This window comes from Ptychodera flava, chromosome 5, assembly GCF_041260155.1.
Source record: "Ptychodera flava strain L36383 chromosome 5, AS_Pfla_20210202, whole genome shotgun sequence".
Lineage (NCBI taxonomy): Eukaryota > Metazoa > Hemichordata > Enteropneusta > Ptychoderidae > Ptychodera > Ptychodera flava.
Window position 1 is genome coordinate 3,330,117 of NC_091932.1, and position 144,179 is coordinate 3,474,295.

Consider the following 144,179-nt stretch of genomic DNA (forward strand, 5'->3'; position numbering starts at 1 on the left):
CATTCAGGCACTGTTGTTTCCTGAGTGACATGCAAGTATTTCATGTTTCCTTGGTTTGATGATAGAAAAAGTAAAAGGAGAGCGACAACAAACATCAGCACATTCCTGGACTACTAGCCATTGTTTACAATTCGATTACACCCCATATGACATATTTTACGATGACATTTTAAAATGTAATTGGAAGTAACATTGGAGAGACAATTTTCTTGAATTAAATAAATAATATACAACTTTCCTAATACTTAAAGTGAGGTCCAAATTGTTACCACACATTGACAATATTCTGTTGAGGGCGGCAATTTGTGCAACATGTTCAAGGTTAAAAGTAAGACGATTGGAACTAATTTGGGATAATTGGATGGTGAAGTAATGTCGATTTAATCTACAAATGTAATCTCATCTGCTTTTCTTTTTACAATACATACTTGTTTTTATGAGTAATTTGCAATTTTGCAACATTCAGCCATATGGCACCTAACACTTTTGAGAAATTTGAAAAATATGAAAATCCAATTATCCCAAATTAATTCCAATCGTGGTAAAGTAACTGAACACATCATGTTCAGAGAAAGTTTTTAAAGAACACATTTTATGTCAGTCGAAACTCGGCCAAACTACAGTGATAACGTGAATTCTGAATCTTCTTCGTCCTGTGTTTGCAGTGTAGGATTAGAGGTTTAGTTAGGGAGCTTCCATTTATGATGAAACGAGTGGGTCAAAGGAAACCGGAGCATGTATGTAATTTGAAATGTTGTCCTTCATGGGCCAAATTCAAGTTCCCTTTTCTCAAATATGAGAAACTTGTTGCACAGGAACTCCTATCCTTTATGTTACTGTGGCCTTGAAATATATTTCGATTTTGATACAGATATTTCATGCATATAATTACCAGAGACTACGTTATTTTGATGGATTTGTATGTACAGGAAACAAACAATCAAACTTTCGTTGTATAATAATGATGCAGTGATTTCCAAGTTATACACACTCTACCTGACAATGTTACTTGGAAAATATCTGTTATTTAAATTCTGGTATCACTAATAATGTAATTGTTGTAAGAGTCAATAGCGTCTGTATCACTGTCACTGTCTAGAACACTTAAAACCGCATCATCATCATCATCATCATCATCACCAGTCATCAACAGCAGTTTTATCATTATCCTCAAGGCAAACATGGTCACCCTCTCCATCTCCCAGAGTGATGTTTTTCCTTCGATGTTTGCACTCTGCAGTGTTAGCCGTCCAACAATTTGCTCTACATTTGCCATACAGACCTGTACGCAGGGCTAGTAGCTAGAGTAAGATGCTGTGTATTCCCGGCATTTATACGGCCTCCCACGGGGCCGTGTAAGCTATAACGCCGGGAACACACAGCATCGTACTGCAGGGGTAAAGTACGTAGCCTGATCACAGTCGTGATCTATTCAGTTCTGGGACTATTCGCCCCATGTGTGTACATAAGGGAGAAAAAACTGGTCAGTTTCTTCAGCCTGGGGGGGGCCGGTGGATTCATGGGGGGGTCACCCTGTTTTTGACTTTGGTGATAGGGGGGGTCACCATGTTTTTGAAATGCCCAATAGGGGGGTCAGTGTGTTTTTGAATTTTGACACCGGCTCATCATTGCCTAAAATGCTAGTGTCAGCCACAAATTTCATCATTCAGTTGTATTTTTCGTCGCGCCCTTCGGGCACGTAACTTTATTAATCAGTCATATTTTTCAGCACGCCTAACTTTAACATATCAAGCATACATACATCAGAGATATCTGTATGTTCAATATTTTTCAGCGTGCTCTTCAAGCTCAATACTTTAATATATCAGACATTTTTCAGCATGCCCTTCAGGTGCATGACTTTAATATACAAGGCATATATATCAGAGATATCAGGATGTTTCATATTTTTAGGCGCGCCCTTCAGGCGCCATACTTTAATAAATCAGAGATATCTTTATGTTTGCTAAGTGAAAGTGTACCATTATGAAATCTGCATTTCATATGAAAAGGATGACAAATTCCTGATACTTTTCTGTTCTCTCTATGAGAATTCAGTATGAGAAAGCAACATGCCAAATATTTCATAATATATATTTGATACAGTGACTTATTTTAGAGATAGAAAAATGACAAGATATCTTTCCTTCTCATTGATGCAATTATTTTCCTTTGTTTCACAGGTTTTCTGTAGAAAGATGCTTTTTATGAACAAAATAACAGTCAAAAAAAGCAGTTTTTGTCATTATTAGCTGTGCTTTTATGGTTTCAATGTTACAAGAAAAGGTCCTCTCAGACACTGTACACATCAAATTTGGCTAAAAAAGCTCTCTATGGCTCCTCAGGAGATTTAATTGGATGGTTGGCAAGTTTTAACACCCATCAAAGTTTTGATTCACTGCTTTTTCCTCTTTGATATTAATGATTGACATCCATTTCTGTACAACAGTTCAGGACATCTGGTTAAGCATAGAAAGTGTGATATATTCACAGCTCATTCAAAATACAGCTCATTCAAAATGTACTGTATTCAGACTTTAAGATTGACACTTTGAAATTCCTATCTTACAACTGACATGTCAACAATGTCATTAAAACATAGAATGACTATATAAAATATAAATATATGTAAAATGTAAAATATAATATATATATATATATATATATATATATATATATGTAGATGAAAGTCCGGAGCTGGACCTATAGCTCTAGTTCAACTATTGAGCACTCTGCCAGTCCGATGAAGACATCAATCTACGTCCTGCTCGTATATATATATATGTATATATATATATATATATATATATATATATATATTATATATATATATATATATATATGTCCACCTTTTGTTTTACCTATGTCGCGCGCCGGGGGGGGGGTCACCCTGTTTTCGAAATTTGGAATAGGGGGGTTCACCCTGTTTTCAAAATTTGGAATAGGGGGGGTCAGCCACTTTTTGACGTCAGCAAAAAATAATCCACCGGCCCCCCCCCCAGGCCGAAGAAACTGACCAGTCCCTAAGCGAGAAAAAACCCGTCTATGGGGCGAATAGTCCCAGAACTGAATACATCACGAGTGACTGTGGCCTGATAAATAAATCCGGTGATTACCCTTTGAACCCACAATGCCATATAAGGTCTAAGTTATAGCGTAGCCATGGAAACTTCCGCTAATTTATGTCGATTCTGTTGCTAATTTTAGCGATCAGCTGTTTTTCATGAATATCTAATTTAGTCACCTACACCACGAGTGCTCGCAGCGCGCCAGCGTTGTCTGGAGGATGTTTTGAAACCTTTTGTGACCTGTACACACACGGAAAAACGATCATTTTGTGCCAGATTATTTCCCATCGGGTTAAAGAAACGTAAGGTAGTGGTAATTTTTCATTTTTTGAACATAATTACTGAGAAATGAAGTGTTCTGGTGACCGGTCGATGCGGTGACCACTGAAGTCAGACAAGCCATCGTGCTCAGGTTTATAAAATTACGGATAACAGCTAAGCTGTGGCTAATTTTCATCCGGGCAATAATTAGTAGGGCAATAAATCACTCCTGAAATTTCTTTTCTCAATATTTCCTGGTTTGTTTCCATGGTATAAGCGAGTTTTGTTGTGTGCCCGTCAGATTTCGTGATCAACTTTTCATTGTAAATGTGTGGGCTGCAGATTGGTCGCTTGATTTTCATAAATATCCACCTTGTTAAAAAGCCTGTTTGAGTGTACAACGGTGAAGATCACATCCTGACCTTGATCTGAGTTATTAGATTAAGGTGGATACAAAGATGAACGAGATGCATGATTCAGGTTGGCTCAAAGATGACCCACAGACAAATCTCTTTTACCTGTGCCAGTGAAAAGTCGTGTTCAGCAAAGTCTCCTAGAATTATATGAACTCATTTATTGTGGTTTGGCAGATAATCCTTCATGTTGTACGGGAATATATATAAATAATTATAATGGGTATATTATAATTTGGTGCAAGTGGATGGTTGTACAATTTATATTAGTGCAAATGTTTGAAAAACTCCTTCATAGCGAATTTCAACATGCACCGGAGAGAAATTGCAGTCGATAAAAATAGATCTAGAGAAATTTTAAGTCACTGAAAATGACAGGTACTGGAGTTGTAAAATGCAACAGAGTGTATTGCACTATATGGAAGGGTTTATTTCTGTGGCTGCATATCACAAATGCATGGATAATTAAATCATTGGCAGACAATCAGAAAGAAAAAAGCAAAATGTTGTTTCTGTCCACAAAGTGATGAAATGCCTGGAAAGGATAAACTGTGAAGTATGCATATTTAAATTTTCCCAATGAAATTGTTGGTAGATGATGAAGACATTCTCATTATGACATTTCCAACAATTCAAGGTTCTTACATCCCCGTTTTCTGAATGTTGTTTGTTAGCATTTTATCTGTACCATGCATTGCATATCATGAAGAGTATGTTGGCAGTCATTAGAAATGTGTTCTATCGGAAAATCTTGTCAATATTTGTAGCAAAATTGTATCCAAGGTCTCCTTTGGTCTCTTAAAATTTGACTGCACATCCCAACTTGAGTTCCATCTGCCTGGTGGTATATCATAAATAAGAATTTACTGCAGACTGCATGATCTGTAATGATTTTTTATTCTTAAAATATCCTTTAAAAGATAAAAGATACAGCCAACATAGATTTAATCATACAAAATATAATCAAAATTGTATGGGGACTGACAAAGTATAAATGGGGAGAGATGGCTTCTCCCCCTCTACCAGATTGACAATAAGGAAAGTTTGATGACCTCTGAGAATACAAATGTGATGTCATGATCAAAAGGTCACCTATCATGAAGGAAGAGTGAGGAAACTGCTGTAAAATCCACCAACCTGAGTATTGATTTTTACTGCATCTTTGGGGATTTTTCCATGTTTGTATTTTTTTCTACATTAGCTGTTGTATAGATGTAAAAGCCTTCCAAGTCAACCTCCATGTTACAAGTACTACAGAAACATTTCTGCAAGCTAAACTCCATAAGTGTGAACTTGATCTAGTTAAAGTTGATTGACTTACAAAAGTAAGCTTCTAAGTGTAAGCCAGGCACATAGCAATGGTGTTACTTTCTGTCTCACCTGCTAGGAATTTGAATTATTTCAAATATAACATTTTAATCACATATATACAAATGTAAATTATTTTATATCCTGGTAAATATTTCAACATTACTACATTAATATAGTACACACAACATCTGTAAACAATACTGAATTAATGTCACAATACAGCAGTTACTATTGGAATTCATACAAATAAAGTTGTAATTCCAACACTTTGAACTTAAGGAAGTATGGGCCTCGAAAGTTAAACACGTAAACTTTTGCTGAAAATTTCCTAAATGAAACTTTCAACCATTCTCTTACCAAATCAATTATAAAAATCAGGGGTCATCGTGCAAAGTTTGGAACTAGATTAACACATAACCCAACATTTTGTGCTAATTGAAATTCAAAATGGCCGCTATCCCTATGGGGAAAAATACATTCTGGAATTTCAAAAAACTAAGACAATGACAAATTTTTCCTTCTCCAAGAGCTTTAAAATGGTCCCCTACAACTGGAAGATCAGAAAAGAACTGTATACATTTGAGCCTGAAAAGCTGTCATTAAGGTGTGTTCTACCTTAATATCCAATGATTCATCGTACATGGCGACATTAAAACACAGATAATGTATACACTAGTGATTTCTATACTGAATACATGGCAGTTTGGTATCTTCAATGATATGATATAAAGATGTAATGAGCACAGCAAAGAAAACAAGATCTGTTGAAAGAGTCTTCAAAAGCTACAATATACTGTACATTACTGCTACATCTATAGAACAAACCTGATTTCGGGCGATTTAATTGCATTCATTCTTTTCAATGTTGCTTGAAAAAGGAACTTTAAGTCAGTAAAAATCAAATAAATCCTTCAATTCCATAACAATTCATTTCTTTTGTAATTTACTGATTTGGTTTACAACAACAACAGAAGCAAGCGAGAATGACTTGAAGGGACATTCACATGTTGGGTAATGTTTCCTTATTCTCTACACCTTGTTGAAATACAAGGTATAAACTTACTTTTTAGCACAATGCTTCTGTCATTAGAGACAAATAGCTCTCTAAAGTTTTTAGCTGCCTTAAGATTTTCATCAATTTATTGTCTAGCTCAAAATGTGTCCTGTCCTTGAACACCATCTATGCTCTGTTTACAGATGCAACAAACTGCTCTGCTTTGTCATGTGACAAGAACATCCTGTTAACAATTGTTTGAGTTACACACTGATGTTTAAGTCAAGAATCTCCAAATTTGTCTCTGTAGTTGACACAGATAAATTTTAATGTTGCTTTAATACTACACTTATTTGTATTGTAAAATAAGGACCACTTCAATAACATTTTCCTTATGTATCACGCTTGCCTGGTGACTGTACCATACTTTTCTCAGGTATGAAAGAATTCCGTTTGGTTCCTAGAAAACAGGTAAAAAAGAATGAAACGAAATTATCATTATTATTATTATTATTACAATTATATAATTTTTTATTTAATTATTAATCTTTATTCATGTAAAGGGCCACCATCCATCAAACTGAAAAGATACAACAGTTATATGCAAAAGAAAATGTGGACACATGATACTTAAATTCATCAAATATACACACAAATATAACTCTGTTGATGGTAACTTACAATGACTTCAAAAAGTTTTTTTCTCATCAACATGGCCTTAAATATAAAAACTGACAAACCAAATATAATGTGAGACTTCTCCGTTGAAACTTGTGAGAATTCTCCGTTGAAAATGAAGATATGACTTTTTCTCTAGTCAGGTTGTCATGTAAATAAACAAGCAATAAATCCCTTTGAAGTGTTGTTTAAAGTGGACAAAATGCAAGAAAGAGAATCTCATCTTCTTGGACGAAAAATTTTGCTTTTCACAAAAGAGGCAAATTTTGTTTTGAATATCAATGCATGTATGTCTTCCAGTTTCAATTATGAGACTGGGATTCGAACATTTAAATTTTGATAGTGCAATTTTGTACTTAATAGGATGGACAAATTTAAGATACATTTCTGGTTCAAAATTGAACTTAAACATTGAATAAAATCTCAATCTGGGTGAATCATTAATTGAAGCATGCCATTCTTGTCTGTAACAGTCTTGTAACTTTTGATAAAATAAAGTTGAAAATACATCACAATCAGCCGCTTGCTGCTCAAACCAAACACAAGCAAAACCATATCTCATGAGCAGCTGTTTAATCTTTGTAACTCAATTTGTTTTGCCTGGTTCGTCCAATTTTCATAACATCTTGTAGCATGCCTTTGAGTACCGAGCATCGTCCATTCAGACTAATGTTAACCAATATGATACACATCTCTTCATATATATGCAGCTCAGAGGGTATCTACCACATTTACCCAAGATAGCCTCATTATTTACATTACTAACAAGGCCTAATAAAAATCTACAAAATTGGAAATGTACCGGGTACATTTCCGATTTGTAATTTTTACGGTGAGAATCAACCCGACTCATCATTCACTGGTGAGAATCAGCCAGACTTGTTGCTCACTGGTGAGAATCGATCTGGTTATGAATGATGAGTCTGGTATATTCTCACCGTAAAAATTACCGGTGAGAATGGAAATTCTCACAGTGTTTGGTGAGAATTTCCATTCTCACTGGTTAGAATCTATTATCTCACCAAGGAGTGCATTTCTCACTGCTCACCCGTGAGAATTTTTTAATTTTCACCTGTAGCAATGAGAATGACGAGAGGTTCTCACCAATTGCAAGAAAAGCGTCAGTTTCTCACTCCAGTCTGGCAATTTGTTCCTACAGTGAATGCTTCAAAATAATATTAAAGCTCCATAAGCTGTATCTTTTGGGGTTTTTTTCAGAACTTTTGCTTTGCGGTTTCCCTACACTTTCTGCACTGAATCCCTAAACCCCCAGTGCCAAGTATTTAGCATATCAACACAACCTATATGAGTATAATCTACATTGTTATTGTTGAAAACTGTATTCAAGTCCGGACTAGAATTCATTTGTAACCAATAAACAATGATCACTACACACATACAAGCTGTGTTGACAAAGAGAATACTCGAAATTTCAGCACGACAAATGGATTAGGGTCAGACACGGTAGTTGATATACAGAAGCAGAACACTGAAAAACATGCCACTTAAGTTACAGCTTATGTCCCTTTAACACTGCATTTGAATATTACATTATATAAAACCATCTTGGCCAGCAGGTGACTTATTTGTTTTTAATTTTCTAATGACAAGGTCAATTTCTTCTGAGGTAATAGTAGAGTTGACAGAGACAGGGTTGTTTTCGTTACAAAGATCACAAAGTACATCATGATTCGTCAGTTCAGCATTATAGCCAAGATGTTTTTAATCTGACTGTATTTAACTTAAAGAGGCACTATGTTCAATGGCACAACTTATCCGATGATGCTGCAAAGAACAAATATGATTTGTTTAAAAAGAAACAATCAAGAGAACTTAGTGCCTCTTTAGGGCAGAGCCCAGGGTCGGGCAGGTTATACAAAGTTTGCCCGTTTGACTTCTGTTTCTCAAAAGTCAAACGGCTAGACCACCACCTGACCAACGTACATGGGCTAGACAGGAACAGTTCTAGGTATCATAACTACCTCGGGAAGGCTACCCGCGATGCCAAGCAGGAGTCGTCCCTCTTAAGGCAAGGAAGGGCTTGTTCTAACACAGGGGAGAGAGAAACTGCAATGGCAGCAGAGGTGGTAGACAGTCCTAACACTAGGGAGGGGCAAACTGCAATAACAACTGAGACAAGAGATGTGAGGCGGGTGGAGGAAACAGTTCAAAATGTAGCGACGGTACCTAGTACTGCAGACAACCAACTGTTTGCCGGGTTTAACGTATGGCTGATGGGAATTGATGGGGGAAGCAAATAAGAGAAAACTGCCAAGCAGCACAGCCGTCAGGCTGCTACGGTAGCTAAGTATGTAGGAGGAGTGAGTCGCCTCGATGACAGAGTGGATGTCAAGGCGTTTTTTGAAAACAAGTCGGAGACACTCGAGGCGACATCCCTGAGATCATACTTATATTCTCTCTCAACCTTTTATCAGTACTTGCTTGCTGAACACAAGGGGCTGCTGAGAAACTGTAACATCATGATGCAGCAATGTAAACGATGGGCGGGGGCCCTCAAAAAAGCTGCAAGACGCCGCCTCTCCATTTTTCAGGAGGAGCAACAGCATAAACGGTTGACTCCTGCTGAATTTCTGGCTTACGAAACGTGTAAAAACCGGTGAACCGATTTCGATAAATTTTTTATTATAACTTGCTCTGATACATAAATATTTCTATCTATAAAAGAAACAGCCATCTTAGAGTTAAAATTTTCACTGAACTCCCTATTATTATTAATCTTTATTTCAGGCCATACATATTGCTCATCAAATAGAGAATCACCTGAGTCTACGACAACAAAACAATAATTTTTGAAAAAAATTGTATCAGTCTGTCAGACGCTTTTATTTTGTAACTATGAGAAGAACCTTTCCCACCTCTGAGACGCTTAATGGTGGACCAGAATTTGGAGGAGTCATTAAGGCTTGATAACAAGGCATTCTGATGTTCCTGTCTATAATGCCACCATCACTGATGCAACCAGTATGATGATCATCCTGGTTGCACCAGTGATGGTTTGCTTGCATTGAGTCAAATGACTGTGATGTCAGTACTGTTAGTCTTGATGTGACATTTGCTACCCCTGTTCAACCATTGATTGGTACCAGACTGAAACTTGCAAAAACAGACCAGACCCATATTGTTCAAAACAGTAACTTTAGGGTGGAAATGAAATCTATGGATGCACGATCATACGTACGTCAAACAAACCTTGCGTGATACAACAACAGTATAGCTGGATATCATTGATCAAGTAAGCGCTCAAATAGGACTGATGATATTCACAAATATGATGGTGTGTTGCTAAAACTAAAAGTCTTCGTCTCAAACACTGTAAGGGACATGAAATTGTTGGCATGTGCCATGAACACAAAGTCTGCTGCTTGTCTTGGTAAAACTGTGATGGAGATTCCAATCCTTGCACGCCAAATTGTGAAACATCTCTCAAAGAAAATAAATGACACTGCTTCAAATATTGGGAAGAGGAAGCATGGTAAGGTTTCCTATCTGATGAAGAACCACTATGATGACTTGACACCGCTGTCCTGGAGTGATGTGATAAATGAGGCCATTGAACACTTTCCACAGTTTTGTTCAGTTGTGATCTTCATTCACTATGCCACCTGATAAAAGAACACTGCTGGAGAAATGGCATGCAGATACCACGTCTTGGCATGATATATACAATGATCATGCAAGGCAGACTGCAAGAATTAAGTAGAGTTCAACATATGTTGTGAAGATTACCTTACAATACCATCTTGCAGACCAAAAGGTAGTTTTACCAAATTTATCAAATGAGTTATCAAATTATTTTTTCATGAATTGAAAATGTGTAATTCAACCTGTTTGTGCAGTATTATGTTATTTAGACTTTAGTTTTACCCTTCCAATGTCCTTATTGTTGTCTTTCATTTGAATATTTTCAGAGGTAAGATTTACATCCATTTGGTAATACTCATTTTTTTATCAAGTTGTGAAGGTTTTATGATTGCTATTCAAAGAGTTCCTTATGGAACCATCGGTAAAGCACTAGAGTTATGGTTTACATTCATTTGGTAAACATTGATAAAATGATTTGTGAACTCTGGTAATGATCATTTGGTTTACCCACTGACAAGATTAATACTGAGAAAATAACTAATAAGTTGTACTCTGGTAAAATAGCTTACATGAAGAGAGTACTGTAGTCATTGATACACATATCAACTTAAAAGTATCATACTTAGTTTCACTACCATTCAGTGTGCAAAGCACATTTGGATCTCTCCTGTCATTTGGCAGCTATACTGGTTTTTACAAAAACCTACATCAATATAAAAATATTCAAAATTCTTCCATTTGCAAGAAGAACATTTAAAGCTCAAATTTTGCAAATATTATCATCAACAATGGCAACCGCTTGGGCCCCGCCAATGCTGCTTCCACCTTTAATTTACCTTTTAAGTTTATTTCTTATTTTTTTCAGATCTTTGATAGAGTCCAAAAGATTGTTGTCTGTCTCAGTTATGCACAGAGTAAAAAGATCTCTATAGAAATGACTCGTTACTTCATAGCTGATCTTATGGATGTGGTCAGAAGCAGAAGTTCCGTTCACCTTAGCAGTAACAACTATAACTACAGAGTTAATGTTCCTGAAGAACATATTGACATACATGGGAACTGCGTCACAATTTCGTGTCAGCTGCTATTCATACAACTGCAGGGTTTTAAAGACTTAGACAATACTTCACCTCTTAGTGACTATCACTCAGTTGATCATACCATGTTTCTGCCAAGTGATGTGGATTGTCATCACCTGAAAACAGAGTACATGTACACTGTCCATATGGCATGTGTTGTTGTGAGAATGCTGCCTTGTTTACAGTTCCGCAAGGACTTCATACCCAAGTATATACAAGGACAATATAGCAGAGCATTAGCAAGGACTAGTAAAGTGATACCCCTTCCAGTACTAGCAATGAACAAAACTACATGTACATTATGATACAATTCACATATTGGACTTCTATGAGGATACAGTGAATGATATTTATGAACAAGTTGGGTTAATTGTCTGCAAATTACCACGCAAATGTACACATTGGTGGTGATCAGCTGACAAGGGAGCAATTCTCAGGGGCCAAGCACCTTAGGATTGGAGGAACTACCATGAAAGAGCATTTTGTCACTTAAATCTTATTGAATTGTTCCATATGCAAATAAACTATCTGACCTTAATGTTTAAGGTATTGTATCGTGATGGCAGTGTTCTGGAGCTAGGAACCATGCACACTGAACAGAAATGAATACTGAGCAGAAATGTCAATGAGGATGTAAAAAATACAGATGAAAACTTCACAGTGTCATTCATTGTTGCCTACATCTTAGAAGCACTATTTGAATTTTTTGGGATGGAGAATGTTAACAGTATCTCCATAAAGAATGTACCATCATCTACTCTTGGCTCAAGGGAGGAGTGTCGGGATTGGACGGAGGCGACATTGTTCAAGCTTATTGATAAGTTTGTGTGGCCAAGACAGATGCTAAATACAGATGAAATGAGGGAGTGTCACTGGCAGTATGTACTTTTCACATTTTATACATTTGTTTTCTGTGTATTTATGTTGCATGTAATGAAAATTTACACAACATCATTAAACTCAAAAATAATTCCCTAGGAAATACTTTGCAGTTTGAAAGGTAATTGATTTAGCCTAGTACGAAGTATGTCAATCTTTGCCTGATGTTTTCATGATGTGATAATAAATAACATGTCACATAGGGTAGCATTCTGGATATTTAAAGGTCTGGTGAAATGGTCCCGTTCGTGTGACTGAATATCTTGCAGGGGGTCAATACTATTACACTCGCAACATAATTGCAACCTAAAAGTACGCGCAAATGTTGATTTTTTTTATATTTCTATGCGCGGCTTTCATGGGGTCATTTTGCGACACTCAGGTCACGCCCTCAGCGGGAGTCAAGGTTGGCCGTCTGTGACGTCACAGGTGTGTTCATTTACATCGAATAGCGGTCCAACACCGCCTTATCTCTGCCCGGTATCCGCTAACAAAACAGGCTGAGCCGGTGTTCGCGCTGCCAGTTCGCCACGTTCGCCAATCCGAATCGAAATCCCAAGTGGCGAAAAAAAATCGATCCTAATTCGCCACAGTGGCGAAACTGATTTTTGTTTAAAAAATATGGTAAAATAAAGGAAAAACGTGGGTTTTTTAGTCTTTTGTTTAATCTGCGCTTCTCTCTTGGCAATTCGCAAAAACTGTGTCTACTTCCGTATTATTGCGTTCTTTCCGTCGTACGTATTTGCAATCGAGCCAAGTCTCGCGAGAGATTTGACGTCATTTAGTCTAGTGTACAGCATGCATAAATGGCTCTCGCGAGAATTGAAACTAAGACACACGCTATCGAGCCCTTGCGATAAATTTGACGTCATTTTGCCCAGTGTACAGCGGCATAGGAACGCTCGCTCGCGAGAATTTAAACTTTTGCTATACATAGCAGACATACGCATTTCAATCGAGGCAACAAGGTTCGGTGTTATAGTTGATTTACATTGCGGTCTAGATGTTCTGTGTTGTGCATTTTAATCACGGTCTTAAACATTCCATGTTGTGCTCGATTTGCATCGCGGTCCTCGTGGGTCCGGTATTCCCCGTTGTTCTTCAATTTAATTGCCGTCCCAACGACGCGTTCCGTGTTGCTGTCGATTTGTATCATGGAGGACTCTACCTCCATGATTTGTATCGCGACCTCTACGTTCCGTGTTGTTGTTCGTTTTAATGGTAGTCTCAACGTTCAGTGTTGCTGTTCATGCAGCTGATTTGCATCGTGGTCCCGGCCAACGTTCCGTGTTGTAGTTGTAGTGCATTTTAATCACGGTCCTATTTACGTTTTTTACTGTCGATTTGCATTGCGGTCCCGACGTTCCGTGTTGTAGACTAGTGCATTTTAATGGCAGTCACAACGTTCATTGTTGGTGTTCATGCAGTTGACTTGCATTGCGGTCCCAACCTCCTACTACCTCCATGCTTCTGTGTAGCGAGTAGCGAGGCAGGCTCAACCGAGGGACCGTGGCCGATCGTACGAACCAGCCGAGACAAGCACATTATGGTTCAAACACTCAACACTTGACGGGAACTTGAAAAAGTTTACAGTTGAGCCGTTCATGTTCTTGCCGCTGTCACAGCCACCAAAAGAACAACGTCTTTCCATAGTGAAGGAGGACACTGTCCTGACCATGTAAGCGGAAACCCTAGAAGTTACCCCCCGTGGGGAGCTTACGGAGGTGTGAAATACTTTACTTCCCGTTATTGAGATACGGCGTCGGGCAAACTTCGGAAAGCCGAAAAAAGTCGACTGGAGAGGCTCGGGGGACACGCCCACATTGCATTTTTCTTTTGCCATATTTCATAATCACGCACGCTAAACGAAAAAAGAAATGAATGCAACTGTTTTACAGACCATCAACTGTATTTCTGTGATTTTGCAACATGGGCATTTCACCAGACCTTTAAACTTATCTCAGGCCAACATTGGCAATGCCCTTAAGCTTTGTCAGTTGGAGACAGGTGTTGACTGCTGAAAGACCAACTACTCACTAAAACACTTTCATTTGATTTCAGTTAATGGTGATATCCTTCAAATTAAGTTTGCTGATGGAACTCCTTTTACAACTGATGGATTATGTGAAACACTATGCACATATGGTTCTGGAACTACATGTAGGACTATACTGTTTATGAGTATATTGAATAATCTGTGCAAAATCCCTGATAGGCATATACATGTAGCTATCTATATTTTGAAAATGGCTATGCATGGTCACCTTTAAGGCCAATAATAATCTATGAAAATATGCACTGGACATACTTTTTTTCCTTGTTCTTCCTTATTTATCAGCTATGCACAATGACAGAACAACAGGCCTAGAGAGAGTACCTTTTATGGATTGTTTGTGAATACAAAAGGTCACATAGATAGCTTCATTTCTGCTGATAGGCAAATGGAGTATATTGTTAAGCTTGTGAAAAAAATATGAAACACATGAGCTCAAACAAAACTGAAAATAACATAAAGAATATCACTAGTGCCCTTGCTTGGGTACAGACCATCTCAAAAAATTTTGATCATTTTAGGGAAGTTATTATCAGAACAAAAATTCACAATGAAATATCAGCACATACAGATGAAATAGCAATGAATAATGATCTTAGACATGTGAGACCTTTCTGTCATACCCTAGCAAGATTTCATCCTTTGTTTCCAAGAATTAACACAAAATCATCTAAGTGCACCTTACAGTATTTCCATGTCTTGATCCAAGAGTACATTATAAATTTCTGAAGAGAATATGGTAATTGAACAAACAATAGACACTGAATTGGTACATTTTGCATAGGAAACTGCCCATTTTTATTAGCATCAATAGTTTCTGTAATTTTTTCAGAAACATACACACAAACTAGGAATGCAACAAAGATAAGTCTATAATGCATTGGCATGCCAACAAATGAGGCTATTGAATCACAATACAAAGCAGTTAATTATCCCATAGAAAAGTGAATTGTAGATTTCAACAGTACAACTAGGTTTCATATCAGTAAATAATGGTAATTTGGATTCATGTGTAGTCACGAGGTGTGCGATGAATGCCAAGAGATGTACCGGTATAATGTGCACAAAATTCATTTAGGCATAAATTTGTCATGAACTACCTTACAAGTGGGGACTATGTCATTGTCTATGACTTGTTGAGTTAATGGTTGTATCACAGTATTCGATATTTCTAATTCTGTACTTTTTCCATTTTATATTCTGAATAAATACATTAAACATATTTCACAGAAGTTAGGTTTACTGTATCTTTTTATCTGTAAATGCGCAAAATTGGTCATATTTCAAGCATTGGATTAATACTGATAGTGGTCAAATGTCATACATTAATACTGATAGTGGTCAAATGTCATACATTAATACTGATAGTGGTCAAATGTCATACATTAATACTGATAGTGGTCAAATGTCATACATTTTCCATACTTGAGGCTCTTTGATTGTAAAATTCACCAATACCTTAATCACTATTTAATATGTTTTCAACACAGATTTTGAAAGTGGAATTGTCAAGCTTGTCAGCCAAGGTTCTTTGGATGTCATTCTGAAATGTTCAAGTTACTGTACATGTAAGACAGTACTTTCACTTGCACAGCTTTTACGGCTGGGCCCAGTAATTTTTACTTTTGGTGATATTTTCACTATTTTTGTTTCTGATGTAAACTACAGTCTTGTTAATTCTCAAAGTATGTTGAGATATATCGTATTCATCATTTCTACTAAAAACTGTTAATGTGTAAATTGCAATGTTATTGTTGACAAGTAAATTCTGTTCCACACTGAAGTACAAATGAAAACAATAGGTAACATTATATTCTATATGGCTGTGTTGGCATGCAGAAAGTAGGTGTTTCAACATGCTTTGGGGTAAGCAAGAACTTGCACTTGATATATGGAAAACAAAAACAGTGAGAAAAGCCTCAAAAGTTAGAACTACTGGCCCTGTGTTCATTATCACTATTTATGTGATTCTTTCCAAGAAATTGTATACATATTTGGCATTGACCAGTCAAAGGCAAAATATTCCCAGATGTATGCCATTGAAACATTTCAGTGGTCTCACAGATCATGTCAATTCTGTTGAAGTGCAGTGACATTTAAGACAATACTGGAAGAAACCTGGCATCAAAAACACTAGTTTATGTTGTTTAGCCAAATTAAATATGATATGTACAGCATTCTGTGCAGTTCTACACTTTTTGATGTCTGTTTGTAAAAATCAAAAATGATTATTCATTATTTTATGGGGTACTCTGTACTTGTAAAATTATGGAGATGATATTATCTACATACATTTTGTCTAACAATGGAAAATCGTTATAAGTTTATTGTTGGTGAGATATTGTATATACTGCTTAGAAATTCTACCTGCCAAAGTATCTGTCAAACCTGTAACAAGTGATGAGGCTGCTGCAAAGTAATGCATGAACAAATAATGTACTACTGAAACTTCTTTGTGATAACATACGGGTATACCGATACCTACAATTTCATTTTGACAAGACATTATATCTGTTCCTGTAACAACAGATGTTTGACTGTACAGCCACTTAGGACATGATCTGAAGTACACTTATGTGGTACAGAAATTTGAGGTAAACATGCAACCGACAACTTTTTTCACAGTTGTCACAACATTCATGACTGTATGTAAATTGAGAATATGCTGACCAAATTCTGGATTAAATTTTCCCAATGTTGGCAGTATTTGGTCAGACTTTAAGAATCCCTGATCTGGCATGTCATTCCTGCTACATTTGATGCAACGTCAGATGCATTGTAATACAGAATGGCTTCAACCAGCATAGTCTCTTCCAGCCCGACCAATTTCTTGAACATTATGCTGGTGATATTTGCAATGTTTTTAACTTACCATGTGCAGCACTGTTTTCTATTGATTTCCATCGACTGCACATTGATAATTTTGACAATTTTGAACCCCACAAGCGTCTGCATTTCAAGAGATTCGTACCATTTTTTAGGTAATGCTTTTCTTCAATATGAATAGTGTGATTGAGACGTGTTCCATGACATGAAAGTGAAAGTGAAAAGTCTGCACAGTGCAGAGCATACAGTATGCACACATTGCCTGTTAGCTGAAATTTTGAATATGCACACGACCGTACATGTACCGGTATATTGACATCATTTGATAGAAAAGTAAATACTCTAAAATTTCATTTAATGACAAAACAAAATGAGATATGAAAATTGCCTGTTTATCAGATCATATAATCTGTTCTGAAGGCTCTAAGGTGGAGCTGCATGTTGCCAACAGTTTTTTCAAAGCATATTTGTCATCAAAGATAACAAGGAAACCCCCTCATACTGTATATTTTCAAAAAGCAGAGACTCTAAAGTTAAGTAGGGTAGCAGTAGTTTACTGGAAGGATGAAGTTGGTGTATATTTGCAAATAGGGTAAAAAATTTCAATTTTGGTATCAATAATAAACATTGAGTCAAAAACTTGACACTATTTTTTGAAATTTATTTCACACTTCTTTATCACGCAACTTTCGACTGCTTGACAAGCTACAAGGTGAACCCAACCAATATTTGATCTTTGGTTAACAAATTAATTAAAATTGAATAAATGTTTGCAAAAAAGTGATTTTTGAGCAAAATATGCTGTGTTGGGTGCAGCGCCCCCTTAAACAGATATCTGTGCATCAAAGTCTGAAAGTTTTGGACATTCTAGACACATTTATAGGGCCAATAAGCTAACTTTGCTTGACAGTATGCAAGGTGAAGCATAGTATGGTGCACTATGGAGTGCAAATTTTGAGTAAGTCCATTATTGGATTGGAGAGGTACATAATTGCTATACTTAGGAATTTGCAGATTAAGAAAATATCTTCGGCCACAAAGCTCAATAATCTGATACATTATCCAAAATGATCTGAGGTATGACATATTTGCAAATCTCACATTATATCATTGGCAAATTCACAAAAAATGCACACCTGTCATTTGTGTATGATCCCAGGTTTTTCCCTTGCAAAGAAATCTGGCCGCATCTTCATTAATTATGAAAATTTCCCTTAACAATCTATACCTTTGTAATTGAATGATTAAATTACACTCTACGGTTTAAACTTTCAGACATTCAATCCACAATCTAAATGATCTAGTCACAAATTTGATTAAACAACTCGAACTACATGGGTTCCTTACCTTGTCAGTGCAAGATGTGTGGTACTGGGCAACTATATTAGTAATATTTGGAAATAAAAAGTCTCCACTCAAATATTTTGTAATGCCAGATCATGTGCATAGCCGCACCACAATAGAATGAGTATACATAATAGTCATTGAAAATTTGTGTCCCTTTGCTCTAAGGAGTGGACCATTTGATATCCTTGGGGGTCTGGAAGATTTTTGGAGGGCATTACTGTGTTAGCGTTGGGTTTGGAAAGCTGTTAGCCACTGTGGCGAATAGTTTCAAATTTTATTAGCCACAGACAAATTTTATTAGCCACACATTTTTACGGAAACAAAGCTTTCTATAATGCTATAATCTCCAGTGTCGGTTGCATGCACAAGAATAAACTACCAACACATCAACCTTGTATGCAATTGTCTTCATTTTAACACTGGAAATTGCATGATTCTGGACCGCGATGCAAATCGACAGCAACACGGAACGTTGAGACCGTGATTAAAATGAACTGCAACACGGAAGGTTGGGCCCGCAATGTAAATCAACAGCATGGAAGCCACACTGAACGTTCGGACTGCGATTAAAATAAAAGTTTGGTTACACTTACATGTAAATCAGTACGCGTAGCATCTTTGTCACGTTATAACAAGACATCGCATACATGTGGCCACGGTCCCTCTACAAAACCGTGGCACAGATGTTTGGAACGTCATCAAACGACACTTCTACACGTGTAGCCCTAGTATTCCAACAGGGAGCATATATATGTCCTTGATCAAGCACTTTGCTTTTCCTTACCGAAGGAGCGGTGGGTATACCCATGCAGGCCTGTAAATTTGCTATCAACCCTTTCGTGACCTTACATCCTGGCATTTTTGGTGATATGAGGGAATTCCAAATGCAACTTTTTACTCTGAAGAAATGCATCTCTGTGAGATTGCACAACGTCCCTTGGAAGTGAGGCCAGTCAACATGTGGTTGAATGTTACAGATTTTTCAATCAACCTAGTAGATGTATATCAAAGGAAATACCAGGATGTGTGGTCCAAGAAGGGGTCATGGAGATGTCCATGTAGGTTTTGTTCAATGCTTGTTGAGAAGTAAAAGATAAATTACACTTAAACTGCAAAACTATATTAAAATTACATACAAATGATTTGCACAGAATTAAATGGTAGAATAAAACATATTTTAAATATAAACTGTATGGACCGAATGTTTAAATAAAAGATTACAATGATTTGAGTGATTGGAGTGATTTACAAGTAAATCATTTGTTAATTATCATTATATCTGTGGATCCTCATTCTTATCAGTCATCACTGTCATAGTCAGTATTGTCATCATCATCATCAGCAGCAGCAGCATTGCTGACTTCTTCATTATCATCATCATCGCTGTACTCTAGATCTACCTCCTCAGTCTGGTAGCTGCATGCATGGCCGGTAGTACAGTTTTATTTCTTCAAAAATACTCTTAGCTTTACATTTTGCCTCACCATCAAAAACACCAGTTTTCAGCAAATGGCCAATATAAGGCATTTCTATATTTGAAATTGGACCAATATCCTCATTAAGTTCACTGATTTTCATTTCCGGATCATGGAGTTGGAGTTTCAAACCTTGAAGTTCACTTTAGGGAAGCTGAACTTGCAATGATTTATGACTCGAATTACAGAATACAATGCCACAGATCCAGAGGTGACAGTGGCCAGGAGGAAGCAGAGAGAACAAATTCAGCCATTAGAGATTCTGTTGTAGATGGCAGCACCATCCACTGGGAAAAGTTCAAGAAATCTGAAGACATGAGTAAAGAAGACGTACAAAATATGACAGTGGCAGAGTATGAAAGATATGAGAAAGAAAGAATGCAGAGAAATGCGCGGCAAGTTGCACATGAACTGCAAAGACGTATTGATGGAGCAGCTAGCGCGCTGTCCTGAATGATTACATAAATAAAGGCACAATATCTGAGAGAGCTGAAAATATGTATTTCTGCAATAACTCAGACTGCATCCACGAATACACCAGGCTATCCAGTGTACAAGCAAGGGCTGCTATCCAAGATTCAGCTCACATCCAAAAATATTAAATTTAAAAAAAAAAACATTTTGATGTTGGTGAACTGTATATGGAATACATGAAGGAGGGCTGTCTTGAAAAAGGAGCAAAATGTGAGTTCTGTAACCTCCACACCTTCACTGGACCCAAAATGGACAGAATATCGCAACCTGTGCCAGATCCAAATAGACCCACAGTAACCACTTCAGAGATGTATTTGATACTCAATATGTAAATGATGATGGTCAACCAAGACAACCTGATGACTGGCAGCCCAGAGTGAACATTACCAGACTCTTCCGACAAAACCAAGTATCATTTGATGACCATGACAGCATCAAGGAAGTGTCACAGAAATATGCAGTGAAAGAAGAGCATGTCATCAGTTGTCTTCAACATCTGACATTATTAAAACAAACACGAGTGATAAGAGAAAGTGGAAGGAGACAGGAAAAGAAGGAAGACCAAAAAAACAGTACAAGGATTATGACTGGATGTCCATGGTAATGAATGCTTCACTTAAGAAATTTAACGCAAAGAAACGACACGGAGACAGGGCTTGGCCGAAACCCAGGGCGATGGAACATCCGGGCGTCGTGGCGGCCTTTCCCGTGAAGCCAGTCGCAGATTTGAATGACCTCAAGGGAGGGCAAACGTGTTACCCAGGATGCACCTACTGCCACGGCGGGGATGCACGGCGTCGTGGCGGCCTGGAAGATGACACGGACCCCTTGCGGGATCATGCCATGCATCGGGCAACGTGGTACCATGGTCCCTCCGGATCCGCGACAGCAGCCCCATGGAACTTTATTGAGATTTGATCATCCAAATAACATCAAGATAGAAATGTGACAAACTGTAATATGTCTGTATGTGGGTTGCTAATGCCGCAGCTTGCTTTCATTTTTTTTTTTTTTTTTTTTTTTTTTTTGTGGTGGGTGGGAGGGGATTTGTGATGTGTACGTTATCGTTGCAGGAGCTGAAGTGGCGGCAAATGGCTTTGGCCAAGGGGGGTATGCATGGATAGCTGATGGTCAGTGATGCGAGCAGATAACGGGTTGGACGTCATGCAAGGCATGCATGGCATTCATATTTGATAGTGAGGGTGGACAAGAAGCAGCTGTGATTCGAGAGGCAAGGGTTCATTGTGTGTTCGGCAGAAGCGTGAGGCGTGGTTGTGAGGCAAAGGTAGAATGGCCTGCGTCTCCGTGCCCTTCCCCGCGTTAACCATGATTATAGCAAGCCATAATCATCCATTAACGCAAAGAAACGACACGGAGACAGGGCTTGGCCGAAACCCAGGGGCGATGGAACATCCGGGCGTCGTGGCGGCCTTTCCCGTGAAGCCAGTCGCAGATTTGAATGACCTCAAGGGAGGGCAACGTGTTACCCAGGATGCACCTACTGCCACGGCGGGGATGCACGGCGTCGTGGCGGCCTGGAAGATGACACGGACCCCTTGCGGGATCATGCCATGCATCGGGCAACGTGGTACCATGGTCCCTCCGGATCCGCGACAGCAGCCCCCAAATTAAAGCCAGCCCTCAGACCTGGAAGTCGTACAACTGATTATGGAACATCCTTAGGCGACTGCCACTATGTGTACCACAGGATAAACAACCGTTTATTGTGAATAGTTCATAGTTCATAGTCCACAGTTCGATGTTTAATCAAGTGACGTGTACAGTTCCACATATTGTATGCCCAACTTTGCTAACATAGTCATGTAGAGTTTGTACTGTAGATCGAGTGTCGTTAAAGTCCCACTAACTAGTAGGTGTTTCTAACACCTCATGTCCTAGAGACTACTTCCTTGTAGCAAGCATGCGAGGCACAGAGTCTAGAGTCTCTTTCGCTGTCTTTATGTAGACCTGGTACGCATCACTCCGCCATCGTCCTAGGGTCTTTATTAGCCAATCTGGTAGGCCAGCCTCGGCGGCGGTTGTGGCAGCACCACTTCTAAAGCTATGTGTGGTATATAGTTCCGCACTTTCAATCCCTGAATGCACGAGCAGCTTTCTCAGGTAGTGCGTCAGCCTTTGACGCGTGAGCCACGTGGCCATCAGCAAATTGGAAGACCGGCACCGCTGTATTCGTAAGGCAATGTGATCGTCGGTATTTTGCAAAGGCGTTGACCGCACAGACAGATGTCCCGGTTGGCGCAATGCGGAGTACGTACCCACGTCGATACGGGTCAGTCTTAGAGGATTTCAGTCTCACTTCTAGTACACTGCTCAACACTATGTCTTGAGCAAGCAGCGTTGTGGCTGGGTCGAACTGCAGTGGCCCAGCCGCAGTGAATTCACTCACTCTCAAGAATCCGAAGAAGGCGAGGGTGAAGCTTGCCCATAACATGACCTTGTCATGATCACACAGGCCTTCCCACGATCGTAGGCTCTCCTTTAGGTGGCGAAGTACGTTGATTGTGATTGGCAGACGCGGCCGGCGCACATCACCGATACCCCTCGGATCCCTTGTAGCGTGCGCTGCAGCAACGCATGGGTGGTGACATCGTCTTCATAGCCTAGCTCGACGTGCTTGTGCATTGCCCCCGCAAGGTACACCTTGATAGTCTTATACGCGAGGCCCCGGTCTGCAAGATTGGTGACAAATAGGATTGCCGCCCTAACCGTGATGGGCGTTGCGCGTAGTCCGTATGATGAGCAGAAGTTGGCGTAGCATGTCTGGCCTACCTGGTATGTGCGTCGCGTGTTTTCAGCAACACTGTTGTGAATGTAGGCCGTGGCCAGCGTCATCAGTTGCCGCATATCAGGTGCAATGGTCGCAGGTGCTGCGGTACTGGCGTGGGTTGTGCTTGTGCCTCGGGTGCCAGCGTTCTGAATCTCGGCATCTGTGAACGAGAAAGTGAGTCAGCAATTGAATTATCAGTTCCGTTAATGTGGGCTATCAAGACATGGAAGTTACCTTTGGCTGCCTGATAAAAGATGCCTCTGACCAGGTGCATGATCTTCGGGCATCGGGCTGAGCCTTTTTTCCAAATATGCACTACCGTTTGGTTGTCACAGTGAAAGAGGATACGGCGGCCGTGCCACAAATGCCCCCAAATTGAACAGGCCACTAGTATGGGGTACATCTCTTTCCAGGCGATTGAGGCAGTGAGTGAGGTGGGCCAGGTGACGGTAAACCAGTGGCCCTTATGGTAGCCACCACAGCCAATGGTACCGGAGGCGTCGGTGAATAGATCCAGGTCGCGGGATAAGGTCCAGTTTGGCTCCAGGAATGAGGCAGTACCATTCCACGTTGGCAAGAAGTCGCACCACCACTTCGCGTCGAGGCGGAATTCACTGGACAACATGATGGTGGAATTGAGTGCTGTAACTGTCACACTGAGGTCTAACATACGACGGAGGAATATGCGGCCAGCTGGAATGCATTTGCACGCGAAGCTGAGGGTGCCGATGAGGGAGAGTAGCTCTCGTTTTGTGCATGTTTGCCGCTGTAGCCAGGTCGGGAGAACATCGAGGAGGTCTTGTAATTTGTCATTGGGAAGCCGCAATGTCATGGAGATGGTGTCAATGATAATACCGAGGAACGTTATTACCGGGGATGGCCCTTCAATCTTCTCTGGTGCGATTGGGATGGCTAGGTCATCACGTACTGAGCATTGTGTCCAGTAGATGCTGGCATTGTCCGGAGTGAGGTGGGCCGGCCCCAAGGTAGTCATCCAGGTAGTGCAACAAGTCCTTCGTCCCTGCCCTAGATTGAATGATCCAAAGCAGGGCTTCGGCAAAGCGGTTGAAGAGGAATGGAGCAGAGCGTAAGCCGAAGGGTAACACGTGATCAAAGAAGTAGAGTCCCTGCCATTTGAAACCAAGGAGGTGCCAGTCTGCCTTTCGAACGGGGCATAGGCGGAATGCATTTTTAATGTCCACCTTGGTAAGCAAAGTGCCCTTGCCATGTCTGTGCACCATGGCAACTGCGTCGTCGACACGGGAGTAGGTGAGGGTGTAGTCATCCTTGTTTATGTTGTGGTTGACAGAGTCATTTCTCGGCCGTGATAGGTCCATGATGATTCGATGTCCCCCAGACTTTTTGGGGCGCAACCCGAGGGAGTTGATGATGAAGTTCGGTAGTGGTGGTGTGCGGAATGGGCCAACTGTGTGGCCTGATTGAATTTCCTTTTGTATGGCTTTGGTAACAACCTCAGGGTCTCTCATGGCCGAGTTTGCGTTGCGGGTGTAGCGTGGGCCATTGGTCCCGGTGAAGCCAACGTTGGCGCCGTAGGTGAGGTCATGGAGTAGGGTGGCAGAGTTCTGGTGGCCTTTAAGGGCTGTGGCTAGTTTAGCGAGGTTGATTGGTGTTGTTGGCTGTAACGTTCGAGTATCGCCGGACTGGCGATCATTCCCTCGAAAGGGCTGGGGTGGCTGCTGACCTGTGACCAGGTGGTGTTGTTGAGCATTGTGGTCAGGTGAGGCGCACACTGTGCATTTGTGTATTCTCCCATAGGGACAGGGGGTCTTGCAAGTCCCACGGTTGAAGGAACGACATACCTGTTGCTGTTGTTGTTGAGTTGAGTCAGGCTGTTTCTTGGCATTGGTATTTTCCCAGTAGTAAGGGTTCGTGGTGCTGTTTGGACGTCTGTTGCACTCGGTCTTGACGTGACCTCGTTGCCCACATCCGAAGCATGTGGGGATCAGTAGGTGTGGGTGTTGTTGGAAGTGGAAGAAGTGCAGCTCTGGATCCGGCTTGCCCCAGTTCACCTGGTCAGGGTAGCGTGCCGCATTCAGGCGGAAGGCTTTGTCGTAGTTTAGCCAGGCCTCAGGTTTATAGGCAGCTGCCTGTGCGGCTATGAAACGGTGGTAGTTAGCCAGGGGGATAGCTAGGTGCGGATGGTAGAATGATCTATACATCAAGAAGGTACTGTAACACTGAGACCAGATCTCAAAGTTGTCAATGTTCTTTCGTTTGACTTCGGTGGTGAACGTAGCTATACCCGGGTTGTCAGGATCAAAGGCTATTTGTGTTTTTGTGGCCCTTGATGCGCTTGGGGCAAGGGCATCGGGGTGTAGCTCACTGAGGTCGATGAACTTACCGATGTTCGCCAGATTGTTCAGAGTCGTTTGCTCAACGTATGGTAGAAGGAGGTCGGCTGGCGGCGTAGCTGCTGGTGCGTTAGCCGGTGTTCCCGAACGAGGGGGTGGACGCCGCGTTGTTTCTGTTGAACTGGGAAGCTGGGTCCGCTGCAACATGGGCGCAGCCATGTTGGCTGTTATGTTGTATGAGGCGCGCCTCCTACGGTGGGTTGATCCAGGAAGTGATGTACGCCATCAGCGGTGACCAGGTCAGTTGTGTGGGTCGCTGTAATGGCTGGTTGTTGTTGTGTTACAGCGTACGCCTGCTGTTGGTGAGTCTGCGAGTGGGCCGGTCGGGCTGCCCGCTCCACACTGGTCTCGATGATCGAAGCAGGCGATAGAGGTCCAGTATCTGTGTGAGCGGAAGTGATAGGGTGGCTTGATGGGTGATGTGCCGTCAGGCCAGCAGCACCGGTCGTTTGGACTTGCAGGTCACGTCGGATCGATTCGACGGCTGTGGCGATTCCGGCCTCAATGAGTTTGGAGATGTGGTCTGTCGCTCCCTGCATTGGTACTGCATCGGGGTTTGAAGTGGTAGGGCGCTGGTCATCGGGTTGAGCCTGTTGTCTCCGTACCAAGTAGGGATCAAGGTGCTTCGGAGTCCGCTTCGGTCGCGATGAAGATCGGCGGGCAGCTTGCCCGTCTTTTTCTTTGTTTTACCCATGGTCGGGATGCGAGAAGGATTTGTGATGTGTACGTTATCGTTGCAGGAGCTGAAGTGGCGGCAAATGGCTTGGCCAAGGGGGTATGCATGGATAGCTGATGGTCAGTGATGCGAGCAGATAACGGGTTGGACGTCATGCAAGGCATGCATGGCATTCATATTTGATAGTGAGGGTGGACAAGAAGCAGCTGTGATTCGAGAGGCAAGGGTTCATTGTGTGTTCAGCAAAAGTGAGAGGCATGGTTGTGAGGCAAAGGTAGAATGGCCTGCGTCTCCGTGCCCTTCCCCGCGTTAACCATGATTATAGCAAGCCATAATCATCCATATATGCACACGAACTTAACAAATACTTGATTTACCACAACCTGTCAACAAAAGGGAACAAGACTGGAAAGTCAAAGCAGTTTCCTGTGATGTAATCAGGAGAGAACAAAATAGCATGGAAACTCAGAGAAAAATCATAAATCATTTGGAAACTGTCCAGAATACAGATAAGGAAAGTGACAGTGACATATCAGACTCAGAGCTGTCAGCTGAGGAAGAGGATGATGATGTTGTAATAGATTAAATTGGCAGCAGCACAAGTAGTGATGAAGATGTCTTTTAACTTTCCAAGATAGAGTATGTGTACAGTGTATACAAGATCTGGAAAAAGAGTTAGGGTCTTGGAAAAAAATCTCTTTTCCAATGATGCTATATAGTATATGCATCTTTCAAATTGGATCAAAACTTTAATAGTCAAGCAATATGGGGGGCATGAAATTTTTGTCATCTTAAAGGGGGGGGGGAGGCCATCAATTTTTGAGGGCAATGGGTGGAGGATTTCACTCATTTTGACTGTTGCGCCAGAAGAATTTGCCGGCCCACCCCCGGCCATAACAACTGAACGCATCCTTCATACACATTTACAATCAAACTGAAATTTGGGCCAATGTAAAATAATTGTCCTTTTGGGAATAGATTTGGGATGTGTCGGCACTTATCCATACTTATCGGTACCAGAATTAGGGCCAATGTTGATGTTTCTATTGTTGTTTATGCTAACAGCTGACGTAAATTTACTGTCCTTTCTGACCTATGACCTGTCAAAATTCAAAACAAGCCCACAAACAACTGAGAAAAACCATACGTATTGCCAATGCTATCAAAAGCAAGTCTTTTTACAACAAAGTTATGGAAGCCCACAGTGAAGATAAGTTCACTTTCTACAAGCTGATTAAGTTGCAACGCAAAAATGGTCAAAGGTCAAATGAATTCCCAATTCAGCAATGTGTTCAATGTGTTTGGAATTTTGTCAGCATGCCTCTATAAAATCTTCATTAATGGCTTATTAAACGATACATGCAATCTAGGAATTGACAGCTATATTGGTTGTACCAGATGTGTATGCCCAACATTCACCGATGATAACGCTTTACTCACCGAAAAACATCCTCAGGAATTCCTCCACTGTATCTACACCTATTCACAATATAAATTATATACCTTCAACTTGGACAAAGGCTGTGTTACACCCATTCTCCAAAACAAACCACTAGATGACTAATTATATCTACACAACCATGAAATACCCACCAATACATCAACAATTCATCTCGGCATACAACGCATCACTAGTCTGAAAAGTGACATTGAAACCAACATTGTGAATGCCCAAAAAACTAGTACACACTCTTTTTTGGTGTGGGCTGCAAATGTACTCAGTCCGAAGATAATTATCAATATGTGGACCATTTACATTCTCCCCAAACAACTGTATGGTTTAGAAACAGTAAAACTAACAAGAATTGACATCATCAAACTGGATCTCACTAAAAGGCTAACCCTCAAATTCTATCACTTTGAACTAATGTTGCTTAGGGGCTGTCGATAATAAAAGTTTTACTTGAGACCCCCTCCCTCCCCCCTCAAAACGAAAGTTCTTATGCGAAATCAATTTCGTATTATGATGCCGTTTCTGACAAACCCACACGCAAATCTCTGATCCGTACACCCATGAAAAAATACCGGAAGTGCACATTAATTAATAAACCTCCACTTTAAGCGTCTCACTTTTTAAGACACTGAACATTTTAATGTATTTCCCACATAGGAAAATGTTTCACATACATATTTCACTTGAAAAAGCATATAAGTTTTTATTTCACATTTATGTCTTTTCATTGTCTTTTCTGTCTCCGTATTTTTTGGTCATTCTGTTCTCGCTGCAAAGTCGCTCTTCGAAAACGATATACGAAAATCCTTATGCGATTTTGACACACACAAAACGAAAGTTTGACGAGTTTGCGCTGACGGCTGCATCTCACTTCGGCTCTTCGAACGGTTTGAATTTTTATGTCTATTTTAACGTTGTGTCGCTCCAGTTTCCTCTGGTGGTTTTTTAAAGTACTGGACTGTCCTCGGCTCTGTTTTGTGGTGTTTTCGTCGTAATTTTGATCCGTTTTCCGTGCTTTTTTTACGTTCTACGAACCACCACACCAAGCAAGCTCCTATCGAAGACTCTGGTTCGGGTATACACCTGGTCGACTTTTTTGGATTGTTTACAAGGCAAGAATGCGTCCCCTACTTTACACAAGACTTTCACTCTTTAGCATAAGAAAAGCTGTGAATGCTGATTACCATCAAAGAAGAGTTGACTCTACCGTATGGCACAAACTAAAATCTCTAAACATATGTAAATCACGTTCAACAAGACGTGGTACAACTGCTGGTACAAGTTCCTGTTCATTTAACATCGAGATCATCTATCAGTCGATATCCACAGTAAACTTTATGTCATCAGAACAAGATTAACATTAAGTTGTGCAACAAACTTCCTTTTCAGAGCCACAAAAAAGTTAACATTACAGCCTGCTTATTAAATCCTTGTTCTATCAACAAGAAAACTGCCCTAGTTCATGATTTCACTCTCTCTCAATCTTGACATTTTGATAATAACTGAGACCTGGCTAAGTGGTGATTGCCGTGATGCTCCGGTCATAGCCGAGATCTCACTTCCCGCTTAAAAAATACTGGAGAAGTCGAGGCAAGGTCGTGGTGGAGGTACAGCCGTTATCTACGAGGATATAGTGGTGTTTTAAGGAGAAATCAAACAGCTACACTTGCTAAATCCTTTGAAACTTTGTCTGTTGAGTTACGTATCATATCAGATTCTGTTGTGTTATGGTGCATACGTTGTACTTTAGCGATGTTTATGGAGGAATTTGAATCCTTCTTTCATGAAATTCAGTTCAACCGATTCATTCTATGCGGTGATTTGAATATTTACCTGGATGACCCATCGTCCTCAGAGGGTAAGCGTTTCTTGGATCTACTTAATTCTTTCGACCTCGTCCATCAGGTCAATGGCGCAACACATCGCAAAGGCCATACACTGGACGTGATCATTGCTCGCTCTATTGATGCTGACCTGTTGGCAAATGTTTTACCAATAGACATGTGTTTTCCCGATCACTATCCAGTATTCTTCGTCATCAATTTATCAAGACCAACCAGAGCAAGTGGGAAAGAAATATCGTATCGTCAGATTCGGAAAATAAAACTTGATAACCTGTCAGCCGACATCGATCGATTTGTCTCGGAGACAGCATCAATTGATGACCTTAATCACCTTGTGTCTGAATACACAACGTCCATGAAGAGCATTGTGACAAACATGCCCCAGTGAAGACCCGTGTTATCAATCAAAAAATTGAGGCGCCATGGTATAATGATGACATCAGGGCTGCGAAGCAAGTACGGAGACGATATGAAAAATTGTGGAGAGATTCTGGACTTATGGTACACCGTCAGATGTTTGTGAATCAGCGTGATAATGTGAATTCGATGATTGATGATGCAAAAACGAACTTCTACACGGGCATGATTGAGGACAGTACCTCTGATTCGAGACGTCTGTTTCGCGCCGTATCGAATTTATTAGGGTCGGACACTCGTGTTGATCCCTTATCGGATACAACCCCGTCTGAGAAGTTGAGGCTTTTGCCAAATTCTTCTCGGATAAAATCAAGAAAATTCAGCTTGGATTCCCGGCTATTGACACTGACGTTATCACTGCCTCCGAGAGCTATGGCTTTGATCTGGACATTAAATGGGGCGACTTTGAACCTGCTACGGCTGATGAGGTGCGTCGCATTGTGATGAACTGCCCAAACAAGTCGAGTTTTATGGATCCATTGCAAACTAAATTGGTCAAAGCCTGTATTTCTTCACTGCTCCCTGTTTTTCTCAAAATAATCAATCTTTCGTTGTCGACAGGAAAATTTCCTGATCGTCTGAAACTGGCAATGGTCACTCCAATTCTGAAGAAAGCATCATTGGATCAGGATGTTTTAAACAATTATCGACCGGTGTCAAATTTATCATTTATATCAAAGATTACAGAGAAAGTCGTAGCGGCCCGATTACAGAGCCATCTCAATGTCAATAATTTACATGTACCTCGTCAATCTGCGTACAGAAAATATCATAGTACTGAGACCGCTCTACTCCGCTTACATAATGATATCGCTTGTGCTATTGGTCAACAGAAAGTTGTTTTGCTTGTCATGCTTGATTTATCGGCAGCCTTCGATACTGTTAGTCATGATCTTTTGTTACACAAACTTCGTTCAATTGGCATTACTGGAAATGTGCTATCATGGTTTTCTTCCTATCTCTCGAACCGTGATCAATGTGTAATTCTCAATGGTGCTGTGTCTGCCACCAAAAAATTGGAATGTGGGGTTCCCCAGGGAAGTGTACTCGGTCCCATTTTATTTACATTATACACATCATCATTAGCTGAATTGCTCACTGATCGCGGTGTTTCACATCAATTGTATGCGGATGATACGGGGATTTACATCTCGTTTGAGGTTGATGACTCTGCACCCGCCATTGCTCACATTGCTGATTGTATCAAGGGTGTGCAGTATTGGATGTTGAGTCACCGTTTGAAGATGAATGACAGTAAGACGGAGGTCATCTGCTTTGGAACGAGGCATTCCCTCTCTCGTCTCGGGCCTGTGGATGTTGCAATAGGCGGCTCCCTCGTGAATTCGGCGCCAGTTGTCAAAAATCTTGGTGTTCTTCTCGATAGCCAATTGACGATGGAGCGGCATGTGACATCCACATGCAGGAGTGCATACTTCCATTTACGGAATATAGCTCGCATCTGTAAATTTCTCCCACGTTTGTCACTTGAAAGGCTCATTCATGCTTTCATTTTTTTAAGTTGGACTATCGTAATGTTCCTTTATGTTTACTACGGAAACTACAGCTAGTTCAAAATAGCGCGGCTCGCCTATTGTCTGGCTGCCGCAAGTATGATCACATATCTCCTGTTTTAAGATCACTTCATTGGCTCCCAATCGAGCGTAGAATTGAATTCAAAGTCTTATTACTGGTTTTTTCGGCACTTCATGGTCTTGCGCCTATCTATATTATTGCTTTTAACAACCAAGAGTAATACGCGCCGTCTACGTTCTTCAGATTCGGGCTTGCTTGAGGTTCCGTTTACGAGGTCTTCATTCATATACAAACGGGCCTTCAGCCATGTCGCTCCGCGTTTATGGAACGATTTACCGGCTGATATTAGAATGTGCAATACCATCGATTGTTTTAAGAAACGTCTAAAAACGCATCTTTTCCGCAAAGCTTTTAATTAATTGTCTTTTTAAGATTTTATACATTTTCCTGTGTCTGCATGTTTTTTAGTGTCAAAGGTTTGTTTATTTTTTTACATTTGTGAACCGTTTAGAGCATTTTATGGATTTACGGTATAGAAAAATAAAAATTATTATTATTATTAAATGAGCTTTTACCCCCCACCCTAAACGAAAGACTTACGTTTGTCGTGCGTCAGCTTTAATTATCGACGGCCCCTTAATGAAGCCCTATTTCTACTGTCTGGTCTATGACCAATTGAAGCAGAACTGGACTACAGAAAACTACCGTACATCCTACAAAATAACACCTCTGCTGAATACCATATTGCCCAAAGACAACTAGCTGTGAAAGACCTCAGAAGTATAACAGTTGGTTCATTGAAATAAAACTTCTACAACAAAAATACAATTTATCCAGTATCTACCAATATTTTAGAAACCCTCCGAAGCTATCTCATTGTAATTATTAGTCAGAGCAACAGTGAACAATTATTGGCGGTCTCAACTACAAGATAATTCTTCAACAAAATCGTCACTAAAATATATGACGATGTCCACACATGCGATTTTGCATCGGCCCAAATTTTGTGTTGGCCCTGAAACCCCTCTTTCCAGGACCAAACTACGTCGGCCATAGCCGATGCAGTGTGTGCACAGTGTTTTTTTTACGTCGGCCAGGGCCCAGCACCCTGAGTGCTACACCAACGCGAAGTGGTCAATATGAAGGACACAATTGTCTTGGCAGATTGAATCTCTGATTGATAAAATAAACAGTAATAGCCTGTCAAAGCTTATAATCTGACGAGGAATGTAGTTTGAGTATCAAAAGTAAGACGATGCACTAACAGTGATGTAACACAAGATTACACTCTTCTTTAGTTCAGCGTTTACATAGCTCTAAAAAAGTCTAGCGTCAGCAGATAAAAAATCAGGTAGGTCGCATTATCGGAACAGCACATCATTTTTTTGGCCTAGAGGAGAAGCTTCCATAAAGGCAAGGTGTGTATACCTTCTCACTTTGCTAGCCTAAACCTACCAATTTCTATGAAGAATACAACCCATTTTTGATGATCTTTTCTCCCATATTAATATTAGATCCCGTAATGTTGATAGCCTTAAGACACTGTGCAGTTCAAATGTGCAATAATAGGTGTTTCTGGGACAGTTATAATTGAGACCTAATTGAACATTGCTAGGTTATGAGGTTGAGGTAAACTTCTGTGAAACTGCCAGAGGTGGTGCACAGTGAAGTTGCAACTTACATTTATTTCTCATTAGCATATGAATTACTGAAAACAAAGGTGGCTCACTCACAGTCACACTGGTTGGAGGTGTCAATGAATGGGAGCAAAATAGTGGTTTGTGTCACCTACAGAAAGCCAAGTCAGACATTTTGGAACATCCGTATAAGAGATTTTAACACAGATGTAAACACGATGCAGAAACAGTTCTGCAAATGTAGATCATTATTTTATAACTTTGGAATGTCTTGGTTTGTAGTAGTTGATTTCAACACCAATCAGAGTGATGAGTCCTATAGAAATAACAGGCAATGCGCTGACCATTAATGTTTATTCATGGGCAAGGGCAAGAGGAAGGCCAAAAATTAACAGGTGTGCCTTGCCAGACTTTAATTTTAGCTTCTTCGAGCCAATGCCCATAAAAAACATTAATGGTCAGGGCGAACTCTGTTATTTCCATTATAATATCAACGAACCCTAGCTAAAAACCGTCAAAATTTGCGAAAATTTCCAAAGCGAATGACAAATGGGCTCCAGAACTGAGCAATACGCGACGCACTGTCACGTGTGGTGTAAAAATAAGGCAATCCGTAGATGTTTTCACAAAAAGTATCTCAACTTGGCCTACAAGTGCTCCATTTTTATTTTGTGATTGATTATGATTTACGTTTCAGTTGTAAAGTTATGATACTTTGAGTTGTTAATCTTATTATTCATATTCAAGGACATGTAACAAACCATTACTATGTATTTGTGGTCAGTCATGTGGTTCAGCTCGACCAATCAAAATGCGACGGGCAGGGCATGGTAAAATAAATCAGAACCTTGGATTGATCATACAAGCAAATATTAAATGGTAGTAAGTGGCTGAATCTCAGACTTGTCACAATGACTAACTCTGACATATCATCAGATCATCCTATATTTGCACTTTTGGCAAACTTCCAAATTAAACTGAGATATCAAAGCAGGGAAAGACACTTAATTAGCACAAGAAAATAGGACTTTCAATAAAACCTACTCTTCAATATTCAGTACAGTTAGTGGCATAGTGGAAAGACTGCATGCAATGAAAATAATGACATGAGCAAACTTTGGTGTCAATGGGTCCAGTCTTTGAATTATCAATGAACACTAGGTATATTTTCCAGGTCAATGAGCCAAAGTTACTTGTTTGTGGCAACAAGCCTCTCTGTTCGTAAATTTTCTCATTTTAAAATGACTGTCAAGAAGCAATTGGATTGAATTTGACATCGAGAAATGCAGCTTTCTAAACACATGGCAATTAGTCAATTCCATAAGTTGCTTGTTGTTGGTTTAAACTACTGAGTCTGCACATGAGCACTAAAAAAAAAGACCACCTAGGTCATTATAAAAACAGGATACCAATTAATGCAATGGTAATCCAAACTTCACAGTCGTGAGGGATGATATCAGCACAGTACAAATATGACAACCCTAAGAATGGGACACTATTTTTCAGAAGCTTCAAAATATTCCTTGATAACTACTTTTTTTCTTTCTGTATAGTTCATTTAAAACTGAAATAGCTTGAAGGTACAGTGGAAATGGCTGTTATTATTAGTATGTTAAGCCCTAAGAAAGTAAATACACAAGCATATAAAATGTTAGAATGTTTTCATAAATATTAATGAGCTGTCTGGCACTCTTGGAAGTCTGAGGAGAACCCTGAGTGAGTTGGTTGTTGCAGTGTTTTGAATGGCGGAGGGAAGGAATTTGTGATGTGAACGTCAGTATGGAGGAATTTGAAACAGCTGCAACGTGGAAATGAGCAGGATGATGTTAGCACTGCACTGGTGGCTGATGGGCAATGTCCAACTAGGTACCAGATTGGGTGTCATGCAAGTATGCATGGCATGCTTATGAGATGGTGATAGTGAGTATGAGACTGATGTGTCTTTCATTGGTGTAGTGTTGATGTAGGGGTGATATGACACAACTGTGAAATAACTTGCACAGATTATTAGATCTGGCCAAGGTCTCAGTGCCATTATTCAGCAATAACCATGATTATAGCAGAGCCATAATCATCCTTATTGCTCAAGAATTAAATAATTATTTTGTCAAAATAGGGCCAGCCATATTACCCTGTCTGTAAATCAACAAGTCATCATTGATGACACAGTCCCCACTCGTTAATGGGTACTTTGATTTACAAGTCCTTGGAGAAGATAGAGTACTATATTCATTTATTGGGTCTGTGATTAAGAATGAGTTCCATGTTGGTGAAAACATAGAACAAGAGTATAAGGGGGAAAAATCGACTATTTTACTTTGAATTACCTCTCCCCATCCTGAAATGGTACGGGTTGAAAGCCTGCGAAGCAAAAAGTGATTAACAATATGATTAGCAAACTGCTTCTTATTCATATTATATTAAGAACTTTGTGACCCCCCAAAAAAAATCATTTTGTTATATAGCATTAAAGAATTTATAAAAATTTCAGAAAATTTGACCCATCTGGAGGAGAGTTAAATTCATTGGAAATCTTGAAATTGGGAAGAAACAGAAGACAGGAAATTGGGTGATTTGCATATGCTTACGGCTGCTTGACAAAATAAAAGGTGAACCAAAGCAATATTTTAATCTTGGCTTGATAATTAATTAAATCGAATTAATATTTGCAAGAAAGTGATTTTGAGCAACCTCTCTTTTCTAGGGGAAATTTTCCAAAATCTTTAAAAGTAGCTAAGGTGATAACGATCTTTAAGAAAAAATCCATATACCGGTAATAGCCAGGCAGTTACTTGCCATTACTCATATTACGTCCATTGAGTAAAGTTTTAGAAAAAGTTGTTAATGCTTGCCTGTTGCATTATACATAAAGAACTGATGTATTTTATGAACATCAATATGCATTATGTAAGAAATACACTAAAAAACGTCACCTATAAATATTATCAATTATATATTAAAACAGATAGATGTTGGCAGAGTAACAGTCACTAAATTTGGATTACTAGCCTCCATGTAAATGAAAGAAAGGAGTCAAATTACTTTTCTCCCTGTGAAGTTAAATTTTAAAGGAGGTCATACACTTCTTTTTCTGAACAGTAAAAACAACTGTACCAGTTGTACTGGTATTTGCACTCTTATTTATCGTCTATTTTGCTGTGCTTTCACTCATGTAGTCTTTTTACTCACTATGCTCATGACAGCACAGCCACTTATACCATGCAAACACTTGTGCTAGTACTGCTACAATGGTGCACTTGCACTCAGTTGCCATGAGCTTCTGATATACTCTTTTCATCTGTAAGTAATTTAATCCAAGCATTGTGTTCTATCTATTTGATTATCAGCAAAAAAATTAGTGAAAAAGTAGAAAAAAAATGAATCAAGTACTCCAGATTTCAAGTGTGCAACCTCCACTGAGCCCCATCCTGATTATAATTGTGCATACGTTTCACTTCAACAATAAGAACCAATTGATAGGATGATATCAGAGTACTAGTCTGCATGTTGACATCCTAAATGACGTGTCAACATATCCATCTTCTCAGATGAAATCTGTGAGAAACAATAGATTTATAGGAAATACATGGGAAATGCTGCTAGACAATTAGTGTATCTAGCAAGAATTAAATGATGAAAATTAGGTTGTGTATTTTCTGTGGTGACTTGTTATTTGGTACCAGTGGTTATACCTGTAGCTAGCTTATTCCATTGCAAGTTCAGAGAAAATTTTAAAAATTGTGCATTGTTCTTGCCAGAACAACAGATTTGACTGCAACATTTAACTCTTTCACGACCATGGTTAGGTCCAACTCCATTGTTTTCTATGGCAGAGTTGGATTTCTACAGAGGGAAATAGGGGTGACAGGATTAAAACAAAGGAAATGTACAAAAAGAGTTATATAGCATGTACTAAAATTACAATATGGGACCACAAACTGGGACTCCAAGTTTATCAAACCATGCAATTTGGGACCAGTCCAAGGTTGTGTTTTTGGCCATTTGGAACAGTCCCAGATTTGGTTTTTTTTCGCAATCTGGAACGGTCCATTGTGGGTTTTTTGCTATCTGGGACTGTGAGAGTTGTGCGTTTTGCATTTTTGGACAAGTCCCTGTGTCATAACGTTTGCTTTCTTGGACAAGTCCCTTAGTACAATTTTGGACTGCAAGTCTCAGATCATGTCAAAGTAGATGGCAGCTCTACTGTACAACAAACATTATGGAGAGTAAAGATTATTTAACCAACAAAGTGTTAGCTCTACGATCTGATACAAAATGCCTTACAGTGTGTCAAGTTTAGGTTGTTCCTGAAATCCACAAAATTTGTACTTCCCAGTATGTCTGATTTGTGCATACAAAGAACCTTAAATACAACTTCTTGACTTTATGTCCGTTTATCAATTTATAATTTTCAGTCTGAAAAAGTACATATTTTTCAACTTGAGGTTTGCAATACCTTTTCTAAAAGTCGTCCCTAATGAGCAGTCTTAGGGTTTAGACAATAGTTGATTGTTAACTTATTAATACAGTGTGAAGTGACTATGTATTGCCATGATCTGTACTTCTTCCTTGACAGTACCTTCCATGCTTTAAAAAACTGAAAAAAAAACTGAGATAATGCCCTCCGAAACCACAATGTCTAAGCACAAAAACAACTTCTGAAGGAGGTACTGGTTTAATCAGAACTAGATAAATGATAAAAACATTTTTAAAAAATCTTCCTTTGATGCCAAAACCCACTGACACACCAGCAGCAACAGCATTCAACACAACACTAAAAAGTACCTTTGAGCATCCTCCTGTGCTTAGAGCTACAATTTAGAATCATCAATCTTACTTTTTCAACAGAAAACAAGTCATTGACAATGACATAGTCCCCACTTGTAATAGGAGTATTAGTCTTGATGGGCAGGAAATGTGGTCATTAAGAAGTATCACTGGAGTGTATATGTTGAGATTTATGGGCACATAGGTCTATGTCGTTGTTCCCAATTTGAAACATACTGTATACCGTATTTTTTTTGCGAATATTTTTTTTTGCGATTTTGTAAAAGGGTAGCACTCTGCGGCGTTTTAAGTTTGCGAACATCAAGAAACAGACTTGTCATGGACACCTTGTGATCACCGATTAGCCTTGTCATCGTCATGAAAATAAAAGCTTTTGAAAAAAAACGAAGTGTTAACGTCTCCCTTTTATTTACACCTATTGAAAAAAAGGGTATCTTTATCATGGGCACTTGAGGGGAGGACCCACATAGTTTCTATAACACATGGCCGTTTCACACTTTGAGAACTCTTTAGTTCTGAATGTAAATCTTTTGTTCTCAATGTAAATTTCGGGAGATCAAACGAAAAAATGGCATATAAGCCGAGGTTTTGACAAGAATATTTAACTTTCCACTGGTTTTGAGAAGTCATCGATAGTTTCAGTCATTGACAGTATTGAAATTTAAAGATTTGAGAACTTTGAAAGTGAACTTTATTTTTCGATTTTTCGATAGTGAGCCGCCATTTGTACTGTTCGAGTATACACATCCGTAATTCTATCCGTCCACCGTTGTGCAATGAACGTTGCGTAGAGCATACTTTTATTATGATCATTTTCTTTTTAACTTGTTTTTTATTCCTTTGCATATTGTTTCAAACTTTACAAATCAAGAAATAAATGTACGTACGTTTAAGTATAAATGATTGTCTAGTCGTTGGTTTGGTATACGTGTGTGTGTGTGTACTGTATACAAAAGGCTTTGTGTGTATTGAGGGAGTGTGGTACATTGGAGCAGTGAGCATGTTATGTCTGCGACGTCAAAAGTTCGCGATTTTTTGCAATCGCGAATATCGCAAAAATAAATCGTTCGCAAAAATAAAACGGTATACAGTATTGGTGCATGTCTAAGTTATGGTTTTTTCGGGAAAAAGATCAGACCTCTAACTGTATTGGCCAGCCAAGAAATACATATGCGCATAATAATGAGGTACAAGATGTGACATCTTAAGGTCTAATATCCTATCAGAATTGGAGGGTATAGATATAAAGGACATAGCACTTGTGGTTACGTATTTATCGACATAAACGTATATTTCAGGTCAAAGGTCATCGAGGTCACATGACATTACACAACCAAGTGCACTGTGCAATAGAACATATGCGCATAATTAATGAGGTACAATATGTGGCGTCATAAGCTGTCCCATCATACCATATATGAAGGGTGTAGCACTTGTGGTTACTGAGTTATGGACAAACATGTATATTTGAGGTCAAAGGTCACCGAGGTCACGTGACATTTTGTCAAAAAAATTGTATTGCTAAGTTATCCCTATATACCAAAAATCAGACCTCTAGCTCTATTGACTCGCTCAAAATTAGATATGCACATAATTTATGAGGTACAATATGTGGCGTCATAAGCTGTCCCATCATACCATACATGAAGGGTGTAGCACTTGTGGTTACTGAGTTATGGACAAATATGTATATTTGAGGTCAAAGGTCACCGAGGTCATGTGACATTTTGTCAAAAAAATTGTATTGCTAAGTTATCCCTATATACCAAAAATCAGACATCCAGCTCTATTGACTCGCTCAAAATTAGATATGCACATAATTAATGAGGTACAATATGTGGCGTCATAAGCTGTCCCATTATACCATACATGAAGGGTGTAGCACTTGTGGTTACTGAGTTATGGACAAATATGTATATTTGAGGTCAAAGGTCACCGAGGTCACGTGACATTTTGAAAACAAAATAGTATTGCTAAGTTATCCCTATATACCAAAAATCAGACCACTAGTTCTATTGGCTCGCTCAAAATTAGATATGCCCATAATTAATGAGGTACAATATGTGGCGTCATAAGCTGTCCAATCATACCATATATGAAGGGTGTAGCACTTGTGGTTACTGAGTTATGGACAAATATATACATATTTGAGGTCAAAGGTCACCAAGGTCACATGACATTTTGTCAAAATATCTGCCTGAACGGATGGACTCACGGATGGACTCACGGACGGACATACCCAATCTATGAGCCCCCTGGACTTCATCCGTGGGGATTAAAAACTGTGTCACTGCATCCTTTTTGCGATATGAATACGATGAGAAACTAAATTTTTATTTTTCTTGGCCTTATACATGGGAGTCTATTGACTGCCTTATACATGGGAGTCTAAGGACTGCCTTATACATGGGAGTCTATGGACTGCCTTATACATGGGAGTCTATGGACTGCCTTATACATGGGAGTCTATGGACTGCCTTATACATGGGAGTCTATGGAGATGCCTTATACATGGGAGTCCATGGAGGTGAAAACTAAAAAGTCCTCTAACACGGCCAAATTTGATCGCATTGTGAAACAAATCGACGTGCATCTGTATGGGGTAGGGTACTATCCTTGTGCAAAGTTTGAAAGAAATTGACCTGGGCATGTCTGAGATATCTGCGTGAACGGACGGACGCACGGACGCACAGACATGACCAAACCTATAAGTCGTATATATCGACTAATAAATAGGTCTGAAAGAATAGCCATCACAACACTTCAAAACTATAATTGTTCCTCGGTCCAAAGGTTTACATAAGAGAGTATAAAATAGTGGAGTATTGACAAATATACAAACAGTAGCACTTGCATTGTTCCAATGTTTTCATCTTTTTACTCTGCCATAATTATAGGTATACGCCACATTTAATAGATCCCAACTAAGGCCAAAGTAATTTAATTCTTTGTTTTGATCTGTGTGCTCATACTAGGTTTTTTCTACTGCCAAGGTTTTCCTTCCTGCAATTCTTTGTTTTACAAAATTTCACATTTTATAGTATAACTTATGATGATCACGATGAAAGGAAGTTTCTGATGATTTTTGTATAGACACTTAGGGAGCGTTCAGTTTTTACGGCCTGGGGGGGGGGGGCGGCGGCAAAATCTTGTCGCCGGTGTTCAAAAAAATATAGACCCCCCCTGCATTTTTTGTGAAAAAAAGATGACCCCCCTTTGTCAGACGAAAAAAATTGATGACCCCCCCCCCTGAAAAATAACCAAAACCCATATGTCAAATTTACCCGCATGGTTTGGATTTGAACTCCGGTACGCGGTGCTCTTTATTCGATGCCAGTGCACAAACTTCTCAGCCACATCCATTGAAACGTCTGTTAATTAGGACGACTGTAAGGCAATTTTTAACTTCATTCCATAGACAACTCATGTCCATGGACATTGTATAAAGTAAACTTTATTGGAGTGGTTCGCCAAAGGCAGCCCTCCGGTTAAGAGGGTCATGGGCCATTACGTATTAAAAGTCAACTTTATTCTAGTGGGCCACCAAAGGTGGCATGCCGGTAAAGAGGGTCGATCATGGCTATTGCATAAAGTAGACTTTACTGGACAGGGCCGCTGAAGGTGTGCGGCCATTACCATTATTCAGTGCGTGATCCCAGGGGTCCCTCAAAAATGTTTCTAATACTAGCCGCAGCTTCAATTGGAATTTTACGGTAAGATTGCCGTGGGGTATTACATAAAGTCAATTTATTGTAGTGGGCCGCCACAGGCGGCCCGCCGGTAAAGAGGGTCAATCATGGCCATTGCATGAAGTAAATCTAATTGGAGTGGGCCGCCAAAGGCGTCTGCCCGTTAAGGGTCATGGGTAATACATAATGTACCGGTATATTTATTGTAGTGGGCCGCCGAACGCGGCCCGCCGGTAAAGAGGGTCGATCATGGCCATGGCATAAAGTGAACTTAATTGTTGGTATTATGTTTTTGAAAATGTGGTGACCCCCCCCTTTCCTACCAGTGAAAAAGCGATGACCCCCCCTTTTCGGATTCCAAAATTATGATGACCCCCCCTGGATTTTGCCGCCCCCCCCCCCCCCCCCCCCCGGCCGTAAAAACTGAACGGTACCTTATGTCGTTACATGGAAATAATCAAGAAAATATAAAGTGTGTTTTGATTTTCTTGTATGTGTTTTAGTACGCAGCCTTCCCACTCATGTTTCGAAACATTTGAGTGGGCGCAAAACAAAAAATTTGATTACTGCCTTACTGTGATGTACTCATTTTAGCACTAGTATGTCCTGTGCTATGGTGTGTGTTGAAATCTTACTGCATGGATCAAGTTGATAGAGAAACTGTGTACTGATAAAAAAAAGGAGATGAAAGTAAATGTGCAAGCTAGACTAGCAACTCATCAAGGCGTTCAAATTTACATTAAAAACAGCAAACAAAACATTTAACGAAAACTCACTGTGTTTAATAGAATTGCAGTTCATTTGAAGTATATATGAGTGATATCTTAATTTGGACCTAGTTATATTTCTGAACAGATAGACATAAATAGGAGAGGGGCAACCATTAGTGGTCTACAACAAAAGAAATGCATGTACTGGTACAGCAGAATCATTTCATTGTTATGCGAGGAAAAAATAGACATCAATGAGGTGATAATAGTCCCATAACATTTTAAGACAAAGGGTTTTGAATATACAAATTAACAAGTCAACAACACGCACTGCTTCAAAACTTCATTGACAGCTAGTAGCCATGTAGTATATGCTGTCTCAGTCTGTATGTCTGTCATAGCCCTATGGAACTACGAGTCCCAGAATTAAAATTAGACCTGACTGTCCTAGAATGAAACTGGGAGATGTTAGGTTTCCCACACAAAAAAATACACAATTTTCACAACAGCACAGGGAACATGAATAAAACAAGTGCATACAATTGCTACAAAAGGCATATAGTGGGATGGGAAACTTCTTTCCCATTAATATTATGATTTCCTTTGACTTACGTCACCTTTGTGGCCAGTGCAAGAGTTGACCGGTCCTGGAGGCCAACTGGGACCGGTCCCAGAGTGCATTTTGCAGCCAACTGGGAGTCCCCGTTAGCGGTCCCAGTTGGGGGTTTGAGCTACCCTTACATACCTCCATTATTGTGTTTATTTTATTTTTAACATTATCTATGTTGTTCTATTCACTGAAATGGGCTCAAAGACCAGTTGTTACAACTCAACTCACACCCTTTAATGGACATTGTGCATGATTAACTCATTGAATATTTTGCTTTATTGTAAAAAGTGTATGATGTCATTGTTCATGTCATAATCATGTATTGGGTGTGAGTTGAATTGTTACAACTGGTAATTGAGCCTATAAGAGATAACAGGAGAATATAGTTGTTTACTTTTGCAATCCAACTGAAATTTTGGCCGACGTAAAATAATTGTCCTTTTGGGAATAGATTTGGGCCGAATCCGCACTTCAGTATCAACACTTCCCGGTACCAGAATTAGGGCCAACATAAATTTTTACCATCCTTTGAGACCTCTGGCCTGTCAAAGTTCAAAATGGCGGATTTGAATGTTGACGCGCTGTTTCTACTGTTCATGATTTTCCGGTGTTTTTTTACGAACAAGAGGGGCAAATATGACTACCACTAGTCATTTTGATAATCGGAGAGATAATTCCTATCTATTGGATGAGCGTAGGGTATATGCACGGCGGCGGTGGAAAAATAACCAGTGTAGGGCATTTTTGACATCGTTGTTAACCAATGCGTCTCCCACGAGCGTTGTGAATCGATTGACATGGTCTCGCTTGTGGAGCCAAAGTTTGTGGGAAAATATAGTTCTGCGTACATGGGATGATAAAGTTGGATTGAAAACTTTTGATAAGTGTAAACTTTAGTTTTAGACGTCGTTTGTTTTGTGCGAATAGGATGACTAGTTCAACTTCGATCCATTGCTGAGAACTGGTCAACTGGGACCAAGGCCGACTCAAAGTGTCCATACACGCGAATTTGCGTCGGCCCAAATTTTGTGTCAGCCCGGAACCCCCTTCTTGACGGGACCAAACTATGTCGGCCCTATAAGGCTCACGCAACATGTCCACATTCAAATTTGGTTATTTAACGTTGGCCCAGGCCCAACACCGGTACTACACCAAAGTGGTCAATCTGAATGACACATGTTTCAAGTAAATTAAAAGGACCAAAATAATGTCCAAAGTTAGTGGCTTTGTCTCGTTAAGTTGGTTACTTGACATCATCCATACAATAGTTAAGTCATTCAGCAATATTTTGTAACTTTGGATGGGACACTCAGCTCTGAGTGAGCGCAGCTCTGAGTGAGCGCGCGTGTATTTTGTTTGTGTTATGAGTTCAATAATGTTGCTCTAATTTCAAAATATTTTTCATAACAACAAAGTCATGAAAGTGGCACATCAGAACACCAAAAGTTTTTTCATCTGAAGACGAACAAACAAATACATTGATCAATTCTAGTTATAAAATATGAAAGCTGTCACAACAATTCATCACAAATTATAAATAAGAAAGAGAATGAAAAGTGTTCATTTGACAAAAAACTACAGTATAAGGCAAAGAAATGGCCTTTATATTCACAAGAATCGATCTATCCCTGGGCATTACACTGTGAGTGGGAATGCCTTTTACTCAAAGATTGTCTGCAAATGCCTTTTGAAGGACATACAATGTAATTTTTGATGACGTTTTAAATATTTCTGTTCTGTAAATAGGGGGGTCACATGAAATTTTTAGAAGTTAGATGTGCATATTGTATGGTATTTCCTGTTAGATCTTACAAAAAGAAACAGAAAGCTTTTTGTTTGATCAAAATTGACGCAGAAATGGCCGAGATATCGCCAATTGAAAGTGAAAAAAATTGTGAATTATTTTGAGTAAAGTGTAGTAAAAATGCCAATTTGCATAAATTAACATATTTAGGCCGCTCTCGTTTTGAGGGGAATTTAAAAATTTCTGATGTAACATAAAAATTACATTCAATTTTCTCCATACTATCACTTTCCAAAATGAAATTTGTTCAATGAGACACAGTTTTCTCGTTAAAAAACTGTTAAATTCATAAAAATTGATAAAACCCACCATGGTCAAATGCTGAAAACTTAGGATATGGTGACTTGCCATTGGTCAATTTAAAATTCTTTATAGTTTCTTCATATTTAAACCAAAATAGAAGATTTTCCACACAAATAGGTTTCTTAGGGTGCTCTTTACACTGGTGGTATCAGAATTTGTCAAAAATGCCAAATTATATGATTTCTATGGAAACGTTATATTATGAATTGGTTTCCATGGCAACAAATACTGGTTTGACGTAAAACTTTCAAATATCCATATTAAAAGCAAAAACAATGTTCAATTAAGTTATTTTGCTTGAATATCATTGAGAGAATATTTTTATGTAATTATAGGTGTTTCTTATCACCATGACAACAGAAATGACATTATTAGAAAGCCATAGTATTTGCCATTTGTCAGTGATTTCTTAACTGTTGTTGTGAGTGTCAGTGGGCCTACGCTGGAATAAAAATGTTGTGTGCAGACTACTGTAGTGTTCCATGGAAAATGAACGTGGAAGAAGTCATGTGATAGAGTACAAACAAAAAACATTGTGAGTGAGCATGTACACAGGAATACACATATTTCTATGGTCACTTTAGGCTACATAGGTTTGTTTGTACAATGGTTACTGTAAGCATGCGCGCCTTAAAATTCCCCGTTTTACCTATTATAGATTCTTTAACTACTCCCTAAAGCATGGTAAGTTGCACAGGTTCACATTATCTATTTATCATGTGAGAGTGTTATCTGTGTTGTTTTTGTTTACAAGTGAATTCTAGTAGAGACTACAATAGAAATGTCAACAATAACAGTGTGTCTGACTGATAAGATAATGAGTGTTTGTGTCAACATGCTTTGGGAGTAGAACAAGATCGAACAACGACACACACTCAATCAAAATAGTGAAACAAAACCTTAAAAGATTAGTTAATGGTGCTCTGACAGTATTTCTTTTCAGTATTCTGTGTGACCTACACGTGTGTTGCGCTAATAAACAAGAAGCTGTGAAGATTTTCAAAGTTCCTTTACTGGGTCAGCCATCATGAAGTTCTTTTGAAAATACATGAAACTTGTCCAAGAAGTGTGACAGTGTAATAAAATAAACAAATTATTGTACAGTACATGTTTCCTGAACTGGATGACATATCTCTTTTAATTGGTAGACAGTATTTTTGTTGTTTCATCTGCTCTATACATGCAATATTATGGTTTCTTTTTGCTTTGTCTCTTTTTGCCGTCATACTTTGGAAAGAAGTTCGCAGTGACTGTTGAAGGATGTTTCTCTCTCCATACAAATTGTCAATCCAATTGCAGATTCTCTTCCACTCTATCCCTTCTTTGGCTCTATAAATTTCTAGCTCAACTACAACCATTTCAGTTATATTTTCTACAGCATAAACACCATTTCCTTCCAGTATCTCTCTTGTTATCCCCTTTCTGTCACACTCTTCTCCAATTACATATATTTTTCTTGATTTATCTTTGTCATGACCTTAAAGCAAAAATAAAAAATAGATCATATTTTTATCTTTCAAAACTCTTAATGATTACTATATTTCAAATGAAGTCATTTTGTAGATTGCATCATGCCATCAGAGATTGGTAATAATCAGAAATTACCAGACTTTTTTTATAGAAATGAATATTTTTGTTGTTGTCATCATCATCATCATCATCATCATCATCACAATTCATCATCATCATTGTTATTATTATTAGTAGTAGTGGTGGTAGTAGTAGTATTTACAAACAGGATAACTATTACAAGTAAAAAATCTGAATGCTAACTTCATATTCATCAGTACAGCAGTGAGTAATAGACGCAATACATAGTAAACACTAAAACTCAATGACCCACAGAGGGCATAAGCACAATGCAAGCATGACCAAATGGTCTGTCTTCATGTTATAAGCGATACAAGATCGTCATGAATTCGATTTTACGTCAGCAAAATATTAAATACGGCTCGATCATTTCGTTACTGCTTCATAGTGTTGAATTTTATCATTTAGAAATGAAAAACACCGAGCGTTCGCACTGCAACACACGGATGTATAAACCGGAAGTTCCGCACAGACGTCTACAGTAGCTATTTTTAGATCGCTCAGCTGATTCATGCTAACTTGATCTGTCTTCCAGCTCAGACATTTAGTAGCTTTACGTACACGTTTATCTGACATCGACGGAATTTAATAAACGGTAAGAAGTGTAAACTGAACTGCTCGGTACTGGAAATTTAGTTCCAGAAAGTAAATCTGCAGTTGCGATGTTACCGTCCACGATGTAAACCACGGTCCTTAAACTGTATTGCGACAAGGCCGTCTCATCAATCATTCATGTTTACATTCTCATTCATAATTCAGTCACGGTAAATTTCATTTTCGCGGTTTAGCAAACGAGAATTTCAAATTCTTCGATAGTATTTTTGCCGATTGGAACTCCTTTTAAAGTGGAATCATGACGAAAATCGCAGTTACATAGATTTTACATTCCCTATTCTGAACGCTCGCTCGGACCGCAACCTGTGTTACCGGTACTTCCGGGATCAAATTGACGGTACACGGGAAAACGCGAATCGCAAATTTTGCCGTCTAGTGGACGAACACACAACAGACAGCTACAACGGAAATTGGACACAACAATTTATTTGAACATTTTATAACTTTCAAACATGTATGACGATCATTTGTACGCTGATCGAAGTCCCGGGACTTCAGCACACCACCACAAGTAGGGAGAATTTAAAATCGTTCGATTCGATCGACAACGCGACGTCAACAAACTGAAAAAGATCGTAACATGGCAACAAGTACAGAAAAGAATGAACATTCTAATTTCGAACTAAAAATCAGATCGACACAAAAACAACTTCAAAGGGCTTATTTTGACTTACCTGAAAACTTTCCCGAAATTTTATCTTTGTGAGAACTTGAAATATTTGCATATGAATCCGTAGAAGCTCCATGAGGTCAGAAAACTCTTGAGCGCCGGGTCTGCGTCATTGTTCATAGTCTGCTGTACTTTTTATCAATTTGGTATGATTAGAATGATGGATCCTTATTACAAGTGTACTTTAATACACATAATACTTATTTGTAAAAAAATTTGTCTACATTGTTTCCCTTTGACAGAATTGAAGAAATACAGCAGGGTAATCTGGTTACATTACGGAACTGTAAACTGGACAACTGCTTGGAACAAGTGTAGCAGGCTATTGCCACCTGAAGCCACATTTGTCAGGGGAGACACATAACAACAAGCCTGAGATTACACACAAGTCAGCAGACCATCATCAGATCAAGCAATGCAGTCCTGATACAGTTTCCTCTATTAGTTTACTAGATTTTAAAGTGAATAAGCTTGGCAATGAACCTCCTGCAAATTTTGGTTTTCAAGTAAAGGTATAGGACTGTGGCAAAGAATGTCAACAGCTCCTCAAATTGATTTATACTTTTAAGAAATCTATGTTTGTTATAGAGGGCATGATTTCAATACACTGGAACATCTGTGCACATAGTGGCATGTGTATACTGATTGTCCATTAAAACTCTTGGTTAGGCCTGTTGTGTTTATGTCACAGTGCATGATGTTACCAAAATTCTAGCTGATTTGTACCAGTAGATATTGAAAGTCAAAACTCTGCAATTTTTTCTGTGCAAAGAGTAAAGTGGAAGATTTTGAAAACATTATTTCATATGTTTGTGTTAGCTCACTTTAAATGGTTGAGAAAACAGTTTTTCTGTGGAAAGAAATATAAATGTTGTCTTTGCAGAGTCTCACACAAAATTTCTGGAAAACCTTGATGCACCAATTTTTACGAGAGAAATTTAAAAGTGTACTCATGAAAAACATTATTACCCTTAGTCACAAAAATTAATGCACTCTGTGTTTATTGGTACAAATCAAGGACTCTATAGCTTATAGTACAGTGTCATGTGTACCATTAATTTTGTCAATGACATTTTAAGGTAGAACGCACCTCGGAGACAGACATTCGACTCTCAAACTTTTACAATTCTCTTCTGATATACCACATGTGGGGGATCATTTTAAAGCTCTTGGTGAAAAAAAACTTTTCATTGGCTTAGTATTTCGAAATTCCAAAATTTTTACTTTTCTCCATAGAGTTAACACAGGGATGGTGGCCATTTTGAATTTCTAATATCGGTAAATCTTGGGTAATTGTTTCTCTAGTACCAAAATTTGCATAGTGACCCCCCTATTTTTATTCTTGATTTTGAAAGAGAATGATTGAAAGATCCCTTCAGGAAAGTTAGAGCAAAAGTTAAAGTCTTTCACTTTCGAGGTGCATAACTACCTTAATTAACCCTTTCACCACCATGGTTTGTCCCAACTCCATTGTTTTCTATGGTAAAGTTGGATCTGTATATACTGGGAGTGAAAGGGTTAGATTGAAACATTCTCACATTAATGTAACAATACAAGCTAGATGAAGAGAAAATAATTGTTTCCTATTAGTATCTTTTCAGAAAGTCACCCACCCCCACCCATCCCTAATGCTTGTTTTCTGTCTTGCATCTATGAATATGGGATTTCTGAACCGGTTTGCCTTACTAACCCTTGCTATTTTTTCTCTTGGTAGTCTCATATGACAAGCCACAAGACAATATAATATTCATCAATGCCACAAAAGTACAGCGAAACCCTGAGAAATTGATGACAAAGAAGGCAGACAAAAACAGACAACTCCAAGCATGCAGTGATAACAGATATTAAGATACCTGGAAAATGGCTAACAGACGAGGTCATCAACCACAGCCAGTGGATGATGCATCAGCAATTGCCAGGCATTGATTGATTGCAGGATCTTGGAGTGGGTGACAGCTGCTATTTTCGTCGGAACACCTAAAGAGCCATTTGTCCAAATTATGAACATTTACCAAAACCATTGGATAACCATTTCAAATTTCGGCTGTACACCAGGAACAGTAAATGTGCTCGATTCCATGGCAGCATCACTGTATGCCAATGCACAGAAGGCTGTCGCATGGGTGCTGTATCACCCAGGGAAGGACGCAGATCACATTTCAGTGGCCATCAGTCCATAAGCAAGTTGGGGTTGATGATTGTGGACTTTTCGCGATTGCCAATGCTGTTGCTGTTTGCCATGGAGATGATCCCACTGAGTATGTGTGGCACCAGGATGAGATGAGGCAGCATCTTGCAGATTGCGTACAGCGTGGCATCCTCAGCTCATTTCCCTATCTGAAAAGACGGCGACCAAACAGTAGCAGCAAAGTGAAGCAAGTCAACATCTATTGCCACTGCAGACAACCTGATACCGGGGGAGTCAGCCATGGTGTACTGTCAAAAGTGTAAGGAGTGGTATCATGGTACGTGTGACAAGGTACCATACACTGTATGGGCAGATCACCAAGCTAATATTTGTACGTACGAAGTGTCAGAAATAGGGAGATGATCACAAGTTTACATTTTCAGTACAGAGAATTATCATATCAAGAAATGAATTTTATCACCAAGATGGTAACATATTTACATGTTTACAGTAGACTGTACACAAAATTATAATCATTTCAAATATGATGCACTGTATCACAACGCTGCATTTATCTGTTACAAAGTGTCAGAAATAGGAAAATGATCGCATATTTACCGGTACATTGTATCAGTACAGAGAATTATCATTATATCAAATATTTAGAGGTTATTACCCAATATCGCCTGTTCCTGCGTCGTATCAGCATGAGTGTCATTTGTGCTGCGTCAGACACGAGACGAAGTAGAGTGTCTGACGCAGCACAACTGACACGAATGCTGATACGACACAAGGAACAGGCGATATTGGTTAACCGATTTATCATATACCCATGCCCATAATTTTAGGGAATTTTTACTAATAACACGAAAAACCTTTAAATTTGAGGCTTTACTTTATTACGCCTTGCGCATAAATATCAGAATGTTTATGTGAACAGGCTTCATTCATAAAGTATACGACGAAGATGTCAACATCACGCGCGACATCGCTGCAAGTCGTCCATACACTGGGATACAAGAATCCTCATACAGAATTAAGGAACATTTTAAGGTGCAATATTACAACTGTAACCGATCAAAAACTGCTCAGCTTTAAATCTATCCTGATTTCGATCGTCGTACGTGGCACGGAGCTCGCGCGGAGAGGACGCCATTTTGTTAGTTTACCCTTAGACGCCATTTTGTTAGTTTACCCTTAGAGTTGCCATGTCAACAGTCGTCGTGCGCGACATCGCTGTCACGCCACGCGCTCACTACCTGTTTGGTGGAGACCGTGCACAGTGCCGGCGCCGTGCGAACGGCAGAATGTTTGCTAGAGCTTGACCAAAAAAATACCATGGGGAAAAAATTTCAAGACTCAACGTGATATTTCCCTATTTTGCAACCAGAAATACCCGTGTTCCTCGAAGCCCTTCAAGTTTTTACGTCGGCGACATAGGCGGGGAGCGGCAGCCATTTTGTTGTTTACGTTGTTTACCAACAAACTGCTAATGTAATCACGGCTGATATTTTACGGTGAACGTCACTAGGATGTAGCAATATGGGCATGGGTATATGATAATGAATTGTATCACCAAGCTTTATTTATATGTATGAAGTGTCAGAAATGGGGAGATGGTCATATATGTACATGTTTTTGGTACTTAGATTAATCAATTTAAATATGATGAATCACCAAGCTCCATTTATATGGTACAGAGTGTCAGAAATAGGGAGATAATCATGAATTTACATTTTTTCAGTACAGAGAATTATCAAATCAAGTAATGAATGTTAATCACCTAGGTGCTTTTATACAAAGTTAGATGGTTGCATGTTTACAGTACTCAGAATTATCATTTCAAATATGATGAATTGTATCACAACGCTGCATTTACCCCAAATGGGTATATTACAAAGTGTCAGAAATGGGGAGATGGTCTCATATATGTACCGGTACATGTTTACAGTACACAGAATTATCATTCCAAATATCGCACATTTCTAAACACATGCAAATTATCTTTTATACATATGATTTTTACTACACTATGAAATTACATGTTTGTGTTTGATAAATCAAATTGACCATTACTTGTTTGAGTTTTAAATGTGGTTCATTGTCACACCCAACATAGACTTTTTTAAACTTTGAGAAATGTTAAAACTCTGAAATAAACGTAACTTTTTTGATTTAAGACAATTTACTACATACCGGTATGTTTCTTTAGTTGAAGAAATTAAGTTTGTTCAAAAACATTTCTGGAATGCGTGTGTGGTATGTACTAGCAATTATTTTACACTGAAACATTCAAATTTGGCCATAAATGATCAAAGCTATAAAAATGTGAAGTGCAAGTTCCATTACCCAACTCTATGATGTAAATAAGAAATTAGCAATATTTGTAGATCAAAATTTAAAACTAAAGTGATGTTCAAATGCATCTTTTATTAATCAGGATTTGGCTCATAGCAAATTGTGGGGCATAATTTATACTTCACTGTTTTATGGCGGTGTGGCATATTATTTTGAGCCATCCAAGTTATAAAAATAGGACCTAGCTGTACTACATGTATAAGTGGACTTACGCACACTCGTCTCCATCTTTACTCACAAGCTTGTATAGTTGCAATGGATAGAGCATAGATGAAAGGTACACTTGCTATCTGTACTCCATTGCTAACTATTCTTATTACCTTTAAGAGACATTAGTTTTGAAAGGTACAGAATTGATTCTGAACTAATTTGATTTAAGGCAAAATGATTTAAACAGGAACTTCCCCTATAAAAGCCGGCTTATCATAGATCTATGCGAATGTAAAAAACTACGCTACTGATCAGACGTGTCGTGTTTGGTCCCAGAATCCCATGATTTTGCCGTATTTCAGGCGTTCATTGTACAAATTGGTACAAAGTTGTAATTTTTTTTTTCTCATTCCTTTGTAAGCACTCTCAGGACGCTTTATTACTACCTAGAGTCCCAACAGTATTAAGTTGATAGGGGTACCCATCTTAGTAGGGGGGTCACAGGTCCTGGATGGCCCGTTCTGGTGCGCACACGTACAATGCAAACGCACAAAAAAATGGAAAATATTGTCGGTCGCCTCATAAAAAATATGACAACTAGATTGAAAATAAAAACCTGCATTTATTTACCTCAAAACGATTGCCAAATTCGCTAATTTTCTTGTGTCTCCGAGTTTCCTATAAGTAGTTACGTGACCTCAAAGTATAGAGGTTTTCTACAGTTCATGGCTAGCCGCCGCCGCTGTCGCGATCATGCGATCGCGCAGCGGGTTTTCGAATCATTCTCCGGAGATCGCCTTGGCGGTTTACACTTTCAAAGTAACTGTAATTAATAGCCGAGGATTCGACCTTTTCAATGACGTCACTGTTTTTTTGGTACGATGATTTGATGCAAATCTACAATCAAGTGAAGTTTTAAAATGCGTTTTACAGAAAATCTTTCGATATGAAATTAAAAAAGCAGCTATACCATGAAAAAATTCAGAATTAGGGCTTTTAAATGATAATAAATTAAATGTGGTACGGTCGAATGCGGCGCCCGGAATTACATGCTAACGTCATGCTTACAACGCATTGAGGTCAAAATGACAGAGTTCAAAGGTCCCCTCGTATTCAAGCTATGCGGAAGTGTGACATCGCTGTCTTCAGACGACGCGCACCGCCTGATAACCGACGGCGTTTGTCCGGGTAAGCATTTTACATCGTAAACTTTGAATTTAGAATAGTGTCTTCTGTTAATATTAAAGATATTGTCAAGAAATTTCATCAGCCACTCCCGCTTTGGTTTTCCCGCGGTGTAAGTTTGTGTGTATACGTTGCCCTGACTACAACAGTAACGGGTAAATTGTTACAACATTTTGAATATCGAATACCGGCAACTGATTTTCTGCGTTTTGTCATCAATTTCCCCAGTTTTTATTTGGATAAACTGCTGTGTACAATTTTTAATATCTTTTTATGCTTTACTATTTTTAGTAATCAATTTGTTTTTTATAACTTTCAATATGTTTTGCAGTAATTTTCAGTTCTCTTGGTTTTTTCTATTTTTCTCAGGCTTCATTGAAACTTGTGTTGTGATTTTTGGTTGATTTTTTTTTTACAAGCATGTTATATGTAAAGTTTTTCTGATGATTTTTTTTTTGCTTTTTAGATTATAAATTATGGAATATTCTGAACCTGGTACACTGAAATTAATTACATTCTCTTTTTTTTGTGTGTGCATTTTTTAAAAATAAATTTACTTTGCTCAATTATTATTTCATAATTGTTATTAATTAAAATAATTTTTTGAATTAATTTTGTCCTTGTATATTATTTTACATAAATTTAATAAAATATAACTTTCAATATATCAAGTTCTTGTAGGTTTTCTTTCACAAAAATCATACCAGTCATTTTCTCTCTCTCTCTCTGTATTTCTGTCTGTCTTTCTGTCTGTCTCTCTCCCCTCTGTCTCTCACGCACTCTCTCTCTCTCTCTCTCTCTCTCTCTCTCTCTCTCTCTCTCTCTCTCATTCTTTTTAAAAAAATTCAGCCTCATTTAAAAGTGGGTCAAAGATAACATATGCTGTAGTCCACTTTCTTGAAAAAATAATCTACCAGGAGGGAATGAATGTCAGTGACCGTCTACCAAAAGCTCTTACAGTGCTAGATAAAGATGTAAATCTGCCAACAAAAATATCTGATTTAATAAGAAAGGTAGACAGGGAAGTGAAAAAGTGTGAAAGAGAAGAAGATGTGATGCAAATGTTAACCCTACCAATCGAATACCTGTATAAGGCCAGAGTGGTGAGACCAGACAATTTCATTGGCGTTGAGTGTGACTGACTCGGCATAACACAAGATGTACTGCTTGGAAATGTTGAGTATGATGTCGTGAACGAGGTTAGTGAGATGGCCATAGCTGAGCTTGAACAATTCAGAAGCAAAAGTGGTGCAAGTAGAAAGGCAGCTGTAGAGTGGTTGGAAAAGTTATTTGGTAAGGAAAGATGTGCTGAAATTTTGCAACAAACATGGAGATACACATTCTGCTCAATTAAAAAAATGAGAGATAAAGCTTTTCGTAACAAGGATAAAGAAGCACAGCAGAAAATGATGACTTCTCCATTTATTGTCCCCGGTAAGAGGAAGGCAAGTTTGTCACTTTGCACTGGGCCAATTTCGCCTTCAATAAGAGACGATCAACGACTTGCAGCAGCACTTCTTGATAAACAGAAACTAACAAGAGAAGTGAGACAAGGACAGGAACTCCTTGCTGCTGCTTATGTAGAATGCAGAAAAGCTGAAATGAAGTTACAAGAATATCAAAAGCAAAGACAGCAGGAAGAAAGGAAGTTAAGAAAATACAGGAAAGAACTGGAAGAAAAAGAAAGAGTTCTGAACAATCAGCTTGTACACTACTATCCAGTCAATGTTGACAGGAGGGAAGCATACAGGGAGCAGAAAATAGATGAATTGAAACTACAATTAGCAGAATTGGAAAATAAGCTTCAAGTTGAACATGCAAAAACAAACACCTACAGAGAAGAGCGAAATAAGTACAGGCAACAAAGGGATAAATATAGAGAGTCAAGGCATTACTACATTGGAAAAAGAAAGAAAAATCATGATGAAACTGAAGATGAATTACGAAAAAGAGACTCTGAAATAAAACAACTAAAGAGAGACCAGACAACACTTCAAGCACAAGTTGAAAATTTACAGTCAGAGGTAGAAGAGAAAAGGAAAATAGAGCTGAAAGAAGGGCTCTATGAAACAAGCAGTTACACAAATGAAGTACGACACTGTTTTATGACACTAGGGAGTATGGGTGTAAGTTCCAAGAACATGTCAAAGGTAGCAGAAACTGTCATGAGGGTCCTTGGCAAGTTCAATGTAAGCCTGAATGATTTTCCATCAGAGTCATTTTGCAAAGGTATTGCTGCTGAAGCAAACCTAGTTTCCTCTATTCATGTTGGTGAAGCATTTCAGAGAGCACAGTATGCCACACAGCACAGTGATGGAACCAGTCGTGATGGTGTAAAAGTTGTTGATTTTGAGGTTAATGTTGCAGCTGGTGAGACCATGACCTCTGGACTAGTTAAGGTACACACAGGTGATGCAGAGACCCAACTTCAGGCATTTCATTTTGTAATCAACAAAATTGCTCAGCTAATGGACTCTGATACGTCCAGCAACACTGCAAAATTACTTGTCAACAAAATAAAAAATACCATGGGGGATCAAGCTGCGACACAAAAAAGCTTCAACTATCAACTTCAAGAGTACCGTTGTAGCATACTTCCAGATATTGTAAAGAACTGGGATGAACTTGATAATGAGTCAAGAAAGCAATTGTCCAATATGAATCACATGTATTGTAATCTTCACACTTTGATTGGTGCTGCAACATACAGTGACACTGCTCTGATACATCTTGAAGACCTTTGGAGGAAAGTGTATGGTCCATTGGGTGTGGAAAGTTTAAGAGAGTTCCAAGGTAAAGATGGAAACTATAATTGGAAGCATGCAGACTCTGCAACGCAGCGCATGATACGAACTGTTTGTGGAGCAGTAGCTCCTGGTGGAAACCAGCAAGCAGGGGCCATTGGTCAGTTCAAGACCTTCCGTGACATCATGGGTATCAAGACATGTGAAGTGAAACCCTTCAGAGCAAATAGATTTAACATACTATTTGAGTGTGCGGCAGGTGTGTACTATCATCAACAGCATATTGCAAGCATGTTCAACGATGATTATGCAAAAGTAAGCAACAAACTTCTACGTGCTGCATTGGCTGATGTACAGTGTGAGCCCCTGATAGCTGCTACGCGTGCCCTTGGTATCCTATTCAAACAGTTCACTGAACCCTACTGGCGCCTTGTTGAAATGAACACTATGCGAATCATGGATCTCTCACAACACCTGCAAACTGCCTACACAAAATTAGAAGACTGGAGCAAAGATCCGTCTCCACTTCTTAATGTCAACATGGCCCCGGTATTCCAGCTTCCTGGTGGAAATGTGGAACCTGTGAAAGATGAAGTATTTACCTCTCTGTACTCTGAATGTGGAGAAAAGCGGGATGTCTTAACCAAACAGGCCCTAGAAACAGTGTGCAGCGCCATACTCCTTGTATTTGAACGTCGGTGTCAAGATCAGCTCCATGGTAGATTCAGCACTGATATTTCATCTGATGTTATAGAGCAAACCAAAGCCATGGAGAAGACCAACAAACGTGGTGAGAATGATTTTGGATATTGGGCCTACTTGAAGCAAGTGAAACCTTCCTTGGGAATGTTCTCTGCTGAAGGTACTACGATGTTTAAATGTAACAACACAGCAACATGGCTTCAAGCTCTTTCTGAAGATAATCCAGAAAAGTATGCCATCATTCTCAGGAAAGCAAGAAAAGAGAGGAGGAAATGGGAAAAAGTCTACAAGAAGCTAGAAGAAGACAATGCTGAACACAAGGCAAAGAAAATGCAACTAGCAGCAGCAAGTGAGAAGCTTGCCATAAGGAAAAAACAGCAAAAAGAAGATCGAAAGTTGTTTTTGCAAGAGCATGGAGGTCCCTGTGTATCAGGTTCTGATATCTCCAGTTACCTTGAAAAGTTCCGTACCAAAGCAGGAAAAATGAAAGGACTTAAAAGTCACATCACACATCTCAAGGAGACATATCCTGTCTCAGACATGAATAGAGAAGTGTTCATATTCTCAAGTAAGGGCAAGCAGTTTGATGTTACTGACCTGAAGTTCAACCTGAGAACAATACTTTGCTACATCGCTGACAACAATATCAAGCCATGTACAGATGAACATGCTGACCATGATGGCAATGGTTCATCAGCTGCTAGTGGTAACACAGATGATGAGAGTGTCAGGGATGGTATTGATGGTCTGAAAGCAAAGCTTGCAAAACAGCGACAGGAAGCCAGGACTGCTATGCATCGAGAAAATGACAACGACTCAGATGAAGTAAGTGATAGCTCAGACAGTGAGTGCAGTGAGAGTTCCAGTAGCTCTAGCAGTGAAGATGATACCAGTGACAACGATAGTGAAAGTGATGAGTGTGAGCAAACAAGTGAAAGACAAGAGAAACTAAATAGTGAAAGAGACCATGAAAACAGTGTTAGTGAAAGCATAGACATCAAGAAGATCCAAGCTGGTGATTTACTCATAACTGCATATGAGGATGACTGGTATCCTGGACAAGTTATTAAAGTGTTAAGTGAAAGGGCGGTATTGGTGTCCTATATGAAACGCAAACTTGGCAGTACATCAAAATTTGTTTGGCCAGATCCTGACGACATTCAATCAACAGAACTCGAATTAGCATAGCAGTAATTCCGGACCCTCCACTTCATTATTTCACGGTGGACAATGAAACAGATATTGTGAGGAGTTATAACAAGTACTGGAACAAATGGTTTGCGTATAAGCGACATTAGACCATTGGTCAAAACAGTTTTGACATTGGCAATCAGTATATAACAAGCTCCACAATATCTCAGGAATTTAATGACACCTTGTGCCTCATCATGTGTTCTTCGTTCATCTGATAAATACCTTTTGCACACACCTAGATGGAATCTGATTACCTATGGTCGCCGCTCCTTCTCTGTAGCAGCTCCTGTCCTTTGGAACTCTTTACCTCTCCTAATGTCAACATTTTCAAAAGATGCTTAAAAACTTACATCTTCCAGAGAGCATTTTCATTGTAACTCTAAACGCCACTGAGCATTGTTTAACTTTGGATATTAGGCACTATACAAATTTTCTAGATAGATAGATAGAGATATAGTGCTGAAATTGATGTTGGCAGTCTTACATCATCATTCATTACAAACAAAATCCAGCAAATACAGTCAATTCTTGCACACCATATGTGCATCTATGGACCTGCAACTTGCCAGCAAAATTTCAAGCAGAATGTGTTTTGCTGTCATTTGTGAGTAGATTAGATTTTTACAGTTTATTTAACATACAGAAGTAGCCAATTTTATGCAAAAAATTATTTTGCTTAATTAGAACACTTTAATGAATATCTTTATTCCATTCAAACAAGTTTAAAACACTGCAACATTAAAACTATGTTTAATGTTTAATGTTTATGTTTAATATATTTCTATAGCGCTAAAACTTTAACTAAAATTTCTTCAACTTGACAAACAATGTGCGAAACCCAAAAGTTTTGATAGTTACGTTTGATAGTTGCCATAGGATTTGGATTCTTTTATGGGTATTTGCAAATATTTACTTTTCTTGAGTAGATAGAGGTAAGCTGATATTATCATTGAAATCAGCATCCTTGAAAACCTGTATATCATTCATAAAATTGTTGTTTTTCATTGCGGAAGTCTGCTGTTGCTATGGATGTTTGAAAATCAACTGTTGCTATGGTATGTCTTAGATGGTTGCCATGGCAAGAGATAATCACTAAATCTTACCCATGTATGATTAGAATACATGCTTTCTCATGGCAAAAATTCCCAAACATACATCAATTTATATAGCACTTCTGTGAAGTTTTCTGTTCTTATGTCTTCTATTTGACAACCGTAGCCATGGTAACTTACATTTCCAGTGACAATACGCAAAAAGTAATACCAGAAATGAATTCTGCTCCAAAAACTACCTACATGGTGTGCAAAATGGCCAATTTACTGTACAACTAGGTATTATAAAGTCAGTCTTTCTGTTTTGGTGCTGGACTTTCACAATTTCTTGCTGTTCAGTTGTATGCAAATCAACGACAAAGGGTGATTTTTGGACTTTTGTCAGATTTTGAGGTCTGTTTATTCATTCTAAATCAATGCAACCTACCTTTCACACTCTTTTTCATGAAAACATGAGTCATTTTTACAAAATAACAAACTGAAATAAGTTTTTAACATTTTCATTAGTATTTTATTGACTTCTGAACTTGTAAAATTGTTCAAATAGCTATTTTTGTGGATTTTTGCCGGAAAATATGCTAAAAGTTGAGAATTTCAAATCCTCATATCTTGAGAATGCAAACACCAATCCACATAATTTAAATGGCATTCAATTTCTTTTTAAAATCTCTATAAAAGTACATGGAAATAGTTAAAGTAATGATTTGCCTTTTTTTTTCTGTGACCCCCCTAATCTTAGTACTTATAAGTTTAAGATTTATTCTTGTATTTTGTTAAACATTCTTTTGAAGTTTTCATCCGTTTGACATTTTAAATAAAATATGTTAATTTCAACATATTATCCATGGCCATGTGCGAGTGTTTCCCTTATCTATTAAACGCAATTCATAACCCTATTATCACAATCTTCACATCAGTAACCAGGGCTCGAAATTAACGGTGGTCTTGCGTCCAAAGACCACCACTTTTTCATTTTGGACCACCAAATTTCAAATGTTGGTGGTCCAAATGGACCACCACTTACGTCAGAAATTTTGAGGACGAAGTACTTGGCCCGCACTACATTGCCTGAACGTGGTTCAATGCAGGACAAAAAAAGAACTTAAAAACTATCTACTGTTGATTGACCAATCAGAGTGCTCAATTCAGGGTGCTTTATCTACTCGTAAAGCCTTGGTCACCAAATTCCAGAAACGAATGACCACGCCATAATAAAGTACCGTCCAATCAAAAGTGAACATGTCATATTCTGTAGACATCTGGTACGTTTTAATATTCAAATTTGGTAACACAGCGGAAACCAGCTGCAACACAAATCTGCTGTGCCCTAGGGCATTTATATAATGTGCCCTAGGGCATTTATAGGATGTTCCATTACATTGGAAGGCTATTTCACAAATAAAAGTTTTAATTCATATCCTAAACATGTTACATTGACAAAAGGGGACGGTTGACGTAAACACATTGAAAACGAAAATATATCAGTTAGGGGCGATAGTTTTTAAGTCGGATAAAACCCTCGTACTCCGGCTCTTCTGGTATATAAAGTCCAACCCTACGATAAAGTGTCTCAGCCTGCAGCCTCGACATTTTATCGTTGGGTTGGACTTTATATACCAGAAGAGCCTGAGTACGCGGGCTTTATCCTATACATATGCACCTGCTTGCAAGTGACATTTATCATGATATTGCAACATTTTAGACTTTAGCAGACTGCAGCACTTAATGCAACATTGTATTTCATCATCATAAAACGTCATGTCAATCAGTTCTGTACAGACAATGGCACTACAGATGCAAAAAAATCGAGAATCGATCGAGTCTACGTTGTTGGTAACACAATACAGTTAATGGTCTTATGTCGCATGTTATTTGGAAAGTGTTTAGGGTGACCATTTAGACTCTGTCGGGTTGCATTCTTGAGAGGTCCCGCTGGACTTTGAACAGTATCTGCTTTTTGTTGGCCCTTTGAAAACACTAATTTTGTAGTCAGAAGGTATTTTCTTTGAACATGATCTAATTGGGCAGCTCAACGATCATACACAGAACATCTCGCAGCACGGCATAGCAAACGTTCAGCTACACCTTGAAGCCCCCAGAATGTTGTTTTGTGTTAATAGAGCATGCGCATTACAGGAAACCCCAAAGTTCTTCAGAAAAGACTGCCCAGCTCACTTCAGATACTGATTCCTACCATGCGCATTTTGAATACATTTTACACAAATAAAAACTCAGTTGCGTAAAATCGTATGCAAGTTTGAAATTGTAACGGAAACGCTGCCAGGCCCATTCATGTTCAGGTAGTGTTCAAATCGGGTTCTGTACTGGTTGCTATTGGTTTTTATGAGTGGAAGTATTTTAAATCTCTATAGTAGATAATAAAGTTCAGAAAAAATAATATAGTGAATTTCAATTTCAATGGAGCAAATAGTGGGATTTTGGCGGAATAATTTTGAACATACCGGTAAGAGTATGTGAACTGACAACTCAAAATCATCTTAAGGTAGCGTGATAGGTTAGTATGAGTACTTTCCTTCAAAACTCCGAAAAACTATCCTTTCCATGTCATTTCTTCCTAAGAACTTGGCCTTTGGAGGTGGTCAGTTTTCAGTATAGTATCATCAGATATGCCGAAAAATTATTCGCTCTTGAAAATTATGCCAACAAAGGAATGCAAACAAACTTCTTGTGTTTTTCCATTTTCTTTTCTTGCCATTTTAGCACGATTCTCTTGGTCTAAATAGTGTAAGTCGACAAGGGATGACAGGTAGTCTACCAAATTTTCACAGGTGAAAGTCGTACAGATGGTCTCCAAACTGTGTCTCAGATTTTTCCAAACACATTTAAGGATTTTAATTTTCGTAGTTTAAATAAACTAAGTAATGAACAAAACATGATTCAAAACCATGACTGGTGATTGTCAAAAAACCTAAGTCGTCTTCAAAAATTTTAAGACACAGTTAATTATGCTGACAGTATATTAAACTTTTAGATTGCTTTGTTCAAATAACAATTGGCTATGTGAGGTGATGGTTATAATTTTCATGGTGAAATATCCCAAATTCGGCCTTTTCAGATCCCCAAAAAACCAAAATGTAATGGTACAGCATTAAAATTCATAGAAAAGAGCTTTCTGGTGATATGCAAGTTTTATGTATATAAACATAGTTTGGGCGAGAAGTTGTCATTTGAATGTATGTCGTCACAAATCTATCATGCCATCGTAAACAATTGTTATATTACGGACCACTACATTTTAATTTGGACCACCAAAATATTTGTTAGGTGGTCCACATGGACCACCACATTTGAAATTTAATTTCGAGCCCTGGTAGCTTATACTACAAGTTCTTAGAGTGGCGGCCATCTTCCCAAGTCCTTCAATTTCCTGCAAACACAACTTGCAGTGTCGTTGACGCTATTTGTTTTTTTATTATTTTTATAGATCTCTACTTCAAACTGAAATCTCTATATAAGGAAAATTCACCCTGGGGTATATCCTATTGCACAGAGGTTTACAATTACAATACACAAGTTAGTAAAAAACCAGACAATAAATGAGGGCGAAATGTCATTCCACTATGTTTCTTGCATTTGTCAAATTGTTTCCATAATTATATGGGAGCGACAGTGTCATTGACGCTATTTTTACCAGTGACCGATAGAGTGCACTAGTTTTTTTTCTTTGTTTCTGCCTATTTTTACCTCAGACACATGTTTGACATCCACATGCTTCTTGTACAAAATCCCATAGCATTTTCAGACCAGTTTTCAACTTTTTACCGACAAAATATAATTGAAAACATTATGGTCTACTGTTGCTTAATTGGACACTTAACTGAAAAAGTGGCACCCATAAAGTTCATAATGAAATCGCATCTTTGGCATTTGTATTTAAACAAGCAACCTAGCGACCAATATAGCTCCACTGTGTTTATGTAGAGAATAACTATTTTTAACACATGTTAATGAAGAAGGTGGAAATCTTTGATAGCTCATTCCAGTGGCCAGAAAAAAGTGGTTAAAATGGCTGCAAAAATACACATAGAAGATTTCATCACAATTAGAATATATCCCATCGGATCATCCCTAAAAACATGTCAACCAAAGCTATCTTAAAAGTAGTTTTTTTGAGAATAAAATTTTCTGACCAAAAATGGCAAAAATTGTCTCAAAATAAAAATTGCAGATTTAACCATAATTTAATATATCATATATTACAATAATCCCTTGGAAACTGTATACCAAATATCAAAGCTATCGACTTGCAGTTTTTGAGGAACAAAATTTTTGACCAAAAATGGCAAAAATTGCCCCCAAAATACAAAATTGCAGATTTCATCATAATTTCAAAATATCACATTACGTTCATCTGTAGGAACCTGCATATCAAATTTCAAAGCTATCACACCAGTACTTTTTCAGAAACACATTTTTTGACCAAAAATGGGAAAAAATGCCAGAAAAATACAAAATCACAGATTTCATCAGACATTCAATATACATTACTTAGTTTATCTGTAGAAACCTGTATACCAAATTTCAAAGCTAGTAGACCAGTATTTTTTAAGAAACACATTTTTGACCAAAAATGGAAAAAATTGCCTTAAAAATTCAAAATTGCAGATTTCATCATAATTTCAATAAATATCATTTACTTTATCTGTAGAAACCTGTATACCAAATTTCAAAGCTATCAGATGAGTAATTTTGGAAATACACATTTTTTGACAAAAAATGGCAAAAATTGCTTCAAAAATACAAAATTTCAGATTTCATCATAATTTCAATAAATATCATTTAGTTCATCTATAGAAACCTGTATACCAAATTTCAAAGCTATCAGATGAGCAGTTTTGAAAATAAACATTTTTTGACCAAAAATGGCAAAAATTGCCCAAAAAATACAAAATTACAGATTTCATCAGAAATTCAATATATATTACTTAGTTCATCTATGGGAACCAGTATACCAAATTTCAAAGCTATCAGACCAGTACTTTTTGAGAAATACATTTTTTGACCAAAAATGGCAAAAATTGCCTTAAAAATGCAAATTTGCATATTTCTGCACAATTTGAACAAATCTGAAATAGATCATCCCTAGGGACCTATGTACCATATGTAGTTTTGAAGAAGAAGATGTTTAAAGATTCTTTTACCATAAACAACAAAAAAAGCCTTAAAAATACAAATATGCAAATTTCACCATGATATGAACAAATCTGACTGAAGTCACCCTAAGTAAACTGCATATCACATTTCAAAGCAATCTGAAAAGCGGTTTCAGAGAAGAAGATTTTTTTACAAAAAACAGCAAACAATGCCCCAAAATACAAATATGCAAATTTCACCACGATTTGAACAAACTTAAGTGAGGTCACCCAAAGTGAACTGCATATAAAATTTCAAAGCAATAGGACTTGCGGTTTCAGAGGAGAAGGCAATTGTACAATTGTTGACGGACAACGATGGACGACGATGGAAAATCAACCTATTTGATAAGCTCTGCGTCGCTGACAGCGGAGCTAAAAATAGTACAAGTCCAGTAATTTTGTACAGCTGTATCTTTTGAGTAAGTCTAGCACCATGTACAAATGAAATCATACTTTTTTCCATACTTAATATTAGGTACCAGTATTTTCCACAGTCAAAGAAGCTTAAGAGTAAGTTTATCAATCTCTTTTCACAGAAGTACTGTCACTGTTTAATGGTTTAATTTACCTCTATGTGTTTAATTTATGAGCTTGTTTTTAACTTTTCAAAGCAATCGGACAAGCGGTTTCAGAGAAGAAGATTTTTTTACCAAAAACACCTAAAAATGCCCCAAAAATACAAATATGCAAATTTCACCACGATTTGAAGAAAGTTAAGTGAGGTCACCCCAAGTGAACTGCATATAAAATTTCAAAGCAATTGGACTTGCGGTTTCAGAGGAGAAGGCAATTGTTGACGGACGACGATGGACGACGACGACGGACGACGAAGGAAAATCAACCTATTTGATAAGCTCTGTGTCGCTGACAGCTATCAACAAACCTGTCACAGAAAATCAATCTTTGAGTCTTACACTATATAGTGTATCGGTATCTGAGAATTTTCATACTTGCACACACACAAATCAAAGATTCCCTATTCTCAAGCGCGGGCCATCTGGGTGTTTGTTGGTTCCTATCTCATTTTTGCTTCACAGCATGGTGATAACAAATAACAGTTTAGAAAACCAATACGCAATATCAGAAGTTCACCAAATCAATATGCAAAGTTTCAATATATATAAATGGCATAAATTTAGTTCTCATGTGCGTTTCACCAGCTGACGTCACTCCGAGGTCAAGAATATTAATTTGGCCATTTCAGTATTTACTTTGGTTACGTTGAAATTCATGATACAATACCATACTATGTCAAACAAAAGTGCACTATTATACAAAACAAGCGACCTATCGGCCGATATAGCTCTGCTGTGTTTATGTAGAGAATAACTATTTTTGACACATGTTGATAAAGAAGGTGGAAATCTTTGATAGCTCAATGCAGTGGCCAGAAAAAAGTGGCTAAAATAGCTGCAAAAATACACAATTGAAGATTTCATCATACTTTGAATATATCACATAGGATCATCCCTAAGAACATGTCAACCAGAGCTATCTGATGAGTAGTTTTTGAGAATAAAATTTTCTGACCGAAAATAGCAACAACTGCCCCTAAAATAAAAATCGCAGATTTCACCATAATTTCAAAAGATCAAATTTAGTTCATCTATAGAAACCTGTATACCAAATTTCAAAGCTATCAGATGAGTAGGTTTGGAAATACACATTTTTTGACCAAAAATGGCAAAAATTGCCCCAAAAATACAAAATTACAGATTTTATCAGAAATTCAATACATATTACTTAGCTCATCTGTAGAAACCTTTATGTCAATTTCAAAGCTATCAGACCAGTACTTTTTGAGAAATACATTTTTTGACCAAAATTGCAAAAATCGCCCCAAAATTACAAAATTGCAATTGTCATCATAATTTCAATAAATATCATTAAGGTGATCTTTAGGAACCTGTATACCAAATTTCATAGGTATCAGATGAGTAGTTTTGGAAATACATATTTTTTGACCAAAAATGGCAAAAATTGCCCAAAAAATACAAATTGCAGATTTCATCATAATTTCAATAAGTATCAATTAAATAATCTGTAGGAACCTCTATACCAAATTGCAAAGATATCAGATGAGCAGTTTCGGAAATACACATTTTTTGACCAAAAATGGCAAAAATTGCCCCAAAAATACAACATTACAGATTCATCAGAAATTCAATATATATTACTTAGTTCATCAATACAAACCTGCATACCAAATTTCAAAACTATCAGTTGAGTACTTTTGAGAAATACAATTTTTGACCAAAAATGGCAAAAATTGCCTTAAAAATGCAAATTTTCATATTTCTGCACAATTTGAACAAATCTGAAATAGATTATCCCTAGAGACATATGTACCAAATATCAAAGCTATCTGACTGGTAGTTTTGAAGGAGAAGATTTTTAAAGATTTTTTTACCAAAAATGACAAAAATTGCCTTAAAAATACAAATATGCAAATTTCACCACAATTTGAACAAATCTGACTGAAGTCACCCTAAGTAAACTGCATATTAAATTTCAAAGCAATCTGACCAGCGGTTTCAGAGAAGAAGATTTTTTTACCAAAAACACCAAAAAATGCCCCAAAAATACAAATATGCAAATTTCACCACGATTTGAACAAACTTAAGTGAGGTCACCCCAAGTGAACTGCATATAAAATTTCAAAGCAATCGGACTTGCGGTTTCCGAGGAGAAGGCAATTGTTGACGGACGACGACGGACGACGACGGAAAATCAACCTATTTGATAAGCTCCGCGTCGCTGACAGCGGAGCTAACAAAAACATTTTCGTACTTTGCTAGTACATGTAATCAATAATACGTTTTTTCTGTTCAAAAACTGTCAGCCAGTCCATGTTATAGTTTTAGACTCACAAAAAAGCAACTTATATTCAACTAGTCTTAGAGTCACTGGTAACACTCCCCCTCCCTTCCCATCCAGTCAAGACAAATAAGTGGATAAAAGTGTTCAATATGGGAGCTGTAAAATGAAAATTTCTTTAATGGGACTTCTGGGTTTGCGTCATATTGACTTCTAGGCAATTTCCATAAGAATTTTTCACCAGTAACTTAAATGGGCATGTGACATTGTACAGAAATTTCTATTCCAAATCTTGTTAGTGTGGTCTTACATTCCTAACATTGCAGGGAACCATGCATGAAATATATTCAGCACGTTCTCATACAGCAAAATTCAGTGCAACCTTGTAAACCTTTGTGTAAAATGTCTGGCTGAAAAGTTTCTGTTAACGTGAAAGTTATTCTACTGTTTGAGAGTTGAACATGTCAATTTGTTTTAAGGTTACACGTACCTTTCAATAAGCAGATACAACTGTAATACTATAGGAAAATCAACACAATTCAACCAATAAACAAATTTGAAGGTGCAATGCAAGAAAATCCAAATGGAGCTAATTTTCAATTTTCAAACGGTTTTATCATCTTGATTATTAATTTTTAGGCTTATTTTTAAATTTAGAATCTGTGGTCTGAGATTGAAATACAGGAAATAGGTATATACTGCTGTGAGGATGGCACTTTGCGGCCATCTAAATTTCCCTCTGACAAACTATTTCAACCAATGCACTATTTCCATTTTCCCAATTTTCATTTTACCAAAGATCTCATTTTCCTATTGTGTTTCAGGCGTGGCAGCTGATAGTATCTACCTTTGGTCTAGTTCACATCAAATTGTGACAGTTATTTGCATGGGCAACTTGCTTTCAATGGATCAAGTAACGAATGTACAAAGAACCAATCATGTTGGCGCCGCAAAGGAAAGTCCGATATACCAGTAATCAGACCTGCTAAAGATTTGCGTGCTTCCCATCAATGTCGCAAGCTCGTATCTTGTCAAAAATTAGTGACAGCCATTGGCCCAATCAGAGTGTGGCATCCACATTTGATTTTATCTGTCAGTTTTCAATCTTTGTTCGTACTGGCTCATCTTTTTCAGTTGAAGTTGAGATTCCCACAGTACAGTGTTCAAGATGGAACACAATGATTTTCTCATTATGATATTGACCAAGACATTTTCAACTTTCCACAGACTGAACATTCTCAATGGTGTGAGGTATCAACAATAAAACACTATGTTCCTGATCAGTGATGACATTCACGGGCAAACTGTGATACAGCAAGAAGAAGGTGAAGGTGGGGAATTTCTGTCGCATAAAGACGATGCAACTGTTGCTGAAATATACCGGTATGAGGTATGAAGAATACCGACTGTTTGCAGCAGCCCACAGAGACGTTTTGGCTCTAAGATCTGAGGAACGTAATTCCAGTTCAAGTGGTGACCCAGTCCCATACCCAGAGTTAATTCTAGGACGCGCCATTGCGCAATTTGCGCAAAAAAATCTCGAATGGCCCTCATTTCTACCTTTGATGCGCCACCAAGGGCGCAACATTTTGTGAATGGGTCGGTCGATCACGCAGAGTTCACTTTAGTTCATACATTTACGTAGCTCCCCGAAGGTCATTACCTCAGTCATAGTGTGCCATGTTAAACGATTCAGTTAAATTCGACCTTTGCCCACTACGGCATAAATGTTGGTGCATAGGAAGCTGGGTAAAAAGGACTGATGTAGGGGCAATGGTGTATTGGAGCCGTGCGCATGTGGTACGATCGATGAATGTAAACAACGGCTCTGGCCGCCGCGTTATCGTGAAAAGCTAGTCCGAGTCGCCGCTCAGATTTTTAACGCCAGTACTATATAATAGTTGATGAACCCAGGATGATCGGGCAGTCCCTTAAATTGAAGCGTTTGCAACGTCTATCGTCCATACCAGCGAAACGTTGAACACTGCAAGGAAAGCATTCATGCTTGGCCAGCCATATGATCGTTTTGAAGAGCAACACAGTTCAGGTCGGACATATCTCGTTATCCAGAGTAGCCAGATCAGAACCAATGATCGTAAATTTGCTAATACATACAAGTTATGTATAAAAGTTAATGTATCGATCACTTTATGTAGGTCGTACGGGTTACACTCTCGTGTTGTATCAGTGTGATAATTGTCGACCAGTGCAAATTGGGGGCCACTCGGAGAAATCCTACCGGTGCGCTAAGCTTTGATCATGATCGTTTCCAGTCAAAATCACAGTCCGTAGTAATTTGTGCAGTTGTTAAAGTCCGACATCAGTAATTCATCACATGAGTTACGTAAACAATTGAATCAAACCAAACGGTTAGTTTGCTGCTGCCATTGTTGGGCCTGTTGCGTATACGGAGCACAACTTAGCTGTAGGCTAGCTTTGTTGGTTACAGGTGGCCCGATCTCTAGTATTCTCCTTTTCTTGACTTGATAGACTATGGTATTTTCAGCAGAAAATTCAGGGGTTTTACATGTGTGATCATGACGGCCCCCGATTTTATAAAATGGCCCCCTTGGGACAGGAGTAGGGGCCCAAAGGAGCCCCTTGTTTTTACGTCCTAGAATGAACACTGCATACCCACAACCATCAGCGACCTCTGCAGTACCAACAACAGGCAGAAACTCAGGGAACTTCAAGACTTTTCCCCATGCGTTCCCCAGACACAAGATCTACGAGGGGCATGGATTTAGACCAAGTCCAAGCAGCCCTGACGAAAGATGTTCAACAAGAAAGTCTGTGAATTTGGTGACGCATGAAAATGGCAGCTGCCTAACGGAGACCGATGTGGTATATGTGACAGTGTCACAGGGAATGTCCACTGTTAGTAACGTAGTGGACTCTGTGAAGAACAAGAGTACTTTGGATATCAGTCCTCTTCTACTGGACAAAGACCTGCTACCAATTAGGGAGACATCAGCCACTTTGGGTGATACCGGTACATAACACTCGACTTGCAAGCAAAAGTTGAATTATAAGCTTAACATGCATACCGAACACATTCAAGGAGTTTTTGTAAAAGCATAAAAAGGCTACGCTGATTTCATATATTTGGAGCTAATTATAATCAATGAAATCTATTTTTCAGTTTCCTTATTTCTTATTTTCCCTATTGTGCAGTTTTATGTTTAGCTGTATTCGGGGTAAACAAAGTGAACATTCTTACTATCTCGGCCCTCGATGGATGAACTGCGTTCAATTTTTTATTCAATAAATCAGCAAGTTGCTGTGAATCGGCTGTGTGTGTAGGTGTATCATGTTGGGCAAATCACTTTGCTTATCTCTGGTGATTGCAGTTGTTGCTAAAATTAGTACAAGCACTCATCAGTGTAGTTCACCAAGTTCTCACACATTTTGATTGTTGTGTAGTTTTATATATGAGTCAAATGACTTGGCAGCTATTGAAGCTGTAGCATTTAACAGCCTATAATTGTATACATGCAGTAATAAAAGCACATTCGCAAAATGCGACAAAAAGTGCTCAGTGGCGAAAAAAAACAACACTTGGTTCGCCACGCTAACGAAACTGTGGCGAATGAACAAGCCTCGAACACAAGGAATGGTTTCAATAGTAAAACCCCTATACACAGAACACATTAGCGACAACTGTCAGGTGACTAGAACCATGTGACTGCATGCTGATGCCTCTGCCCATGCGCATTGTACAATAGGGCATTTAGGGGGATGCTTGCAATTTTGCATTGGTACATGTGGTCTGGGGCAATTGATTTATTTGATGCGATAGCGTTGGTACAGGTTGCATGCATAGCCTTGTGGCAGCAGGTTCATGCGGACATTAACAATGCCAACCACGCAAACAGACATTCACTCCTACTTCAGGTCAAACAATGATACGGCCACAAAGCCGTCTACCGCTGCACGGCCGTTGGAGAAAAATTCTGACATCGACAGCGGTGGAGCAAAGCGAATAAAGTATGACCACGATTCCCATCGCACTGTGACAGCAGAGCACAAGCGTAAATTCCCATGGTTGTATCAACAAGGGCAGTATTTGTACTGCAGTTTGTGTAAAAAAAGTGATTGCAGCAATGTTTTCACGACAGGGAAATCTTGCGAAAAGCCCAAGAAGGATGACTTCACGAAGCACGAGCGATCTAAAGATCACAGGTAGGTCATAGGCTAACCTCTTTTTTTAATATCAATTTTCACGAAATTTTCAAATTCGTCATAATGTCGAAATTCCACAGATTTCACCAAAACTTTTTGACTACGTAATAACACGGTAAAATTTGCATCGTCATACCATAGATACAGTACAGTCAACGCAGAACCTGTCATTGTGATGGCATTTTGCAAGCACAATGCCAGCACTCTTAGCGCATTATGCCAGCACAATTGGGTGTGAAGTGCCAGCATTTTAGGAGCACTGTGCGAGCACTTTACGGGCACTGTGCCCGCACTGAATAAAATGTGCCCGCACAATGCGGGTATTGAACTCAAAAAATGTGTGTCCAGAGGCAGTCGTCGGTGACAACATGTACTGCACTTCCTAACTGAAATAGCATCTGTTTCATATTTTTGCTTGCCAAGGTCTCTTGTCATCAATGTTGGCAAGTGATATTACGCGAAATAATTTGGCCATATTTTTGTAAAGGACTACTTTCAAATGAGATTTCAAGGCACAGATTTCGTTTTTGGTAAGAGTTACAATAAGAGAAAAGGAGCAGTCGGGAACTTTCTGTCTTTCCCTCCTGCGGCAGCTATGGTTTCAAACAACGTTATTAAATGCTTTATCAACAACGTTAACCTTAAAGTATGGCTATTAACCGCGCAATATATAAATTTTATATTCATCAGATCGCAAAAGAAAATTGTCCGCAAGCAGGGATGGATGCCACAATTCCAGCGACGAAGACGACCATCCTTTGGCGGCTAAATGCAAGCGTCACATATCCACTGTCTCCAGAGACCGAGTCTATCAGAGCTGATGTCGAAACCAATCCTGTTAAGTTGCCCAAACCGGCTTGCATCAACTCAGTGACCAATACCCCGATCAACACAGACCTGACCCCCGCCGGACCACCAGAGCCGCCAACAACTGCAGCGTCGGCGGCGACCATCACCAACTCACCGACTGAGTCTACAGCTGCTTCTGGGCCAACCAATGCTGACCCACCAACGAAACCTGCATCCACCACACAGCCAATCACCGTCGACCCATCAACTGACGGTGAGTGTGAAGCTACCCAAGAGCAAGCCCATCAACCGGCCGCGCCAACAGCTCATGTAGATCCTATCATCGCCAATCAACCAACCGGGCCTAGCGCTTCTGCACAACTTACCGTAGTCGATCCATCAACCGACACTGAAGCCACTCAAGAGCCGACCTACGCTAGTAATTGCCTGAGCCTACAGCCCCAGCAAATTCTACCATCGCCAGTCAACCAACCGAGCCTAAAGCGTCAACTAGCTTCGAGCCACCGACTGAGCACTCAGCAACATTACCACGGAAGACTGAGCCCGTAGCCGACACAGTGCAGACTGCGGTCAACTCTCCGATCCAGACTTCACCCAGGCACTCGGTCAGTACTCAAACAGATGAATGGGATTTTCCGTGCTTACCCGAGATGCCAGACCTGTCCGACATCCTTTCACCCGAGAGAACAGAGTCACAGAATGAAAGAAATGAACGTTTCTTTGCACTTGTGCTGCAACAGTTGGCAACGCTGAATGAGAAGGTCGATACACTGTCCACAATATTAGACGTCCGGAAGAAGGAATTCCTCAACAGTAGGAACCAACCGCCTCTATCCCAAGAAAAGGCTGCTCATTCAAGACCGGGGCTGCACAGTCAGGTAGTCACCGAGACAGCACGGCGACTGTTCCGGTCAAGAGTTATAAGTGCCAAAGTACGTATGTGTTGAGGGAGACCAAATCGTATTGGGTCGCCCCGACAGCAGCGTTCTTTATGGGCAAAGACAAGTATGGAAAGTGTTGTGACAAGGCATCGACTGGTCAGAAGTTGGTTCTAAAACTGATGGAAGCTGTTTTCACCGATGAAGAAATGGCGTTGTCTAACCTGTCCGGGGGACGTGTTGCTTGCAGGGTTGACAAGAACGTTGAGGTCGTCCACAAACAGAAGTTAGATCCCCGTCGCATCGAAGCAATCACCGACCAAGCAGTGCTGCAGTTTCCAGGCTTTCTTCAGACGCGTGAAGAACAAAACCTCCTGGCAGATGCGATAAATGGCAAATGTCGCCATTTGTGGCAGAAGTTTCGGAAATCTGCTTGCCATTAGCTAGAGTCACAGTAAAGCGTGTTTAATGAAGTCAGACAAACAAAATCTTTCGTATTCTGTGTATTTGATTTTTTTGTATTTGATTTTTTTCCTTTATTCATGATATTTCCTTTAAATGTCTGAAATTGCAAATGTCGAAAAACCGAACCACATTTTGTAAACAATGAAAGGCTAGTCAAATTCACGAATTTTCCTTGAGAGGATATGTTTTCTTTAGAATGTGGATGTTTTCTTTGAATGTGTACCTAAAGTAATAATGTTTTCAAGTAATACACTGCATTCATTGCCTTTGCTCCAGTAATAATTTATTCTCGAGTATTTTTGGATGGGAGGTATGGTTATAAGAGTTTTTTCAGGTATTTTATTGAGAAATATAATCAATGTTGCGGAAAGTCCAAGTGCCTTGTGAAGTACGCATATGCGTGTGACGCAGTTCATCTACCAGTAACACAAACAAATGTAATGAAATAGAGGTCAAACGGGAAAACGTTTTTATTAATGGCATATAAAACCATTGCTTTCTACAAAAGTATTCGAAGATTCGATTTCAGACAGAAGTACTGTTGAAAATCTTGGCCGACCTGCACCATCACACTCACCACCTTGTTTGTTTACGTGATTCCACCATTGATCACAAGTTTAAAATTTCACTAAACAAAACGAATTTATCATTACAGCCACGTCGACGTACACGATCCACGGTGTGTACACTCGAAGGCAAAGTGGGTCGAGGGCTGCCGATTGTTTTAAGAGGTACCATTTTACGACAGTCACACAGAACTCCTATGCTGAATGCCAAAATGTCACAAAAATTTACGTCTTTCAAAGTTTTACGGTAGCATGAACTCATGATAATTTCGCGATCGTTTTTTCAGAAGTATCGGGTATCTGTCCAACTTTTCAGATTCAATTTAATTATTTTAAGCTTTCAAACGACCAAGACACCTAGCAGTGGCTCAGGCTAAACTGTTTAATCAGAGATTATGCATTTGTTTCCGCGAGTGGCGACGTGCAGTGCCATTTATCATGTCGTAGACATTTTCTCCATGCTCTCGATAGCGTAAGCAATATGATCCTCGCCTCGTTAGTCACGCATAGTTTTCCTATGAAATCTTGCTGCCGCAGGATAACCGTTTGTATTTATTTTGAACACTACGAAAGAATACAGCAGCCAAGAAAACGGAGTTGGTTTGAAAATGTATGAATGAAGGACTGTACTTTGTACATTTGTATACGTGTCAATTCCGAACCGTAGTAGTGCTATTGAAGTGTAGGTCCTATAGGCCCGATGCCGATACGCTATCAGTAGACGAGTACTAAGGGACCTTGTCAAAATCAAACAGCCCGGCTAGCCGAGTCGCTCCGCGGCGCTCCGACCAGAGACTCGGGTCGCCTAGGAATATCCATGAGATATGCAAACGTATTCATGAGGTACGCATATTCATAAGTTGACCCAGACGGTGGGACGGTGTGGTAGCTCACCACTGAAAAGCTGATCAAATCCGACCCACGCCGACTGCTTTCAACCTTACACGATTTTTGAAGCTACGATAGTACTGGCTTGCGATTCTTGAGGTTATATTCGTGAATCACTCCTGAGATTCTACGATGCATTTTTTCTACCGTACGCGTGCACTTAATACGGCAATGGGGTACCCGCACAAATCGTAAATAAAAAACCCGCCACATTTGGTTGGAGACGCACAAGATGTCAGTGTGCTGTATTGATAAAACTGTGTGAACAGATATTGCAACATTGACGCAGATAGTGCGTTGACCTTGTAACGAGGAGTTTTCAGTCATTTTTTCAAACTCAATTCTGTTCAAATCCCAGATTTCTTTGTATGATAGAATCGCTAAAGAAATTGTACTTGTGCTACATATCACTATAATCAGGACAAAAAAGATGGTTTGTAACAGCGGAGGAAGGATGGCTGCATACTGAAAAGACGTGCTGTTGAATACTTCTGTACATGTGTGACAGCCAAAGAAAACCGTTATCGGGAATTTGGGTTGGCAATAAAGTTGACTTGGGGAACTCGGGTTGGCAATGAAGCTGACATGTCAATTACTTTCAGTGCGTTCACAGGAGGTCACGGTGTTTTTTAACGTAAGTCACAAAATAATTTCAATCAAATATAATTCCATTCAAAGAAAATTATTCTCTGAAAAAAAATCTATGTTGAAAAGTTGGTTATGATGTTATTCTGACAGTGCGAGCATGGCCTGAAAATAGACGTTCTCAACGCATGATTTCAGAAGGTATCACAGACCTCAAATCCCCACCGTGACGTCTCAAAGGTTGAAGGTTAGTATACTGAAGTATTTACGCTAGTGTATGACTTTTTAGAGATTTAGTTGCGGAAGTACGGACGATGTGTCATTGCCTTGCATCGTGTTTTACTTTATGATCGTTATTTTTTAAACGGTTACGATTAAAATGTTCCATGTGGAATGAAAGATGGCACATTTTTGAACATTTTTAGTAACGATCTCTTTTCAGCTTTAAGGTCTGTTACTTGCTGTCTTACATTATTTAATTCACTCTCCTGTTCTACTGTCTAACTTACTGTCTAAGTGTTCTAACTCCTCTGTCATCTCATGTTGTTCCTGTCTCATCTGCTGCTGTTCTGTCTGTAGCTCTTTAATGCTTTCTTGGGCTGTGCTTATTTTCTTATCCCTCCTTGCAATTTTTTTGTTGAAATTCCTTGTACATGACTTTTTAAGTATATCTGTAGCATTTATCAACTGTTCTTGTACTGTGTCTAATTTAGCTGACTTCTTTTCAAACTCTGTCTTAAGATTCTCAAGTTCATTCCTCTGCTGTTCCCTAGATCAATCCTGTTGATTAAATAATTCCTGTACTCTTCCTGGTATTATACTTAACGCTTCCGGCACTTTTCAATCCCTGGTTCTCGCATTAGTGGAGTTCTCCTCCCAGTCAAACACATGGCCAGTATGATGTTTGATTTTTATAACATTAATTACACAAACTCATCTCAACCTTTTGTCACATGTTGCTAATCCTGCAAACAGAGATTATGCAAGCTTTGATTGACGGTCAGTTCAAATAGTCAACGGTCATTGATTCCCCACCACAAACACTCGAATTTCCTAAAAAATTGTCTTCCAGTCGCGTTAGACTTTGAATATAACCACAGAGTTCGATCGGCAGCAACTTCACGCTGACCGCTTGGCAGTCTGTCTGGTTTTTTGCGGCCGGGGAAAACTAAAAAGTGGCATTTTCTGGAGCGTGTGCCCGCGTGTTGCCTGTTTGGTGTCCACTTACACAATGAACGCCGCCATACCTTGGCGTCCTTTTAAAGGGAGGCTCCGCCTTTAACGCTTCCTGCAATATGTCGCACTCCTGTCTAAGATACTCTTCAGATTCTGTTACTTCTTCTTACTTACGCTTTAATGCTGTGTTTTCATGCTGTTGTCTTATTACTTTAGTAGCTAGTTTCTGCTCTTTTACAGTCTTGCAAGATGACATTAGCCGCTGTGCATTAGTTTAACTAGTTAGTACACAAAATGGTGCAGCGAGATATGTAGATATTTTGTCACTAGTTTTGTTTCTGTTTCAGTTCACCACTTTGTCATAAATTCCCTTAATTTTGTTATAGAGTGTTTTTGGAGGAACATCATCTACCAAAACTGCTGGAAACTTTTCTTTGAAGGAATTAATCACTTTCTGTTGAAGTGACTCCTTTTCTGACAAATAAAACTCATAAATATCTCCTTGTGTGCAGTCCCCTGTTCTACAACTGGTAGCCATTATCTATGGTACTGTTTGGTAGGTAAACATAGGGATAAAAGCAAAGTTAATCATCAATAGTTTAATCTTTACTGAAAAACAACCAGATTTAGAATTTTATTCATTGTATTTAGTGCAATTGCTAGCTGTGTACTAAACAAGTACGGTACATGCACGTCCAAATCAAGTTCAACACAAATCAAATTTGACACAGCAGCTAGATTTCCAGTATTTTAATGGACAAAAGACGTACAAAATTACATTTTGATAAATATTCATTCATAAAATATTCTGTTTGTTATTGTATAGGTCAAAAACATTTGATTTTCTCTTAGTTTTGATGGGAAAAGTTCGAAAACAGAACCCGGAAATGATTATACCAGCTACGAGTTCAATCAGAAATACCCGGATGTAAACAAAACTTGACAGACGACCACGGCGAAAAGTGGATTCCGTAACCACCAAGGCATGATCAAGTCACAGCTTCAGTAAAAAATTACTGAAAATAGCTTATTTTTTTATAACAGTAGCCAGGCAAATGTTCAAAAAGCAATCCCTTGAAGTATTTCGGGAAAATATACCTTGTTACGGCTATAAATAGATGTAACTTCGGGTGTAGAGCTCCGACATCGACGCCTTTTGCACTGAAATACAGGTTGACTCATAAATATTCATTTTTTGATGTCATCATACCAAAAGATCCAATCAACAGCTGCGGATTTACCGCCAAACCCGAATGGTAACACCCCCTATCAGTCATTCGAACAGAGGTCACGTTCCACAAGAGGTCAACCTCCGCCGTGAGGGCAGTACTCGCGCCTACTCACTCCCTTTACGGCTGGGTTTTCACCCTTTTGACAGCATATTCGTCATGAAATAAGAGAGAAAATAAATTTTTAGAAAGTAAATTGTTGAGTTTCATATAAATTTTGATAATTCTATGCATGATTTCACTTCTACAAAGGCACAAATTTAGTGAGGTAACGGTGAAAGTATGGCGCAGCCCGGCGTTCGCACGCACAAAGTCACGTGACCGACCACCCTAGTTTCATTAAGTTTTCATAACTCTCTCACTAGTATCATGGATAAAAAGGAAACAGCTTTTACAAACATCTTTCCCATCAAAAGAATAACTATAGGATTTTATCTTCCTCAGTGTTCCCTTTGTTGTTGTCTCTGAATTAAATTCAATTGCTTCTAACTTCGATAGTAACAATATATCCTTTTCAGTTTTTGTAAATTCTCTCATAGTCAGTTTATAGTTGATTATTTCCTCATCTCCAAACTGTTGAATACACTGACTTCTACCATTACACTGTTGCTTTGCTCTGTCTACGCTATCTGTCATCTGATCGTGAAACTCACCTTCCGTAACCTCAGCCTCACAACATTGCGTATACACTGGTGTATACGATGTCATCGTCTCATCATCGTGATCAACAAAATTGTCAGTCATGTTTTCATCTTCTGTACTTGTTTCATTGTTTGTGGTATCTGTCCCTGCAACATTGTGTCATTGTTGATCAAAATTTCTTCTGGGTTTTCTTCCTCATCACTTGAACAGTCGCTGCTTGCAATAGCAGTACTCGTAGTCATTGTAAATTCATCTGTATTGTTCAACACGGCTGTCAACTCTTCATCAACTGAAAAATATTTCTGGGTCATGTTGACAAAATGATCCTGGCTGGGCCTTATACCGGTATTTGAAACTGATCAGACAGCGATGAACTTTTAGGAGGGAACTTTTAGGAGACTCCTTGCCGAAATCTGAGACTCAACTCTTCCTACGTAACGTCGGCTGCCCTACATTCATGTTGATAAACAACGCTGAAAATGGCGGCCAATCTACACCTATAATAATTTACTCTGTTCATAGAGTGCATATCATTACCTATAAGTCATTTAAATGGCCAAAATACAGGATCAATTCCACAAAACACCGCAATGCATGAGTGGAAATGAGTTGTTTTTATGCGGGAACTTTAAACATGTTTTTCTATTATCATGCAAATTTGCCGAGAGGGCCCTTTTCTCATTCCATGGCCCATATGGTATACATGTTTGTCAAATAAATATCATCATAGTTTGTTCACTTTCTATACCATGGTACAGATTTTTTATATCTTGTCACTGCCGTTAATGTTTTTGTTATTCTACACGCAGACATCTCTTCCATCTGATGATGAGGAAGAATGCAGTGAAGTTTGCATGGTTCCAATGCAAAGGCTTCAAATATACATCACTTAAAGAGAGGAATGGAACAGAAAGAAAAGACATCCAGTCACCCAAAACTTAAACTAAATCAAAGAGGGTTCACCAGGTTAAAGCACAGAAGTCAAACAGTGAGGTGTGTTGCAGTTGCATATTGTTACTGACATGAATGCTTTACCCTATTACTCCTGGCAAAGACCTACCGTACTCTTGGCGATATGATAAATGTTTATTACAGTAAATATTTGCCGGCTAATCCTCATTCTGACATTTTTAGGCATGAGCAAACCTTTGACATGTCTGGCAGCAGCTGTGTACTTTTAGTGTACTGCTAGGGAAAGTCAAATTTTGAGGTCAAAATGCTTGTCGATCTGGTTCCGCTCTGTCAATAGTACATTTACAACTTGTAAAAACACATTTATATCATTTATTCCAATGATGCTATTTGCGTTATGTGGTATTTAGCCTCCATTTACCATACAAGCTTATATATGTTGCATCTGGAAGCTTATTTTAGAGGCTGAAAAATGTATCTGTCCATGTAACAGTATTCATTAATGAATGTATACATCCATTCTTCCATCCAGCCATTATAATTGTGAAACAGTTACCCAGTTTGCACCCCAAGGCTCTGGGGTTAAATTGACATCTGAAGATACCATGTTGTATGACGTCTGACATAAGAAAATATCGAAGACTGTCCCTCAAAACTATATATTTTTGGAATCACCATGAAACACTTGTCTCAAAAATATGCAAATTAAGGTCACGTGACCAAATTCAATATTCAAAATGGCCACCAACATATAAATATTTGTATCTTTTCAACATGTTTGCTTATTTTCACTGGATATTCTCACTATTTCATCAGTTTCCATTGCTAAATTATTTGTTTCTGTAGGAGTAGCACAAGAGACATAAAATTGTAAAAAAAAATTGTGAAAATACCTTTATATTTATGATTTTTTACTTTATGAAGTCTAAGTAAACAAAGGCACCGTATAAGGGTCAAGGTAGATCAAAACTTAGGGAAACATAAAGTCTGACATAAGAAAATATGGAAGACTGTCCCTCAAAACCGCATATTTTTGGAATCACCATAAAACACTTGTCCCAACAATATGCAAATTAATTATGATAACAGCACCAGTGTATTATTTAACCTGTTTAAGGTAGCTTTCCGCCTTTGTTTTGGTATTTTGAGTCAAAAACACGATTTTTTTTTTATCCCTAAAAAGTATTCCTATAATATTGATCTTCCTTGTGTGTAGAATATCTTGGTCGCGAAGTTCCTGTTTTTGGGTGAAATTTTGGAATAAAAATGTACGAGAGGCACAGGTGTACATTTTGGCGTTTGAGACTACCGTTAAGTCTTGATTGACAAGGGATTATGCTAAGCAAGCAGCGTCACAGTATTCACATGCACTTAGACAACATACGCTGTGAAAATCCCATTAGCACCTACCGTTCACTGCGTGGGTCAAGACCATAGTGTGTACCTGGCAATATTAGGCGTCGAAAGGTGGGTCTTACCGTTTTTCTCATAGGGGTGGCCGCTCCCAAAAGATCACAATTTATCGACACAATCGGACAAGGTCAGACTTATGACATTGTTGACGGTACAATTTCAGATTACACAAACGGCCCACACACTAAATGTTTTATCTGGGACATTTTTGTGCTTTTATAAAAGCACCAGGAGTGGTGGATAAGTTTCGTAATGTTAAACATCTTTGAAGAGGCTGTCCCGTATACATAAATGGTACGTTCCACTGGCGGCCTTAGTGACAGCGGGAACACTTGAATACCGCAACAGACACCCTTCACATCTTGAACATTCAAGCAACATTCGGCCTCTTTCGGCCGAAGTTTCGGCTTCTTTTGGCTCCAAGACATTTCAACACCCCCGTTATGATTTATTTTTTCCCTTCAAACTTATTAGTAACTGACAGACCAGTCATATTCATAAGCGTGACCTTTGCGTTCTGACCAGTATGACTTTTACAGTGCCGTTTTGGCGCCGCTTTTCAAACTTTGACAGTGTCAGCGGCTATTGCTATTGAAAATGATATGAAACTTTTCTCACGGTTTTTCACCATGTTCTCACAAACTTTAAAGCATGTTAATGCTGACACTATACTTCTCAGTGTTTTGATTTGTAACATTTGGCACGAGTTCCCCCAACCAGGTAGTGCCGAAACGTCTTTGGTCGCGCTGCTTAAACGTATTGGGGTCGGAAATTGTGCTGCCGAAACGACTTTGCGCCGAAAGGTCTAGAAACCCGACATTGTCCGTTCGATGAGAATACTAAGTTGAACAGTTTATGAATAAAAATGAAATATCAGAAAAAGCGGCACTGGAACTACTTGGGATTAGAAAATACAAGGTGGAAACAAATTGCATGGGCTTCAAAGACAGCGACAGCAAATTTTCCCAAGGCAAAATACGTAGCGATGCAGAAATCACACGCCACAAAAGAATAGCTGCCTCGTTTGCAGACGTTTTGGCACAATGGCAGTGAACTGATAATGTCGAAGTCGTTTCAATCCCGCGGTCCCGTTTTTCCTTGTCCCATTTCGTTTCCGGACCGCGCTATTACCCAAAAATTGTACAATGCAACCACCCTAACACTAAATGAGAAACCGACCTTGACAAGGTAAAAACATACGTCGACTAACAAATGTTCATCGTACACCGGACGAATGTGAATCAAATGATTTTATGGGAATGGACACGACAACATTGTTATCAGTTTAATATCATGGCAGTAGCCAAAATGCCGCAGGACTGCGACCGAAGACAAATTTCAATATGAATTTGACCGTCACAACGTAATAACGTAATCGCCCTGAGTTTTCATCAACATGTCATCATTGGTCGGTAAACCATTGAATGAGACGCTTACCGGGCTAACTACTTGAATACAGTGCAAAACACCATCCTAATCCTGAGATTTACATGTAATGAAGACGGGTCTGATATCATATTCGCCTGGAATCGATGCCATGGTACTCATGTTAGATACGAACAACAGCAGAGAGTAATATAGATCTATCTGTGACGTATGAAGCTTGACGAGCAGTCTATCGAATGCAACTTGCGCTTGATGAAATGACGTACTTTTCTTTATGTTCATGTTTTCTCAACTTCTCTCCTTCGACTTTTATGCCGCTGACAAGCAATTGGTTCATTTTAGCATAAATGACTCCAGAAACGGTCTTCACCACAGAAATGCTGTACAGAGTGAGGACGAACTATTGTCTCAGAAATGCTCGCAGTTTGATCGGTGTTAATCGGTTTTCAAGGCGCGTGAAGATCTAAAATGGCTGCTCACTGAATCCTCGGTTGCTCTAACCGTAATGAATCACAGCATGGAGCTGTTCTTTTTTATCTCCATGATCACAGACACCGCAAATGTACATCCACATACAAACGCAGATATTTTTGTTGTCAGCCAATACTGTTTTCCCTAAATCACTCATCGGGCTCGCTTTCATTCCGCAGCCGTGAGTCGTTTCCGAGGTCGAATCGAATGCTGCCATAAACTTACAATGTATGTAGTGTACGCTTGTCATAGAGGTAATCAGTCCAAGCGCTCGTGTAGACGGCATCGAGATGCCGTAGCAGTTCCGACAGTTAGGTCGAACAGTTAATACTCTATTTAAACCTTACAACTAATCAGTCAACAGATTATGCATAATCCCTTCCCTGGCACTCCCCAAGTTTATTAACTCATCAGCTACTGTGTAGATTGCGCTCTAAAAAGAGTACAACGTTCCCAAAATTCACCCTTTTTAGCCTCATTTCGACCGTTGACACTAATTTCAATGAGTGAATATACTGTTGAAGTTGAACACTTTGATTTCACTATCTGGTTTTAGTGTTTTGTCGGTTGAGTATATTGTTTATTGCCATTCAAAAGGAAAAAACAGAACCAATTTACTAAATCGCCTTTTTCTCAGTTCGGCATTTTGTCACATTGCAGCACGTTCAAAAGAGTTTAACTCGAGAACGCGTGAACGGAAGTTCACCAGATTTTCACAGACGTTTGTCAAGTAGGTTGTCTCCAAAACCGTGTCTCACTTTCTTTATGAAGATTTTTAAAGACGAGTTATTGCTGCTTAATTGGGCGGCATTGTAAGACTAATCGGTGGATAAACTTTGACTCAACGATGTGAAAAAACTAAGGCCTTTTTCAAAAATCTGAGACACGGTTTTGTAGCCATTATTCTGAAGACCAGTTGCCCGTTAACACCTAAACAATAGCCCCTCTCTGCTCAGACTTAAACTTTTTTACGTGAGACCACCCATTTTCTTTACACTTTCACTAAGATCTTCAAAAAAATTCATCGCACACTAATTTTCTTGATAAAACAAAAAAATTCATAGATATAGCTTTCAGGTGATATATAATACTTGGGTAAAAGTACACATCTTGATGGCAAAATTCACGTTTGAAAATAGGTCGTCGCAAAGGCGGAAAGCTACCTTAAACATGTAGGTATTGGCCAAATCAGTGAGCAGTGATACTTCTATACATGTCCTTCAGTTAGCACATTTACACAAACCAACCATGGTTTGAAAATAAAATCAAGAAAATAATGCATAAAATTTGCAGTTATTTGGGCTTTAATACAGCATACTGAATGACCCTTTGCTGCTTTTGGTGACTTGATTAAACTTCAGAATACTATTAAATGGTTCTGAAATTAGGGAGTATTATTGTAATGATAAAGGAGCCAGGATGTTTGTATCAAATATTGCTGTGTTTTTTGACAATACCAGAAACTACTCTATAATAGTGACTTCTTTTCTGTATTATGTGATGGAAACACACATTGCAGTGACATTGAATGTGAGCTCATCTTAAATTTGTCAGAATCATAAACAAATGGCTACCCCACCATGATTTAACAAGCACTTGAACACTTAGAACATGCTATTAATGCTGATGATATCATAGCTGCACTAGATTCAGCTTTTGAAAGATTTGATTTCACACCGATAGATAAGCTTGTGGGTTTTGGTGCAGATGGCATATCAGTCAACTTTGGTAGAAACAGATTTGTTGCAACTTTGATGAAGGGATGTTCCACCATGGATTGTGCAAATACAATATTTGACTCATCAGTCAGAATAAGCTGTCAAATTCTATTTCAATGGATCCTACTTCACTGATACAGTTGTTGATTTTTTAACAACAATGTGTTATTTTTACCACTGCTCTCCAAGGAGATTGCATCAGCTTCATGCTGTTACAGAAATTATGTCAAAGGAAATTTCCAAGCCTACAAAGGCCAATGGGTCGATGGATTGAACATACCAGTAAAGTGCAAACTCTCGAGAAACTGATGAGAAAAGTGTGCACAGTTGTTGAAACAAATACAAAGCCTGTAAATGGCCTTGCTAAAGCTAGGGGAATAATTTGAAAACTTTCCCAGTACTAGTTCATGCAGACCATGCATTGGGTGGCTGATATTCTTGATCAAGTTGACCAAGTATCTCTTCTATTGCAGTGTAATGACATCATAATCCCTAGTGCCTTGTGTACAATGGAGTGTACTAACACAACTGCCCTATATTGCCTGATAATGATGGAGTGAATTACACAGCCTTAACCCTTTCACCCCCAGTTCCCTGTATACAGGTCCAACTTTACCATAGAAAACAATGGATTTGGGACAAAAACCATGGTGGTGAAGCCTTAAGGTGGTTGGAAAGGCTATTTTTGCACCAATTCTTTTCTCAGAGTTTATGTCAAGTTTCAAGTGTTAGAATCAAGATATTTAGTTCAAATTTTTAGGATAACTCCCTTAGTTAATATTTTCTCCAAAGAATATAAAAATTGTATATTTGCAGCCATGATTTTGAAATATGACACCAGTAGATATTAAAATTTAATTTTTCATATTTTTTTTACATATTTGAATTTAATAATAATTGGATAGTATTAATATTACCAAATTAGTTATAAATATGTTGACACTATTTATTTTAAGATTTGTACGGCAGGATTTGTAAATTAAATTTGTTTTTATGATTTTACATGGGTTTATATATCAAAAAATTATTAAAAATTCTTTCAAATTTCAAAATGTGATTTTTCAAAAAGTACTTCAAATACAGGAAAATTGTGCCGTACAAATCTTATCTGTAAACTTGTTAATAGGCTGTAAAAATTCCATGTCCATATCTCATTTCAAAGTTGGATTAAATTGGTATACAATTATGTAGGAAAACTGTTATTCTGTCAAAAATGTTGAAAACAAGCCATATTTGCACCCCTCTTTTGAAGTCATAGAGCAGTTTTTTTGGTTAATCTCACTTTTGACACCTCTTTGACACTCAAAGAATCTAAAAATGCATTTACAATAGCAGTCACTCACTCTGAATGCCAGCACCGCCTTGTCAAACTTTCCTGAAAAACAGCAAATAATGACTTTCCCTTTTCAAACATTTTATTAAAAGCTAGGGGACCTCTACCATAGTTAATACACTAAGGACTCCCTAACTTCTTCTTATTTGGTCAGTTTTCAGAAGTTTTAACAGGCTATAACTCTGTAATGCCTTTGTGCCCAAATGTCTAGTTTTTTTTATTCCACAGAGAATGTTGACTACTTTTATATTTTAATAGTTTTGTTGAAATTTATAACTGACGCTCTAGCCTTTCCAACCACCTTAAAAGAATGTGTTGGTGAAGAAAAACAATAAAAACTGTGCAGCTGTCTTACCAACAACCATAGAGTGTTTACAAGGTCACTGCCATAGAGATGCTCCTCCCTACATCATGTACCATTGATGCCAGGTATGCTAGTTTACAGGAAAGATATTTTCAGGCTTGTTTGGTGTTTGACCCATTAAACTGGCCTGAGGAACAACCGGAGTTGCAAGCTAAATGGTATTGGTGAAATCAAAGGGCTTGCTGAGAAGTTTGCTGCTGTGCTGGAGATGAATTTGACTTGCCAACAGCATTTGATGAATGGCTTAATATCAAGCTACTTGTGAAGGCCCAACAGTGATTCAGAGGAAAGCACCCTTTGTTCATACCGGTATATGTAACCCTGTGTGTGGAAGATACTGAAAGGGGAGAGTTAAGTGGTATTTTGAAGATCATACGTATTGCCTTACTGTATCCGCTGCCTACTGCTGTGTGTGAAAAAGGTTTTTCTACAAATGATAAAAAAGTGACTCATTCCAGCCCCGCACCCACACAAAAATTGACCAATTTAGGATTTTGGCCCGTCAACTAGTTCTATTGTTCCCAATGTTTTTACACAAATGTTAGGTTAGTCCAATGTACTTGACACCTTTCGGGAAACTTGTACCTGGTTGGTCTAAAGGGCTCTTCCGATAATTTTGTATGGACCCTCGTGCTGTATTTTTAGTGATTTAACATCAGCCAAATAAATTACAGAGAAAGGAAGGTCAACAAAAAACGTAAAAAGGGTCAAACTAAAAGACAAAAAAAGAAAAAATCAAACAAATAGAAAAAGTCGCACCCAAAAGAAAATCACACGAAAAATAAACCATTCCACAAGGGTACGGCATTGCCATCATCAACACAAGAGATTACATAATAGAGTGCAAAAGACAGCTGAGCAACGAACAATATAGGCAACTAACAGAGAACAAGTCTGACACTATCAAAATGGAAGTATACAATCTGGCTTCAGAATTTTTGTACGATCAAAAACACATTGATCGCAATATATACAAATACATGTAACTTGATCATACAAATAAAATTAAACTAAAATTGCAGGAAACCAAAGTTGTATCTAAGGCCAAACAAAAAAATATGTGCTGTTCCGATTACATGGTTTTCAAAAATAGGGTAGGTAGGTAGGGAAATTTTTTTTTTTTTCATTTTTTTTTATTTGTCAATGTGCATTTTGTACGCGTTCAAACAAACTACCAGTGAACAATTTCCTCATGAAACGCACTCAAATTGAATACCAATATATTAAAATAAAATATTCATCAGTAGAATTGAAGTGTGTGGTTTATTAGACTGCCACGGAAATTGATATGGCTGAATAACAATTCTTTGACAGGAAAGTGAACTGTTTATCCAAAGGTAAATCCTCAGCTTTTTGCAGTCACTCGCAAGAAAAACGCACATATTTTACGTTGAAGTTGTTTGTAGCCTCGCCAACCTGTATATTTGTCTGCTGTACTTCCAACCACGGCCCAGCAGCATCACTGGCACATTCAACTCGAATAGAGTACATTTTACATTCAGAAAAACCTGGACGGTGTTCCTCCAAAATTTCTTCGAATGTTCAGTTCTGTTTAACAGAAGACAAAATCGACCTTTCTTTGCCAGGATCACATTTGCGAAACAAAATTGAGTACACGTTATGTCCATCACGAGTCACCATTTTGTTTGAGACGAGGCCTGCTATAAGTAGGGATACCAGGCCCTTTTTTGTTCTTGGTTAAACTTACATGAATTGTATGTTTTCTTGAAGATCTTGTCTAAGGATTCAAAAAACTGTTTGAATGATGGTTCTATCTTGTCTACTTCCAGGGTTATGATTTTTTTTTTTTCGACTTTTTTGACAAATAGTCAAAAAATTTCAACATATGGCTAAAAGAGTCATTTTGTGGGTATATCCCTATGAAAAAATATTACGGTAGTTGTATAATAACATTAATTCTCTAACTAATCTGCTTTAAAATACTTTTGTGCAATATATTGTAAGAGTACGGTATAAGGAGCTTTTGTTTTCTTTACACAGAGACTTAAAAATGCCAAAAATTTTGTGAGACAGTTGAAAATTGGACGGCACCGTGTATACTACCAGTCAAAAAGCTATTTTTTGCCATTTTCAAACTACTGTAACTTTCAGAGTTTTTAAGCTAGCTCTGTCAAATTTTGGACAGTTAAACTTGAGTAATAACAAAAAAGAATAAATATATTTTAGATCTGTAAAATTTCTTAAATGTTACATTTGAGAAATTCTGATATTCAAAAAACCAAAAATCATAGGAATATGAATAAAATAAGTCATTGTTCAACTGATCAACTCACAGTACAGAATAATCCCCCTGGAGCTGTCCTTTTTTACACAAGAATATTACTCCCCCCTAAAAAGCTGTCATCTTGTTGTACTCAATTTTCCTTTAGCATTGAAATCTAGAGTCAGGGTTATGATTTTTCCTTTCCTTTCCTTAGATTTTTCATTCTCTCTTCATTTGCCCGTCTTTCAACTTGTCTTGTTTATCAATTCCCGATTCCTGCACTACCCCTGTCTGTCATTTTCCCAGTTTACGTTAATGCTGTTTAAAAATAAAGGTTGTTTACATACATTTATTATAATAATAACCATGGCATGCTGACTTTATTCCCATACATCATTGAAAGAGTATTCATTTCTGTTGTCAAATATCATTTTGTAAATTTTGTGTAATATCAACAGATGAAAAATGAACACAGTTTAATGTTCGCAAAACTACCAGGGTTAACGTTTGAAAACAGCTGATTGTAGCGTACGCGTTGGCAGTTAGGGGCTGTTCAACGAAGTACGTACGTACGGCAAAATTCACGGTAAATTCCGAACGCACAGATTTTGAAACTACTCAGAACTGACCTTAACACACAGTTTTTGGTGTACGGGTTTATATTTTAATGATAGAATGACTATAAAAAGTAAAATTGACCAAAATTTTTCTCGATTCACTATCACAAAACACTTCCGGGTTTTCACTTGGCCTGCATAATATGGCCGCGCTGTGCATGACGTGGTTCGGAAATGACAACAAGAATGTAAATGAAAGATTACATCAAAAAACGGCCATGAAAATGCTTCAAACTTTCCCCAAATTTAATATACAAGTTGCTGTTTGGTATACTAACTCCGATCACTGAAAATTGTCCCTGCATTTTAGCGAAAACCTACCTACAAAACGCCGTTTAGGCACTGAACAACATACTGTAACGAGCCATTCCATTCTAACATAGAAAGTAGTGACCTGAGAAATGTACGTGCCGCAGTACGGCACGCTGTATGGCGAAAAATAATGCTTGATTTTGAGCGCTAAAATGACACGATATTTTTTTCTTTATTTGCAAAAAAAAATCCCATGGTAGAGCGAGCAGTTGAATTGGAAATTTTTTATCGAAAATTTTATTGAATTAGACCTAATACTTTTTGAGATACAGCAGTTTGAAAACCGGAAACCGTTCAGTGTGCAACAACTGTCAGTGTCATGTCGCAAGTTTTCATGAGCGTCTGGCATCACTTCTATAAGAATGACGTATTAGTTCTCGCGTGATTCGCGCGATTTGTCATAGTTCTCGTGTGATTTCATGTGTTTCACGTTTTTTCATATCGTTATTTTTACTTCCGGGTTTACGAGGCTCTAAAAAGTCGATAGGGGTAGTGCGCGTGACAGGGAGCCTGTCACCTGGGAAATGGAATGTGTCATGTGGGAATGCTCACGTTTAGTCACGGAATATGAGATCAAAGGTCATAGGCCAGGCTTTTGCGCAAGCGCTTCCCTCAAATAACTATTGCTGTTCGTACATATATCTATACTGCATACAACTACTGTACAGTCTTCTCCGCTAGGTGACAGGGTACCGTACGTTGTGAGTTCGAACCCGATTGAAACCACCACATTTGTTAATAGAGAAATTGCATGAGCACAAAGTGAGTATCATTTTTTTTGTCATTTGTGATAGACTTGTAACAGAAGGGAACGAGACGCAAAAACTGTTGCAGCACTATGACTATAACTTATCCATATCTCATTCATTTTACGTGGAAATGAAGAGACTCGTAACATATCTCTATTGTTCGTGCAGAGAAAACGAACAAAAGGGTGAACTCAGCAAATAACGTTTAAACAGAATTTATTACAAAAATAAAACTAATTGCTAAGTCAGGGATAGAGTACAAGCTTTAAAAGTGTACAGACTACTTATCTCAACTGGGACGGCAAAGCTCCAGTCTCAGAGTTGTAACAGTCAGTCGGATGAATGAACAGTCCTTTGGCTTGCAGGCTTGAAGCTGCACAAAGTCCACAGTATAAATCCAGCGTTGACAGTGAAGGTCTTGAAAAGTCTTGAGAATGACTACTGCTGGAGTTTAGTAACACACAAGAGACACGATCCCAAAAGTCTGACTGGAAGCTGTGCACGTCCCTTTTATAAAGGCATGTAAGAACAATCTAGAACTTTTATTGACATGCTAATTACTGTTCTAAAATTATCTCCCTTACACAACTAATCAACTTTCCAGAACATTCCAAACATGACTAATTGAATTCAAGGTTGTGAGGTCATCAAGGGCAGTGACCTTGAGAATGTTCTAGACTAATTGAACTCAGGTCATGATGAGTGTGGGGTAAATGACCTACATAACACACCCCCTCTTCAAAAAAGAAAATTTTTCAAGAAAAATCTTTCTTTTACAAATGTAATCTTGAAAAGGATTTAAGTACTCAAATTTTTTTTTTTTTTTTTTTTTTTTTTTTTTTTTTTTACTCTAAAGTAAAATTTCTTGAAAGTGAACAACAATAAACTCTAAATACGAGAGAGACAGTCTGCAATTAAATTGTCTCTGCCTTTGATATGTCTAATATCAAGATTAAACTCCTGTAACATTAAACTCCATCTTAGCAATCTCTGATTTTTGCCTTTAAATTTCTGCAGAAAAACAAGAGGGTTGTGATCAATATAAACCACTATTGGCTGATTTGAAGAAGTAACATAAACTTCAAAATGCTGTAAAGCTAATATCAAAGATAAACACTCTTTTTCGATTGTAGAGTAGTTTCTCTGGGATTTGTTAAATTTGCGTGAAAAATAGCAAACAGGATGATCTATACCATGACTATCCTCTTGCAATAAAACAGCACCAGCAGCCGTATCACTAGCATCTACAGCTAATTTGAATGGCAAATGAAATCTGGTGCAGACAACACTGGGGCACTTTGCAGTATGGCTTTAAGTGTATCAAATGCCTGTTGGCATTGCTCTGACCAAACAAACTTTACTTTCTTTTTAAGTAAGTTAGTCAAAGGCTCAGTAATTGTGGAGAAATTTGGACAGAATTTTCTGTAGTAACCAGCCATACCGAGAAAGCGCATCAGTTGTCGTTTGCAGTTTGGTATGGGAAAACTTGAAATGGCACTGATTTTGGCATCAACAGGTTTTACCTCACCCTGTCCTACAGTATGTCCGAGGTAAGTTACCCTAGCCCAACCAAACTCAGATTTGGCAAGGTTGACAGTCAACATTGCTTTGCTCAGTCTCTCAAAGAACTTCCGCATGAGCTTGATGTGTTCCTCCCAGGTGTCACTATACAGGACGACGTCGTCAACGTAGGCTGCACACCCGTCTAGCCCGGATATGACGTCGTTGATCATCCGTTGGAACGTTGCCGGAGAGTTCTTCATTCCGAATGGCATCACCTTGTACTGGAACAATCCGTCTGGTGTAACAAAGGCGGATATTTCACGAGCACGATCCGTCAGAGGGACTTGCCAAAATCCCTTCAGTAGGTCAAATTTTGTCACATACTTGGCTTTTCCCACTCGGTCGATGCAGTCATCAATCCTCGGGATTGGGAAAGTGTCTGTCTTTGTTAAAGTGTTGACCTTCCTAAAGTCCGTGCACATACGATAACTGTGGTCTGATTTGGGAACAAGTATGCACGGCGAACTCCAGTTACTTTTACTGGGTTCAATAAGTCATTGTCCAGCAGGTATTTGACTTCTTCCTGGAGATATTTCGCTTTTGTTGGATTCAGTCTGTATGGATGTTGTTTTACAGGCTTACTGTCCCCAACATCAACGTCGTGATAGATGACGTTCGTCCTCGTTGGAACATCTTGAAACAGGTGTTTATATTCGTGGAGCAGTTCTTTCACCTGTTGTTGTTGTTCTGGCTGGAGGTGTGCCAACTTTGTAGACTCCAGCTTCTCCAGGATTTCTGAGTTCTGAAGCTTGACCGAGCCCAGCTTTGAGTTTAGAGTATTTTCACTCAAGTCAGTTTCAGTATCACTATCTTCATAATGGCTTGAACTGACTGCACTGACAGGCTGAGTTATAGTAGGATTATCCCTATCCAAATATGGCTTAAGCATATTTATGTGACATAGCTGTTTTGTTTACGCCTGTCAGGTGTTATTATGATGTAATTTAAATCACTCAATTTCTTATCAATTAGATATGGCCCAAAGTAACGAGCATGGAGTGGTTTTCCAGGAATTGGAAGTAGAACAAGAACCTTTTGACCGGTTCAAACTTCCGTTTTGAGGTGCTTTTATCATATTTGGTTTTCATTGACTGCTGAGATGACTCAAGATTTTCTCTGGCTAATTCACATGCTTTAGAGAGTTTTGTACGAAAATCTGAGACATATTGCAAAATATTCAGACAATCATCATCGTCTGATAGGAATTTCTCTTTAACGAGCTTGAGTGGGCCACGGACTGTATGTCCAAATACAAGCTCAAATGGGCTAAAACCAAGAGACTCTTGAATGACTCTCTAACAGCAAAGAGCAGAAAATGAATTCCTTCATCCCACTGTTTCTCTGTGTCAAAACAGTAGGTCCTAATCATGTTTTTCAAAGTTTGATGAAATCGCTCAAGAGCACCCTGACTTTCTGGATGATAGGCGGATGACCTATACTGTTTAATGCCTAGCTGATCCATTACTTGTTGAAAAATACCAGACATAAAGTTGGAGCCTTGATCGGACTGGACACATTTAGGGAGGCCAAATAAAGTGAAAAATTTGACTAAAGCTCTCACTATAGTCTTTGTCTTTATGTTTCTCAGTGGTATGGCTTCTGGGAACCGAGTTGATGTACACATAATTGTCAACATGTACTCATTTCCTGATCTTGTTTTTGGTAGGGGCCCAACACAGTCTATTAGTATCCTACTAAATGGTTCTTGAAATGCAGGAATTGGCTGTAAAGGGGCCTTTGGAATGGTCTGATTTGGCTTTCCTACCATTTGACATGCGTGACAAGTTTTACAGAAATGTGCTACATCCTGCCTGAGATTAGGCCAATAAAAGTGACTGAGAATTTTATGATAAGTTTTCCTTACTCCCAAATGACAGCCCAGGGCGTTTCATGGGCCAGGCGCAATATTTCAGCACGATAGGGCTTTGGAACCACAATTTGATGTTTTATAGCCCAGTCGTCATCAACCAAGACATCTGGAGGTCTCCAATTACGCATGAGAATACCAGATTTTGTATAATAGGAAAACAGAGCTATCTGAAGTTTACCTTCATCATCTACCCTGTCAAACAAAGACAAAATATCTGGGTCTTTGTGTTGTTCTGCAATGAGATTTGATCTAGAAAATGTCTGACTTTGGTCAGCAGAAGTTTTACTGGAAGTTTTAAATCCACGAGGGATAACGGAATGATCCGTGTCAAACACCTGACTGAGAAAGGTGTCATTTAAGTCAACATCTGTGACATTATTTTTGAGAGTATTTTGATTCTCGGAAGTTTTCTTTGACATGGCTCGAGTAATGGCACATGAAGGAAATAAATCGGGTATCTCTTGTTCAATTGGCTCTGGATCCTGATCTAAAGTAGGATTATCAGTCACAAGTGGATTAGTAATGACCTTGTCCCCAGCAAGGTCGTTTCCAAGAAGAAGGTGAATCCCTTCAAAAGGCAAAAAAGGCCTAATACCTAAAGCCACAGGTCCAGAAACAAAGTCCGAAGACAAATAGACATTATGGAGAGGAACAGGAATGTAGTCATTACAATCTACCCCCTTAATAAGAACTTTAGAACCTGAAAATGACTTTTCAGAAAACGGCAGGGTATCTGCCAACAAAAGAGACTGGGAAGCCCCGGTATCTCTTAAAATTTTGACAGGGTAGCGGAAGAGAAATCACTAGAAAGTGATATAAAACCATTATGAATAAATGGCTCGAAAATACCCATAATGCTATCTTGAGAAGAATTGACCTTGACCTCATTAATTGGGGATAAGAGGGTTTAACCTCAGAAAATGTGTTGCACACATTATTAGACTCTAATTGAGTTGATGAAGAAATAAAGCCGGTTGGCTTAGATCCACTTTGACCACTTTGACCTTCACGTTTTCTTTTCAATTTGAAACAATCTGACATTAAATGGCCGTCTTTCTTACAATAATTACAAGAAAGTGTACCGAACTGTTTGTCAGAAGGAGATTGAGACTTGGGATCTGATGATGTGTGAGTGTTACTTGAATTTTGTGAACTGTTTTCATTTGATTTCCTACTCTCCTTTGAAAAATTCTTGGATGAAAAGGAGGAGTTAAATTTACCTGCATTGTTTCTGTAGGAAAAGGACTGGGATGGTTTGCTGAGAAATGAAGATTTGTGAGTCAATGAATAATCATCGGCCAAACGTGCAGCAACCTCTAATGTATCTGCCTTTTGTTCATTGATAAATGTCTTGATGTCACTCCGGATGCACCTTTTAAATTCCTCAATCAAAACAAGCTGTCGTAATTTGTCATAATTCTGACTGACCTTTTCCGAAGAACACCAACGATCAAACAGTTGTTCTTTTGTTCGAGCAAATTCAACATAAGTTTGATCCTTCACCTTCTCACAATCCCTAAATTTCTGACGGTAAGCTTCAGGCACCAACTCATAGCCTTGAGAATTAATTCCTTCACAGAATCATAATCTGAAGCCTGCTCTACTGACAATTGAATGTAAATTTCTCTGGCTTTACCCACCAAAGCACTCTGCAAAAGCATAGACCAGGACTCCTTAGGCCAATTCAGACTCTGAGCAATTTTCTCAAAATGAAGGAAATATTTATCAACATCCTTTTCTTGGAAAGGGGGACTAACCTGAAATGCTTAGTGATGTCAAAACCGTGTGAAGGGAAGGATTTTCCTGACTGTCCAAGCTCTAAACGTCTCATTTCTAACTGTAGTCGATGTTCTTCCAATTCTCTCTCCTTTTCTCTCTGTCTTTCTTCCATTTGTAATTCTTTCTCTCTCATTGTAATTCTAGTTTCTTGATCTCCAAATTTGTCTGCATTTCTAATTCTAATTTTCTGAGTTCAGAGGTAGACTCGGGCTCATAATCTTTCAGGGTGGATTCCTCAAATTGGCCTAAATCAACTAGATGTTTGGCAATACGGTACTGTATTTCCCTCTTGCGCATAGATCTTTTGACTTCTACTTTAAGGAAATTGGCCAGTGTTATGAGGTTGTCTTTTCTGAGGGAATTAAATGTGTCCTGATCAAGGTCATCCATAAATTCGTCTGGTTTAAATTCCGCCATGATTAAATTTCGCTGAGTTCACAGTATACAGTAGTTTTGAAAAGGCTGTCAAAATGTTGTCAAACGGCTCAAAATATTCGTCTCCCGGACGAGCCCCCAATTTGTTACGTGCAGAGAAAACGAACAAAAGGGTGAACTCAGCAAATAACGTTTAAACAGAATTTATTACAAAATAAAACTAATTGCTAAGTCAGGGATAGAGTACAAGCTTTAAAAGTGTACAGATACTTATCTCAACTGGGACGGCAAAGCTCCAGTCTCAGAGTTGTAAACAGTCAGTCGGATGAATGAACAGTCCTTTGGCTTGCAGGCTTGAAGCTGCACAAAGTCCACAGTATAAATCCAGCGTTGACAGTGAAGGTCTTGAAAAGTCTTGAGAATGACTACTGCTGGAGTTTAGTAACACACAAGAGACACGATCCAAAAGTCTGACTGGAAGCTGTGCACGTCCCTTTTATAAAGGCATGTAAGAACAATCTAGAACTTTTATTGACATGCTAATTACTGTTCTAAAATTATCTCCCTTACACAACTAATCAACTTTCCAGAACATTCCAAACATGACTAATTGAATTCAAGGTTGTGAGGTCATCAAGGGCAGTGACCTTGAGAATGTTCTAGACTAATTGAACTCAGGTCATGATGAGTGTGGGGTAAATGACCTACATAACACTATTCATAATAATGGTTTTGCTTATCAATGTTTTCCTTCATGTTATTCCTTGATGACATATTGTATTTGAGCATTGACATTGACATTTTATGATATCCATTGTCATTTAGAAAATTTGGAGTTGCACACCTGTCACATGGGAATGAAAAGGCTCTCAACACATCTCCAACCGCTAGCATGGAATTATCTATCAATGTTGATCTTCATTTTCTTTCCTGGTGACATATTCTGAATCATTTTGCGCATAGACATGGGGATCTTGTTGTATTGTTTTGCATTTAGAGCATTCAGAGTCACACACCTGTCTCGTAGGAATTGAAAGTCTGTCAACACATCCCCAACAACCATAATTGTGTAACTTATCTATGTTTCCCTCAATTTTCTTTCTTGTTGACCTATTCTGAAACAATTAGACCATTAATATTGGAATTATGTTGTATTGATTGACATTTAGAGCATTCAGAGTCATGACACACATGTCACATGGGAATGAAGAGTTTCTCAACACAGCTCCGACCACAATATTTTATGTCTTACACATCTTCTCATATCTTTTAAGTTTTCCTCACCTATTCTGAACCCCTTTAATTTATTACATTGGAATTTTGTTGTATCACTTGTAATTTAGACGTTCGGGAGTCCACACCTGTCATGTGGGAATGGAGAGTTTCTCAACACAGCTCCAACCCCCATATTTTGTGTCTGACACATCTTCTCATATCTTTTATGTTTCCTGACCTATTCTCAACCCTTTTTAATTATTGCATGTGAATTTTGTTGTTTAAGTTGTAATTTAGACCTTTGGGAGTCACACACCTGTCATGTGGGAATGGAGAGTTTCTCAACACACCTCCAACCACAATATTTTGTGTCTGACACATCTTCTCATATCTTTTAAGTTTTCCCCACCTATTCTGAACCCATTTAAATTAGCACATTTGAATTTTGTTGTATCACTTGTAATTTAGACCTTTGGGAGTCCCACACCTGTCATGTGGGAATGGAGAGTTTCTCAACACACCTCCAACCACAATATTTTGTGTCTGACACATCTTCGCATATCTTTTAAGTTTTCCACACCTATTCTGAACCCATTTAAATTATCACATTTGAATTTTGTTGTATCACTTGTAATTTAGACCTGTGGGAGTCCCATACCTGTCATGTGGGAATGGAGAGTTTCTCAACACAGCTCCAACCCCCATATTTTGTGTCTAACACATCTTTCCTATCTTTTAAGTTTTTCTGAACTATTCTGAACCCCTTTAAATTATCACATTTCAATTTTGTTGTTTAAATTGTAATTTAGACCTTTGGGAGTCACACACCTGTCACGTGGGAATGGAGAGTTTCTCAACACAGCTCCAACCCCCATATTTTGTGTCTAACACATCTTTCCTATCTTTTATGTTTTTCTGACCTATTCTGAACCCCTTTAAATTATCACATTTCAATTTTGTTGTTTAAATTGTAATTTAGACCTTTGGGAGTCACACACCTGTCACGTGGGAATGGAGAGTTTCTCAACACACCTCCAACCACAATATTTTGTGTCTGACACATCTTCTCATACCTTTTAAGTTTTCCCCGCCTATTCTGAACCCATTTAAATTATCACATTTGAATTTTGTTGTATCACTTGTGATTTAGACCTTTGGGAGTCCCACACCTGTCACGTGGGAATGGAGAGTTTCTCAACACAGCTCCATCTCCCATATTTTGTGTCTGACACATCTTCTCATATCTTTTATGTTTCCTGACCTATTCTCAACCCTTTTTAATTATTGCATGTGAATTTTGTTGGATAACTTGTAATTTAGACCTTTGGAAGTCACACACCTGTCACGTGGGAATGGAGAGTTTCTCAACACAGCTCCTACCACAATATTTTGTGTCTGACACATCTTTCCTATCTTTTAAGTTTTCCTCACCTATTCTGAACCTCTTTAATTTATTACATTGGAATTTTTTTGTATCACTTGTAATTTAGACCTTTGGGAGTCACACACCTGTCACGTGGGAATGGAGAGTTTCTCAACACACCTCCAACCACAATATTTTGTGTCTGACACATCTTTCCTATCTTTTAAGTATTTCTGACCAATTCTGAACCCATTTGAATTATCACATTTGAATTTTGTTGTATCACTTGTAATTTAGACCTTTGGGAGTCCCATACCTGTCATATGGGAATGGAGAGTTTCTCAACACAGCTTCAACCCCCATACTTTGTGTCTGACACATCTTTCCTATCTTTTAAGTTTTTCTGACCTATTCTGAACCCCCTTTAATTATTACATTTGAATTTTGTTGTATCAATTGTAATTGAGACCTTTTGGAGTCACACACCTGTCACGTGGGAATGAAGAGACTTGCAACACTTCTCCAAGCACTCTTATGGCATTATCTATCAATGTTGATCTTCATTTACTTTCCTGGTGACATATTCTTAATCATTTAGAGCATTGACACGGGAGTTTTGTTGTATTGATGGATATATGGAGCATTTGGAGTCACACACCTGTCGTGTGGGAATGGAGAGTCTCTCAACACAGCTCTAACCACCATATTTGTGTGTCTTATAACATCTTCTTCTATTGTTTTAAGGTTTCCTGATGTATTCTGAACCACTTTTTATAATTACATTTGAATTTTGTTGTATTCATTGAAATTTAGACCTTTTGGAGTCACACACCTGTCACATGGGAATGGAGAGACTCACATCATATCTCCAACCACTATGCATTACTTATGCATATCATGTTTTTCTCATTTTCTTTCTTAGCGACCTATTCTGAAACCGTTTGAGTATTGACATGGGAATTTTGTTGTATCAATTGACAATTGGAGCTGTCAGAGTCTCACACCTGTCACATGGGAATGGAGACTCTACTGGTTTTGTGTGAGGCCTAGCAGCTAGGCGATTTTGCCGTGAGTGTGTGGGGGTTCGAATCCCGTTTGGGTTATAGTAAAATTTATATTTCTTTAACCTCAGTGGACTGTCCTGCTGGTGCATATTTACTTGTCCCCGAGGCTGTCTGAGAGCTCAGTATAAAGCTTCGTGCTTTTCCGATTACTATATGTGTGTGTGCTGTATACTGTGTCTGTGTGTCGTCTGCTCCACGCACACCGTGTTGTTCGGTCGCGCACAGAATTGCAACATCTCAGTCGGTTACTGTGACCAACTCTTTTGGGTTGAAAGCAGTGGCCGACTGGTTTTGTGCGAGGCCTAGCAGCTAGGCGATGTTGCCGTGAGTGTGTGGGGGTTCGAATCCCGTTTGGGTTATAGTAAAATTTATATTTCTTTAACCTGAGTGGACTGTCCTGCTGGTGGATATTTACTTGTCCCCGAGGCTGTCTGAGAGCTCAGTATAAAGCTTCGTGCTTTTCCAATTACTATACGGTATATGTGTGTGCTGTGTACTGTGTCTGTGTGTCGTCTGCTCCACGCATACTGTGTTGTTCGGTCGCGCACAGAATTGCAACATCTTAGTCGGTTACTGTGACCAACTCTTTTGGGTTGGAAGCAGTGGCCGTTTGGTTTTGTGTGAGGCCTAGCAGCTAGGCGATGTTGCCGTGAGTGTGTGGGGGTTCGAGTCCCGTTTGGGTTATAGTAAAATTTATATTTCCAAACACTATAATGTTGTAACTTATCAATGTTCTCCTTCATTTTATGTTTTTATGAGCTATTCAAAAGCAGTTTGAATAATGACATCATAATTTTACCTATCCATTGACATTTGGAGCAGTCGGAGTCACACACCTGTCATGTGGGAATAGAGACTCTCAACACATCTCCAACCACTACCGGTAAATCGTGTGACTTATCCATGTTCTCCTTCTTTTTATTTCTTGGTGAGCTATTCTGAACCAGTTTGAGCAATGACATGGGAATTTAATCTATGCATGACTTTTTGGAGTAGTCAGAGTCACACACCTGTCATGTGGATATGGAGACTTGCAAGACATCTAAAACTACTATATTGGTGTCACGTATTAATGTTCTCCTTCATTTTATTTCTACGTTAGCTATTTTCAACCAGTTTGAGCAATGACATGGGAATTATAGACTATCAATTTACAATTGAAGCATTCGGAGTCACACACCTGTCATGTGGTAATGGAGACGTTCAACACATCTCCATCCACTATAGTGGTGTGACTTATTCATGTTCTTCATCAATCTAAGTTTGTAGTGTGTGATCTATTCTGAACCAGTTTGAGCAATGACATGGGAATTTTATCTGTATTGCTCTTTGGCCCAGTTGGAGTCACACACCTGTCACGTGGGAATGGAGTCTCTCTCATACCACATACGGTAAAACATCATAATGACCATCATCCTCACAAACAGTGCATGAATCTCTTGTAACAATACTCACAGCAATCATGTAGATATCAAGATAATGCGAATTTTAACATTCAGTCAATTTTAAATTCTGTGAGCAATAAGAAATACTGATGATGTAACTATGCACTCACCAAATATCTTTCTTGTACAGCTGATGTGTTGTAAGTGTATTTTGAAGAAACATTGATTTGAGAAAGTAATAATGCATTTTATCATACACTTTTACACCTCTCTTACCATCCCCCTTAAAAACATCAGATTTTCATTGTTGCAAAACACTACACAGGTATATTATTAAGTTGTCTTGCCATGTTTTCCTTTTTTGTACTCAGATTGGCAGTTGACTATGTAGACGAGGTACTTTGCAAAGAAGCAGTTGTCTTGTGTCAAGAAGAAAAGGCATAAGCCTGAAGATGCAGACATTAGCTTTGTATAGTAATAGAGATTTTGCACATATGAGGGTTGGGTGAGAAGTTTTGAGCCTAACTATGAAGGAGCGATGCCAGATCAATGAAGCTTGGTTTAAATATATTTCAACTCTTCAGATGACAACCTAGAAAAGGGACAAACTATCAACGGAAAGTACTATTCTAACCTGTTGAGGGAGTTACGGGAGGCTGACAAAAATACGACGAGGGAAAGTTGAGAAAAGGTGTCTTGTTCCATCCGGACAATGCTCCACCTCACAAGTCAGTCATTGACATGGCAACAGTGCGTGACTGCAGCTTCAAACTCATTCTACATGCCCACCATAGTCTCCTGACCTAGCACCCTCAGACTTTGATCTCTTCCCCCACATGAAGAAATAGTAAGCTGGAAAGCATTTTGTATTTTTAGGCAATTTTTGTCATTTTTGGTCAAAATCTTTTTCATAAAAAAATAATTGTCATAGCTTTGATATTTAGTATACAGGTTCAAAGAGGTTATCAACATGTAATATATTCAAAATATGATGAAATGTACAATTTTATAATTGTGGAGCAATGTTTGCCATTTTTGGTTAAAAAGTGTGTTTCTAAAAACCTGCTTGTCTGATAGCTTTGATATTTGGTATACAGGTTCCTATAGGTCATCCTTGTGTGATATATTGACATTGTGATGAAATCTTCTATTTTGTATTTTGACACAAGTTTTACCATTTTTTGTCAAAAACCATTGTTTCGCAAAAGTTACTCATCTGATATCATTTTTGTCAAACTGCCTGAATAAGTGTCCACCTAGTGTCAGAGACGGATTGCAAAGACACTGTAGGTATAAATGACAGTTTTCTATGCTTGCTACTGATGAATGTCTGTGTAAATATGGATCTGTAATGAAACATTCTTCTGTCATAACAATACGTATAACATTGTATTGCCAAGGGACCTCTGCACTCAGTATATATTTGGTGTTATGCTATGTACGACCTCTATACTGTCCATGCCTAAAGTAGCTACAGGGACTTTGACCTTATGTTTCATTGTTTTCCTTGCGTAACGGTAGTTCTAGTCTGTTTGTACATCACTGTATTTACACAAAATGAATACAACCTGAAAACTCCTGCATGGTAAGCCATGGCCATGTTGTATTACCTATGTGGTCCAGTATTTTCAGATAGCTCAGACGTAGTACACTCTGACTCAAAATATTTAGCTATGAAGTATTTCACATGTACTTACATATTTGCTCTGCTTCAAATGCATGATTGACATAGTCACGTCTAGAACACTACAGTATGTATTTACAAAATGGGAACACGATTAGAAACAGGAAGTGACATACATGTGAAACACAAAGTTCAGTTCTAAAGAGAACAAGTGATTGATCTTCATGAAACTTGTGGAAAGAGCATTGGTTGCACTGAACTGTTAGCAGAACAGGAAACAGGCAAGCTGTGTAAATTGAGGAGTTGCCAACAATGTCAGGTGTAATTATCGTCTAGGCTGTAAATGATTAAAAAGGGAAACTCAAGCAAATCGCTAAAACTCTGTAACCACACACCAGATTTTGTTGAAACTTTGTATGCAGGTTCTTTATGGTGATTCCAGTTACATTTGTTCAACTTGTGGTTAAAGTTTTGAAAATTGCCTTTGCGATAAATTTTCCCTTTTTTTGGGTCAAAATCTTCTCATAAAGTGTTCGTCAAATTGCTTTTAAACTTGGCACGCCTGATCCCGGGGTTCGCCTTTGTAAGATATGTTCAAATTGTGGTAAAATTTTTATATTTGTATTTTTTGGGTAATTTTTTGCATTTTTGTTCAAAAAATCATTTTCTCTGAATCAACGATTTGATTTATTGTCACTATTATTGTAACCATCAATAACAGTAAGATTGAGTGTATGAGTAGCACAACAGGAAGCAAAACTCATTATGACCTGAACAAAATTCATGTGATTGAAGTTTAAGCATATCATGTTACAAATGAATGCAAATTTACCATGCAGTAGTCAATCAGTACCAGCAATGTAGGATATTTGTAAGACTTTATAAGAATACAGCCACACAATTTTGACAAATAGAATACATTGGTACTATGCAGGGTCCATAACACTCATGGAAAGTCCTAAACAATATTTTAATGTTGAAGCTTCCCATAAGGTTCATTGAAATAGTAATTTTGTCCTGAAAGTCATTGACAATTGATTATTCGCATACAATTTCAACTGACATGAGCATCAGAAGTGATATATTGTGAAGTGGTATGTTGCATTCTGAATGTGTGCTTTTAAATTGCCATTGAAAGCATGGAAACTCTTTACATTTTATTTCAATTAGGTGAAAACTTTTTTATCACTGCTTGTTCCACGTTAACTTTTTAACTTACAATTTTGTATGAGTGAAAAATATATTGAGTATTGTTACATTATTCATAATAATAAAATCTATGAAAGGTATCATATTGTGTGTTGTCATAATTCCAGTGTTATTTGTCAATCATACATAAATCATGATATCATACGTAAAGGATTATGACTTCTTTCACATTCTGTAATTCATTTTCGGGTGATTTGACCAATTGATAAATCACTACCATCAGTATTCTATTAATAGTATATTTGTGTATCAGCTATCGAATTGCCAACTGTCGGTTTCTGTAACACACAAGTAAAATTATCAAATAAATCGCGAATAGTATGGAGGATGATTCCTTGTTAAAGATAAAATGAGAATGTGAAACAAATATGGCTGATGTCCATCAATGAGACATAGATGTAACAAAATAGGCACAACTTTTGTCAGTATATTATCTAGAGTTTACGGACAAGACCACATACTAACTTTCTCAGACTTTTAACTCCTGATGAAGGGGTAAAAGATAAACTACGCATTTGCTGTACAATCGGGCCAATCCTGATTTACCAGCTGATCTCCCTGTAGTGTAAAGCAATGCGTGCAGTGTTTCATCCAGATAGAGGGATTCCCCCTCTGTTGACATGTTGGCATTTGTATGGTAACATTTTGCAGTATAAGGGGGCTCGGATAACGCTACATAAAATATTTTTGCATCACTGTTTTGTCGACCATGATCTGGCTAACCGGCGTTACCGCGGCCCTCTCTCAAAAAATTGAACTCCTCGACACTCTTTAACTGCGTATTTCAATCGCCGACGACCTCGCACAAACCCTACGTTTAAATTCTCGTATCTAAACAAAATATACATTTCACATAGCCTGATTTCCATGATATCCTATATATTGCCACCCGCCGGTTTGATTATAAACGATACGTAAGTACAGAGAGCATACAGAGGGCCTTCGTCGCAATGCGGAAGTGCATGTACGTGACCTGTCAAAATTTTCCCACATGACAGTCTCCGGGTGCACGCGAACTCCATAAGTGAAAAAGTCTAGGGTCGGGGGGTTAAAATTGGGGTAGGTCGGGTAATCGGAACAGCACATATTTTTTTGTTTGGCCTAATATGTAGGAAGACCAATCATTAGCAGTTTTTCAAGTCCCACACAAAACATCTCTGAATTCATAGACTACTATCTAGTTACTACATTAAACCAATCAATGCCAAATAGAAAAACATACATACGAGATTATACAGAAATACCCTATTTGTTGCTTTCAGCCTTCATCCGGACGAAGGCCGAAAGCGACGAATAGGTTCTAGGCTAATGGAAAACAGAAACTGTCTGAATTCCGAACAATATAATTCTCATCGCACTTGACGTTGTTTCTATGTACACAAACACTATGCACAATGAAGCAATGAAACAAAAAACGTTTACAAAGTAAAAAATAATACCCACGGGCATTATACCGGTATAATCTATGCTTACACTCATAATTCAAAGGTAACTATCAACAAATCCTCGGATAGGCTCCTTATCATGCAAAGAAATAGCCGATATTACATTCTACAATCTAGAAAGGAAAATCATCCAGCAGAACGAGACACGAATAGCTCTCTGGTACAGATTCAGAGACTACATTTTTATAATCTTTTACAGAACTCAACATGAACTAGTCGAATTCATTGCCAAATCAATAAACTACACCTGACATTCAAATTTTCATATGAAAATTCAACACAAGAGGTAACATATCTTGATCTAGTCATTTTCAAGGGCCAGAGATATAACAGCAAACAAATTATCGACACCAAAACACACACAAAACAGAGTTCGCGTTTACGCAAAAATCGTGCGTATTTACGCATTGAGATTGACTCTCTACGCATTTTTCTCATCGTAATTCGTTTTCTATACGCAAAGAATAACACCGAAAGCACTCTCCACGACTAAGCTTAGGCGACAACCAGACGAAATTTGTTGCAACACATTTCTGTCAATCACTCATTTTGTGTGGAAAGTTTCGGATTCTCTGGGCGTTGTCTGAAAAATCGGCATCGTAGTCCACACGTTATCACGTTAGGCACGTTATCATGTCAGCTGTGCCTATGAATTACATTGCTAATTTTCAGGCGAACGATAGTTTCTGAAAGTGAGTGATTGACAGAAATGTTGCGACAAATTATATAAGTGCCAACCGTGCATTATGTTCGCGTCTCGCTGTTCCCAAATTTTGATCAAGCGCACATGCAGAATGGCATCGAAGCAGACAAATCTGTTTTCTTTCAACTTTGCTCTACGAGTCCGTGAAAAAAATGATTCATCGGTAGAGCTCGTCGGAATCCCGATAAATTTTGAACACTGCAGAAGTGTCTGGATGGTAACTGGTCGTTCAGGCACCAAGTCGTTTCGGCCCAAGTCGTTTCGGCCTCTCACTTTCCGGCCCAAGTCACTTCGGCACTGCAACCCAAGACGTTTCGGCATCTGTGTTTTGATTTTTTTTTCAAACTATTCAGTAATTGACTGATCCGTCATAAAAGTAAGCGTGACCTTTGCGTTCTGACCAGTACTTTATGTGCATTTTGTGTGAATTTTGCAGTGCTGTTTCGTCACCGCTTTCAAACTTTTGCCGTGTCGGCGGCTATTGATATCGATAAACTTGTGTTAAAGATTTGAAAATGATATGAAGTTTTTTCTTACGGTCTCTTCCCATGTTCTCACAAATATTAAAGCATGTACGTGAATGTTAGTTGACACCGTACTTTTTAGAACTTTGATTTTTAAGATTACGCTCCAGCACTAGTTCCCACAGGTAGCCTTCAGCGGTGCCGAAACGTCTAGGGTTGCGGTGCCGAAACGTCGGACAAAGGGCCTGAAATTCGAAGGCCGAAACGTCTTGGGCCGAAACGACTTGGTGCCGAAACGTCCAGAAACCGTCTGGATAAGCTGCCATAACTCTAACTTTTGGGTTGCCCGATGTGTTTTGACGGTCGCATGTCTAACCTTCGCTTTTATGTTTCAACATTGTTCAAGTTGTTTGTTAAACTGTTTACATTAAAATAATGATACATCATACAATCCGAATATGTTGTGTAGGTTTATTCAACGGCACATTGTATTTTGCAGTCAGTTTTTTCATCAATCGAGTGCGGAAGTGAAATTACGCACTCAAATCCAGCCATTACGCAATTTTAGCAGAGTAATGCGTATGCCGTACGCGAGGAGAAAAAAGTCACCGCGAACACTGCAAAAACAACATGTACATTCCAATTCCTACACAAAGATTCATGTCACCCTACAGCCACGTGATGTCGTAAATATGTAATTACCTAAGTTGACAGTAGTCGACAACATTGGCGTTGTCAGGTGGAAACCGTATAGTTGGAACAGCCAATCGTTTGCTAAGACGATCTTCCATGAAAGTAGTAAAGTAAACTATGCATAACTAATAGACAGGATGCAGAATGTCCAGGGCTGCCATGCTGGAGGTGTAGGATGAACACCAATACATTACCCGGTAGATGAACTCAAGAAAATCAAGATTTAAAATCAGGGGGTTGCAACAGATGGTGGCTTACTGGAAACACAGGCAGAAGACTCAATATTACTCCCTATGAGCAAAGATTAACTCTGGTGGTATTGCTGATGAGAACACTGATTAAATAAAACTTATCATGGTCAACTGACATGATAGATAACTGTTGCTAAATGATAAACATTTTGACTCCGAACAAATAAATAGTATTGTCAGGCAGAATTGAACATCTAAAAATGAAACTACGATGAAATGGAACCTTTACTATGGCATATTATGAAAAAATTTGAGGTACACACCATTTCATTGCAGTCATAAGTCATGCTAAAATTGCCACCGTCCAGGATTTTGAAATTGCCACTAAATTTTATTTCTGGTGGTGAATTTTTATCACCAGAAATGAAAAACTATTTCTAATCTATCCCTGAAATAGTCTTGTTGTGTTGGATCCATTGATATCATCACACTGCTTCCCTCCCCCTACATTATTGAAACTAAGACTTCAATAGTACAGTTTGCACAATTATCTTTTTCAAGACTGATTTAGTTCTATCAGTCCCTCAACAGTTAATTTTCAGGTTTTGCATGTAATTCTTATTTTAATGCCAAAAAAGAAGTACAAAGCACACAATCTGGCGACTTTAATGGTTTAGTTTCTCCGTCATCAATCTCTACTTCAAACAAAAACAAACAAAAAAGGTTTAATACATAGGCTTTCAAGTGATAAGACACACTGACCAAAAATCTTTTCAGGGCGTAAGTTTAGTAAGCTAGTTAAGATTATGTCCACAACATCAGACTTAATAGTTTTTGAATATTTTTCTGCAGTTTGATATATCAGCATGTGTTTGGGATCAAGGTGTACTAGTACAGTGGCTGACAAACTTTGTGTACTCTGAATTTTGACCATTATCAGAACAGAAATACCAGCGTTCCAACCTTCATGACAATATCTTCGATGAATGAGCAAGCATCAAGCACAGCAAATCATAAAGGGGGCATATGATTTATCCATGTACAACTAAAATCTAAAAATCATTATAAGCGAAAAATTATTATAAGTTGCAGCACCATAGACTCGAAGATTTTTTCTACGGTTGTGTCTGGTGTCACGCCCACCAACAGATACATTTCAACTAACCATAGCCAATGTCCTACCTATACCTCCATGGTCTAAAACGATAGATGCATTACTGAATACTGTGGCTGGAAGATTTCTCCAGGGTTGCGATTGTGGGATGGACGCGGCCTTCTGTCAAATCTCACGCCCAAATCTAACGGTATTATAATTGTACGGCACGTCTATCCCTAGCTGCAGTACACTTGCTCGGTGTTTTGGCCATGGTTGTCGGTCAGGGGCAAAACCATTTTAATTGTTCTGCCGTCCGACCCACAACTGTATGCAAAACCTCGAGCTACTGTCACCTTACACAGTATACGGTTGTACAGTGCAGTGTCCTACTGTAAATTGTAAGACTTAGTGTAAAGCAGACAACCACCTTTATCGCATAGGCCCTCGGTTGGACCAACATCACGGCCATGGCATAGGCATTCGACTCAATGCAAGAAAACCATCACTGATCGAAGAATACTGGTTGCATTCAGGCCCACACACCACATCCAGCTGCAGTCCATGGTCACATATTGTTATTTTATAAAACACTCACTCACCTTCTCTATCTGGGGTGCACTGTATTCAAATCAACAATACATCCGAACAGCAGCAACGGGACACAAAAATAATATGTGTATCATTCCTAATTGCATCGGTGATCGCAACATTTATACAGTAGACCACGGTCCCTCCACGTACGTAGACTGAGTCATGTCTCTTGACCAGACGACATTTGTTCAAACGAGTGGTCGGTCCTCAGCCATCCTCAATGTGATGCATAATGTACTCCTGGTAAAATCCAAGGGATATATGTCTTGAAAAGATAAACGTCCGTTAGATAACGATTATAGCAATGTCGGTGCTTACAGAACTGAGTGTTTCGGCGATTTGTTCTGCGATAATGATACTGCTACTCCCAAGCAAGATACTGCCGCCCGCCATGACGTCAGCTCAGGTCAGTCGGTCCCCTGCCCCATTTCTACCGCTGGCTGCGCTGCTCACGCTGAGAAGCCAGCTTGCGTGAGCTGGCGGAGGCCACAGGTGTCCGGAGTTACCGGTGTACATGCATAGAGAGAGAACCGGCAACTGCGGACACCTGTGGCGGAGGCCAGCGGGCTAGCAGCTGCTAGCTCTTGTATAGCATAGCTGTGTGTTACCGGCGTTATACGGTCTGGGAGGCCGTATAACGCCGGTAACACACAGCCCTGCCATAGGCGAGGTCATGCCAGCAGTGCAAATGGGTCTAGCCAGACAAACTACATGGAAAAAGCTGAAAGTAGCCTCGCTTTCGGATCCTCTAATCCGAATTGGATTCAACGAGGTGAACAGCAATGTATTTCTAACTGAATCTTTGAAGGTAATTTCAAGAATACGTCTTCCTAAAATATGTTAATTTAATAAATACTTGACAAATTTATTTATAAATTATTCCATGGCATACAATAGTACATGCGATAGCAATGGCAACATTAAGCTTAAGATTTGTCGCTCGCCTACGGGATGGTGCTCATGACAGTATTTGTGTCTGCATCTCCAGTTAACTTTGATGGGCCAAAGTTAAAATGTATAATGTATGCTGATGATTTACTGCTGATATCAGACACTGCAGTGGGTTTTTAAAGGAACATAAGCTGTAACTTGTGCCAAGTTTTTCAGTATTCTGCTTCTGTATACCCCCTATATACTACCGTATCTGACCCTAACCCGTTTTTCATGCTGAAATTTTGAGTATTCTTTTTGTGGACACAGCTTATACGTGTGTAATGATCATTGCAGTTTAGGGATTCCCTGCAGAAGTGTAGGGAAACAACAAAACAAATGTTCTATAAAGTGGCCAAAAGAGCTTTAAAATTGCTTGAATAAACTTTATATAAATATATATATATATATATATATATATATATATATATATATATATATATATATATATATCGCAATCAATCGAATCTCACTGTCGGACATGTATCAAAAGACCAAATTCATTATTTTCAACAAGAGTATGATAAAAAGCACTGTTTCAATCTGTATGTTAGGAAAGGATCCCGGGAAACGCTACAGATAAGGTGCATTCAAAAGAATTTCTGGCAATATCTCATATTGCCTTGGTAGGTAAAATGACAATACGGTCGATTTCTATGGCAACCCTGCAAAGCATAATTCGAATTGTTACAAACCTTTCGAAGTCTTTGTCAAGGTCAAGCCCTTCGACCACACTCTTCTTCTTCTTCTTTGTCAGGCTACTGATCAATTCGGCAATCGTTAACAAATCTAACATTATGCAGATATTGCAGTGGTTCTAATTTTCCAAAATCAGCGAGCAAATGTCGACAGAATCAAGCGACGTTTTCTAGTCCAGTCCGTTCCTATGAAAGGCTATTGTTTATAAACAAATGTATGACAATGACGTCACGGCGTCCTGCAGCTTCTCTCATTCTGGTACGCTATGCGTTCTTTTATTGCTCAATGCTCATTGGCTGAAAGTTCGTATAACCTGCCGACGGGTATCTGCAACTGCCGGACGAGGTCGGGGGATGGAAATGTCAGATGTTACAACACGGCGGCTTTGTCTATACTGACAACATCCAATTTTCTTGGAAAATTCAGAAAGAGAGAGAGAGAGAGAGAGAGAGAGAGAGAGAGAGAGCCATGATCACTCTACGAAGCGACACCGTCTGGAGTGACATCATATGAAATGATTAATTAAAACACAGTCCCTGTGGAGAGACTGTGATCAAAGTCTCACTTGCTGTTTCTTTATGATTAATTACATCAGTTATAGACCCTAAAACTATGTCTAACAAACGAAAACAACACATTGTACCGTTAATTTTAACTAGCCCTACAATTTGCAAAACTATACCTACATTTCAAACCTTATGACCGATGTGTACCGGGATGTGTACAAGTGATTAGCAACGATAGTCGCATAGCTTCAGACAATAACGGAAACGTTAACCCTTTGATGCTTTGCAGCAATTCAATTGGGCCCATAACCAGATATAATACTGTGTATGTTTTCATGTCCAAACATAATTCTCCTCATTGTAAGCTAAAGCGATTTAAACCAAAACCAAACAGTGTTGGCTTTACAAATTAGTGAAGAGTGTAATCTAAAGTTGCCGTTCCGTTGTCAAACGTTACAGGCAGGAGACTGATCAGTTGTCACCAAAATCTTGAATAAATACACATTCAGAATAATGTTTTCTCTTTACTTGATTTCTTCAAAATCTGTTTGCTTCCGAACAAGTAGCAAACGGACGTTCGTACTCTTATAACTAAAGTATTTTAAATAAAATTGACACTTAGACTTGCGTATTCATTTGAAATTAGATTTGACAGTGTATGGCTAGCCAATCATTGTCAACGTAGGGATGTTGCTTAGCGTCAATGATAATTTCAACGGAATATTTATCTTGAATAGATTCACCCTGTTACGCTTCAAAGGCACATTGAAGATCAATAATTATCGATGAATATTCTTTTTTCATCTCACTTCCTTGATCTGTAAGCTTATTCTGCGTGTGGAAGTTAGAAATTTCAAGTTTTTACCCGACTGACATGTCCCGGTCGACGCAGCAGTGACATGCAAACCGTATCATGAAAGGTCATGTACCTTTACATTCGTAATGAAAGTCAAATTCAGGCCATGGCCAGACCTTTTTAATTCTATTATTCGACAGGGCAATTTTCACGTCATTCCTACGTTTCTCTCCATCCCAAAACACAAAATAGAATTTGACAGCTCTGTCCATTGGCTGAATTGCGATATGCAACCATAGCACTCTAGTCAGTGAAAATGTACGTTTATAAATGCAACAATATGATTGCACTTATCTGTGACATTCAATATCCTTTGTGTCAGTTTAAAACAACTCTCTCTCTCTCTCTCTCTCTCTCTCTCTCTCTCTCTCTCTCTCTCTCTCGGCTGGATACCTATGCCTTTATGACAGCATTCATAACGTTACGGAATAGGATCTCAACTTATGTGCGAGTTGTAGCTCACAGAAACAAATAAACATAAATCGAGTAAATTTTAATGAAACCTCTAATACAAGTTGAAATGAAAGTTACCGATTTAGTTAATGGAATGTATATATGCATTACGTTTCACGAAGTTTTGTTTAAGTAGACATAGCTGTAGAGTGTTTATAAGCTTTGTCTCTGAAAACAAATTTATGAACTTGATAAAATCTTCTTAAGAAGACGATGATGGGCTAACAACGTGTAAATATTGATGTCAAGATCTGATAGGAGAACTGGGGATTGAGGGATGCGACTTCAAAGCAGAGAGTGCGACACGAAAATGTAGTCTCATCAAAGTACAACACTCTACGATTCACACTGTTATAAACCATAGCTTCAGATACAGATTAATTATTGATTTTCATTTAATAATTATTGAAAAGCGGAAAGGCTGGAAATTCGGGATTGTTGTATAAACAAAAATGTTCTCGTACAACGTATATTACATTATGCATTTCCATTCAAGTTGCCATCTTCTGAGCGCATTGACTCTAACTCAGATTCTGATTCAGATGTGGACGATGCTAGCATGTCGTTGATCACGGATCAGTCTAGAGGTGTGTGGGTACACATGGCAATAAATTCTGTAAAATCCTGATCGCTAGATGCTTGCCAACTTGGGCCCAGTAATTACAACACGTTCAGGCATTGCTAGGAGCTACGTTATCAGTACAATCTTTGAATTCCAGAAGTCACAGAAGTACAGTAATTTCAGGATCATCGGCCTAACACTAAATCGGACTCATATTATTCCATACCGACAGGCTTATTCAATATTCACGACAGCAAAGGTTCTCCGATAAATGACAACTGTTGCTAATGGTTAAATATCAAACACTAATGCCACTGTTCGTCGTCGCCTAGCAATCACTTTTCTCTGGTATAAAACTTTTTTAAACTCAGTTGGACTTGGTCAAACATCCCACAAAGGAATCTTGACCATATTCCCTTGCCAACGAAGAGTTTTCAGCTTTCTAGAATTATCAGATAGCGGTGCAGATGAAGTTGCTCTTGGCACAATTATTCATAATAATTCTGAGAGCCATATTTTTGAAGTATCTGGAGGCGTGTAATGTGACTCGTACTTCCCCAATCAGTACTACAGTAATCATAGTGGGGATGTATAAAGGATTTGTTAAATAAGACACGTGTTTCAGTCGGCAGAAGACGGCGTATTCTGTGCAACAGCAAGGTATGTCTACTGACTGTGCCAGCAACTTTATATATGTGGTCTCGCCACGTTAAATGTTGGTCGATAATAACACCTAGTCGACCGGATGCTACCGATGTCAATGAAGATTGGCTAAAATAAACGTCAAGTTTTTATTTTTAGAGACTAGAAAGTTTATGCTTCGTTAATATGAGCATTGCCATAGTTTTTCCTACATTCACAACCATTTTATTTTCTTCGCACCACAACTCAATTCCGTTCATAGCAACGGGTTGGTTTCTAACTCTGAAATGTCATTATCCGATTTACAACTGTGGCATCATCGGCGAACAGGTCTATATTTGAATCCATAGATAATGGTAAATCATTCATAAATAAAATAAAAGGAGTCGTCCGAGAATATTGCCTTGACGATGAACTCAATTTTCATTTTCCCTGACATTGGAACATGTTCCATTATGGTAGTATGCGCCTCGAAAGTGAAAGACTTAAACTTTTGCTCAAACTTTCCTCAATGAAACTTTCAACCATTCTCTTACCAAATCAACAATAAAAAATCGGGGTCACCGTGCAGAGTTTGGAACTATAGCGAAACGAATCACCCAAAATTTTGAAATATTTGAAATTCAAAATGGCCGCCATTCCTGTGTTAATTCTACAGGGGGAAATTAAATTTTGGACTTTCAAATAACTAAGACTGGAAGTTTATCTTTTTCCAATAAGTTTTAAATTAGCCTTCACAAGTGGTAAATCAGAAAAAAATTGTAGAAATTTGGAGTCCGACTATCTGTCAACTAAGGTGGGTTCTACCTTAAGGTAAACAAACTGTTTTCTGTCTTGCAGATATGAAATAAACCAGTTGACAGCATGATTGTTACATTTGTACAATTTAAGATTATTCGAAAGTATATTGTGATCAATCATGTGAAATGGTTTTCTCAATTCCAAAAAACCAATACCGTTGAGTTTACCTTAATATAATCCATGTTAATTGAGTCGAGTTTACCTTAATCAATGTTAATTGTCCACATATCGGTTTCACAAGAGTGAATACCAAGTAAACATAATTATACAGTTTGTTTACTTATGAGTAAAACAGTTTGTTATCCATTAAAATGCGTAAAAGTGATCATTAATATGTCGTTCTAACACTTTACTTAAGGTAATACTTATTGGTCAATAGTTACACTTGTGATTACGATTTAAACCCTCGTGTACTGGAACTGGTCGTGCTGTTTTCCAGACACAGATGGAAATTTACGTGATTTTCAAGTATTATCTTGGCAAGAGAGTGGGATGTAGCCGCAGATGACAATCGTAAAAGGCAAGAATGACTGTTGTCAATTAGCTTTTGTGGTACCCATATTAATACTGACACGTTTGTACAGAATGTACAAATATCGACTACTAGTACAATGTTAACAAGGAGGAAAACTTAAACCCGTGTTAAGAAATGGGTTAAAATATAATCTTCAAATCATTGGCTCATAAAACGATAACAAGAATAATCCTGTAGACTACAAACCTTATTTTCAGAATTTTTTCCTGCGCCGACTTCGTAATACCTCACTATAAACAATGGGAGTAAAATGAACGAAAATAAACCTAAAATTTTGCTGTCATCAATGCTTATCGAAATAGTCTAACATTTCTAATAATCATGAACCCGATAAATTCCTTGTGACGTCATCACTCATCATTTTATGTCTTGGAGTATGACTGACGACATCGTCTAAGACAGACCAAGATGAAGGGATCTAAGTTAAATCTAGCTGAACACATGGAAGATCCTAGTGTACACTGTAAAGTTAAAGGGAAACCTAAGTCCAGCGACATTGACGGTTTATCCCTTCCAAAATCACCCTTGAATAAAATGCAGCTAAAATTTGCAACATAATTGCACGCGCTGACGACTACGGCGCGACGAAAAGAGAAGTTGAAGTAGACGACATTTATGGAAATGAGCTCGGAATCCCATGGGCGCGAAAGGGCTCATGGGAGAAGCGTGCGTGACGTCATCGGCGATACAGACGATTGTAGCTTGCAGCTGGAGGAGTACCGTGAATATCGCGTTCGTAAGACGACTCTGGAGAGTTCGGACAGCGATATTTCTGACATCGAGTATTACTTTTCCCACACTGAAATCAAACCGTACGAATTTGAACCAAGATATGTAATAATGGGAAAGTATCTCCACACATCGTTCGTAATTCCGCGGAGGTAGTCACTGCACTGTGCTTGTAGGCCTACAGACCCCGAACTGGATTGGAGACCTGATACTGAGTGACTCTGCGATCCTTCAGCGTTACGTTTCTAAAACAAAGTTTTCTTTATCAGTCGCTTAAAATTAATTTTTGGTTTGTGAATGATACGTAAGTCGAGCTTAGCCAGATCTTTAAGGTTGCGAAATCTTCAATATATATCGGAAAATATTTATTCGCAATTTGACAAATGTATAGCGTCGTCTTTTTTTCGAAGTTGGTGTCGAACTTAGGAAGTCGGGCTTACTCAGATCTACAAAGTGATGAAATCTCCGATTAATGGATATTTGCCCGCTATTTAAAAACAATAGTATCGTCTATATTGTTGTAAAGAATGCATTTCATACAAGACCAGCCAAAACTCTCGATGATGTCCGATATGTCCTCTGTTCAGGTCTCGATCGCCAAGTAAAAATGTATTACATGTAAAGAATGTTATTCGTGCAAGGCAATCCCCAACTCACGGTGATATCTGATCGGCCCTCTCGACGAAGTTCCGATTGTAGTGTATGAAAGTTCGTGTGGAAATTTAATGAAAAAAATCCTTTACATGTAAAAAATGTATTTCGTGCATGAATAATACTAATAATGTAAAACATACATTATTCTTGACTATCGGCCACGATTGCTATGAACTAAGAGTCGGACAGAGGTGGTCGGGTGGTCAGAACTGTTAGGCACGTGGTGAAATCTCCGATATACATCGGATATTTACCCACATTTTGACAAAGTAGCGTCTAGTATCAGAGTTAATGTCCAAAGTCGCCGATATTTATCGGATAAATATCCGTGATTTTGCAGACCCGGCGTGCCGACACCACACAGTGCACGTAAATCTAGTTTCGTCTGGTATCGATATCGATATTAGCCTAGGAGTCCCGGTGCAATTGATATTTATTGGGTAAATATAATATCGGCGATTTTTCAGACCCGGCGTGCCGATCGAGACACATCATTCTCGACCGCTGGCCATCCGGGTACTTGCGGATTCTTACGTCATTTTTGCGTCAGCGCCGTTGGAAGTTTGAATTTTTCAACCACCAAAGAAATATTCAAAGTTTCAATATACATAAATGACATAACTTTTAGTTCTGCTTTTTTCCACACAATTTCTGTATCATTCTCTCTTCTGTATCGTCTGATCTCTCATTCACCTCGCTCGTATGCGTTTCACCTACTGACGTCACTCCGCGGTCGAGAATAGGCAAGAAGTCATTCCAGTATCTTGTAATATCAATATTACCAGATATAGTCACGAAATTGCCTATATTTATCGTGTATATAAGAGCGATTTCGCAGATCCGGGCTGTCAAAATGAGAGACGCTTTGTGTAGTTTCGTCTTCCGAGTCGGATTTTAGAGTCCCGAAATCGCCAATATTAACATTTATCTGGTTAAAACCGGCGGTAGGCTAATAGGCTGACTCAGCATGTCAAGATACGAACCGCATTGTGTAGTACCGTCTTGTATCGGTATCAGAGTCCCGAAATCCCTTATAAAATCATCCTGAAAGAAGTAGAACATAACTTTGTATCTTTTGAGATTTTAAAACTCGCCCGACTTTCTTTAGCCACTGTCTTCGATAAAGCTGTTCTGTGGGACGACGATAAAAGCTGACTCCGTTTGTTCTTCCTTGAGTGATTTTTGCACTCAACTGAACAACAGTTAATAATTTTTTATGCTACTGATGAGAATTAAGGAGTCGTAACGTGCAGAACTGCACTCCTGCAGTCATAGACTCCAATGCTTTGGTAAGCGGTCACACACGTTCGTGTATCACCGATGACGTCACGCACGCTTCTCCCATGAGCCCTTTCGCGCCCATGGGATTCCGAGCTCATTTCAATAAATGTCGTCTACTTCAACTTCTCTTTTCGTCGCTCCGTAGTCGTCGGCGCGTGCAATTATGTTGCAAATTTGAGCTGCATTTTATTCAAGGGTGATTTTGGAAGGGATAAACGGTCAATGTCGCTGGACTTAGGTTTCCCTTTAAGTGTTAAAGGATAGAACACCAATTAAACGCCTTTTTGTAACACTTTTTGAACGCCTCTAGACGTTCAGAAATTTAACACTACGTGTTCAACCAACGTTCAATTTTTGAACATGCGTGTGCAGATTTTGAACGCTACGTGTTCATCAGACATTATATTAAACACCATAGTGTTCCATATCTGAACACACGTTGCACAGGAAATGTGTTCAAAAAATTGAACGCTTTTACGCGTTCAAAGGGCTGTAACACTTTTTGAACGCATGGACGCCGTTCAACGATAAGTGTGTTAAAGGCTAGAACACATGATGCGCGCTTGTTGAACACCTTTAATTTTGGGCGTTCACAGGGTGTTCAAGCTTGAAATAACATTACAGACCATTGATATCCAGTAGAATTATTTATTCTAAAAATACACGAAACATTTCTAGAGTAAAATACAATAATTTACTGTAAAATGGGCAAATAAACATTGCAACTTTGTATGTAAAGTTTGTCACAGGAAAAAACCAACAGTGTTAACACCTTCCTATCAAAAACATAAGCAATAAAAATCACCATATTGTGGATGACGTTTTATGTTCATACTTGTTTAAAATGTACAAAAAGAACCTGAAAAAGCTCAAAATTTGGCATATTTATTCTGTTGAAAAGTATATGTATGAAATGCATACTCCATTTTTGTAAGATGGTTTCTTAAAGACATTTCCTCTTGTATAGACAATTGTAAATTTTGAAGAAAGAAGAAGTTAGTCAAGGCTTCTCTGGTGCACATGGTATATAGTTGTCCACACTAAAGTAAACACAACATGTCAAGTTGTCAAAGTGTCACAGTAAGGCACAACATGCAGAAAGTGGGTCCTTGGCAGGGTAAAACCTATTTCCTTGTCCAACAAAGTCCCTTATAAACAAAAAGGTTTGTTTGTTTGTAATATCTTTAAATAAACCCTGAAATAAATGGGTGACATTTCAAAAATATACTTCTCAGAAATTTAAAACATATTCATAAAGACCTTTCAAATTCTAGTGTACCCTGCTATTAATTTTTATAAAAACTTTTTACCAAAAATGGTAAAAATCACCCTTAAAATGAAAAAATATACATTTCATCATAACTTGCATATATCACATTCTGGTAATCCCTAATGTCTTAAAAATGTCTGAAATGTCTTTAATGTCCTAAAATAACAAAGTTGCAAATTTCTGCAGAATTTGAACAATCTGAAAAAGACTATCAGTAGAGATCTTTGTCCTAAATATCAAAACTATTCGATTAGCAGTTTTGAAATAGATTTTTTAAAGATTTTTTGACCAAAAAATGACAAAAATTGCCATATTTCATCACAACTAGCACAAATTTGACTAAGGTCATTTTTAGGGACATGTTTACCAAATATTGAAGACGGCAGAAAAGTAGGAGAAGATTTTTGCCAAAGAATAGCAAAATTAGCCTCAAAAATATAAATTTGCATATTTCATCACAATTTGAACATATCTGATTAGGGTAATCCCTTGGGACCTGTAATCCAAATATTAAAGGATTCGTACAAGCTGTTTTGAAGAAAAACCTTTGGATGTACAAATTTGAGGACATTGCTGCACATCCACCTATTTAGCTGATAGCAAAGCTAAAAACCAGTGTTGAGAGACGTGTTGAGCTACAATACAAAATAATCTACGGTTTGGTAGCACGCTATGATCAACTAAATGTTACAAGGGCATAAGCTTTCAAAGACGTGAATTCTCCTTCATCAGATGCAAGGGGGGTGAAAAATTGAAGCAGAAAGTGACAGAAAATTCAGAGTGAAAATTTCAGAAAAATCAGTAATTCAGAGTGGACATTTTTACTCTGAATGGTCTGTCGCTTTCAGTTTTAATTTAAGGGAGACTACACGTCTGTGAAAGCTTATTCTCCGACAACATTTAGTTGATCATAGCATGCTACCAAAGCTTGGATTAACTCAGAACAAAAATACAGAAATTTATCAAAATTCAATTACTGACCCTTGGAAGTTTAAATCTACATTAGAGATAAACTGAGGTTCTCAAGCTTGTTTCCAGACAACTACCTGTACACTCATCTTCTTCGTTATCTGTACCACCAGCTTCTATAACAACTCTTCGATTTTCAGTTAAATCCAACTTTTTACATCCTGAAAAAATGCAACAATAGGTAATATGGCGAGATGAAACTTTAAATGAAAGACAAGGGGCTGATTAGGTTAAGGAAAAGGGGAGACTTTCATATACAGTGCCTCTCTTCAATACTGTTACAAAATATTTGCTGCTTCTTGTCATCAACTGATTAAAATAAAAAAGCCAAACTCCCATATGCTGAAACAATACATTGTATACTCTGCGATGTTCAACTGATGTTTTACATGCGATTGTGTCTACTAAAAGACATGTGTTAGCAGTGATTACGCAGCAGTACTATGCAAGGCGTATCGATCGCGCTCAGGTCAAGGGTTATCGCTACAGATGTGTTTTGATGACCCTTGACCCGAGTGAGATCGATCGATAGGCTATGGCCAAAAGTACCACTGCGTAGTCACAGCTAATTGTTGGTATAGCAGCCATGAAAGAAAAAAAGGTTTCCTCACGTAGTTAAGCTATTTCAAGGTACAATACAATTAAATTCAAAGGACGATAATATAGATGCTTCAAAAATCTAATACCTTTTACTATTTTGGAGAGGAAACTTACCCTTCTGGTCTTGCTTCGCACGATCACGACTTCAGGGTGCGCTTACAAGAAAAATGTCGCAACTTCCGTTTTGATGCATCATGGGATAGGAAAGGCACCAAACTTGAACACCAAGTGTTTAGAAGTAGAACGCTTCTTGCACGCCGATGTTAAAATTAAAACGTTCATGGTGGTTTTCTGATTTTCTTTTCTAATTTTTGAACTTTCAACCCGTAATAAACGTGTAAAATTATTTTGTATACTTCCTTTTTTAGAAAAAACATGCTTTCAGCAATTGTAGGCCGGAAATATTTTTCACTTAGTGTGAAATTCGTTACACCAAAATCCGTGTACGTTTACCGGTCAGTGAAGCAATAGTAAATTTCATATAGCCACTGTAAAGTAAAAAGCACAAAAGACTGTCAATTGTTTCACAGTATTGTAAAATTTCTGTGATGCAGAGTTTTTGAACACTTGAAGGAGATCGTTGTTAACACATAGTGTTCAGATTTAGAACATCAATGTTAATATTATGAACACTGGTGTTAACAATATGAACACTAGCCGTTCAAATTTGAACACCGACATGTACATTTTGAACGCGTAAAGACGCGTCTAGCGTCCGCTATTTTTACAGTGTAATTAAGCCTGGTCAGTACTACCAGACGATGCCCTTCATTTATAGTGTCATCGATTTGTTGCCCGCCCAAGGGATGCTGCTCATGACGGTAATATTGATGTTGCCCGAGCCGAAGGCGAGGCTATTATCAATATTACCGTCATGAGTACCAGCCCGACGGCAGGCAACAAATCGTGATCTTGTCCGTGCAAGCGTGTGTTATTAATTTTATTACACCGAACAAACACATTTGTTTCCGAAACTTTGCTAAGAATGCAGTCATGTGTCGATCGAGACTCGCCACAGTGAAACGTTCTATTTGTTCCTCGATCATTTAAATTAACGTCTTAAAACGAGGACAGTGTTGATAAAGCTTTTCCTTTTCGTTAAATGTACTAAACGTCGTCGTGTACTTCAGGTCGAGCTAATTTCTTGTACCTTTTCAAAAGCCATTGCTTTACAGAAAATACCAAGCAAATGTACACGATGATGTGGTACGCGCACAAGGATGGTGGTAGCGGGCTATATCAGTGCACGTGGCAGGGGTATATCAGCGCATGCGACAGGGCAATGTCACCTAAGCCATGTTATATCACTTTTTTTCTATATCAACTGAGTGAGGCTCAGCCAACTGGATAATACGTGAGGTGTAATAACGGTTTATGGATGGTGCTGAAAGTGGAATCATGAAAGAAAGCGGTGTATGTATTTATCGATTCATATAGGTATTTGATGTATTGGTTGCTGAAATCTGGTCACAAAGGGCCACGACCTGCAGCCATGAGTCTTTCCGTTCAAGTTAATTGGTGGAGTAACTTTATAATTATAGCAGGGCTCACCTTCCCTTTCATACAGGTAACGGTTGAATACCTCTTTGACTGCTATATCTCACATCCCCTAAACTCTTCCTTCAGAATGTCAAAGCATACCGGTAGACAGTAGGGGGCAGAGATCTTCCCCTGTACTGTCTATGGTCAAAGTAATGTGTTGTGTGTTTGCATGGGGGTATGGTTAGTGTTTTACCGTGTTCTTTTTAGTGCGAGGAGGAACCAACTGTTGACACTAAAGTATACTTTTGGAGAATAAATCCATTCCAAATGTGACTGGAGTGGAATGGCCGTCAACGGGCAGCAGGCAATCGTTGAACATTTTCCGTATACAATAAAGTGTTTGGATTGGAAAGTCGGGTGGCTGGCATGGGGTAACAGTTATACTGACATCTTCGGTGCCTAAAGTGCGTGAATTGCAATAGCTGTCATCGGGCATAGCTGTTGAGCGCCGGGACAGTAGGAAACTAATGTGCTTGGTAAAGGTTTGGCTATTGCGACCTCTAAAATCGGCGATGATTAAAGGCAAAGAGGTTGACAATTTCCCTTAAAAGGGGTCGATCATCTTCCATATCTAAAGTGCGGGAATTTGCATGGTCTTAAAAGGGCAGTAGCCGAATAGTATGCCACTATAGGACTACCTACCTCCCGGCAGAAAAGTAAAGACAAAAATGTGGAAATTTTATTCTGTTTCTACATTCAGCGCAGATGGTAATATCTATACCTGCCAAACAACAATTTATATTAATTTTCATTTTTAAACGAAATTTACCTTTTTGAATGTCGGATGGCGATTGGACGACAAAAGCTAAGTAATGGGCGACAAATTTCCCGTATTTAAAGTTGGACGATCGGCATTGCATTCACTGGGCTGCCGCGGACAGATATGCCGGCAAAGCGGTTGAATTTTTTTCGTACGAAATGAGCCTAGATTGGAATTGTTCTCAATGGAAGCAGACCACATGTGTGCCCGTAAAAGGGTCGACATTTTCGGTACTGAAGCCTGCAGATTTCAATGGCCGTCAGCGGGCAGTTGGCAAAAGCTTCACCCTATAAGGGATTGACAATCTGTGGTACCTAAGGTCCGTGAAAGTGAACGACTCTGAGCGGGCATCTTGCGACAAGTGCCCGATAACCAGCTGACTATCTTTCGCTGCACTGCTTCAAAATTCTCGTCAAAAAGACAAAAATATAAAAATTTTATTCTGCGTCTACATTTGCCGCAGATAGTAATATCTATATCTGCCAAACATCAATTTATATTCATTTTCTTTTTTAAACAAAATTTGCCTTTCAATGAGTCAGCAGAAATTTAAGGGTGGAAATTCTACGTGGATTTCAGTAACATCGCCGGAGCAGTTGACGGCTGTGCCGATAGAAGTTTAACAAAATTATCGTACTGCTCTTGAGGAGTCAAACTTAGCCCTGCTTGAGGGCATGTATCATGTCCGAGTATGGGGAAATAGGTGACTAATGTGCTCCGTAAGGGTTCGGCAATTCCGACCATTAAAATTGGCGAAGACTAGAAAGTCTGGCGCCGGGAATTGGGGACAGGTGTATTCCATAAAGAGCTGACAATTTTCCGGACAAAGAGGTGCGTGAATAAGAATGTCAGCGGCGGGATGAGAGTAACTGATTGTCCGATAAAAGACCGACAATCTTCGGTACCACAAGTACGGGTATTTGAATGTCGGATGGCGGCGATTGAACGACAAAAGCGCTAGGCAATGGGCGACAAATATATATATATATATATATATATATATATATATATATATATATATATATATATATATATATATATCTGCTAAACATCAATTTAGATTAATATTCGTTTTTAAACGAAATTTACCTTTGAATGAGTTAGCAGAAGTGCGTATCGGTGTGTTTGTTGGGTGTGGTGCTGTTCTACCGGATTTTAACATATGACCTGAGCAGTTGATTGTCTTGGTGATAGAAGCTTAAGAAAGTCTCGTACTGCTCTTGGTAGTCAAACCACGGTCCCTCCTGACTGACCGTGATCAAACAAATTCCTGCTAGAACGGATGTACGATGTCCGAGTATCAAGAAATATGTGACCGTGACGAATGTGTTCGGTAAATGTTTGGCAATTGTGGACTCTAAAATTGTTGATTAAAAAATCGGGCGGCAGGAGGACAGATGTGTCTGAATTGTAATGGCAGGCGGCGGAATCAGGTTAGCAAAAGTGCCTGATAAAAGACTGACAATCTTCGGTATCAAAAGTTCGGGTATTAAATGTCGGGCGGCGGCAATTTGAATTTGACGACAGGTGCATGCGCTAAATAAAGTTCATGGAATGGGTCGCCGTTGACGGTCAGGAGGCCACAGGTTTGTCCGAAGAAGGGTTGACGTTTTTGCGTACCAAAAGCCTTTGAATTGCAATTGTCGTCAGCGGGCAGCTGGCGAAAGCTTTGCCCGAAAAAGATTTGACAATATGCCGTAAGTAAAATCTATGCGATTGAATGACTCTGCTAAGCGGGCAGTAGACGACAAGTGCCCAATAAAGGGCTGACCATCTTCCGTACCTATATGTCATTGTTGAACGACAAAGTAAGTTGAAATATTGTGAGTGTTATGAAACAGCCGGGCCTATTAACGATGAGAGAAAGAGAGTCAATCGATTTTTCATTCTTATGATGGTGTATGTTGGAATTATTTATTTATTTATTTATTTATTTATTTATTTATCATACTTCCTCATCGGCATACACAGATTACAAGACGGAACAGAGACACCCGAAAATAAAAAAAAACTAGATTGCAAAAGGCAAAAGAAAAACCCTTAAACCCTTCGCACCACAGTTGAACAATACAAAGTCAAGACAAAAACAGAAGGCAGTAAATGGTAGAAACAAACAGGTGTCGAACACCTCTTGCACTATCCCACCATAAATCAAAAGTGGAAAAAAGTGTAAGGACAAAGACAAACAGAAAAAATGAACGTCAAACATTCACATGATAAAAACAGAGAAAATGTCAGATGAAATCTCTCACAGAAGCAAATTAAGTTGGTTGGCAACTGTGACAGCGGCATGTTGTTATCTATGTACAAGTGTCGGCGGAATTGAAATGAGTTTTAAATTTCTGCTGATAAAACAAATTTACTTTAGATTTAAAAAGAGATAGACTCTCTGAAGATTAGAAACGACCTCAAAAGAGGGATAAAACTGCAGCAAGTGAAAATGAATACAGTAAAATTAGGCCGATCAGCAGGAGATTAATACTTGTTAAAAGGCAGAGGATAAAAATTGCAATAGTTAAAACAAATACAGTAAAATACTGACCGACTAGCCGGAAATAAAACACTTGCAAATCGCAGAGACTAAAACACACAGACGTTTCGGGTACAACCCTGTGTCAGTACTGACTGATTTTTTCCACTTTTTGCATCTCTAACCATTCGAACACACTGATTTCGTTTTACGCAATATGCATGCTCAACACCACTATGTTTTAAAGTTTAACGATCTCTTTCTAAACACAAGTCCCTCCACGCACAGTGGAGGGACTGTGTTCTACCGAAGCAACAGTAATTTCATCTGTTCACCATTCATGTTATTTTGAACTCTTGACCCTCTTTTATTCACAATGGTCATGAATACATTATACCAGCTGTCAAGAGCATCGTCGAGGTCAATGAACTGATCAATCGTAGACCAAGGAATATACGTCAGATCGGCTATAAATTTGATGTTTGTCAAGGTGTTTATAACACCGATAAATAGTAATGGTGCTATGACTGTGTTTCTTGCCAAAATTAGAACAATAAACCACACAAATTGGAAAGCGATCACTCAACGTAATCTTGTGTACTGTAACAGCCGTGATGTCATGATGACCAGTAGAATAAACATGTTCAAGGAGAGTAATACTTAATACCCTGGTTAGTTCATCTATTACCAGCACCAGTTGGAAATGTTCGATTATTTCAATCCGTTTTTTGAATCATCATCGATTTTGAGTGAATCAATATTGAAACCACCAAGAATTGTAATCCGTTTATCATCAATGTATGCCTTCATAAGCTGTGGTTCAAAATTTACTTATCTGGCAGCTGAAAAACAATAGTCATGTATGATTCTAAATTGATGGTCCTTGTCAACGTATCTGCTCCTGGTAACGGTGATATATTATCTTCCGTATTTCCCATTGACATGAGTCGCACAGAAGATTTTCCGCATCACCTGAGGTGTCTCACCTAGTAAATTGTTGTATGGAGGAATTGTTCCAATGCTTTCATGAAGTAGCACGAGGGTGAAGTAAGCGAAGTGGAAAAACAGCCAGGGAAGACGCCAGAAGAACAAGATCACGACAAACAGACAAACAGACATCAAAACAAAGAAATAACTAAGATAGGAGCACGAAGCGGATAAAATAACGTCCGAAACCGGTAAAAGACCTGAACTGGTAACAGCAGATGCACATAGAACGGAACATGTGCTTTGCGGTGTTTTTTTAACTCATCTTGTTAAAAGCCTTGCCAGTTTGATGAAGTATGAATGAAAAAATGACCAAAAAAGTGTTTGTAAAAGTTGAAAACTTTTATTTAAAGTGTACACAGAATGACTTAGTTTTTCCTCAAGTAAACATAACCGCCGTCTACCGAGGTCTCCTCTAACTAGTTTGGTTGACTGTCTGCCAGTGTCAAGACGTAAGGACTACTGCCATTCCCTCATAGCCTGTAAATGTAGGTTTCTGCCTTGAGAGTACAGGACCCTGTTACATAGACTGTACAAATTGCTATCAATTATCTTGAGTTCACAAACAAAACAACTAAACATCAGACTATTTATTTCAAGGATAAACCAACACAATGAAACATCTACCCTATTTATTTCAAAAATTAACATCAAACAAGTAAGGCTAACGAAAATCGACAAGTGCGGGGCCAAATAGAGGGCCAGCACAATCGAAGTGCAAGCGATTGTGAGGGCTTGAAGTGAGGGCTCTCACAATCGAAGTGTAAGCGTATTTGAGGGCTCAGACATGCGAAAATCAGTATTAAATTCACCTTGATCGAAAGAAGACTAGTGATCAAAGTCACTTCTAAAAGCGCGATACGATCACCACTGAAGTGTAAACGGTGCAGCCTGTGTATGAGCGTGCATGGAGCTACAGCATCGGAACTTCACCGTATGATCGAACGGCTATTAAAGTACATGATGTCCCTGACGGATTGTCAAACACTTCAAACACTGTACACTGTATAAATATATGAATGAGACATTTTGTAATCTTTATATTCTTGAATTTCTTTAAGAATATAATGTCTAGCTGATTTTAATAATCGGCGAGTGACTGATCGGGCTGGGATCGCACATTCAAAGTGCTTGTCAAAGTGAAATGGAACGCCATGTGCACACAAATTACAACAGGTGTTCAAAAAACAGGAGTCATCACCATGATTAGGTTATTCACTGTCAATTGAAATAGAAACGGACCGAAAACATTTACATGTAAAACTTTTAGACTTGAGACAAGCCCGCCGGTTGATTATTGCCATTATCGAAATTAATGCCTTGACAGTGACACGGGACTGATCAAGTCGTTCAAAATCTCAGGTGTATCTCTAACTCATGCATACGAGCACTCTACTGAGCTCATTCTGTTTCGAAAAATTATCTTATCTTTATATTGCTACAACTTTAATATGCCTACAAAGCTGAGGCAAGTATAGCCATGGACGTATTTACGTCCATGGACGTATTTACGTCCATGGACGTATCTAGCAAAGCCTCGGCCAAGTAGCCACGTTAGAATATTTGGATCTGAAATCAAAGGCATGACGTCACAGATCATATCTTTACAAATGGCGACAGTCGACGGTGAATGTTGTGCTCAATAAACGTCAACAAATCCAAAGAGCTCATTGATTGAATTGATATAGTAGGTGTAAGATCAAATCAGGACCTGATCCGGTAATGAAATATAGACCAGTATTTAACCAAAGGGAAGAAAGAATAACTCATAGTTTGTGCAACAATAGCTATAGTAATACTGCTACGCCCGACGCGACGATGAACGTAAATGACGTCATTTTTTTAACAAATATGGAAATATAAAATCTGTCCGCGTTGCAAGTAATACACGATGGATACAAAGTCACAATGCCGACATATTATACGTCGCTAAACTACCGGTACCTCTAGTCGATGTATTAAATTGACGTGTTATCAATGGTGAATGAAATGCGCTTTCTTCGTCCAGAATAAAATAATAAAACAGCAGCAGACCAATCATCGGATTATTCCTGTAAGGTCTTTATTCAGTAATATAAGGCCTTCGGCCCATCATACTTCACATAGTATTCAAATGAAATAAATGACAGGAAAATGAAATATCACACACTATAACATTTTTACATATCATTCAAATCCTTTCTCAGTCGCATTGAATGAAAAACATATGCAGCTAAACATTGCAAAGTAGCTATATCATCAGTCGTTATCAACTGAATAAATTTCCTTTCAGAAGGTGGATTAAAATATCTTACAGGATGTATTTACTTCTCTGATTTTCAAAAAGAGGACAATTTACAAATCAAACACAGTCTTAGATCTCGATCTACTCCGAATGTACAATCCACCTCAACCCGTAACAAATGGGAAGAGGTGCGAAACCTTACCAGCATACGCGCATGTGCGATGATTTTCACAGAAAAAATATCCTTTTCCGGCTCAATAGATGATTTAAACTGTCTCTACCATGTCAACTTTTCGAGTGAACAAACTTACCACTTATCATACAGGTAATTTTTAAATCTCTGAACAAATGTTTGCATAAAAAATTTACATCACCTATTTCTTGTTTTTCCCTTACATCATGTAAATTACGTAACTGCAACAAATTTTTAATATGCTGTACCCAAGTTGGTTTGGATCTGACACCTGATTGTTCAATGGTATAAAGCATGTTGTAGCATTTCTTGGGGTATCTACCTTGAGGCATTTACAGAAGTTTTGTCCAATATTTCATGCAACGTTTTGCCGTGTATAAAAATTTGGGTATCTAAAACTACGACATTTGGTGCATTTCCAGCAACTCCTAAAAAATAATGACAGGCATAATAGTGAATTCTCTCTAGACTGTCATGTCTCTCAAAACCCCAAACCTCTGACCCATATGTCAAAATAGGTAAAATTATAGCGTCGAATAATTTAAAGAATGTGTTATAAGGAAGCATACCAATTTTTCTGCTAACCTTACAAATACCAATAAAAGCTTTACGTGATTGCTGTGCTAACGTTTTAGTTGCCATCGACCATATCAACCTACAAGAAAAGATAATACCCAAATATTTATAATAAGAAACAACTTGTACTCTTTTCCCATTGGAAAACCTTTACTCAGCTTTTGAAAGAAAACCACCTGCTTTAAACACCATAATTTTTGTCTTAGCTACGTTCACTGACAATTTCCATGTTTTACAATATGACTCTAAACAATAAAGTAGACGTTGCAAGCCAACAATTGTATCTAAGAATGATACATCATCATCTGCAAATAGCAAACAAAAAATTTATACCAAATCTGGAAAAAGTTGGATGCCGCGATAACCGCTATTAATTATGTATTACACTAATTAATTCGTTTATAAATCGACGAATGCACAGTAAAATTTGCCTCTTTTACGTGATAAATACTTCTGGACGATGGACTGAAGAATAAAAATATTGTCGACAGTGGAATAACCACCACGAAAACCTGCTTGTGGTTCGTCAATTTTCCAAGTGCGTCTGACCAGAAAGTCAAACGACTATTCAAAATGGAAGTGAAAATTTAACTGAAAATTCTCCTATAGTTTTCAGGATGATAAAATGAACCACTCTTATGTAATGGAATGATAATAGCTCTGGACCAATCCTCTGGAAAAGTACCAGATTCAAAACGCCTGTTAAAAGGGAAACTGAGATACGGAACCAAAAAGTTGCTAGTGGATTTAAAGAATTCCACCAAGAGACAATCTGGCCTAGCTGCTTTTCCATTTTTTATTTAGATATTGCTTTAACAATCTCATCGTTTGAAATAGGACGATTTAAAATTTCATAGTCTACCTCCTCGCAGTTTTCAAACATGTCAACCCCACTTAAAAGAGACTTTCTAGGTCATCGGACATATCAAAATCATCTACAAACGACTCATCGAGTGCAAACAGCTCACTAAAATAAACATAGAATTCCCTTGGCATAATATTTACTTGCGCTGGGTAAGAAGATACCAAACGTCTCAAAGTTCCCCAAAATAACTTTGAATCAGAACTGGACAATGACGTCAGTGTAATTCTTACATCATCGTTGTAAACACGTTGTTTGTTACGACACAGCATATTAAACTGATTTCGTGATTCCTTATACAACTAAATCATTTGTACTGTTTTACTTTCTTAAATATAATATAAATATAAATTTTACTATAACCCTAACGGGATATAGTACTTTCTACTCTTTAAATCAGAGCGCTCTCTGTCAAACTAATCTGGTTGTTTTCTATACTTTGAAATATTTGTTGAAACCTTTTTGACCATGTCATATTTGTCTTCAGCAAACATAAATGAATCTACTATTTTATAGATAAAATCCCCAGTATTTGAGTTTGTATCTTTGACTTATTCATTCAAGATTGTCCTTAACTTCATTTGACTTCCTTTTCAGGACGCCACATACATTTTTTCAGAGCTACTGTGTTATGATCATGCACACACTCGACATCAGACTTATCCCTTGTCTTGAATCTCCATTAGTACGACTTTCAGAAACAATTAATCTGCCGTTTTTATAATATGCAATCTTACCCTGTTTCCTTAGATCCGCAACAGTCCTTCGTTGGCGCTTTGTCAAATCGTTCCCTATTCCGATTCCAACTTCTTTCAATTTTTTGTCGCGCGGTCAAGGCAAGTACTTTATCATCCCAGTGATGGAATTTAACAATTATTGGACGCGGTTTATCTGTCCAATTTACAGCGACACGGTTAAGCTTTACTATATCTCTTGAGTTCCATGTGTTTTTGCCGACGTGTTGGTTTAGCACTACCACTATTTTTTCTTTACATTGGTCGAATGTTTCGCCCGGATCTTCATTATGCCGTATAGTCTTAAGTTCTTTCCACAATTTCGTCAAGTTTTTGAGATATGGCTGACATTCCGAGTTCAGCCACATTCCTTCACTTCATTTACTTCAGCCTGTATTTTACTGACAGACGTTTTCAGCTCTCTAAATTCATTGCTAAGTGCAAAGCAGGAATTTTTTAACTCGGCCTAGGAAGTTTTCATTCCTGTACTTCGCCCGAATTTATTTGAGTGTATTTTTCATTTCGGCCAATATTTCAGATTTCAATAAGTCCGTAGCCTCGAGTGTATCCTTTTCTGGCCCAGGGGTTAGTTCAAAGTCACCTGATAATTGAAGCAATCGTGTCATGAATGACTCAAAGCTGACAAAGTCCTCGCTGTCATCTTGATAACACGGAATTTTAACACCTTGTTCTGACACCTGTAGAATGCATGAACTGAGAGGTGGACACGGATAGATGAAGTCGAATGTAACAGTAGAAAGCTTCTTAGTGCAGACTTCAGTATGCAGTGACTCAAATCTTGAGCAAGACATAACTTTCCAGTTTCTTCTAATGATGTCCAGAAAAAGTCTGTCCCAGATATTATTAAATCTGAATGTACAAGCCAGCAAGTGGGCCATTGTTCTCTGCAGCATGCCGCACTTGTATGGAGTCCTCGTCACGCCATTGTGCCCAGTGAAAATATTTCTCCAATTGAGAAAAGCAGCCAATCCGACATCTCCTACTAACAATATCTACATCCATCTTAGAACAACTTCTTTGACGACTTTTGAAGTAAAAATTTCTAAAGTTTCCGAGAAAACGCAAAGGTTTTCACGGACCGATGTGAACGTGCAACCTGTCGATTTGGCTCATGTCAAGTGACCAAATCATCGGATTACGAACAGTACAGTGTCTCCCTCCCCTCTACATGCCCTATGATTGGATTGATCCAACGAACTGGAGTCTAACTTTGTGAATGTTGTTTGGGCGGCACTTTGTGATTCTCAAAGTCACAGTACCAATTTAATTAAGGCAGTATGCGCCTCAAAAGTGAAAGACGAAAACTTTTGCTCAAACTTTCCCAATTGAAACTTTCAACCATTCTCTTACCGAATCAACAATAAAATTGGGGGTCACCGTGCAAAGTTTGGAACTAGCGAAACAAATTACCCAACATTTTGAGATATTTAAAATTCAAAATGTCCATCATTCCTGTGCCAGCTCTATTGTTCAAGTTGGGGGGGGGGGGTAACTTTTGAATTTTCGAAAAAGTAAGGCGGTTAAAGTTTTTCTTTCTCCAAGAGCTTTAAAATGAACCCCACAAATGGTAGATCAAAAAAGAATTGTAGAAGTTTAAGAGTCCGACTGTCTGTCCCCGAGGAGCGTTCTACCATACGAAATATAATGCAAGTGTGAAACCAACAGCCGGAGGTGTGTGAAGGTCATAGGCAAATATGGTCACGAGTTGACCAAAACATTCGGCATTGATCTGTCAAGAAATTCGGCACAGGCAGTGTCTCACATTTGTGACAAGCAATGAGATTCATTTACCACAGCGTCAGCCATCGAAAACAGCGACCGAGAAAAACGTATTAGTAGGAACTCTGGCAACGGTTGTTCGACTTGGGTCTAAGTAATAGAACAAGAACAATCTTTCACAACAAAATATGTAAATATTCAAGATAATGAAATTTTGCATCATTCCCTTTCGAAATCAAAAATATAGAACTGGCTTCATCAGCAAACTTTGGTGGTAGGGAAACGACTTACCCCTTATTTACCGACATTCAGAATGGTTGCTATGGCGAAAAATTTAATTTTCTATTTTCACAAAGTAGGCCAGTGAAAACTTTCGTTATCCCATGAGCTTCAAAATGAGCACCATGAATGATAGATATAACAGTATTGTTTGTCAGACCCCTAGAGCGTATTCTACTTTATTGAATTTATATATTTAGATGGTATCAAATATATGGTACATGTAATACTCTGTGATTAGACTACACCGTTGGTACATTCAAAACATTGATATTAGATTAACGCATTTTCCTGATCACGAGCACTGCAAGCTCTCTGTTTGTCGACAAATTTACAGTTTGACGAAAATAGTATCCTACAATGAAAATACAATTATCTTGGCAATGGTGAATCATGGTGTCCTGTGTTATAGTTCTGACTCGCGAAATCTGTGGCGAGAGTCGTCATAATTTGGTTCAAGTCGATGATTTTTTAAAAAACATTTCTCTAGTGTCTCTTCTATGTGATGCGGACCTATTTGAACCTTGGCAGCCCAGTTCAGGTTTTCCCAGCGATCGAACGCGTTACCTTTGAGTCTGCGCAGTAGTGAGTTAGTTTCTGCTCTGCTTCCGGGTGAACTCCAGGATCCCACCAAGTCCCACTCCCACGTTTCATATGAAAACAAGAACGCAGATCATCGCGTTCACCCACTCAAACATTCACATATCACAGGCATGAACCAAGTCTAGGTTAACAATTTAATATGGATTGTACTACAGAGAGCAACTAAACTCTAATCTTTGTCTTTAGATTAGGTCTACTGTGCGTTCCTTATGTAATTTATAGTGGACAAATAAAGTCAGAAATTTAACAAATAATCAGAAGGTAAAAAATTCTTATAAAATTAATTATGAGCTTGTGTCGAAAAAATATTATCTTCAATATTTTTTTTTCAAATTTAAAAGCGTGTGCGGTTTTTTCGAAGGTAAAATAAATTCAGGTCATAAAAAAGAACGCCTAAAATCAGTGATGTGTTTTCACACGAAGCCATCTTAAATTTTTTTCTTGTGGATTCGATCTTAAGACTATCCAGAAAAATAGTGTAAATACACCATGATAAAAGCAAGCGAAGTACACATATATATCTTGACTTCTAGCAGCCCCTCGTTGGTTTTGCCGTGTACGGGGGATGTAGGCCTAAAACCTCAAACGATGGATATCACCACTATGGAAAGAATTTCAACACTTTGTCTGTGGTTTTCAGAGCCGCGTTCATCAGGGGATGCATCGGGGACATCATCAATGTCACTTCCTGATACAATTTTAAAAATTTCTCTGACGTAATATTATCGATATGAGATCAATGTTGTCTCATTATGGTGGCACCTTCATAGTCTCATGAACCTGCAGCTCATTTGATCTTATTCTTAACCAAAAGCTGTATTTTGAAAAATAAAAAAAATCTCTCAAAATTCATAATGGATCATTTACAACTTAGCAAGCAATTACGTACTGCTATATTGGACTACTGGGCATTTTAATATTTACAGGGCACTCGACGCTTTATACATGAGAATACGAGACAAAATACGTTTCGGTACTGTTGTTTCTGTGCATTTTCGTGGCATTATTATTGCCCCCTCTTCAAAACTTAGTACAAATGAACGAACCCGGTCATCGACACTAACCTTTGAACCATTTCAGCACCATATAAGGGTAAAGTAATGGTGTCATCTTATGTAGCCATAGAAACTGCCGATAATTTATGTCGGCAGTGTTTCTAATTTTAGCACCTCGGATCAGCTGTTTTTGATGATGAATATCTAATGAGACAGATCTACGTGGCTCCACGACCCGGCCTGCCAACCTAGAAGGCGTGTTTGAACCGTTAGTGAGGTATATTAGCACACTGAACTAAGATTATTTTATCCCAAGCTATCCACTAGGTGAGAAATACGTATAATATTTGTATGATATAGGATGTCTTTATTCTGTATTTCCAGGCCATCGGCCCAATATACAAACATAACTCAGATAACATTATTAAATGACAGAAAAAACAACAACAAATCTTGGGGGAAAAATACATTTTACATTTCAATGTTTTCTGCATATCATAGCATATGCACAGGCTGCTGATCTCTGCAACATATCAGTATTACTCGAAGACATCAAGTTTACAAATTTCCTTTCTGATGGCGACGAAGAAACTCTGTAGAAACATTGCCTTAATTGGCAATTTACAAAGAATTTTAGGGGAGGAGATAGATAATATTACATGCTCTCCATCAAATACACGGATTTGTTATTCAAATCAGAGAGTCAATCACATTATAGTTACTTGAGTGACTTCACAGGCAAACGTTTTCGGAGCTCTGATTTCATAGTTCCCTTGCATATACAGTTTAACCCGAACAGTTTATTGTAGCGCAACCATGTACATATCAGGTAATTTGTTCAAATCAGCAAAGTTAAGGGCCAATGGCATCATTTCCAAAGTTTTTATTTTTTCCCGTCAAAAACTCAGCTAGGGGACCTATGTATATGGATTGCATATTGTGGCATTTCGGAAAGATGTGTGCAAACGGCAAAATTTGACTCCTTTTTCATGCCTGGTGATCAAGGGGCCACTCCGCACCCGAGCCAAGCAGCGATATTTGCATATTGACCAACAGGTGCAATTGACGTCATTTGTTCCATGCTATTGACACGAGAGTCTGACTCTGAATGACAAAGCGCGTAAAGCAATAGAATGCTCTGGACAGATTGGAAAGTACGATGAGGCCAAGTTTCATTTCTTCATTTCTTTGTACGTGTATAAGACAGAGTCAGTCTTAGCTCGAACTTTGAACCGCTGTACAAAAATTCATCGACAGTTAAAGTGTAGATGTCGGTGTTTGCGTCAGTTTTTGGAATTGGGCACCACAATTGGGTATCACAGTTCCCTCACTCATTGACGATCCAGGCGGTGGAATGGTGCGTGTATGATAGTGTTTATTAATAATTATTGTGAATCCATCAATGAAGTGTTTCAAAAATGAACGTTTCCCAGCGATTTTAGGCACTTGAGAAGTTTACTAGATTTCCCCGACGGCTGAATCTTCACGCTATTTATTATTACTTTGTCTGTGGCTACATTGGCCGTACCTGTAGACTAAAGTTAAATAGAAAAGGTCAAAGAACAATCCTATAAGTTACACTTGATTGGGAGAACAAGTATTGCATTTGGCATGTGCCGGGCATGATATACTGTCGGCGAGGGGACACTGCCGTCAATGTTGCGAGCCGATAATGACTGGCAAGGTGACTTGCCTAATAGTACCCCTTTGTGCAGGGAAATTGACATACAGCAGTTCTCCATTTTACCCTTTCAAAATTTGATGTATGTCGAGTAGGTCCTGTGAATGACTTCACAACTGAGTCTGTGTTTATCATTGTGCATACAATACATGCTGCAACTGTCAGGGACAATGAGGTGATGTAAAAAACTCCAGCAACATGACGAGGCTTGTCAAAGAGCGGCATTTGATCGAAGGCATGTCGCAAGGTGCACACGAAATATATAATTCAAAATGTGCATTTGGCCTCATCGGACTATCGGACATCAAAAAATGTGATAAACATTGCAACTGTCAAAGAATTCATCCGTAGATTTGGCCAAAAAAAAGAACAAAATAAAAACTATTTCTGGTCCCTGACATTTAGCAAAAGTGATGCGGCGACGCGGTTTTATTTTATTTTTCCTTTATTCCCCGTTCGTTTTTTTATCCCTAACAATACTGATTTGGTACTCTTGATGCAACAGTTATTGTCTTTCATCACTGGCTGCATAATACTCCGTTTTCTTTTTAGCATTTTTGGAAAATAGCTGTACTGATGAGTATGTCACCTCCGAAAAAAGACATGAAGCGCAGGTTTTGAAATGACGTGGGCGATGACCAGAAACAACTTTTTTGGCCTTTCCGTTCAATCTTCCTGACTTCATCAGAGACTTCGAAAATTTCCTTAAAAACCACCCTACCTTAAACCGCCGTAACATACTCCTTTCAAAAGATTAACTGTATATCGCTGGTACAGTTTCGTGAACATGTGTACCTTGGGGTTTTCTACTTACCACTGATAATCTTTCACTAAAATAAATATCATAAATAAATATCATAAATAACTACATAGCTACAGCATATTAATGTACAATGGTGTGAATTTCTCTGTAAAATGCTTCTTGAAAACAGAGCTTCGACAAATAGAAAAAATGGTAGAAAAAGGTATTGTCATATGTTGATCATAATTGAAACTTGTGACTGCATTTGCGTCTAGCAGTACGTTGACGCCAACCTTAATGATAACTTTATCTAAACGATCCAAGGGATTAAAATTGCAGGTTCTATTTACAATTTCAAGGCCAGGAAGAATCAAATGATATGGCACATTATGAACATGAAAGTTCATAATTTCCTATTTATATTGGTAATGCGCATTTGAGTGTTGTTAGGATCAAACTTTATTGTAACCAAATAAAATAACCGTGTAAAAAAAACTTTTGTTTTGCATCTAATTTTCTTATGGCAGAAACAGGATTACTTCAATCATGATTAAAGCCTACGAATTGTTCTCAGTATGGTGCTGGCACTCAGACAGGTACGCCACATCACCAGCAGAGCTCAAAAAACTTCTGTTTACAGAAGTTACAAGCAACTAACATTGCGATTGCAGATCAGTAAACGTTGAATTTATTTGGAAGAGATTTATGTATTCTTCCCTCCAACTGTACTCAAAATATACAAGTTTTCATGGATATTTTATTGATGCACAAGTCAGTCTGACTCCAGTGAGAAAATTTTAAATTTTGCTGGTCAATCATGCAGTAAAGTAATGTTTGTGTAGTTTTGTGCTAGTTCTAGATCTTGCACTTTAAACATTGATCACCACTAATTCTTATGATGATGGGTAAAGACTAAAATTTTGATGAAATATGAAGAAGAAATGTAGATTCCAGGATAGAATGCAATCCCCGGGATTGACCGTTCCCAAGTTAAGGTAGAACGCGCCTCGGGGACAGATAGTCGCACTCTCAGATCTCTGCAATTCTTTTCGAAAATCCAAACTTTAATTTTCCCCACAGAGTTAATTTAGGATGGTCAGTAGGATAGTCGACTATCAGGAAATGTGCCTCAACTATAAATAAGTGAATTGCCATGCCCATTTAACGAACAAACCGCTGAAATCATGTGACCTCGTCATTGTTCTTGACTTGGTGTTAATCTTTTATAAACACAGTGAAATATTTCACTGAATATTAAATGTTGTGTCAAGCAGATTTGAGGTTGTGCTGAGTTGACCAGCAGTTCAGCGTGTTTGAAGGTGCAGTCTTTTAATATCAAACAATTTTCATAAATACAGCCAAGAAAAGTGCGACTGTGTTCCTTTACGGCCGCGGTGTTCTAAAGGATGACATAAAATACCAGAAAGATATAAACACAGTCACTGACAAAATCACCTAGTTTGAACTTTAATGAAATGTACGATAATTAAATATTTTTTAAACTTTGAGGGAACTTTGTCATTTTTCAACCACAATTCCGGCAGTGATATTATGAAAGATCGATTTAAAGAAAACAAAACTCTAAACATGTGTTCTGGACAAAAACATTTTTCTAAACATATGTATGAGCAAAATATATTTCAAACGACAATGATAGCTCCTAAGTATACTCGTTTTTACATAAATATTCTCTTTCAAACGAATGTTTACAACATTTCTTATCCTACATTGATTTGTATAAGTCATAAAAGCGAAACAAAATATATTTAGGCCAAAAAAAAAAAAAAGAAATGTTTCTGGTCAGGCCTTTCTTTAAAAAATGGTGCGGCGACGCGGCTTTTTTTTTTTTTTTTTTTTTTTTTTCCCTCCTCCTCAAGGGAGGGAGCAGGGTCAGTTAAAGCGCCAAAGCTTAGCGGCTAATTTGCATAATCATTTGCATATCATTAATTTATATTTGCATATGGATGTAAGCTTGCACATGCATCCACACATACATGTACACTCACAACAAAATGCAATGGTAACACAAAAGTGTGCAGTTTGAACATCATGGAAACTCTTTATTACACTTAAATAAATCATCACAGTATTGTAATTACAATTGCAATTAAAACAGAAGATTCAGATTGAAACTTTGAGAGCAAGAAATGGTTCGTCTCATTGGAGTTTCATTAATACATATATTGCTAATAAATTGTCAAAACTTGCCAACAAAGAGGAAAATTCACAAGTTTAAGCTTTACACAATTCAAATGCAATTGAATTTTATATCATTTTTGAACGACAAACACCGCGAATAATTTTTCATCACGGGGATAGATTTCAACCAGCGGCCCCCCCCCCCCCCCCCCCCCCCCCGCATAACTTCTACTTCCACTGAACATCGTCGTTCGATTCCTGATTTTAAAAATACCACCAAGATGATCACAAGACATGAACTAAGTACAACTAGAATCCCTCGAAAATCAGGTGTAAAATCTTTCAGAGAACGTGTCAGAGTGGAACCACACGCGACGCCAGGATCAATGTCAACACGTTATGAACCTGTCGACCAACATGGCCGCCGCCATATTGAAATTTATGCAATGTGAACTCGATCGCGATCGTGATCGTACTCAGACAAAACTCATCGTTGTACAATCATAATCAACCTCACCAGTCAACTCTTGTTTCTTTTGCGGTCCATTTCGTTGATCAAAGCATGGGAATGTGATCGAAGGCCCTGCTAGTGCTACACCGCCTACCTCTGTGAACACTTGTCCGCGATGTATACTGTCTTTGTTGGTCGTAATAGTCGTTTCTGGAATGAAAATTTGTGAACAACCCAGCCGATTCTTCTATTGTTTTAACGTTCCTCTCAACACTTCCGGACAACTTATCTGATGCATACCATACTTCTCACCTTCCACTCTTTCACCAGGTTAAAAGTTGCAGTGAGCGCTTATGTGTAGACAATGCAGGCATCAGCTGGTAGCTACGCAGAGCGTGTGAATTAAGGATGGCGGGAATATTTTAAAGCGTAGCGGGGAGAATCAAAGCGTAGCGGGGGGGAGGCGAAAGCGTAGCGGGACCGCTATGGCCTGGGGATAACACTGAGTTTTGTAGTTTTATCAATATAGTAACATTTAAACTGTTCATGCAGTCACTGATCATGTGCCCCAAAGAATTTTCTTTCTCTTCAGCCGTTTTGGTTTGGTGTTATAGTAATCAGTATGTAGTTTGCCACAGCCGCCGGCCTCAAACCAGGAAAAAAAAAGGGTGACGCGCTGTTGTTCAAGTGACGCGCGCGCTGACCAGAAACATTTCTTTTTTTTTTTTTGGCCTTACATATTATCAAGGGTCAATACAAGAACACAAGTAAAATCTCAGCAATAATATTCAATTGCCAGCCTCTCTCTCTCTCTCTCTCTCTCTCTCTCTCTCTCTCTCTCTCTCTCTCTCTCTCTCTCTCTCTCTCTCTCCATATATATATATATATATATATATATATATATATATATATATATATATATATATTTACTAGAAATATATATTTCCTGACAACCTTTTAAGACAATTAGTGGGTGGGTTGTCCTTGCTGAACTTAATATCTTTTCATCGTTATTCCATTGTCCTGTCTACGCAGCAACGATATCTGTTTCCATTTTCTGCATTTGCTCAACATCCTTTCCAGAAACAAGAACTAGAAATTTTGGAAACCTTTCAATTTTATACAGTTTTATCTACAAACTTTCCTTACAGTCATCTTAGTGAAAATATAGAATAGTTATGAGAGTATTGCTGAGTTGATCTTCGATTGTAAATATTTTATTGTTAGGAAATACAAAAGTATCAATAGTAATATTCAGCTTGAGCTTGATGAAGACTAAACGTATCTATCAATCATGTGCGTTCACTTCGATTGAATGATCATACCTCACGATTTTACTTATCAACCAATAATGCAAAATATGAGTAAAATTTTCACAGTGCCATCATTAGAAAATCGTAACAGCACATATAATTACATGAAAAATAGCTCTAACACTATTTGACCAAAAAACGAGGATAATCGTTTTTTCATGTTCCCCAAGCGTTCTTGGGAGTGTTGTGTTACCCTCGGGACGCGACATCATGGTATAGCCGTCCTTTTAGAACGGTACGGTATAAGTTCTGAGGACCTCTCTTCTGCCGTGTCTCGGTCTCACTCTCTTTATACCGTCAGTACCTTGAGTTATCAAGTTGTTCAGCTGCAAGGCATAGCACTAACTTTTTGAGGCTCAGAATTCTGATGAAGTCATTCATGTTCATATTTTCCTTACTATGATTTGAGTGAGAAACTAGAGTAATTACAGACTGCTCCGAATCTGTAAATCTTGCTACTGTAGTGATACCATGGATGTAAAGATCCAGTTTGATTCTTTTGCAGTCTTTGTATGTCTTTCAAGACTGTAACCATGTTGATCTTAAATTATTTTAATCGTTAAGAAGCGCACACGGATCATTTCAGTAAATTTGGCGGCTTTCAAAAATTGCTTCATTCACTGAGGTAAAACGAGATCTTGATTTCATCAAATGCCAGACTGGGATGAAACACTCAGCTGAACAAAATACCTAGACTTGGTTCAAGTCGCTGAATTTTTAAAAAATAAAATCATTTATAATAGTTTCTCTTGTGTCTCTCCTATTTCGTCACGGTACAAAGTTATTCGGAATTTGGTAGACCAGGCGAGGTTTTCCCAGCGATTGAATGCGTTACCTTTGAGTCTGCGCAGTATAGTGAGTTAGTGCCGGGTGAAACTCCCTATAGCGTTCACCCGACTCATCCCGTCTACTCCACTCACGCGCGCGTTTCACATGAAAGCGAAATACAAATCATTGAGTTCACTCCACTCAAACATTCACAAATCACAGACTTGAAGTTTACAAAATACCTAGAAAATTATTCACAGTGAAAACAGGTGTACATTCCTAAACAAAGAAGTGTGAAAACAAACAAAAGGGTGTTAAAGCAAGCAAACACAAGCAAACACTTTATTTGCAAATGGAACGGGCAACCAGAAAGAGGACAATTTTTGCAGTTTTTAAGAAAACACTGCACTTGTAGTCAACCTGGAGACGATGTTGATTTCATCTAACTCTCATTCACAGTCGTTTTTTACCCTTCTTGGACACGGAGAGGTGTCGGGAGGTGTTTCCATAACATCCCAACCCGATAAAAATTTATTGTAGAATGGAAATACTCTGAATAAACTTTTGCGATCGCTTTTACCTGAGCGAGTATGTGCCTCGCAAATGAAACACAATAAGATTTCGCAGAAATCACAGCCAATGGCCTGAAATGAAATTTTACCAACGCTTCCCTAGATCATAGACCCTTCTCGAGAGTCTATGCCTAGATTTACTCGGAACACAGTCCTTCTATCTGGATAGAAGGACTGTGCTCAGAAGAACGCGCATAGTCCGTCGCTGCAGGACGCTTATAAGCGTCCTGCACAGCATTCGATTGTGGACGCGATAGCAGTGAGCGGTTTATGTAAATGTGAACCGAATCGTGAAAACGCCCCCTATCAAACTAACGTTGCTAGACTGGGCCGCAATGTTGGAAATGATCAGTAAAACTGTGAAACGATCGTTAAAATCACGTGACCTGGCATTGCTAATTATACGCAGTACATCAAATCGAATCCCCTCAATAAGACGATGCACACTTTGTCTTACATTAACAACAATAACAACGCGTAAGCCACACTTTTAAGAATTTGACGTATCACCTTGATCAAATAATCGTTGACTATTCGCCTGCTAGTCTGAGCAATATGCAGAGTTCTTTACAGAATGCAGAAGCTAATATGTGCAACCTGGCATTTTCGATAAAATGGATGCCTTGTCTTTGAGATGATTTCTCAATGGAAAACCAGTCTTTCATAATCCCAGCACTATTTCTGCCTCCTAATATTGCGAATTGAATATACTTTGAGTTCTGTATTACTGCCATGTCAAATCAAGTTGTAGGGTTCGTCAAACAGTTTAATTTTTCTGCCGACGGTATCTTGAAACGCTTGACTTAAATTTTGACGGAAAGAACGTGAAGTGAAATTAGAGCATTCTCTATTTTCAAAGCCTGTACTATGCTGAGCGGAAAGATGTGCTGCGGGGCTTGGTCCCTATAGGCCTACTTGGCATATGGTCGGCAGCATCACCTAAAATGCCGAAGGCATTCAAATGGTTATACGGTACTTTTATATGGTTACGTATTTGAAAGCGGCGCACTGGCAAGAACCAAGACGGTTAAATCTTATGCGACGATGCTATTAGGAAATACCCCCTCTCTTGGTGCGCAAACTTCCCGTTCACAGATGAAAGTTCTAATGTTATTTCATGCGTAACTATACGATGTTTCCGACAATGATGGTACTTTATGTTAGGGAGCCGTTACAATTATACTGTCTTATGGGGTCGGGGTCACTTAAAAAATTGATAACTTCAAGAGGAAGGTTGCTCAAAATATGGGCAGAGGAGAGAAGGGGGCGTTTTCAATTTTTTGTGCGAAATAAATTGAAACACCTCTGAGATTGCACTATTGCACACATCAATTTCTCAAAATTGTGGATGCAAGATAGGGGACAGCCCTCTGACTCTTTTCCCCTCAGCCTCTTGCGTATTCTCCCCTGTGCTTTCATATTCTGCCCTGTCATATATAATGAAAACCATATCACATCCAAACACATCCAAATTAAACAATCTACTATATGGTTGGATACTGGTTATAGCGTGAACTTTTATATCAGTACTTTGTTGTGGCTTTGAATTTTATTTTGATATTTTCACCTTTTTCAACCATCATGAGATAACCGTTCATAATCTAGCAGGGTACATCGGGATTACTATTGCTGTGTTTTGTTAGTTTTACAAATACATGTATTGGTATTTTACTTTTATAAGTAGGGGGGTCAGTCAAAATTTCTGAGTGAGAGAGGGGGTTACTTAAATTTATCATGGTTGGCAGGGGGTTACTCGAAATTTCGGAGTTTCTGATGAAATTCCCCAACCCCACCCAGGCCGTAAATAACGACGGCTCCCTCAGATACTGTGCTGTGTTGTTCGTTATCTTGCATCCATGGACATGCAGTCTCTTTGTTCACTATGTTTGTGCTGGCTCTGTCATTATTTCCCTTGGTTTCGATAACTTTAGCGAGCATTTAGTTATTATGGCCGAGATGGGCCAGCAAGATCCAGGGAGCGCCTAAAATAAGCAAAACGACAAGGGCGGGCCTGCGCAACATGTTTTCGTACAGTACTGAGGGGAGCTACTCAATTTTCATCCCC

General features: G+C 38.6%; 1 protein-coding gene and 1 long non-coding RNA gene across 2 annotated transcripts; one reads left to right on the forward strand and one right to left on the reverse strand.

The window, feature by feature from the left end:
- Nucleotides 1-4,620: 4,620 nt before the first annotated feature.
- Nucleotides 4,621-109,405, reverse strand: LOC139132773 (uncharacterized). The gene is made up of 2 exons (XR_011552428.1): nucleotides 109,005-109,405; nucleotides 4,621-6,507 (listed from the first exon to the last, which is right to left on the reverse strand). It is a non-coding gene; the product is annotated as an uncharacterized lncRNA (long non-coding RNA).
- LOC139132425 (mucin-7-like) lies at nucleotides 71,203-73,891 on the forward strand. Its single transcript, XM_070698777.1, has 2 exons — nucleotides 71,203-71,628; nucleotides 72,319-73,891. The coding sequence occupies exon 2, from the start codon at nucleotides 72,349-72,351 to the stop codon at nucleotides 72,985-72,987; it is 639 nt and encodes a 212-aa protein (XP_070554878.1). The 5' UTR covers nucleotides 71,203-71,628; nucleotides 72,319-72,348; the 3' UTR covers nucleotides 72,988-73,891.
- Nucleotides 109,406-144,179: the final 34,774 nt, after the last annotated feature.

What these genes read in the sequence shown, in the direction of transcription:
- LOC139132425 (XM_070698777.1), top strand. Translation starts at nt 72,349, where the DNA reads ATGGATGCCACAATTCCAGCGACGAAGACGACCATCCTTTGGCGGCTA.